At 45.7% G+C, this 144179-nt stretch overlaps 3 protein-coding genes across 5 annotated transcripts; 2 read left to right on the plus strand and 1 right to left on the minus strand.

Moving 5' to 3' along the window:
* The first annotated feature begins 7994 nt into the window (after positions 1-7994).
* Positions 7995-96894, plus strand: sorbs2a (sorbin and SH3 domain containing 2a). 3 transcript variants are annotated; one of them, XM_039000065.1, is made up of 21 exons: positions 7995-8257; positions 46009-46064; positions 53251-53277; positions 53587-53708; positions 55490-55936; positions 56901-57030; positions 58326-58486; positions 59652-59718; positions 61872-61925; positions 62287-62491; positions 62754-62868; positions 74145-74197; positions 75289-75446; positions 80665-80747; positions 83592-83638; positions 84504-84618; positions 84983-85111; positions 85240-85440; positions 92605-92642; positions 93128-93234; positions 94351-96894. In XM_039000065.1, the coding sequence occupies exons 2-21, from the start codon at positions 46055-46057 to the stop codon at positions 94410-94412; spliced, it is 2331 nt and encodes a 776-aa protein (XP_038855993.1). In that variant the 5' UTR covers positions 7995-8257; positions 46009-46054; the 3' UTR covers positions 94413-96894. The 3 variants fall into 3 exon arrangements, with proteins under 3 accessions (XP_038855993.1, XP_038855992.1, XP_038855994.1); XM_039000064.1 differs by having other exon boundaries at positions 58329-58486; positions 83541-83638; XM_039000066.1 differs by lacking the exon at positions 46009-46064 and having other exon boundaries at positions 8145-8257; positions 83541-83638.
* Positions 96895-98140: 1246 nt separating this feature from the next.
* LOC120051973 (PDZ and LIM domain protein 3-like) lies at positions 98141-109443 on the plus strand. The gene is made up of 7 exons (XM_038998849.1): positions 98141-98320; positions 102760-102911; positions 103574-103658; positions 104031-104218; positions 106399-106526; positions 107539-107650; positions 109039-109443. The coding sequence occupies exons 1-7, from the start codon at positions 98228-98230 to the stop codon at positions 109226-109228; spliced, it is 948 nt and encodes a 315-aa protein (XP_038854777.1). The 5' UTR covers positions 98141-98227; the 3' UTR covers positions 109229-109443.
* An 8051-nt stretch (positions 109444-117494) lies between these two features.
* LOC120051974 (neuropeptide Y receptor type 2-like) lies at positions 117495-118595 on the minus strand. The gene has a single exon (XM_038998850.1). The coding sequence runs from the start codon at positions 118593-118595 to the stop codon at positions 117495-117497; it is 1101 nt and encodes a 366-aa protein (XP_038854778.1).
* Positions 118596-144179: the final 25584 nt, after the last annotated feature.

Below are 144179 nucleotides of genomic sequence, written 5' to 3' on the forward strand. Positions count from 1 at the left end.
TCTCCCAACACTTCACGTCCCGAAACTTTCGATAAGGTTCAGGCTCAACAGTGGGATGCAGTTTATTTTATATGTGAAGGGTATGTTAACTTTAGCCACAGCCTACTTTGAATTCTATTTGGGGCCATTTTGTCATTAATCTTATAGGGCTGTGTCTAGCCTTTACATGGCAAAGGTCACATAACCTACTACTGTATACTGTAGCTCTCTATATGATTTAACTTAGGCCTAGTTTAAATAGGCTATTATAACAGGTTTTATATAATCAACATACCAGGACAGTGTTCCTTGTTATCCGTAGGTGACATACATTAAGCCAACCATAGAGTAATTATATTTGTATGAAGCCAACCACCCAAAAATAAAAGTCACTGGCTTAAGGTTATTTTCTGGGATGTTTGCTAGTGGGGTGAAATATAGGCCTAGGGCCCTGTTTTTATATTTTTGGTCCACCACTAAACTGAGTTTGGGTGTGCCCCAAATGGCGCTCTATTCCAGGGATAGTGCATTACTTTGACCAGAGCACTATAGGGTCCCTGTTCAAAAGTAGTACACTCTATAGGGAATAGTGTAATTTGGGACGCAGATATTGTGCCACTGTAACTTGTGTTTATCCTGCTCCTCTGCTTTTTATAACCTGTCACTTACTTAGCTGGGAATGGCTGGACCCATATTGGTGCTGATAATGAATTGGGTGTTGAAATCAGGCCGGTGAGACAATGTTGACGTGCCCCGTCTAGTCCTGATTGGCTCATAGGTTTGTCTGTGTGCGCCAGCTTTTCGTCTCTGGTACTTTAATGTGATTATTCCAGAGCTGTTCGGGCAACATATTTGGTTCATTATTTTCTCCCTTTAACAATCATGTATTACTGAAGTCTCTACCTGAACAGTAATCAGCGACAATGCCCAATTTGTGTTTAAATGCCATAAGACTGAGCAGTACCAGGTTGGATGAAAACGTCCCATTTTTATCTTCATGACTAGAACTGAAATGGAACAGGCTGACAATTGCTCTCTTTCTGGCCCTCAGAATAATAGACAGAATGACAGACCGTTCCTTTTAGGTCCATGATCTGTCTGAATATCCCCCCCCCCCCACCAAGGTTACATCATTAGCACATGTCAATTCTCAGCTCATCGAGATACCGCAGCTAGCGCTGCCAGTTGCCGCTTAATCATGACAGCTGACGCCCCAATCGCCGTGGTCCTCCATGTGCCAGGCTTAGAATGGGACTACTTCAGTGGCAGGAGACATGTTATCATGTCGTCAGCGCTGCTTATTTCCATGGTGGCCGTCGGTACCTTTTTTAGAGGGGATTTGAGCGTTACCACTTCATCGTTGGCAGGGTGACAGAGGGACTCGGACTGTGTTGATCCAGGACGGGCAGCTGGCTGAATCGATGCTCCATTTACCTTTTTGTCACACGGCATAGTTGCTGGACATGCAGGTGGATGAGAGTTTCTCTGGGCCTTCTCGTTAGCACTGAGCTAGCTAGCGGTAGCGGCTCAACTGTCGGTAGCTCTATTGCTTGGACTTAGTTTGTTGTTAGCATCAGTTAGCACCAGGTTGTTGTTGTTAGCACAGTTCGCGGTTGACTTGTTGCTAGCTCTATTGCTAGGAGTTAGCTTGTTGTTAGTATCCGTTAGCATCAAGCTAACTAGTTGAAAGTATGAGCAAAGACCGCACAGTATGAAGACAGGCTGTAACTGCTTCCCAGTGTGACATTGGCTAGCTAAGCTCATGTGCAGAAACACGTCATCGGGTCTAACGGTCGTCTCGCGCCGAACTTGACGACAAATAAAAACGTGCCAGTTTGCAACTTTCACGAAGTTGGAGTAATAACATGTACGACTACTTAAGACATTGGCTCCAATCTAGGTTGTGCCTTTTTTAGATTTCGAGAAAATTAACAACTTAAGAATTTTTCACTTCTCACATTGACTTCTCAAACCACAATCCCCGGTCTGCTTGGTTGGCTTCACAAATGTTCCCGGAAGTCTTGCGATGTCGCGCTACTGGGTTTAGAAACTATGTGGTATTAGTTAGCATCACATTAGTTAGTTAGCATCAGAATCATTTAAACACCTATTCGATTAACAGGGATTTCTGTGTCTCAAAGCATGTGGATGATAAAGACTTGCAATTCAGGTTGCATGACCTTAAAAACTTCTTATGGCTGAGATCCCGCTAACGGGATCGATATGACAACAGCCAGTGAAAGTGCAGGGCGCCAAATTCAAACAACAAAAATCTCATAAAATAAAATTCCTCAAACATACATGTATTTTATACAATTTTAAAGGTAATCTTGTTGTTAATCCCACCACAGTGTCCGATTTCAAAAAGGCTTTACAGCGAAAGCACCACAAACGATTATGTTAGGTCACCGCCAAGTCACAGAAACACAGCCATTTTTCCAGCCAAAGACAGGAGTCACAAAAAGCAGAAATAGAGATAGAATTAATCACTAACCTTTGATCTTCATCAGATGACACTCATAGGACTTCATTTTACACAATACATGTATGTTTTGTTCGGTAAAGTTCATATTTATATAAAAAAATCTCAGTATACATTGACGCGTTATGTTCAGTAGTTCCAAAAACATCCGGTGATTTTGCAGAGAGCCACATTAATTTCCAGAAATACTCATAATAAACGTTGATCAAAAATACAAGTGTTATACATGGAATTTTAGATCCACTTCTCCTTAATGCAACCGCTGTGTCAGATTTCAAAAAAGCTTTACGGAAAAAGCAAACCATGCAATAATCTGAGTATGGCGCTCAGAGCCCAAACCAGCCAAAAAGATATCCGCCATGTTGTGCAGTCAACAGAAGTCAGAAATAACATGATAAATATTCACTTACCTTTGATGATCTTCATCAGAATGCACTCCCAGGAATCCCAGTGTAACGGCTTTCTTCCTGGGATGAAGGAGAGGACCAAAATGCAGCGCGGTTATTGTTCAACATGTTTAATAAGACGATAAACGGTGAACAATTAACAAATAACAAAATAACAAACGTGAAAGCCGAGACAGTCCTATCTGGTGCAGAACACAAACACAGAGACAGGAAACAACCACCCACAAAATCCCAACACAAAACAAGCCTCCTAATATATGATTCTCAATCAGGGACAACGATTGACAGCTGTCTCTGATTGAGAACCATATTAGGCTGGACACAGAAACAGACGAACTAGACACACAACATAGAATTCCCACCCAGCTCACGTCCTGACCAACACTAAACAAGCAAAACACATAAGAACTCTGGTCAGGACGTTACAGTACCCCCCTCCTGAGGTGCGGACTCCGAACGCACCCCTAAAACTCAAGAGGAGGGTCTGGGTGGGCATCTGTCCGCGGTGGCGGCTCCGGCGCCGGACGAGGACACCACTCCACCACTGTCTTTGTCCCCCTCCTTAGCGTCCTTTGAGTGGCGACCCTCGCCCACGACCTTGGCCTAAGAATCCTCCCCAAGGCCCCCACATGATTTAGGAGGTAGCTCAGGACAGAGAGGTAGCTCAGGACAGAGAGGTAGCTCAGGACAGAGAGGTAGCTCAGGACAGAGAGGTAGCTCCGGACAGAGAGGTAGCTCCGGACAGAGAGGTAGCTCCGGACAGAGAGGTAGCTCCGGACAGAGAGGTAGCTCCGGACAGAGAGGTAGCTCCGGACAGAGAGGTAGCTCCGGACAGAGTGGCAGCTCCGGACAGAGTGGCAGCTCCGGACAGAGTGGCAGCTCCGGACTGAGTGGCAGCTCCGGACTGAGTGGCAGCTCCGGACTGAGTGGCAGCTCCGGACTGAGTGGCAGCTCCGGACTGAGTGGCAGCTCCGGACTGAGTGGCAGCTCCGGACTGAAGGGCAGCTCATGACTGAAGGGCAGCTCATGACTGAAGGGCAGCTCATGACTGAAGGGCGGCTCTGGCAGCTCCTGACTGGAGGGCGGCTCTGGCAGCTCCTGACTGGCTGGCGGCTCTGGCAGCTCCTGACTGGCTGGCGGTTCTGGCAGCTCCTGACTGGCTGGCGGTTCTGGCAGCTCCTGACTGACGGACGGCTCTGACGGCTCGAGACAGACGGGCGGCTCTGACGGCTCGGGACAGACGGATGGCTCAGACGGCACTGGGCAGACGGATGGCTCAGACGGCACTGGGCAGACGGATGGCTCAGACGGCACTGGGCAGACGGATGGCTCAGACGGCACTGGGCAGACGGATGGCTCAGACGGCACTGGGCAGACGGATGGCTCAGACGGCGTTGAGCAGACGAGCAGTGCAGGCGGCGTTGAGCAGACGGCCGACTCTGACCTGCTGAGGCGCACAGTAGGCCTGGTGCGTGGTACCGGAACTGGAGGTACTGGGTTGGAGACACGCACCATAGGGAGAGTGCGTGGAGGAGGAACAGAGTTCTGGAGACGCACTGGAAGCCTGGTGCGTGGTGTAGGCACTGGTGGTACTGGGCTGGGGCGGGAAGGTGGCGCCGGATATACCGGACCGTGCAGGCGTACTGGCTCCCTTGAGCACTGAGCCTGCCCAACCTTACCTGGTTGAATGCTCCCCGTAGCCCGACCAATGCGGGGAGGTGGAATAACCCGCACTGGGCTGTGTTGGCGAACCGGGGACACCATGCGTAAGGCTGGTGCCATGTACACCGGCCCGAGGAGACGTACTGGAGGCCAGATATGTAGAGCCGGCTTCATGGCACTTGGCTCAATGCTCACTCTAGCCCGGCTAGTGCGGGGAGGTGGAATAACCCGCACCGGGCTAAGCACACGTACAGGAGACTCCGTGCGCTCTTCCGCACAACACGGTGTCTGCCCGTACTCTCGCTCTCCACGGTAAGCCCGGGAAGTTGGCGCAGGTCTCCTACCTGACTTCGCCACACTACCCTTTAGCCCCCCCCCCCCCCCCCCCAAGAAATTTTTGGGATTTCTTCTCGGGCTTCCTGGCCAGCCGTGTTCCCTCATAACACCGGTTCCCCTTCTCAGCTGCTTTCGCTCTCCTAGCTGCCTCCACCTGTTCCCATGGAAGGCGATCCTTACCAGCCAGGATCTCCTCCCATGTGTAGCAACCCTTTCCGTCCAATACGTCCTACCAAGTCCATTTCTCCTGGTCCCGCTGCTGCTGCTGCTGCCGCTGCTGCCCGTTGCTACGCTGCTTGGTCCGAGATTGGTGGGTGGTTCTGTAACGGCTTTCTTCCTGGGATGAAGGAGAGGACCAAAATGCAGCGCGGTTATTGTTCAACATGTTTAATAAGACGATAAACGGTGAACAATTAACAAATAACAAAATAACAAACGTGAAAGCCGAGACAGTCCTATCTGGTGCAGAACACAAACACAGAGACAGGAAACAACCACCCACAAAATCCCAACACAAAACAAGCCTCCTAATATATGATTCTCAATCAGGGACAACGATTGACAGCTGCCTCTGATTGAGAACCATATTAGGCTGGACACAGAAACAGACAAACTAGACACACAACATAGAATTCCCACCCAGCTCACGTCCTGACCAACACTAAACAAGCAAAACACATAAGAACTCTCGTCAGGACGTTACACCCAGTTCCACAATAAATGTTTGTTTTGTTCGATAATGTCCATCATTTATGTCCAAATAGCTACTTTTGTTAGCACATTTTGTAAACATATCCAAAGTCACGAAGCGTGTTCACTAGGAGCAGACGAAATGTCAAAATGTTCCGTTACAGTCCGTAGAAACATGTCAAACGATGTATAGAATCAATCTTTAGGATGTTTTTAACATAAATCTTCAATAATGTTCCAACCGGAGAATTCCTTTGTCTGTAGAAAAAGCAAGCTACCTCTCACGTGAACGAGCGTCACGAGCCTGTGGCACTCTGCCAGACCACTGACTCAAAGAGCCCTTATGAGCCCTTCCTTTACAGTAGAAGCCTCAAACAAGTTTCTAAAGACTGTTGACATCTAGTGGAAGCCTTAGGAAGTGCAACATGACCAATATCCCACTCTATCTTCAATAGGGAATGAGTTGAAAAACGACCAACCTCAGATTTCCCACTTCCTGGTTGGATTTTTTCTCAGGTTTTTGCATGCCATATGAGTTCTATTATACTCACAGTCATCATTCAAACAGTTTTAGAAACTTCAGAGTGTTTTCTATCCAAATCTACTAATAATATGCATATATTAGCAACTGGGACTGAGTAGCAGGCCGTTTACTCTGGGCACCTTATTCATCCAAGCTACTCAATACTGCCCCCAGCCACAAGAAGTTAACTTTACAATTAGAAAAATATACTTTGTGTGAAATGAAAGTAGTCTATGTATTGTACGGTACATTCACATGCGAGGCATCCATATTTATAGCTCAATAATACATTATGTTAAAGTTCGGAAGTAATCTATGCAGACCATTGGAGCCATTTTAACGCAAGAGGAAGTTCTAGCAGTGGATGGAATACAACTTATTTTTCCTCCCACATCACAGATAGGGATAGCATTGTCTTCATCTCTCCAACAACATGAAACTCTCCATTTCCCTTAGCACGTTCACAGTGGGAACCCCATAATAGACACTGTGCTGTACGTCAATGTGCCTTTCTGTAAACAGCAGAAATGCATCGCAGACCTCACAACACACAAAGCTACACCCCAAATGGCCAAAGTAGCTCTTGTGGTTGGCAATTGTAGGAGACACCCAAAATCCACAAGAAAAGGGAGTGGTTGGCAGAGCAGTTTCTGTAGGCATGTTTGTTATGGAAGCCTCTGCCTCAAAATGGTAACAAGTGAAACATCAATCTCTTTATCCCACTATTTCCTTGAAAGCTTCCTCATCTCATTTCCTTCATGGCCACTGATTTTTAAATTACTCATCTTGATGAAAACATTTAATTGAAAACATATCCAGTCTTGTCATCCATCTGTTTTGATTGGAAAGTAGGAAATGAAGCCATATATTACAGTATATTGGGGCGAAGCCCATGAGAGAGCACTGGAGTGTGAGCCGGTGAAGTTCACCGGAGAAATTGCGGTAGTGAATTATCGTCCACGATAACTAACTCCTTTTGTTAAATATGTTGAATAATTTATCAGTCTTGGCTACCTCATCAGTGACCACCAGTGAGTTTTTAATTTGACTCATCCAAAGGGGTTCATTAAAGGAACTTAAAGGAACTTAAAGGAACTTAATGAACATCTCAGGGACCAGGCGGATGAAGCTAATGTTATGTCGTGTATGTCCCTTGCCGCATCTATTTGTGTCTGTTTGGTTTACTGCTGCGTTTAGAGAGGTGGAAGTTGTCCAGTAGCTGTGTTACGGCATGCGATGACCAGCCTCTAAATGCAAGGTGAATATAGCTCTAGTTACATCACTTGCCTGCGAATAGCTGGTCGGGATAGGGTGGAGGGGAGGGTGTGCGCGACGTGTGTGTGTGTGTGTGTGTGTGCTTAATGTTTATGTGCTCGCGGATCATCACACTGAGCCGGGCCAACTTTTCTGACAGATGATCAAACCGTCAACAGCAGCAAGCGAAAGCTTGTGTCCTGCATGGGCTATATCAAATGTGGCTTGTTGCTCAACATCATTTCTGTGTGGGAACTCCACTTTACATGGCCCCCAATAAGTTAATGGCACACACATAATCGTTCAAATAGCGACGCTTGGGGAGAGATGGGTGTGCGTTACCTATTTGACACCTCACTCCGCGCAGTCTGCCCATTCCGTCCCCCTTCTAGTCTATCCATCATTTATTTTGACTCTGCTGCTTATCCTGACAGAGGAATGCCTGTCTGGTACTTAGCTACTGCCCCACTGGCATTGCTCATGCCTGGGATGGGGAGGTGTGTGTGTGAGCGTGTGGGTTTGTAACTGCGTGATGACTACGTGTATGTATGTATGTATGTATGTAGGCATATATATTCAGAAGCAGATCCTGTCACTTTATCCACCCCCCATACACATTCCCACACACTCTGACCCACCTACTCTAGGGGTAACTTTCCAGTCCTGTAGTTGCAGCATGTCTGTGTCTCAAAATAGCCATATCTCATCACTGCTTCACCTAAACAGGGAACTCTCTCGCTCTCTTCTCTAACTCTGTTTTCCTCTTCTCTCTGTTGCATCTGGGTGCTTCCCAGGAACGGACAGACTAGGCTCTGGATTTAAAGCCTGAGGAGGAGTGCGGAATTCTCCGGAACGAGGGAAGAATTGAGATCACCGATGCCCGTCTCTCCCGAATAAGTCTCCCAGCTTTTGATTTTTATGACGGTAAGATTTTTCTTTTTGCCACTCTTGCACTAGCTGTCTGTACATGAAAGGTAATGAGTTTTTGCTGTGTTTGCAGGTGTAATGTCAGTCAGAGTAGGCTTTGTTTGAACGGACATGCCTCACAAACCATTGGGAGTCGAGCACTTGCGTATCAGTGGACTGGATGTATGATTTTGATAACAATTCATAAGTTGTCATAAAATCAACAATGAGGGCAAAATGAATGGAATAGTCCAGCAGTAATTATGTGCACTCCAAAATTATGAATAATAAACAAGTATTCTTTTTTTTTAAGTCTATTTGCTTTTTGCATTATAGTATTTGATTTTAGTCATTTGTTTTTGATTGAGAACATGCACTTAAAAAAAAAATGGTGATATGATTAGATCGGATACTCTTTGTCTGTTGGAACAGAACAGTACCACTACATCCCAGCACTACACCATAGACAAACCCAACAGTGGACAGGACAAAAATGGTTTAAATTAAAACCAGGATTTAAAACCAGGAACATAGAAATGTCTAACCCAAACCAGGCTCTTCAAATAGTCTACAATATAGCCACAAAAAACAATACGTTGCTTGCAATTTCACCTCTAACACGTCGGCTGCCTGTCAAAATGGTGTATGGACTTTAGGGCTTTCGCCTCTGCAGTCTTGTCAATGCTCATCATGTTTACACAGCCTCGCTGGTCCCGTGCCACTTGTCTGTCTTGAACCCTGATGTGCCATCATATTGCAAATACAACATGGCTAAAATAATGAAAGAGAGGGAGAACGGGGAGAAGATGGAGGCAAAGAGAGAGAGTGACATGGATTTAATTTTGTGTAGTATCCGGAAGGCTTCCATAACTCTAATTTGAACCCATATTGAAAGACAACCGAAACCAACCAATTCCCCAAACCCTCCCCTGCCTTTTCTCTCCCTCTCTCTCCCTCCTACTTCATTCTACCCTTTTCACTTTTTCATCCTGCTCTTTTTCCCCTCCACAATTATCTGTCCATTAGGCCAGTCTCTGAGGTGTTGTGGAATGACACCTTCACCCCACCCACCCCTTGAGTCCACACCCTCACATGCAGAGAGAGAGAGAGAGAGAGAGAGAGAGAGAGAGAGAGAGAGAGAGAGAGAGAGAGAGAGAGAGAGAGAGAGAGAGAGAGAGAGAGAGAGAGAGAGAGAGAGAGAGAGAGAGAGAGAGAGAGAGAGAGAGAGAGAGAGAGAGAGAGAGAGAGAGAGAGAGAGAGAGAGAGAGAGAGAGAGAGAGAGAGAGAGAGAGAGAGAGAGAGAGAGAGAGAGAGGCTCCCTTGTTCCCCCTGACCTCACACACACACAGGGACGCTTTGTTGCATGCCCATTGGCGAATGGTACAAGGACATTTTTACCCCCCCACCACCACACTTTCGGGTGACGATTTCACCTCACAGGGTTGTGTACGCACAGTGTCCACAGTGATCAATCGATAGGGCGTTAATGGATGGAATGTGGTTCAGTGTTATTTACAGGCAAAGGATTTAAATTTAGTTCAGGAAGAAGAGGGCTTGACTGACCAATAGGCAAGAGGACTCAGTTGAAGTATTAGCAGATTTCGGGTTAGGTTGAAAAATGTTGAAGATAAATATGTCTGGTTTGGCAACTCTTGTTTTTTGTTTTTTTATCTTCCTCATACCATGCCGTTTAGGGTCATTTGTTAAAAGGCCCTGTCGTACACAAAGACAAAAGATCTTCCAAAGATTGCTTTGCAGCAAGCAGTGAAAAACAAGCTTCTTGAGTTACAATGCCGTGTAAGAAAGTGAAGCTCGGCAAACACGTATGCACAGATACACCAACACGCATACATAACGACAACCACACGCATACAAACAGTTGCATGCTCACACACGCACACACACACACACACACACACACACACACACACACACACACACACACACACACACACACACACACACACACACACACACACACACACGGAGGTCAGCAAAGACACCCACAAGCACAACAACACCCACAGACCTGCACACACACACACACACTCATTTTCAGTGCGATGTAATGTCTGCTATTGCTTACCGTTAGCTGGGCGAGTAGTGTGTCAGGGTTGTGTCACAGCTAAACTCTTTAGGCCTGTTGCTATTTGATGACGGCGATGAAAATAGAAGTATAATTGTCTGTAACAAGAGCCCAAAACACCAGGAGGGTACTTAAAATATTTTTCTGGTACACAGTCTACCCCACAAGATTGAGACTGGTACCAAAACAAGGGCTCTCCAGTCCAACTATACACACCAAGAGTTTGTCTTTGACATTCTTTACATGTCAAGCCTTTGACTGTCACCTTTCCCAGATACTTTAACCTCTGAGTCTATAAACTTTGTTTGCATCGGTGACCTTTTTTGAGCCACTTGCCCTACGATCTCGCGGGGAGCTTTCAGAGTGTTATGAAGTTGCCCCTTGAAGCTGATCAGAAGACAATTTTGCATTACCCCCTAACCCCTACTCCACCCTCACCTCCAAAGGTTAAGCTGATCTTAGATCAGTGTCTAAGGACAACGACTCGAAACTCAACTCAAAAAGTTAAATGTGGCATCATTACAGAGTGCCTATCCGACAGTAAAGCATCCTGGCCGGGAATATCTTAACTCGCAGAGGTTAGTGTTACCCTCTCCGACACAGATCCTATAAAGTCCCCTCCTGATAGAGCAAGGCGCTAAACCCTAATTGCTCCTGTAAGTCGCTCTGGATAGGAGTGTCTGCTAAATGACTAAAATGTAAATAGACCTCTCTCTGATCCAGAGCCCTCTGGAGGGCAAAGGGCCTGTCTAAGGGACGTAAGTATAACCCACTCGCCCCTCGTTTAAAGACCACCTTATCCTACTCCACGCAGTTCACGCTGGCACCTGGGGAATTCAGTCCGTCTATGGGGAGGTAATACTGTATTGGGTAATTCAGTTCCATCTATGGGGAGGTAATACCGTATTGGATAATTTAGTCCCATCTATGGGGTGGTAATACCGTATTGGGGAATTCAGTCCCATCTATTGGGAGGTAATACCGTATTGGATAATTCAGTCCCATCTATGGGGAGGTAATACCGTATTGGATAATTCAGTCCCATCTATTGGGAGGTAATACCGTATTGGATAATTCAGTCCCATCTATTGGGAGGTAATACCGTATTGGGGAATTCAGTCCCATCTATTGGGAGGTAATACCGTATTGGATAATTCAGTCCCATCTATTGGGAGGTAATACCGTATTGGGGAATTCCGTCCCATCTATTGGGAGGTAATACCGTATTGGATAATTCAGTCCCATCTATGGGGAGGTAATACCGTATTGGGGAATTCAGTCCCATCTATTGGGAGGTAATACCGTATTGGATAATTCAGTCCCATCTATTGGGAGGTAATACCGTATTGGGGAATTCAGTCCCATCTATTGGGAGGTAATACCGTATTGGATAATTCAGTCCCATCTATTGGGAGGTAATACCGTATTGGGGAATTCCGTCCCATCTATGGGGAGGTAATACCGTATTGGATAATTCAGTCCCATCTATGGGGAGGTAATACCGTATTGGGGAATTCAGTCCCATCTATTGGGAGGTAATACCGTATTGGATAATTCAGTCCCATCTATTGGGAGGTAATACCGTATTGGGGAATTCCGTCCCATCTATGGGGAGGTAATACCGTATTGGATAATTCAGTCCCATCTATGGGGAGGTAATACCGTATTGGATAATTCAGTTCCATCTATGGGGAGGTAATACCGTATTGGATAATTTAGTCCCATCTATGGGGTGGTAATACCGTATTGGATAATTCAGTCCCATCTATGGGGAGGTAATACGTATTGGATAATTTAGTCCCATCTATGGGGAGGTAATACCGTATTGGATAATTCAGTCCCATCTATGGGGAGGTAATACCGTATTGGGGAATTCAGTCCCATCTACTGGGAGGTAATACCGTATTGGATAATTCAGTCCCATCTATGGGGAGGTAATACCGTATTGGATAATTCAGTCCCATCTATGGGGAGGTAATACCGTATTGGATAATTTAGTCCCATCTATGGGGAGGTAATACCGTATTGGATAATTCAGTCCCATCTATTGGGAGGTAATACCGTATTGGATAATTCAGTCCCATCTATGGGGAGGTAATACCGTATTGGATAATTCAGTCCCATCTATGGGGAGGTAATACCGTATTGGGGAATTCAGTCCCATCTATGGGGAGGTAATACCGTATTGGATAATTCAGTCCCATCTATGGGGAGTAATATCGTATTGGATAATTCAGTCCCATCTATGGGGAGGTAATACCGTATTGGGGAATCCAGTTCCATCTATGGGGTGGTAATACCGTATTGGATAATTCAGTCCCATCTATTGGGTGGTAATACCGTATTGGATAATTCAGTCCCATCTATGGGGAGGTAATACCGTATTGGGGAATTCAGTTCCATCTATGGGGAGGTAATACCGTATTGGGGAATTCCGTCCCATCTATGGGGTGGTAATACCGTATTGGATAATTCAGTCCCATCTATGGGGAGGTAATACCGTATTGGATAATTCAGTCCCATCTATGGGGAGGTAATACCGTATTGGGGAATTCCGTCCCATCTATGGGGAGGTAATACCGTATTGGGGAATTCAGTTCCATCTATGGGGTGGTAATACCGTATTGGATAATTCAGTTCCATCTATGGGGTGGTAATACCGTATTGGATAATTCAGTCCCATCTATGGGGAGGTAATACCGTATTGGGGAATTCCGTCCCATCTATGGGGAGGTAATACCGTATTGGGGAATTCAGTTCCATCTATGGGGTGGTAATACTGTATTGGATAATTCAGTCCCATCTATGGGGAGGAAATACCGTATTGGGGAATTCAGTTCCATCTATGGGGTGGTAATACCGTATTGGATAATTCAGTCCCATCTATGGGGAGGTAATACCGTATTGGGGAATTCAGTCCCATCTATGGGGAGGTAATACCGTATTGGATAATTCAGTCCCATCTATGGGGAGGTAATACCGTATTGGGGAATTCAGTCCCATCTATGGGGAGGTAATACCGTATTGGGGAATTCCGTCCCATCTAAGCTACAGCTGATCGAGTCAATCTTGTTATGTTGAAATCTACTTCTCTTTTTAATCATGCTTGTCTAGTAGCCTGATTGTAGGTGATGTGAATATCAATGTTATATCCACCATGTATTCATTGAGTGGGGTAATTCATTAGCCATACCGCTAAATTGTCTTTTGCAAGGATGCAGGGAACGCTGTCCCCCTTTGCAGTTGAAGAGAAATTGTCTTAGCATGACATTACCCCTACTGGTTAATTCCCGCAGACAGCCACATTCACCTTCAAAACCATTAGCATTAGCATTGAGCCAGAAAGTTTGAATTCATACGTGTCTCAATTCTCTGCACTGGAAGGGCTATTCTCTTAGCTGTTTCACCCCTCATTCCACATTCCACCTTCAAAACATTTAGCAGTTAACTATTATCATTAGTGATGTAGCATTAGCATTGAGCCTGCCTGAATAATGATCCTCTCTATCCTCCACACTGAAAGGGGATTTCCTTCAGCGCTAGGCTAGCTGCTTCACTCTTACTACCACATTCCCTCCACCTTCAAAGTCGTTAGCAGTTAGTGTTAGCATTAGCATAGGAGTGTTTTAGAATAACGAGGCTCTTTAGCCTGCTGTCCAAAGACTCTGCAGGTCCCCTGTGGGGCTATTTAGCTCTTTGCGCGTCACGAAAGGTCTTCTTTCCAAGGCTAAACACCCAGTTAACAGACGGTGCTCTCGCTCCCAACTCCCCCATAATGTCTGTCTCCTCCGCACCGCCTAGCCGCGAGTAGGAAATGTCAGGCCTATTAAAATGGATGTCAGGTCAGCTTCACAGAGATGGAAAGACGGTATAGAAGCCCTCACCAAGGCTTTTTAATTGCAGGCCTGCAGAGCTTCCGTTTCCTTTTCCACCTAGTTTCTCGCCAATGGATTGATTCGTGTCATGATTTAAAGCGCAGATGAGGAACACTGGCAGTGTTTGGGGCTCAGCCCTCCAAGCATGGAGTTGAAAAGTTCTGTGCCCTATGCCCTCCTAGGACTTCAGAACCTAGAACCCTTCTCAGCAGTGGCCTGTTTTAGGACCCTTATCAGATACTTAGCAGTGACTTTTCACTGATTTTGACTTAGCAACCTTGGCCTGTCAGGAATGCCTGCTGTTTTACAGAGAAAGTCTCTTTATGGAGACTATCTGGCAGGGCAGATAACAAAACTGCTTTGACAGTCAGCCCATGCAGTGTGTCACACAGAGCGATCGAAGGCCCTGTCACATTCCAAGATGGGTTGAAAATGAGAAGTATGGTTTTGAACATAGTTGACAGAGAATTGTTGACTATTGTATCTGAAATAAACTGTTTTGCCATTTCTGCAGCATTCAAGTAGACAATTCCACGAGACTCCATAGGACTGAGCATGGCACTTGACACGTGAAATATGATCATGAGACAGTGGTCAACATTGGGGCTCCGTCATACTATCAGTCCACTGACTCCACTCTTTTCTGTTTTGTTTGTGAGGTCACATGGTGCCAACGTCTGCCAGGTCTATTCATCAGAGTATGCAATATGGACATGATGGCCTGTGGACAGACAGTCCCTCAGTAGAATAATGATTTGAGCTGAAATACCGCCGCTGACGAGGTTCCTCCAGCGTGTCCACTCGCACCAACACACACACACACACACACACACACACACACACACACACACACACACACACACACACACACACACACACACACACACACACACACACACACACACACACACACACACACACACAGAGAGAGTCCTGCCAGACTGCAGACTTTGCAGGTCTACAGAGATGGAGGGACAGACAGAGGAACTGACAGGACCACAGGTAGACAGAATGACAGAGACGGGCAGACATAACAACAGAAAGAGTGCCAAATTGAGCAAGATTTATGGGCAGTCCTTTCACTCCAGGCTACCTTGACTTGTTTATCCCTATCCACATCTCCACACATTGGTAGGGAACCGCATTTTGAATGCATACAAATTACTCATATGATAATTCCCTACTTTTCTGATGAACCGGTTCGATCTGGTTTTGGATAGCAGTCCATCTCTATACTGCAATTACTTCCCGTTAGCGCTAACTGTTAATCGTTATGGCCATGGTCCAGTGGGGTAGAGGAGACCGCAGAGGCAACTCTTGCGGTATTGTTCACTGCTAGAGGACCATTCTGCCATACAGCTTACATAACTAATGCTAATCGTAGCTAGCGCTATTGCTAACGCTAATGCCCTTTCTCTGTTTCTGCCTGACGGGATGGAGTGGTGACCTGAACGAGTCCTATTCTGCTCCCCGTCTCTATTTCTATCTCTCGTTCTCTGTCGTCATGTTTTTTCGCTCTGTCACTTTGCTCCCTCTGCCTCTTTCCCTGTTTTCCATTTTCTTTCTCACTCTCTTTTTCTGTCTTTCTCTCCTCACTCTTCTAATCATCCTCCTGTGCCTCCATAGGTTTCTACTGCTGCTGTATAACAATAAGAGTAGCACAGTGTAATCCCGGACCCACACTGGACAGAAGCAACACCGCAGGTTGTCATATCCAATTGCTTTTCCCCCCAGCCACAGAGCAGGGCCTTGTGTTGCGTAATTGCATTAGCTTACATTAGCGCTCTCAGGGCAGTGGCTACTGCTTGTTGGCGGTTAGCCGCCATAGCAATGATGTGATGCAACCCTGCTGGACAACACCGGGCTCTGTTGTTGCCTCGGACCCAGTATTGGTATTGGGAACGAGGGGGTCAGCGTATTGTCCCCCCCCCCCCCCCCCGGGCTCATTCGTTCACACAGAGGGGGGTCCGCTAATGAGTAGAGAGGTTGAACAAACAGATCCCATGTAACGGGGAGATATTATTTAATTTAAAACTGTTAAGTCCAGTGGAGGGCTTTGTCACGTTCCTGACCTGTTTTCTGTTGTTTTGTATGTGTTTAATTGGTCAGGGCGTGAGTTGGGGTGGGTAGTCTATGTTATGTGTTTTCTATGTTGGGTTAATGGTTTGCCTGGTATGGTTCTCAATTAGAGGCAGGTGTGTGTCGTTTCCTCTGATTGAGAGCCATATTAAGGTAGGTTGTTCTCACTGTTTGTTTGTGGGTGATTGTTCCTGTGTCTGTGTATACCACATGGGACTGTTTCGTTTGTTCGTTCATTTTAGGTAGTCTGTTCCTGTTCGTGCGTTCTTCGTCTATATGTAAGTTCGTTTGTTTCAGGTCTGTTGCCTTCGTTTATTGTTTTGTAGTTTGTTCTAGTGTTTTGTCAGTGTTTCGTCTGTTAAATAAATTCAGTATGTATTCATCACCCGCTGCGCCTTGGTCCGTTCAATCACCACAAAACGAACGTTACAGAATCACCCACCAAACCCGGATCAAGCAGCGGGTTAACGGGCAACAGCGACAGCAGCAGTGGTTCAAGGAGGAATGGACATGGGAGGAGATTCTGGACGGAGAAGGACCCTGGGCAGAGCCAGAGGAGTGTCGCCGCCCAAAAGCGGAGCTGGAGGCATCTAAAGCGGAGAGGCGGCATTATGAGGCGCTAGCAAGGCAGAGCGGCTGGAAGCCCGAGAGGCTCACCCAAAAATTTCTTGGGGGGGGGGGGGGGCTAAAGGGTAGTGTGGCGAGGGCAGGTAGGAAACCTGCGCCCACTTCCCATGCTTACCGTGGAGAGCGAGAGTACGGGCAGACACCGTGTTACGCAGTAGAGCGCATGGTGTCTCCTGTACGTGTTCATAGCCCGGTGCGGGTTATTCCACCTCCCCGTACTAGCCGGGCTAGATTGAGCATTGAGCCAAGTGCCATGAAGCCGGCTCTACATATCTGGCCTCCAGTACGTCTCCTCGGGCCGGTGTACATGGCACCAGCCTTACGAATGGTGTCCCCGGTTCGCCAACACAGCCCAGTGCGGGTTATTCCACCTCCCCGCACTGGACGGGCTACGGGGAGCATTCAACCAGGTAAGGTTGGGCAGGCTCAGTGCTCAAGGGAGCCAGTACGCCTGCACGGTCCGGTATATCCGGCGCCACCTTCCCGCCCCAGCCCAGTACCTCCAGTTCCAGCACCCCGCACTCGCCTTATGGCGCGTGGCCCCAGCCCAGTACCACCAGTGCCTACACCACGCACCAGGCTTCCAGTGCATCTCCAGAGCCCTGTTCCTCCTCCACGCACTCTCCCTGTGGTGCGTGTCTCCAGCCCAGTGCCTCCAGTTCCGGCACCACGCACCAAGCCTCCTGTGCGTCCTCAGAGCCCTGTACGCACTGTTCCTTCTCCTCGCACTCGCCCTGAGGTGCGTGCCCTCAGCCCGGTACCACCAGTGCCGGTACCACGCACCAGGCCTATAGTGCGCCTCGAGAGTCCAGTGTGCCCTGTTCCTGCTCCCCGCACTAGCCTTGAGGTGCGTGTCTCCAGTCCGGTACCACCAGTTCCGGCACCACGCACCAGGCCTACTGTGCGCCTCAGCGGGTCAGAGTCGTCCGTCTGCCCAACGCCGCCTGCACTGCTCGTCTGTCCAGCGCCGTCTGAGCTGCCTGCCTGCCCAGTGCCGTCTGAACTGCCTGCACTGCTCGTCTGCTCAACGCCGCCTGCACTGCTCGTCTGTCCAGCGCCGTCTGAGCTGCCTGCCTGCCCAGCGCCGTCTGAACTGCCTGCGCTGCTCGTCTGCTCAACGCCGCCTGCACTGCTCGTCTGCCCAGCGCCGTCTGAGCCATCCGTCTGCCCAGCGCCGTCTGAGCCATCCGTCTGCCCAGCGCCGTCTGAGCCATCTGTCTGCCTAGCGCCATCTGAGCCATCTGTCTGCCCAGCGCCATTAGAGCCGCCCGTCTGTCCCGAGCCATTAGAGCCGTCCGTCAGTCAGGAGCCATTAGAGCCGTCCGTCAGTCAGGAGCTGCCAGAGCCGCCAGCCAGTCAGGAGCTGCCAGAGCCGCCAGCCAGTCAGGAGCTGCCAGAGCCGCCAGCCAGTCAGGAGCTGCCAGAGACGCCAGCCAGTCAGGAGCTGCCAGAGACGCCAGCCAGTCAGGAGCTGCCAGAGACGCCAGCCAGTCAGGAGCTGCCAGAGACGCCAGCCAGTCAGGAGCTGCCAGAGACGCCAGCCAGTCAGGAGCTGCCCTTCAGTCATGAGCTGCCCTTCAGTCATGAGCTGCCCTTCAGTCCGGAGCTGCCACTCAGTCCGGAGCTGCCACTCAGTCCGGAGCTGCCATTCAGTCCGGAGCTGCCATTCAGTCCGGAGCTGCCATTCAGTCCGGAGCTGCCATTCAGTCCGGAGCTGCCATTCAGTCCGGAGCGGCCATTCAGTCCGGAGCTGCCATTCAGTCCGGAGCTGCCATTCGTCCTGAGTTGTCCCTCTGTCCTGAGCTACCTCTTTGTCCTGAGCTACCTCTTTGTCCTGCACTACCTCTTTGTCCTGAGCTACCTCTCTGTCCTGAGTTGTCTCCTCTATTTTAGAGGGGCGTTGGTGACGGTTCCTGGACCATGGTCGGGGGCGAGGGTCGCCACTCAAAGGACGCTAAGGAGGGGGACAAAGACAGTAGTGGAGTGGTGTCCTCGTCCACCGCCGGAGCCGCCACCGCGGACAGATGCCCACCCAGACCCTCCCCTTGAGTTTTAGGGGTGCGCCCGGAGTTCGCACCTTGAGGGGGGGGTTCTGTCACGTTCCTGACCTGTTTTCTGTTGTTTTGTATGTGTTTAATTGGTCAGGGCGTGAGTTGGGGTGGGTAGTCTATGTTATGTGTTTTCTATGTTGGGTTAATGGTTTGCCTGGTATGGTTCTCAATTAGAGGCAGGTGTGTGTCGTTTCCTCTGATTGAGAGCCATATTAAGGTAGGTTGTTCTCATTGTTTGTTTGTGGGTGATTGTTCCTGTGTCTGTGTATACCACATGGGACTGTTTCGTTTGTTCGTTCATTTTAGGTAGTCTGTTCCTGTTCGTGCGTTCTTCGTCTATATGTAAGTTCGTTTGTTTCAGGTCTGTTGCCTTCGTTTATTGTTTTGTAGTTTGTTCTATTGTTTTGTCAGTGTTTCGTCTGTTAAATAAATTCAGTATGTATTCATCACCCGCTGCGCCTTGGTCCGTTCAATCACCACAAGACGAACGTTACAGGCTTGTTGGGGATCAAATGTGATATGGGGTCTAAGCAGTTTGATATTTTCATTTTAGTCATTTAGCAGACGCTCTTATCCAGAGTGACTTACAGGAGCAATAAGGGTGAAGTGTCTTGCTCAAGGGCACATGGACAGATTTACTATCCCAAAGCATCTTATAGCTCTTTTAGTAAAGAGGCGTGGGCTAAAGGGGTTCTCAAGTCTTCTACACTTCAGCTGCCTATTTGGCCGGGGCTGTGACTGAATTGTCATACTACATACTGTTTAGTGAATACTACTTTAGGACTGTAAATAAATAAATAGTATAAGGATTCTGGGAATTCTGGAGTTGCCTATTTGGCTAGGCCTTTGACCGAGTTATCATAAATGTACTATGTATACTGAACAAAAATATAAACGTAACATGTAAAGTGTTGGTTTTATGAGCTGAAATAAAAGATCCCAGAAATTTTCCACACGCACAAAAAGCTTATTTCTCTCACATTTTGTGCACAGATTTGTGGATTTGCAAATTGTTGGTTTTCACAACCAAAGGATTTCTGCACAAACTGTCAGAAACCATCTCAGGGAAAATCATCTGTGTGCTCGCCGTCCACACCAGGGTCGTGACCTGACTACAGTTCGGTGTCGTAACTGACTTCAGTGGGCAAATGCTCGATGGCCACTGGCACGCTGGAGAAGTGTGCCCTTCACAGATGAATCCTGGTTTCAACTGTACCGAGCAGATGGCAGACGCCATGCATGGTGTCGTGTGGTTGTGCGGCTTGCTGACATAGTTGTGAACAGAGTGCCCCGTGGTGGTGGGGTTATGGTATGGGCAGGCATAAGCTACGGACAAGGAACACAATTGCATTTTAGCGATGCCAAATTTAATGCACAGAGATACCATGATGAGATGCTGAGACCCCACTGTCGTGCCGTTCATCCGCCGCCATCACCTTATGTTTCAGCGTGATAATGAACGGTCCCATGTCGCAAGGATCTGTACACAATTCCTGGAAGCTGAAAATGTCCCAGGCCTGACTGCTCACCAGACATGGCACCCATTGAGCATGTGTGGTATGCTCTGGTTTGATGTGTACGACAGCGTGTTCCAGTTCCTGACAATATCCAGCGACTTTGCACAGCCATTGAAGAGGAGTGAGACAACATTGCACAGGCCACAATCAAAAGCCTAATCAACTATATGTAAAGGAGATGTGTCGCATTGCATAAGGCAAATTGTGTTCACACCATATACTGACTGGTTTTCTGATCCACGCTCCTACTTTATTCCCAGTCAAATCAAATCAACGTTTATTTGTCACGTGCACTGAATACAACAGGTCTAGGTAGACCTTACAGTGAAATGCTTACTTACAGGCTCTAACCAACAGTGCAAAAAAGCTATTAGGTGAACTCCATAGATTAGGGCCTAATGCATTTATTTAAATTTACTGATTTCCTTATACGAACTAATTCAGTAAAATTATTGAAATTGTTGCATGTTGCGTTTTATTTTTGTTCAGTGTAGTAATACAAGCTACCAAATATTGAGAATTCTTGGAAAAGGTATTCTTTATCTCAATGGCAATTCCTGATTTTTAAAGGCTGAATAAAAAGTCAGAGTGCTGATTTACAGTGCATCCATGTCTGTTGTCTGTAACTTGTGAGGTGTGGAAACACTTTGTTGCTTTTATGAATTTTGTCTTGCTGCTTTTTGTTCTATGTTGCTCTGTCTGTATGCTACGTCTTGTTCCATGCTGCTATTGTCTATATTGTAATTGTTTTTAATAACCTGCCCAGGGACTGCGGTTGAAAATTAGCCGGCTGGCTAAAACCGGCACTTTTACTGAAACGTTGATTAATGTGCACTGTCCCTGTAAAAATAAAATAAACTCAATTCATAAACAGATACCTTATTTACATAAGTATTCAGACCCTTTGCTATGATACTCTAAATGGTTTCTGTTGATCATCCTTGATGTTTCTGCAACTTGATTGGAGTCCACCTGTGGTAAATTCAATTGATTGGACATGATTTGGAAAGGCACACACCTGTCTATGTAAGGTCCCACAGTTGACATAGCACGTCAGAGCAAAAACTAAGCCATGAGGTTGAAGGAATTGCCCATAGAGCTCCGAGACAGGATTATGTCAAGGCACAGATATGGGGGAAGGGTACCAAAAGAATTCTGCAGCATTGAAGGTCCCCAAGAACACAGTGGCCTCCATCATTCTTAAATGGAAAAAGTTTGGAACAACCAAGACTCTTCCTAGAGCTGGCTGACTGGCCAAACTGAGCAATCGGGCAAGAAGGGCCTTGGTCAGGGAGGGGACCCTAAAGGACTCTCACAACATGAGAAACAAGATTCTCTGGTCTGATGAAACCAAGATTGAACTCTTGGGCCTCTCGAGTGATCTGCTAGCTGTGCCACCAGAGGTTCTGGGTTCAAGCCCAGGCTCTGTCGCAGCCGGCCACGACCGGGAGGTCCATGGGGCGACGCACAATTGGCCCAGCGTCGTCCGGGTTAGGGAGGGTTTGGACGGCAGGGATATCCTTGTCTCATCGCGCACTAGCGACTCCTGTGGCGGGCCGGGCGCAGTGCACGCTGACCAGGTCGCCTGGTGTACGGTGTTTCCTCCGACACATTGGTGCGGCTGGCTTCCGGGTTGGATGTGCATGGTGGAAGCAGTGCAGCTAGGTTGGGTTGTGTTTTGGAGGACGCATGGCTCTCGACCTTCGCCTCTCCGAGTCCGTACGGGAATTGCAGCGATGAGACAAGACTGTAACTACTACCAATTGGATACCACATAATTGGGGAGAAAAAAGGGGTAAAAAAAACCTATTGAACTCTTTAGCCTGAATGCTGAGCGTCACGTCTGGAGGAAATCTGGCACCATCCCTACGGTGAAGCATGGTGGTGGCAGCATCATGTTGTGGAGATGTTTTTCAGCGGCAGTGACTGGGAGACTAGTCAGGATCGAAGGAAAGATGAACGGAGCAAAGTACAGAGAGATCCTTGATGAAAATCTACTCAAGAGCGCTCAGGACCTCAGACTGGGGCGAAGGTTCACCTTCCAACAGGACAGCGACCAGCCAAGACAACACAGGAGTCTCTTCGAGACAAGTCTCTGAATGTCTTTGAGTGGCCCAGCCAGAGTCCGGACTTGAACCCGATCGAACATCTCTGGAGAGACCTGAAAATAGCTATGCAGCAACACTCCCCATCCAATCTGACAGAGCTTTAGAGGATCTGCAGAGAAGAATGGGAGAAACTCCCCAAATACAGGTGTGCCAAGTAGAGGTCGACCGATTATGATTTTTCAACGCCGATACCGATTATTGGAGGACCAAAAAAGCCGATACCGATTAATAAGCCGATTTAAAAAAAAATATATATATAATAATTTAAATTAAAATGTATTTGTAATAATGACAATTACAACAATACTGAATGAACACTTATTTTTAACTTAATATAATACATCAATAAAATGAAACATGTTCAATTTGGTTTAAATAATGCAAAAACAAAGTGTTGGAGACGCTAACGTTTAAAAAAGCTAACGTTTAAGTTCCTTGCTCAGAACATGAGAACATATGAAAGATGGTGGTTCCTTTTAACATGAGTCTTCAATGTTCCCAGGTAAGAAGTTTTAGGTTGTAGTTATTATAGGAATTATAGGACTATTTCTCTCTATACCATTTGTATTTCATATACATTTGACTATTGGATGTTTTTATAGGCACTTTAGTATTGCCAGTGTAACAGTATAGCTTCCGTCCCTCTCCTCGCCCCTACCTGGGCTCGAACCAGGAACACATCGACAACAGCCACCCTCGAAGCATCGTTACCCATCGCTCCACAAAAGTTGCGTTCCCTTTCAGAGCAAGGGGAACAACTACTCCAAGTCTCAGAGCTAGTGACGTCACTGATTGAAACGCTATTTGCGCGCACCCCGCTAACTAGCTAGCCATTTCACATCGGTTACACCAGCCTCATCTCGGGAGTTGATAGGCTTGAAGTCATAAACAGCTCAATGCTTGAAGCATTGCGAAGAGCTGCTGGCAAACGCAGGAAAGTGCTGTTTGAATGAATGCTTACGAGCCTGCTGCTGCCTACCATCAATCAGTCAGACTGCTCTATCAAATATCAAATCATAGACTTAATTATAACATAATAACACACAGAAATACGAGCCTTTGGCTCATTAATATGGTCAAATCCGGAAACTATCATTTCGAAAACAAAACGTTTATTCAGTGAAATACGGAACCGTTCCGTATTTTATCTAACGGGTGGCATCCCTAAGTCTAAATATTTCTGTTACACTGTACAACCGTCAATGTTATGTCATAATTATGTACAATTCTGGCAAATTAATGACTGTCTTTGTTAGGAATAAATGGACTTCACACAGTTCGCAACGAGCCAGGCGGCCCAAACTGCTGCATATACCCTGACTGCTTGCACAGAACGAAAGAGAAGTGACACAATTTCCCTAATTATAAGAAATTCATGTTAGCAGGCAATATTAACTAAATATGCAGGTTTAAAAATATATACTTGTGTATTGATTTTAAGAAAGGCATTGATGTTTATGGTTAGGTTTGGTGCAACGACAGTGCTAAATCATCACCCGTTTGGCGAAGTAGGCTGTGATTCGATGAGAAATTAACAGGCGCTGCATCGATTATATGCAACGCAGGACACGCTAGATAAACTAGTAATATCATCAACCATGTGTAGTTAACTAGTGATTATGTGAAGATTGATTGTTTTTTATAAGTTTAATGCTAGCTAGCAACTTACCTTGGCTTCTTGCTGCCCTCGCGTAACAGGTAGTCAGCCTGCCACGCAGGCTCCTCGTGGAGTGCAATGTAAGGCAGGTGGTTAGAGCGTTGGACTAGTAACCGGAAGGTTGCAAAAACGAATCCCCGAGCTGACAAGGTAAAAATCTGTCGTTCTGCCCCTGAACAAGGCAGTTAACCCACCGTTCCTAGGCTGTGTTTTTAACTGACTTGCCTAGTTAAATAAAGGTGTAAAAATAAGGTGTCCAAAAAATACCGATTTCCGATTGTTATGAAAACCTGAAATCGGCCCTAATTAATCGGCCATTCCGATTAATCGGCCAAGCTTGTAGCGTCATACCCTAAAAGACTCGAGGCTGTAATCTCTGCCAAAGGCGATTCAACAAAGTACTGAGTAAAGGCTCTGAATACTTATGTAAATGTGATATTTCAATTGTTATTTAAAACTTCTTATGGCTGAGATCCCGTTAACGGGATCGATATGACAACAGCCAGTGAAAGTGCAGTGCGCCAAATTCAAAACAACAGAAATCCCATAATTCAAATTCCTCAAACATACAAGTATTTCACACCATTTTAAAGATACACTTCTTGTTAATCCCACCACAGTGTCCGATTTCAAATAGGCTTTACGGCAATACTGCCCCCAGCCATAGAAGTAAAAAAAAATGTCTAATCCTGTTTTTGCTTTTTGCATGACAGGAGCTAGCTGATGGGCACATTTTAATTTACACATTTCTAGATCAGATGTTGCTCTTAGAGAACGTGTTGACTGTGTGGACAGCAGTGGGGTTTTACTGACTTTGGATCAGTGCTTCTACACCTGCATTGCATGCTGTTTGGGGTTTTAGGCTGGGTTTCTGTACAGCACTTTGAGATATCAGCTGATGTAAGAAGGGCTTTATAAATACATTTGATTTGAATAAACTGTTCTAATCCTGGATTACGACCCACATTTTCATCTATTTCCTTCTCAGGAATTGTTCAGTACAGCAGTGGAGCTTTTGTATTGTGTTTTGTTTATTGTTTCGGGTTTATCTGATTTTTATTGCAAAGCTCAATGGGAATCATGCTTTTCCTCAGACAATACCGCTTAGAAGTGCCGCACTAAAATACCCACATCTGAAACCACAATTTGACCTTTTTACATTCTCTTTGCTTTTGTATTTTTTTTTGGTTCACTGATTTGGGTTTATTGATTTTCTTTCAAAGCTGAATGCAAATCATGCTTTTTCTCTGACAACAGTGCTTTGTAACGCACCAAAATACCCGCAGCTAAAACCCCAAGCAACCCATAAAAATGGACCGTATCCACCAAAAGCACACTAGCCTTCTCAAGGTCTTATTTTTTCCCAAGCGTCTCTTTTCCTGTGCCACCGGCCCGAGCTCCCCACATATTTCCCACAAAAATACACCATTAAAATAACTTGGCCCCAATTCAGTTAATTGTGGAAGAGAGTAATTGTGGATTCTATCCTTTTTTGGCGAAGCGTTGAGGTGCCCTGTCGGCATCGGACTCACCATGTCTTGACTGAGATTTACTTTGGACTTGACGGACATTCCTTTGCTTTTACATTTCTGGTCTCCATCTCTCATTCTCTGTCGTCGAGATCCTCACCAAATTGCCAGGCTATGGTTTATTCTCTACCCCACAGTCCATTAACTGGGACTTTGAAACTATCTCTGGGGCTTCAATTACCGGTAATAATAAAATGAACTAATTTCACATTTACCTCCGGATATTGCACTTAGTCAACCTCCATTAGCACCAGAGCCAAAGAAACATTTTCACAGACAGTTTAAGTAATCCTTATGCGTGCATAAAAATAGACTCAACCCAAAAAAGGCTATCGGCTTCATTTTTGGTGTGCGTCTTTAAATAGCCCTTCCCCCACCCCCTTAGGACTTGCTGACCTCTTGCTAGCGTGTGTGGCCACTGTGGGGTCATGGCCCCTTGTAGAGGAGACCATAGTCAGCTTATCTAACAGCGGCCGTCCGAGTCGCTCATGCGTCTGCGTACACACAAACGCATACAGACACTCACGCATACTGTACGAATTCAAACGGTCGGGCCATGTTCACCAGCTAACCTGAACTGACACAAATACACACACACACACACACACACACAGGAACCTTCCATGTACACTAACCAACCTGAAAACATAACCAGACACACAATCAATCCTCTTTTGAAACGCTGTATGTTTGAATGTGTGTGTACATGCGTGTGTATCAAGAAACACAGAGATCGAAACCAACATCTGCACCTGGCTTTTTTAAATGGCAAACATTATGCCTCCGTTTTTGACACTGAGCGCAGCTGCAGTGTATTACCTTGGTCACGGACACTGACGAACGTCAAACGGCATATAGCATGTCTCTTTTGCATCCATTATTTCATGAGGCCTTTCCACTAAAATACACCAACCAGCTCCTTTGAGATATATAACCTTAGTCTCTAATATGATTAGATCTTTGATTTGAAAAGTCCGTATTTGGAGAGGCAGAGATTGGAGACATTGGCAATGTTTTTCCCCTCAGTCTCTTTGCCGAGATTTTCCTTGACGTATAAGGCTGCGTCCCAAATGGCACCCTATTTGCTGTTAGTGCAGTACTTTTGACCAGGGCCAATAGGTGCCATTTTGGGACAACAACCTTTCCAATAGATTTCCCCTATATTTACTGTCACTGAGTGATGCTAGCGGATGGCGCTAAGCTTAGTTTCATTTTCTGCTCTGTTTTATTTACCTCAAGGCTGCAGCCAAGTCCATCATATCCCACTCGGTCATACTAGCTTTGACAAGCGGGCCTGTCTTGATTTCCATCAAATCAGCTATTTAAAAAAATGTTTCCCGCTCGCTTAAATGCGTTTGAGGGCCCATGTAAAGCACCCTTTCTCTCTTACTCAAATAAAATTTGTGGCCAATAAATTTTGTTGATCATCATTATTATAACACTAGCTCCGACAGGTCGGAAAAGTGCCAAGTCATCGGGGGAGATGGAGAGGGAACACCTCAAACGGCCACAGATGGAAGAGCACGCTTTAATAGTCACCACCTCTCTCCCCAGTTATCAGCACACACTGACGAGGACTCTCTAAAGTGGAGAACGGTGGGAGGACGCTCTTCACACAAGTCACTATCTAAACTCTTGAGGGCATTTAACATTTAACACCCCTGTGCGTCGGGAGTGGTTCGATCCACTGATAGAAAGTGACTGGTGATCCCTGGAGGTCATTCATTCAATCAATCAATCAAATGTATTTATAAGGCTTTTTTACATCAGCCGATGTCACAAAGTGCTATACAGAAACCCAGCCTAAAACCCCAAACAGCAAGCAATGCAGATGTAGAAGCACGGTGGCTAGGGAAAGAATCCCTAGAACCTAGAAAGGCAGGAACTTAGGAAGAAACCTAGAGAGGAACCAGGATCTGAGGGGTGGCCAGTCCTCTTCTGGCTGTGCCGGGTGGAGATTATAACAGAACATGGCCAAGATGTTCAAAATGTTCATAGATGACCAGCAGGGTCAAACAATAATAATCAGTGGTTGTAGAGGATGCAACAGGTCAGGAGTAAATGTCAGTTGGCTCTTCATAGCCGAGCATTCAGAGTTAGAGACAGCAGGTGCGGGACAAGGTAGCACGTCCGGTGAACAGGTCAGGGTTCCATAGCCGCAGGCAGAACAGTTGAAACTGGAGCAGCAGCATGACCAGGTGGACTGAGGACAGCAAGGAGTCATCAGGCCAGTTAGTCCTGAGGCATGGTCCTAGGGCTTAGAGGGAGCATACTTAAATTCACACAGGACACCGGATAAGACAAACTAGAATGGTCCAAACACACCAAGACCGTCGTGAAGAGCGCACAACAAAGCCTATTCCCCCTCAGGAAACTAAAAAGATTTGACATGGGTCCTGAGATCCTCAAAAGGTTCTACAGCTGCAACATCGAGAGCATCCTGACTGGTTGCATCACTGCCTGGTACGGCAATTGCTCGGCCTCCGACCGCAAGGCACTACAGAGGGTAGTGCGTACGGCCCAGTACATCACTGGGGCTAAGCTGCCTGCCATCCAGGACCTCTACACCAGGCGGTGTCAGAGGAAGGCCCTAAAAATTGTCAAAAACCCCAGCCATCCCAGTCATAGACTGTTCTCTCTACTACCGCATGGCAAGCGGTACCAGAGTGCCAAGTCTAAGATAAAAAGGCTTCTCAACAATTTTTACCCACAAGCCATAAGACTCCTGAACAGGTAACCAAATGGCTACCTGGACTATTTGCATGATGTGCCCCCCCAACCCCTCTTTTACGCTGCTGCTACTCTCTGTTTATCATATATGCATAGTCACTTTAACTATACATTAATGTACATACTACCTCAATTGGCCCGACCAACCAGTGCTCCCGCACATTGGCTAACCGGGCTATCTGCATTGTCCCGCCACTCACCACCCGCCAGCCCCTCTTTTACGCTACTGCTACTCTCTGTTCATCATATATGCATAGTCACTTTAACCATATCTACATGTACATACTACCTCAATCAGCCCGACTAACCGGTGTCTGTATGTAGCCTCGCTACTGTATATAGCCTCGCTACTGTTATTTTTCACTGTCTTTTTACTGTTGTTTTATTTCTTTACTTACCTATTGTTCACCTAATACAATTTTTTCACTATTGGTTAGAGCCTGTAAGTAAGCATTTCACTGTAAGGTCTACACCTGATGTATTCGGCGCATGTGACAAATAAACTTTGGTTTGATTTGGAAACCGGAGAAATACTCCAGATATAACAGACTGACACTAGCCCCCCGACACAAACTCAAGTGACGCACCCCTCCTAGGGACGGCATGGAAGAGCACCAGTAAGCCAGTGACTCAACCACCGTAATAGGGTTAGAGGCAGAGCATCCCAGTGGAGAGAGGGGAACCGGGCCAGGCAGAGACGGCAAGGGTGGTTCGTCGCTCCAGTGCCTTTCCGTTCACCTTCACACCCCTGGGCCAGACTACACTCAATCATAGGACCTACTGAAGATATGAGTCTTTAATAATGACTTAAAGGTCAAGACCGAGTCTGCGGCCATCACTCATTCATATATTTTTATGTACATATACTTATTCATTCCTTTACGCTTGTGTGTATAAGGTAGTTGTTGTGAAATTGTTAGATTACTTGTTAGATATTACTGCATGGTCGGAACTAGAAGCACAAGTATTTCGCTACACTCGCATTAACATCTGCTAACCATGTGTATGTGACAAATAAAACTTGATTTGATTTGGATAGGCAGACCATTCCATAAAAATTGAGCTTTATAGGAGAAAGCCCTGTCTCCAGCTGTTTGCTTAGAAATTCTAGGGACAATAAGGAGGCCTGTGTCTTGTGACCGTAGCGTACGTGTAGGTATGTACGGCAGGACTAAATCGGAAAGATAGATAGGAGCAAGCCCATGTAATGCTTTGTAGGTTAGCAGTAAAAACTTGAAATTAGCCCTAGCCTTAACAGGAAGCCAGTGTAGAGAGGCTAGCACTGGAGTAATATCAAATTTGTGGTTCTAGTAAAGATTTGAGCAGCCGTGTTTAGCACTAACTGAAGTTTATTTAGTGCTTTATCAGAGTAGCCGAAAAGTAGAGCATTGCAGTAGTCTAACCTAGAAGTGACAAAAGCATGGATACATTTTTCTGCATAATCTTTGGACAGAAAGTTTCAGATTTTTGCAATGTTACGTAGATGGAAAAAAGCTGTCCTTGAAACTGCCTTGATATGTTCATCAAGAGAGATCAGGGTCCAGAGTAACGCCGAGGTCCTTTGCAGTTTTATTTGAGACGACTCTACAACCATCAAGATGAATTGTCAGATCCAACAGAAGATCTCTTTGTTTCTTGGGACCTAGAACTAGCATCTCTGTTTTGTCAGAGTTTTTAAAAGTAAAACATTTGCCGCCATCCACTTCCTTATGTCTGAAATACAGGCTTCCAGGGAGGGCAATTTTGGGGCTTCACCATGTTTTATCAAAATGTACAGCTGTGTATCGTCCGCATAGCAGTGAAAGTTAACATTATGTTTCCGAATGACATCACCAAGAGGTTATATATTATATATGTGAAACCAATAGAGGTCCTAAAACGGAACCTTGAGGAACACCGAAATTTACAGTTGATTTGTCAGAGGACAAACCAACCAGAGACGAACCGATATCTTTCCGACAGATAAGATCTAAACCAGGCCAGAACTTGTAGACCAATTTGGGTTTGCAGTCTCTCCAAAAGAATGTGTTGATCAATGGTATCAAAAGCAGCACTTAGGTCTTGGAGCACGAGGACAGATGAAGAGCCTTGGTCTGACGCCATTAAAAGGTAATTTTCCACCTTCACAAGTGCAGTCTCAGTGCTATGATGGGGTCTAAAAACAGAGTGAAGTGTTTCGTATACATTGTTAGTCTTCAGGAAGGCAGTGAGTTGCTGTGCAACAGATTTTCCTGCATTCTAAAATGCTTTTTCTAAAATGTTTGAGAGGAATGGGAGATTTGATATAGGCCAATTTTATTTTATTTTTTATATATTTTAAAAATTCTTGGTCAAGGTTTGGCTTTTTCAAGAGAGGCTTTATTACTGCCTATTTTTAATGAGTTTGGTAAACATCCGTTGGATATGGAGCTGTTTATTATGTTCAACATAGGAGGGCCAAGCACAGGAAGCAGCTCTTTCAGTAGTTTAGTTGGAATAGGGTCCAGTATGCAGATTGAAGTTTTAGAGGCCATGACTATTTTCATCAACAGACTATTTTAATTCAACAGACTAATGAATCTCGTAGGTCTCGTGGGGGCGAACCGGGGGCCTTTCTGTGGCTTAGACATTGCTAGCTCTGGGCTGTGTCTCTGGAGACCCAGTGAAACGATACAGAACAAAAATAGTAACACAACATGGAAAATGTTTGAAACGTGTCCCATATGCACAAAAATATATTTCTCAAAAAATGTGTGCACAAATTTGTTTACATCCTTGTTAATGAGCATTTCTCCTTTGCCAGATAATCCATCCACCTGACAGGTGTGGCATATCAAGAAGCTAATTAAACAGCATGATCATTACACAGGTGCAACTTGTGTTGGGGACAAAAGGCCACTCTAAAATGTGCAGTTTTGTCAAACAACACAGTGGCACAGATGTCTCAAGTTTTGAGGAAGCGTGGTATGTTGACTGCAGGAATGTCCACCAAAGCTGTTGCCAGATAATTTAATGTTAATTTTTCTACCATAAGCTACCTCTAAAGTTGTTTTAAAGAATTTGGCAGTACGTCAAACCGGCCTCACAACCACAGACCACGTGTAACCACGCCAGCCAGGAACTCCACATTTGGCTTCTTTACCTGTGGGATTGTCTGAGACCAGCCACCTGGACAGCTGATGAAACTGAGGAGCCACCCCCTTTTGTGGGGAAAAACTCATTCCGATTGGCTCTCAAGTAGTTGGGCCTATGCCCTCCCAAGCCCACCTATGGCTGCACCCCTGCCCAGTCATGTGAAATCCATAGATAATGCCTAATGAATTTTTCAATTGACTGATTTCCTTCTGTGAACTGTAACTCAGTAAAATCGCTGGAATTGTTGCATGTTGCGGTTTTATATTTTTGTTCAGTAATTATATACACAACTCTCCAGAGGTCTCCACCAACACCTAAATTACAAGCTACGGATAAACCACTGTGACCCAATAAAATATAACAGCTCTAGGCAATCTCAATGTATGTTTTTGGGGCTTGAAAACAGAGGAAGAAGGGAATAGTACTTCTTGGAGATTTGGAGTTCCTCCTCTCCAGGCTTTCTGCTCGGCATTAGCCACAGATGTTGCAGTTAGCTTAGTTTATTTTAACTCTTGGGGGAGGATTCAATAAATTGCAAAGCTGAGAACTGAAGAAATTCAAGTATGAGAAAGTATTTTCCCACATAGAGTTTAAGGAAATGCATTATTTATCCATACAGAGCTTCTACATTAGGCTCAGATTGAATCGCCTTTTATATCATTCAAAACATCTGTGGTATTAAAAGAGCGAAGTTAGACTCATAACATGCTCGGTGGCACCACAAGTGTCAGCTGGATATGATTTATAAGCCTACCCCAGACGTTTTAGTCAAAATGAGATTTTACTCTATCCTCAAAGGGCACGGGAGTATGGGAGTAGCGCATAGTGCTGCTATGTCAATAGACTTCTGAAAGTTACGAGTTTTTCCCCAAGAACAAGCCAACAAAAACTCCAGAGAAGTAAAAAAAAATATATATATTTATGCGAGCTGGAGTCTCTGGCATTTTATGTCTTAGCTTTGGGAAGGAACTACAGTCCCATTGTTTGCCCCGGAGCACAATTGGAAGTTATTAGGGACATTATTTTTGTTGTCGACGTTTTGATAGTGGCTCTTTGTGTCCCTTGATATGAGGTTTAGTGTTTTTATTGCCCTCCGATAAAGGTAGGCTGACGTGTTCCTAGGACTGGGGCTGTGAATCTTTATAGAAATATAACATTTTGCCATAAACTTCAGTACATCATAAACCATAACTTAAACCACCATCCTGATTCAGATGGTTCATCTGTTTTCTTAAGGCTACAAAATATAACTCGATTTTAAAACGGAAATTGTCCCTTTTTAATTGAAAACTGTGCAGTGTCAATCGGGTGATAATGTGCCCCACTAGACTCTGACTAAACCAATAAACTCATGGCTAATCCACCTTTTAATGCCATTAATCAAATTACTTCATGGCAAAGGTATAATTTCTTATCCCTTATGGAAGAGTCTGAATGGTATCCAACTGAAAGGAACCACCTGGTCAGAGTGATTTCACAATGCTTTCATACTCACAAGGCCTAAATTACCATCTCTAACGGATTGTTTCACATCCACTTTTGCAAGTGTGAAACACCTTTTAAACGCCGTGATCACACCGACAGCGCCATTGTGCAAAATAGTACGCGGCATCATCTGGGTATGTGTGCAACAAAAGTTCAACATTCACCTTCTGCTACCATTTCTGTCAAGCCGTCTATGCATATAGTTTGACTCATACTTTCGATAAATCCAAGGTATGCACCACACAGAACGCGCTGCGACTGCCTCTGCAACGCAATGCTGCAAGGCAAACACAACGTTCCATTGGAAATTAATGTACTTCTGCTGTACCAAAATGCAATGACGCTGTCATTGTGATCGAGGCGTAAGCAAAGTTCCCTCGGAATGCGTGGAGTAGGAGCCTATTGCATGACTCAGGCCCCTACTCGACACAGACCGGTGCGCCATAAAAAATCTGAGCTGCAGTAGGCCTATATGCAAATAGACCATTGCCATATATGGATCTGTGCCATTTACGTTGAACTGGACTGTGTTTACAGCATGAGCGAGCGGTCATGAGTAGATGCGCTTGTTATGAGATCAATGTGAAAGCTGCATGTAGCCATGTGTGCACATTTTGTTCATAGCCTTTGCTAGTGTGTGAGTTATAGATAATTTGTAGTCAGCAACGGGGGAGTGATTTCTTCCTACAAGAGCACAAAACGTGTACATTTCTAGACATCTTTGAAAAGCGAGTCAGGTAAAGTGCTTCTTTTTGTCTTAAAGGGGCAGTGTTGTATTTTGAGATGGACTTGAATAAGCTTAGACAATAGGCAGAGGGTAGCATAATTTGTCTGATCCTCTAATTATGGTATGGGAATAATAATGCATTTTATTTTGTAAAGTGGTTTCTTGCATCAAGCTACACACCAACATTTTCAGTCACCTCCTTGTCTGAAGGACAAGTGGATAAACAGGTTGTCTATCCCTGCATTTTTGTTTTTCAAAAGGAATATAGGCCCACATTGGCTGCTACTGTAGGCTGAATGAACTGCTATTTCCATGTTATGGGATGCGTTTTCTCTGGTAAGCCTACATTATGATCATCCACAGTAGCCTACTTGACCACAGTCTGAAACTGTAACTTAAAGCGGGTACAACCTCAGTGTTCACAGTAAACGAACACAGAAAGTGGCACAGAATTTTCACAATGTTAAAGTTTGTGCTCAGCAGACCTGAAATTTGCTCTATGCCGAAGAAAATTTGAGGGACCATTGCTTCTAAGCAACATTTTTATAGCTCCACATTGCTCTCTTAGACTGACAACTATCCGATCCATGCAATATATCCTCTACACCAAGGTTTCCCAAACTGTTTTGCCCCCCCCTGGACTAGGCACAGATTAAGCCTAGTCCAGGACAAAGAAATCATTCTTAATGGAATTTTGATGCACAGGCCTGGGCAAAGGCCTGCCCGGGGGCCGTATGCAGCCCGCAACCTGATTCAATACGGCCCGCAGAATCATGCTCAGATCACATAATGAATTTTCGATAGTAAAGTGGTAAACTTCATAACAGAAAAATCTTTAAATCACAGGCAGTTTGTCTCACTGTTGGAAGAGACAGAGTCGGGTCATGCAGATCTCCCCTACCACACAAACGTGAGATGGCTGAGTTTGGGGAAGGTGCTTAGAAGGGTGTGGGACCTGAAGTCAGAGATTGCTGAGTTTTTACAAATGAAAGGAAAATATGTGGATTTCCCTCAACTGCGAGATAAAGAATGGTTGGCTGATTTTGCCTTCACCGTGGGCATCATGGCCCTCCATGAATTAACTGAATTCCAAACCTACAAGGGAAGGGCCTTTTTGTACATCAGATGTACAGCCTTGTCAAAGCATTCAAAGGAAAATTACTCATCCTGAGCGGCCAAGTAGTAATCTCACCCACCTTCCGACACGACTAGTCTGTTCCCTATCAGATGACCAGCGGGAGAAGTATACATCACTGCTGCGTGCTTTGAACGGTGAGTTTTCTCATTGTTTTGAGGATTTCGAAGTGTTGGAAAATGACATGCTGTAATGCTGACCTGCAACTTGAGCTTATCGATCTTTACTCTGATGCAGTGATTGGAGTACTATTCAAAACAATGTCACTAATGAGGTTCTATACATCGCTTAATGAACAAAACTTTCCAAAGATGTACTTTTTGGGTCAACAGACATTTTCAGGGTTGATATATAACAAGTCAAGGCACAGATCTCTTACTGACTCTCACCTCTCAGCAATCCTACTCATAGCGACGTCCGAAACTATACCTGACTTCACTGCTCTAGTCAATGCCCATCAGAGACATCACTCCTCACACTGAGTAGTTGAAATGTAATGTTGAGCTCTCTCTCTTTCTTGTGTTTTTGTGCATACCCGTGAACAAGAGTTCTGTCCGTGGTGCTGAATGCACAGTGTACTTTTCCCTCTGTGTAGTTCATTGCATGTTTAATAATGAAAATACTGACCAAAAGGAGAACATGGATGTGGTTTATTTCTGTGCATGTTAAAAAAGTAAAATAAGTAGCATATCTGGAAGTGATTTACAGTAGATATATCTGTCAACACAGTCATACACATGTAATATGATTCTGGCCCGTGATGGCAAAAATATATTCTAATGTGGCCCTCCATGGAAAATAATTGCCCATGCCTGCCCTAGCACTACGCAGCTGATTCAAATAGTCAAAGCTTGATGATGAGTTGGTTATTTGAATCAGCTGTGTAGGGCAACAAACTAAACATGCACCCAGGGGGACCCCTGGCCTATGGGCCGGTTTCGTTGGCACAGATTGTCAAGTCCTGGAAATTCCATTTGGAATGTGTTATTTTGTTTGTCCTGGACTAGGCTTAATCTGTGTCTCGGAAACCGGACCAAAACATTCAGGGTTATGGGTAAAAAGGGGTCCATTTGAAATTGGGTAGGAGTCTGCAGAAGATATACGTTTTTTTCCCAAGACCTACTAGCGTACATAGTCAAACGCACATCACCTGGGACGAAGACATCTTGTATAGGGAAATCCCCCCCCCCCCCACTTGTTCGCGTATGTGTGTGACTGCGTACGCCAATGCTCCCAAGGGGTGTGACGCATTGGACATCCGAGAAGCTCAGAGGGTTTTATTTTGAGAAGATCAGCGGTGTGCTGGAGTGTCTTCCTTTTGTCATGAGAAGTGCACAGGGGAACAGCGTGGGAGCTCGGTTGTTTGTCGACGCAAAGCGGAGAGATTTGTATAGTGATGATCCAGCGAAATGCAACACTGAGGCTGAGCATATCTGTTCACGTGACGCAAAGTTAAGTGGTCACTGCAGTGGCAGAGAATGGCACGATTCGAACATGGTAGTCTCATTTTATGAATGTAATGGTTCAGACATTGTGTATGTATGTATCCATGGAATAAGGAGCTCTGGTGAGAGCATCCCACATCCTTCTCCCTCCCTCTTTTTATCCTCCCATCCGGCTTACTCGTTTCCTGTTCGATAAATGATTCCGTTGATGTGTGGCGATGTGCTCGTCTGGGGATTCATCAGGTGCTGGCAGCTAATAAACAGCGCCGCCACACTCGCCGATTAATCACAGCGGTACGCGCCAGGCCTCAATATTTACAGCCGCTGTCACAACCGTCCCCATGACCGTCTGATACGAAGACTGTGACTTGTTTTATAGGCATTAAAGCTTTAGACATTGGAATGGCTCCATGCTGATTCTCTGGGTCAGAGGTAGGCTCGGCAAAGTGTAGGACACTGCCCCCCAAAGGGGACTGAGTGGAATTGCAGGTGGATATGGGGCTCGGTGTGGAAAGACATTTTAGGTGTACCTGCGTATTCCCAGATTCCAATTGGACACAAGTTGTGAATTATAGTTGTTCTCTCAGTCAACTTGCTTTGTGAAATAAGGGTTAGACAAAAACAATGTCTTCCTATTGGACACAAGTTTCTAAAGTTTTTTTATAGTTGAAAAGGTTTGAATACCATTCATTTCCATTCAGAGAGGGGAAGGGGAGAGAGAGAGAGCGCGTGCTCGGATCCAGTGTCCCACCATAACACTTCCCCTGTGGGCCGTGGTGGCCACAGCTGCTGTGTCGCCGCTGGTCTGTCCCCCGGAAACATGATCCTTTTAATCTGGCCCTGGTTTGGATGGCGACAAGCCACGACGCCGGTGCCGTGATTTACCCCAGTGTGTGTGGCCGTGCGTGTGTGTGTGGCCGTGCGTGTGTGTGTGGCCGTGCGTGTGTGTGTGGCCGTGCGTGTGTGTGTGGCCGTGCGTGTGTGTGTGGCCGTGCGTGTGTGTGTGGCCGTGCGTGTGTGTGTGGCCGTGCGTGTGTGTGTGTGGCCGTGCGTGTGTGTGTGTGGCCGTGCGTGTGTGTGTGTGTGTGTGTGGCCGTGCGTGTGTGTGTGTGTGTGGCCGTGTGTGTGTGTGTGGCCGTGCGTGTGTGTGGCCGTGCGTGTGTGTGGCCGTGTAAGATTTCTAAATGGACAGACAACTAGCCATTTTATAGCAGCATTTACCATCTAGTATCATTGGCGCTCTATAGAAACCCATCACAGTGCTAGACCCTTGGCTAACACCACCAACACTGGCTGTGTTGGCAAGACATATGGCGTGTGTTTTTAAAAATCAATAGAGTCCTAAGTGCTTCTCTCGCACATTCTTTAAAATGGAGAGAAATTAATTTTCCAGTTCGCTGTCTAAGCAGAGGTGGCCTCGGTTGTTGGATGGGCTTTATCGGCTGTCTGTGAGCTTGTTTATCTGTTAGCGTTCTAAAAAGGACCAAAATCGATTGGTTCTGTTTTTAGCCATTAAATGATTATTGAGAGTACCCTTTGTTTTAATCCATCCATGATGGTGCATTTGGGGATTTCTGAGCTGCTGTGGTTTTAGCAGAGCAACTTTGTATCTTATATCGAAAATATACGTTTGTAGTCAACTGTCTAAAGTATTGTCCACGAACAACCTAATCCTACTGTATATGTTAATTAGGGTAAGTTGAGACAAGTTAGTTGGAGGTTTTGCATATTAACACGCTTATATTGAACTGTGAGAGTATTTACTGTCTTTTCACGTCTTCCTATGGATGTATAAGATCGTTCTATTTCCAGTCCCCTCCGTGTGACAAGTGTGGTGTGGTGTGTCTCTAACTTGTAGACATGATGTGTGGAGGAGTCGTCACCCGGTGATGGCTCTTTCCCACATATCTCAAAAGTCTAAAAATGGCTTCCTCCCTGTGTGTCATGTGGGTTTGGTTACCTGATGACAACCATGTCAGAGGAGATGCTGTTTCTGTAGCTTTTAGTTTAACATCACTTGTGGGAGCAGCAAACAAACGGTGTGTGGACATAAACCTTTTTCAAAAGTGACTTCCTCCCCTCATCTCCTCACCCCCTGCGATGTTCTGAAAACACAGGATAGGTGAAGGCAATGTGGAGGATGCCTGCTATTGTAAGTTGCTTTCACTTGTTCAGCTCTTTAATGCCAGTGCAGATGTGGAGACCATCTATGGTGTATTGAGATGTCCTCCTGGCTCCTGTCGTAACCAGAATGCAACACTTCCCCTGTCAGCCAGTCAGTCAGACAGGGTGTTGGTATAGTCATCATCTTCCTGCTGTAATATGTTCTCAACCTCCCCGGGTCCATTTTCACCTGCTGTATTTTTAGCCACCTTTTGCCTATTTTCAATGCTGCATAGAGGCTAAGTGGTTTGCCATGTACTGTACTGGCTGCCAGGAAAGGATTGTGGGTAATGGGCATTTCCATGTAAAGGACCCATGAGAACCAATATGTGAAGTTCGTAGGAGCATGTCAAAGTGGGTGTCAAATGAAAGCTATGAGTCAATATTTGAGAAATTAATGCATATATATATACATTTTTCAACCATTTTCCATCCTAAAGTGAGGTATAAGCAAAGGCTTTGATTTCTAGTCAAACAGACGGAAAAGGGGTCTTAGACAACATCTACCAGAAAACGTATTTCAAAGGGATTAGAAATGCAGTAATGATGAAGTAAAGACCTCTGCCAACTACACTGAAAAAAAATATACACGCAATATGTCAAGTGTTATAAACGCAACATGCCATGAGGTGAAATAAAAGTGCACACATGTGTTTACATCCCTGTTAGTGAGCATTTCTCCTTTGCCAAAATAATCCATCCACCTGACAGGTGTGGCATATCAAGAAGCTGATTAAACAGCATGGCCATTACACAGGTGCACCTTGTGCTGGGGACAATAAAAGGCCACTCTAAAATGTGCAGTTTTGTCACAACACAATGCCACCGATGTCAAGTTTTGAGGGATCGTGCAATTGGCATTCTGACAGCAGGAATGTCCACCAGAGCTGTTGCCAGAGAATTGAATGTTCAATTATCTACCATAAGCCGCCTTTAAAGTTGTTTTAGAGAATTTGGCAGTATGTCCAACCGGCCTCACAACCGCAGACCGAGTGTATGGCGTTGTGTGGACGAGTGGTTTGCTGATGTTCACCACGTTGACAGTGCCCCATGGTGGAGGTGGGGTTATGGTATGGGCAGGCACAACCAAATGTGGTCTCGTTTGAGAGCGGAGCTCATTACAACATTAGCCAGTGTGTAGAATAATACCCAAATATGCAAAAGAAGGAAAATTCATAATTATGCATTTCTGTACAGATCAGGGACCCATGATGTAATTCGGTTACCGGGTGTAAATCCTCTTCACTTACTGTAGTTCAATAACCAAAAGAGATGTTTTCAAAGTCAAGGTGTCATGTCATAACTGACACCCCATTCTTTCTGCTGACATCTTTGAGTCTTATTTCAGAGCAGATATATAAGAGTTTTTGGAAAACATGGTCACACAAAGAACTGAGGGAGATTTTTACATATATTTTGTTTCCAAACTTTGCATCTGCACAGTTCTTCCCGTAAATGTGCTTTTGCGTGAATGTTCAGTGGAAATTGTTCAAATTAGTCCTTGTGCATAGAGTTTTATATGATTTTGTTCAACTTTGTTTTTTGTTTGGCACCGTGTATCCACGGACCGTGGATCGTCGCCGGGGGCACCGGACCGTGGATTGTCACCGGTGGCACCGGACCGTGGATCGTCGCCGGGGGCACCGGACCGTGGATCGTCGCCGGAGTCACCGGACCGTGGATCGTCGCCGGAGGCACCGGACCGTGGATCGTCGCTGGAAGCTTGGTGCGTGGGGCCGGAACTGGTGGCACCGGGCTGGTGACACGCACCTCAGGGCGAGTGCGGGGAGGAGGTACAGGACGCACTGGGCTGTGAAGGCGCACTGGGGATACAGCGCGTAGAGCCGGCGCAGGATATCCTGGACCGAGGAGGCGCACTGGAGACCAGGCGCGCTGAGCCGGCACAACCCGTCCCGGACAGATAACCACTTTAGCACAAGTGCGAGGAGCTGGCACAGAACGCACCGGGCTGTGAATGTGCACTGGAGACACAGTGTGTATCACTGCAAAACATGGTGCCTGACAGGTCACACGCTCCCCACGGTGGCTCTGGTTCACTCCCCTCAACTTTCGCCGCCCACTCCTCGCTCAATCTGTCCCAATATTCCTCCTCGGTCTCTGACTCACCCCTCAGCATCACCGACCACTCCGTGTGCCCCCCCCAATTTTTTTGGGGGGGGGCTGTCTTTTGGGCTTGTGTCTTGGCCGCGAACCCTGGCGTCGTCGCTGTTGTTCCCTCGCTGCCTCCGCCTGCTTCCATGGCAGGCTTCTGTCTCCTGCCATAATCTCTTCCCACGTCCAGGATGTCCTCCACTCCTGGCTTTCCTCCTGGGCACGCTGCTTGGTTCCGTTGTTGGTGGGATCTTCTGTCACGATCGTTATAATAAGTGGACCAAAGCGCAGCGTGATCTGGGTTCCACATCTTTTAATTACTAAGTGAAACTCACAATAAACCTCAAACGAAACGTGAAGCTAACAATAGTGCTAACAGGCAACTATCCATAGTCAAGATCCCACAAAGCACAATGGGGAAATGGCTGCCTAAATATGATCCCCAATCAGAGACAACAATAAACAGCTGCCTCTGATTGGCAACCATACCAGGCCAACATAAATCATTAATCACCTAGATACCCCACCCTAGTCACTGTCACGCCCCAACCAACATAGAGAATAAACAGCTCTCTATGGTCAGGGCGTGACACTAGGTTACAATACTGTCATTTCTAATGAAAAGGACCAGCATGCAGACCTAGGTTACAATACTATGGGAAATCTTTCAAATACTTTGAGCTTGAATATTTGCTCTAGCCTGACTGGAGGCTATTGGTACATAAAGATTTTTCTCTAAATTAGCTCGGGGAGGAAAAAGCACTTTATTTTGATCGGAGCTTTGGACTTTATTTTGAGTGCACTAAATGGTTCCGTGGCAGCTTTCCTCGTGCCAATTCTGTGCCCTCTGCCTAGTAACATCTCTCTGTGGCTAACCTAATCATCTGTGTCACGACTGCTAACTTGTGCATTCGTAAACAAAACGTTTACAAGGCTTGTGATTTAAGACATTACTGTGCATTGCCTTTTGTTTAGCTTCTTTTGTGGACCATGCTTTACTGTAAATGGTTGGCTATAAATAATGGTGTGATGGTGTTTCATAGTACAGTGTTTTTCAACTCCGGTTTAGGGGTACCCTCCAGGTTGCACATTTTAGTTCTAACCCAGCACTAACACGTTCTCATTTAAACTAATAGTGGGTCTGGGTGAATAGTTAAGTAGCTGAATTAGGTGTTTGTCATAAGGCATTTACAAATTCTATTCTTCTAGAATCAATTGGTGTACAGGCCTATTATTATGAGTCGAGGTTCACATCACTTGAAATGGCCATTGAAGAGCAGAACATTGTACAGATTGTGCCTCCTCAAACATGGGGACATGCGCTTGAACACATCTTGGAATGATACCTATCAGCAAAAGCCATGAAGGCTAATCTCTGAACACATGCGAGTGTCATTATCGGGATGCACGCCCGTGTGTTGCAGCCATCTACATATCAGACACGTATGATCCCCGCCACAGACCCTGTGAGCTGACACTAGCTGGATCTGTCACGCCCATAGCCTCAGTAATGAAATGCATACGCACATATGCATGCACATACTGTGCCTTCAGAAAGTATTCATACCCCTTGACTTATTACACATTTTGTTACAACCTGAATTCCCCCCAAAATGTCACACCTGTCTACCCACAATACCCCATAATGACAAAGTGAAAACATGTTTAAAAAAAATATATATATATTCTCCAATTCATTGAAAATTAATTACAGAAATCTAATTTACATAAGTTCACCCCCCCCTTAGTCAATACTTTGTAGAAGCACCTTTGGCAGCGATTACAGCTGTGAATCTTTCTGGGTAAGTCTCTAAGAGCTTTCCACACCTGGATTGTACAATATTATCCCATTTCTGTTATTTAAAAAAATTCTTCAAGCTCTGTCAAGTTGATTATTGATCATTGCTAGACAACCGTTTTCAAGTCTTGACATAGATTTTCAAGCCGATTTTAAGTCAAAATTGTAACTACTGAATTTCAAGCACAGGAACAATCAATGTCGTTTTGGTAAGCAACTCCAGTATAGATTCGGCCTTGTGTTTTAGGTTAATGTCCTGCTGAAAGGGGAATTTGTCTCCGTGTCTGTTCGAAAGCAGGCCGAACCAGGTAATCCTCTAGGATTTTGCCTCTGCTTATAGCTGTATTACTTTTATCTTTAAAAAACTCCCTAGTCCTTACTGATAACAAGCATACCCATAACGTGATGCAGCCACCACTATGCTTGAAAATATGAAAAGTGGTACTCAGTGATGTGTTGGATTTGCCCAAAACATAACGCTTTTGTATTCAGGACGCAAAAATAATTTGCCACATTTTTTGTAGTATTACTTAAGTGCCTTGTTGCAAACAGGATGCATGTTTTGGAATATTTTTTATTCTGTACAGGCTTTTTTACTTCTTATTTTTTTTACTCCTGAACTTATTTAGGCTTTCAATAACAAAGGGGTTGAATACTTATTCACTCAAGACATTTCAGCTTTTAATTTTTTTATTAATTTCTAAATTCCACTTTGATATTATGCGGTGTTGTAAAGGTGTGTGAATACTTTCTGAAGGCACTGTACATATATACACACACACACACACACACACGCATAAAAACATGTACACACGTACTCATACGTGCACGCACACCGACTGTCGCCTTAGTCGGGTAAGGCCTGAACTTTCCAACAGGGCCTTTCTTCCATGTCAATCATGGACAAGGGTATTTTCAGAGCCGATTTATCATGTCGGCCATGTCCCTACAGTATTAAGGAATTACATTTGGTGTTGTTACAACCTGGCTCAAGATTGTTTGTTTGTTGCAATGGGAAACCACACACTGAGTAAAGCAATAACAAAAATGAATTTATTCCATAAATAAAGTAAACACTCCCAACTTTTGGAAGAGCCTACCTCGCCCAATAGTCCCCTCCCCTGGTACCTCCTTCAACACAACCACAATGGGGGAGATGTTCCGACCAGATCAGATTCAGCGTGGTGATGGTCAGCAGTTGTACTCCGACTGGCTCCGTCGCTACAGCAACCCTGTGTCTCATCAGCTTACACCCGTCTCCCCAAACCTGGCAGAATCCCTACTGTGGGAGGAAGGCTGCCGATCTCACCTGGAATCTCTTGCTACTACCACTGCACCCGTTGGAAGGCAAGCGCACTTCTCACTGCCATACCGGGGTTGGGTTCAACCAGCCGGCTCACAGGTAAGATAGTCATCAAACCTCAGTGGACCAGGTTGTCCCCTCCCGTCCGCAGCAGATGTAGTGGGATGTGACTCAAGGACAGGGTCATCATCCTCAGGTGGGCCCCCAGACCTCCATCGGATACATCTCAGACCTGATCTATAATGCTGCTATTGTCACCATCTTCCTGAAGTTCTAATTTCCTGCCCCTGCTTACCTATTGTATAGCCTGGTGGTCCCAGCTCTGGTTGTGCGGTCGGTAAATGAGGTGTCACCTGCCAAAACCACGACAAAACAACCAAAGGTATGCATGGAGAGAGGATTCTCTTGCTGAATGGGGAAACAGTGGCTTTATGCCACAGCTGATCTTTCACAGGTGTGCCCCATCAGCACTGACGACCCTCCCAGCTCCGCCCACCAATCTCCAGCAGGAAGTAAGCACAGCAAAACCCAGTAGACAGAGCAGGGAGGGGCCGTCACAGTGTGTGTTTGGTACGGGTACATACAGTACAGTTAAGTAGCTGTACTGTCGGCCTGTACCATTTATCAGTCCCTTATCAGGATGTTATGCCAGTATGACAGCATGGACATTGAGTGTCTCCTTATCCGTTTGTATGTTCCTCAAAGGGAATATCTGTCATACAAAGGTGATATTTTGCTCCATCTGCCAGGGGTTTTCTGCGGAAGATACCTACCCTATTGTTGTAAGTTGGAAATGGCCTCATCAAACGTAAGGTTAGCTTTGTTTCCAGTCAACAGCGAGGCAGGGAAGATACATAAAGACGTGTCGGATCTGAGGTACACTAATTGATTTTGATCAGCTCAATGCTCCATGAAGTGAACCAGTTTGTTTCTGCCCGTCCCTCTGTTTGGCACTCTGTCATAACTAGTTATGTATCTGTGGATCTAACTTGTGACAGAGCCCTTGTGCTCAGTGAAGCAGGAAGTATATCTTTTTTTGTCTAGTCTTTTGTGTGATGGTCTATGCTTAGCTTATAATATTATACAATATTTATAGATTAATTAATTCAGTTTTCCATCTATAATATTCATATCATCCACATAGTCGCTGAAATTCCTGGATATGTATTTTGCTACAACAATAAATTGTATATATTTGTTTCTTGTTAGGTCCCCCTGGGAAATGAGCTACAGAACTCAAGGGGGTTTCCTCATACAATTATATATTAAAGGAAGGAAAATTAAAACATTTCACATTCCACGACTACATGCTTGTGATACTCGAATGCAGGAGCTACTCTATAGAGATACTGATAGGGCCTCCCGAGTGGCGCAGTGGTCTAAGGCACTGCATCGCAGTGCTAGCTGTCCCACTACAGATTTTGGGTTCGAGTCTAGGCTCTGTCGTAGCTGACCGTGACCGGGAGACCCCGTCGTCCGGGTTAGAAGAGGGCTTGGTCGGCAGGGATGTCCTTGTCCCATCTCACACTAGCGACTCCTGTGGCGGGCTGGGCGCAGTGCAGTGTACGGTGTTTCCTCCGACACGACACATTGGTGCGGCTGGCTTCCGGGTTAAGTGGGCATTGTGTCAAGAAGCAGTGTGGCTTGGTTGGGTCGTGTTTCGGAGGACGCGCGGCTCTCGACCTTCGCCTCTCCCGAGTCCGTACGGGAGTTGCAGCGATGAGACAAGACTGTATTGGATACCACGAAATTGGGGAGAAAACAGAGTAGAAGAATATATATAATAAAAGAATTCTGAAAGATACTGCTTCCCTAGCTACGGTATGACTGGACTGGTGTCCACCTGATTCAGAAGTCAAGACAAACACAAAATGTAATGTTCATTTTAGGCTACAAGCCCTATTGAGCCTGGACTAAAACTGCTGCCATAACGTCAATGGAAGGAATGAATGTTGGAACTATTTGAGGAAAGAGTCTATTTTTAGAACCACACTGCTTTTGGTAATAACAATCTCCCCCTTAAAGACTTTAGAGTTTGAGTAGATTCTCAAGTTATTCCTGATGGAATTGATGTGTTATTCACAATGTCCATTTCACAAATACACATTGGCATGGCATGTCAAACTGACTTGCACCAGGTAATGTGAAAGAGAAGTAGGATTTCTGTTTCTCTGAGGGCTTTACGGTGGGTAATAATCTAACCTCTATCTCTGATTCCTTTATTCCAGGAAAGTGTACCCAGCCACGGTAGAACTGTTAGGCGAGCTCTTCAACATGAATACAGGTATATGATATGCCTCTTTTAAACACTACACAACACATGTACACACACACACACTAGGATGTTGAACTCGAGACATTGCGCTGTGTCTGATCTGAATCATTTTGACCATCCATATCCATTTTTTTATTTTTGCCAGCTGTTGAATATTGCTTGCTGCCGGAGTTGCATAGCTAAGCAAAACTTAACATTTAATTAATCGTTTTTTTTATTTCAACCAACTCATTTGATTTGAAGATTCAGATTGAAGTAAGTTCGCAACAGCTCCTCCTCTTGTTTCGCAAAAAATAACAAATGATCTGTTTGAAGGTTTTTAGAGCTGTTAGAGGATGGACATCTTGTGAAGGACGGGCGATTCCGCGCTTGATCAATTCAACATTATATAGCAAGGGAGTACACTTTCTTCCTGGAGAGCTACTCTCCTGCAGGGTTTCGCTCCAGAGAGTGATTGGTTGGGTTTGCTGTAACAAACCCAACCAATCAGCTGCTCACAGGACCTTGTGTTACAACAGGGTTGAAGCAAAAGCCTCCCCCCCACAAAGCTATATAGGAGGAGGGATGGCCTCCCCTGCTCTATAATGTAGAATCATAGAGGCATTACACATATTGCATTGCTTTATGGTCTTATACACCCACTTAATTCCTCTCATTCATAAATCGGCCTCCAAAGCTCCGTCTTATACTTGGCCCGCATCCCAAAATGTATAGAGTATTTCACTACAGTAGCTATGATGACGAATCATTCACTTAGCGTTATTACACTCCCACGCCCTCTGTTACTCTGCCAAATGAAAGTCTTGATTTGTTCCTGCTTTGGTAATTGTTTACAGCACAAGATCTATCGAGGTGCCAATAGCCTCCGCACGATCTAGAATGCTCTTATCAAGTCCACCAGGCATATGCTCTCATTAAGTTTCCATGACATTGCAATCAGAGTTTTTCCCCAGCTCTGGTAAATGTTTACATCACGGGTTATTGAGTCACTGGAACGTTCCACAGTGTTTGCCTACGGGACATTGCCCTGTTGTGGGGATTTCTTTCTGATTCCCTTACCTTCGTAATGGCAGGGTGTGCTGAAACCTTTTGCATGCGGAGGGATTCTGTGCCCTCTTGGAGAAATGAACAGCGTGTCGTTACTCCTACGTCGATGACCACGCAAGCATGAACGTCAAGCTGCGCTGAGGTCACAGTTCATATGAAGCAGGAAGGGGGACTTTGAATTGCTGTGTGTTTTACTGCATGCCTGACTCAACCAGAATGTAAACAAACACAAAATCCTTTAAGATAGGTTTTTGCCGATGATTGTTCTAGTCTTGTTTATAAGTTTTGGTTGTGTTCGGTATTGACAACCTAAGAGCGTGGACACATAAACAGACAAACGTGCCGGTTTTAAAGGTAGAGTCAACGATATGACATCACAGTGGGGAACTGCAACTTCCTGCTGACAGACCAACCACAACATAGCAGACAGTTGCCCCACTGGGTATGACGGTATCATATTGCTTAGTCTACATTGCCGGGGTAACTATAGGTTACTATGATGTTTGTCAGTACAGTTGACTCCCTCCATCCATCTTGATATGAGCTGTCCTCCTCCTCCCGTCCCCACTGCTTATGAGAATGGAGCCATTGTAATGCATGTGCTTTGCCTCTTTCCTGTGGGCTTTGGCGTGTGTGTGCGTGCGTGCATGTGTGTGTGTGCTGCTTCTGCTGCCGTGGCTGCTGGCTGTGCTCTCCCAGATAGTGGAGGACGCGCGCGCAGCAGCGCTGCCTTGGTACTCACCCTCTCCCACATGAAGCGGGTCCAGAGCGTCCCCAATCTGGCTACAGGTACACACACACAAGAACACAACCCTTATGCCTACCACGCATACACAGGCCTGTACAGGCTACTGTACCATTGAGTCACACTGATGTTGAAGGGGGTAAGTGAAGGACATGCTAACAAAGTCGAGCAATGCAACTTTTGACTATACGCAAATAAGACGTGCGTTCCGAAAGTATTCAGACCTCTTGACTTTTTCCACATTTTCTTACGTTACAGCCGTATTCTAAAATTGATTAATTATACAATTTTTCTCATCAATCTACACACAATACCCCATAATGAAATCATATTTTTGGAAATTTATAAAAACAATGCGGTGCGTCCTGTTTCCATTGATCATCCTTGAAATGTTTCTACAACTTTATTGGAGTCCACCTGTGGTAAATTCAATTTATTGGACATGATTTGGAAAGGCACACACCTGTCTATATAAGGTCCTACAGTTGACAGTGCATGTCAGAGCAAAAACCCAAGCCATGAGGTCGATGGAATTGTCCTTAGAGCTCCGAGACAGGATTGTGTCGAGGCACAGATCTGGGGAAGGGTACCAAAACATTTCTGCAGCATTGAATGTCCCCAAGAACACAGTGGCCTCTACCATTCTTAAATGGAAAACGTTTGGAACCACCAAGACTCTTCATTGAGCTGACCACCCGGCCAAACTGAGCAATTGGGGGAGAAGGGCCTAGGTCAGGGAGGTGACCAAGAATCTGATGGTCACTCTGAAAGAGCTCTTGAATTCCTCTGTGGAACCTTCCAGAAGGACAACCATATCTGCAGCACTCCACCAATCAGGCCTTTATGGTAGATGTGTGTTCTCAGTAAAAGACACATGACAGCCCACTTGGAGTTTGCCAAAAGGCACCTAAAGGACTCTGACCATGGAAAACGAGATTCTCTGGTCAGATGAAACCAAGATTGAGCTCTTTGGCCTGAACGCCAAGTGTCATGTCTGGAGGAAACCTGGCACCATCCCTACGGTGAAGCATGGTGGTGGCAGCATCATGCTGTGGGGATGTTTTTCAGTAGTTGGGACTGGGAGACTAGTCAGGATCAAGAGAAAGATGAACGGAGCAAAGTACAGAGAGATCCTTGATGAAAACCTGTTCCAGAGCGCTCAGGACCTCCGACTGGGGCGAAGGTTCACCTTCCAACAGGAAACTGACCCTAACCACACAGCCAAGACAATACAGGAGTGGCTTCGGGACAAGTCTCTGAATGTCGAGTGGCCGAGCCATAGCCCGGACTTGAACCTGATCAAACATCTCTGGAGAGACCTGAAAATAGCTGATGCAGCGACGCTCCTCATCCAACCTGACAGAGCCTGAGAGGATCTGCAGAGAAGAATGGGAGGAACTCCCCAAATACAGGTGTGTCAAGCTTGTAGCGTCATACCCAAGAAGACTCGAGGCTGTAATAGCTGCCAAAGGTGCTTCAACGAAGTAAAGGGTCTGAATACTTATGTAAATGTGATATTTCAGTTTTTAATACATTTGCAAACATTTCTATAAACATGTTTTCGCTTTGTCATTATGGGGTATTGTGATGTCATTATGGGGTATTGTGATGTCATTATGGGGTATTGTGTGTAGATTGATGAAGGAAAAAAACGACTTAATCCATTTTAGATTAAGGCTGTAACGTAACAAAATGTGGAAAAAGTCAAGGTGTCTGAATACTTTCCGAATGCACTGTAATCGAGTAAATTACTGTAACAGTTGTTAATTTTGTTAAGACACCATACCATTTTATTTAATAGATTACTTGGTGGGGTTTCATGTTCTATCAAGACATAAAATGGCCCCTTTGTTCAAATGTCCACCTCATCCCTTCCACCGCCTTGACATCATTCACTTCCTGTTGCTTTCACTTGTCTGACTCCCTGTGACAGCCGTCGTTTATCACCCTCCGGGACCAGCATCCTTCTCACTATCTGTCACTCCGTTCCGTCTCCTTTTTCCTCTGCTATCACTCAGTATCACTCTCTTTTCCTCATGTCAGTTTCTCAGAGCTTTGCTGTGATTGGGTAAGACTGGGCTCTGTTTGAGTCAAGAGGGAATTCCCAACGTGCTTTGCAGCGGATGTGTGCAGTGTACACTGTTGGGCATGACCGCTAAAAATGGTACTGTGGTGGCTCGAAACCATAGCAACCCCGACTCACTCTTATCATTTCGGCTCTGAGCTTGGATCTAGTGGGAACCGACAGGAATTTTTTGTGTTTATTAATTCATAGACTGACATCAAACACAAATATTGCTTGTATTGTATAGTCTAAATCAGGGTTCACCAACTGGTGGCACGTGGGCCAAATCTTGCCTGCCAGCAATATTATTTGGCCACAAATTAATTATGAATATAATTTATGCTACCTACATAAGCAATAGTTACATTTAACTTCATTCATGAGGAGAGAGATTGAAGAAGACAGTCAACTAATAAAGCAGGAAACGGACCATTTTGTGGTGCTGAAACGTAAAGCTGCAACCGCAGCGCAATCAATAGGAGGTGAACAGTGCCTGGTGCTGAAAATATAGCTAACTTGTTATGTAAATTTTGCACAGCAACAGATGGAGAAGAACTACACCAGTCAAGTAATTGATTTCAACAAAAATCTTCATTTTAATTTACAAACAACAAGAGGGCATAATTGGAGTCTATTTCTTCAGAGCCTAGGCTCTAACTTGGCCTACCTCAGCCAGTTGTGAGGCTAACATCTTTCACAAGAAAAGAAAATATGGCCCAATACAAGTGGGATGGGATTTTTTTTATTAGGCCTACTTACAATGGCAACTGACCAAAAATGTAGCATCCTACACAAAACAATAATTTAAAGAAAAGAAAGGTGCTGTCTGTGTCTGAATGTCTATCGGGATAGCCTGCTCCTGTAACGACAGAACAAACATAAAATACTGTCAGCTTGAGACTTAAATATCCCCAGATAAACACTCACAATAATGTTAGTATTTACTAAATACAGTTATATAGGCTACTAAGTTACCTACTCAATGGGAAAAGTTTAATTTCACCTCGGACGCAATCTTCTGGATGTCGGGTGAGATGGATGTAATTTTGATGCGCAGGCAGTCCTCGATTGACTTATGTGAATGCCGGTGCCTATCGTGACTCTATATTGCGTTCATGGAAGAAAAATGAGGACTTGCAGGTGTAATCATTGTTAGCACATAAAATGCAAGTTTCTTTATTTTTGTGCTGTATTCCTCTGAGCATGCCACCCAAAACCCAAAACGAATGTATTATGTACTAATCAGACGTGTTAAAAATTGTGTTCAATTTGTAGTGTAGGCCAATTAACTGTGCTAATATTATATGCTAATTATGTTCTGGCCCACCGACTATTAGCTCAGAAAAGAATTTGTCCCGAGGCCAAACCTATTTGACAAACCCTAGTCTGGTGCACTAATCACTGATACAGGATCAGATATTATGCCATCCCCTATGACTAAAACCAGAATTGAGATGTACGATAATCTGATCCTAGGTCTGTGTTTAAGCACAACTTCTACCTCAAATCTGCTGTATAGAACAAGTTAACAGATTGAAGTGCGGCCTGCCTCAGGCTGTTTGTCTTAGGAACCCAGCTAGCGCTCCATAGGGGGTGAAACCACATGAGAGGAGACTTTAGCGTGTTCATTTCCCTGCCGTGAAAAGTAATGGACCACTCCCCCCCCGTGGCTCATGGGTAACATAGTGAAAGACATTTCCCCCGAAATTACAATGCAAGGCAGCGACGGCTTCGCACACGGCGGCATCAGCTATTAACGACATATCCTGTCTCAACGCCGAATATCTCCGGATACCCAGAATTCCCTGGGGGATGGCGTGCAGCGGGCGAGAGCTATTAAGCCTGGCCAGGGATATCAAAACACCCTCCGCACCTCATGAAATTTTCAACGCTCGTTCCGGCTACACACAAACACACACACACACACACACACACACACACACACACACACACACACACACACACACACACACACACACACACACACACACACACACACACAGGGGCGTGCACACACAAACACTCATGCACAGAGAAACACTCTCGCAACACACACACAGGCATGCACGCACACACACACACACTCGCACCCACACGCACACTTAATCTCCCCGACCCCGACTGTCTCATCCCCTTTTTAATGTGTTTCTGATATCAGTTTAATAAGTAGGAGAGAGCTAACTTAGCCAAGCCTCTAAAGACTTTGTATTCTGACTGGCCGGGAGATTCCTTTTCTTTTCTGGCTTTGTGTTGTCTTCTCTGTCATCAGTTCCCACTCTGGTTGGCTTCGGAGAGAGCAGCAGAGTCAAACCTATAGGGTTTGAAATAGATACATTAGTTAGGCTGATGTACTGTATGTCTGTGTTCAGTAGGCTCCCGTTACAACAAACCTCTCCCGTCTTCTACAGTAGTGTTTCCTTTGCCTTTCATCGAGCGGCCCCAGTTCCACATATTTGATCTATTCCAGTGGTAATTAGTTTAGTCCGTTGTGCTAGAAGATAGAACCACATCATATACTATCATGTGTCAGTATGCAGCTTGGCTATGGCTACATAGTCAGTCTGGTGTTATCTGATAAAATACATTTAGCAACTGCAAATATTTATTTGGTAGCTATAACTGTTTGTCAGTTAGCCCGTGTTACTTTGTTTTGGGCCCCGTTGAGTGTCTCTAGCTGGTTAGCTGCCGTATGTCCTCTTACCTCTAATAATAGATTTATAATGAAGTCTTCTATTTGACACTGATCCCCTTGAGTGACAATCGAGTTAATAGCAGTTGGGATATGTGGACGGTAACACAGGGTCATGTTCAATAGGGCACAGCGTGGCAAAACGTTTTGCCACGGAAAACAAGCATTTCTTATTGGGAATATTCAGGTGGTACCTCCCCCTTTCACTCTGATGTGTTGCGTTTGGTGCTGAATGAGCACGACCCTGGTTTCTATCTCTCTCGCGTACCCTGGGTCATAATGTCCCGGCTTTGTGTCTCGGCTCCATTGGCTTTTGTAAGGGCTGCGTTCAGAAGGGCACAACGTTGAGATGAGAATAGATTGTGTAGAACACAACCTTGGGGAACATTCTGATAGAAATCGATTGTGTAGAACAGACATGCCTCTGACAGCACTCTATATTAACTGTATCCCTTCTATGTATCATTGAGTTGTCCCTTTTTCCTTCCCTAAATGTTCCTCTCACCCTCTTTCAGCAGTCTGTCGCATTCATTTGGATATGTATTCAAACTACTGAACCCACCATTCAAATGTCTCTTTTGCTGCATATTGTTGAGGATCATGCATGCCAAAAGTCACATGTTAATGTGTGTTTATTTTCTCCTCACAGGGAGTGAGTCTCACTCATCAGATTCAGGTAACTACCGTTCAAAGTAGTACGTCTTGACACAGTTCTCATAATCCAATTTATCTTGGACTGTTAGCTGTGAAAAGGGATACACCGTGTGTTGGCGTCAAGGGGTCTAGTTGTTATGTAAGGCCTGTCACCTATAATTGTATTATGAGATGTGACTGTGACCTGTAATTGTGTGTGTGTGTGTGTGTGTGTGTGTGTGTGTGTGTGTGTGTGTGTGTGTGTGTGTGTGTGTGTGTGTGTGTGTGTGTGTGTGTGTGTGTGTGTGTGTGTGTGTGTGTGTGTGTGTGTGTGTGTGTGTGTGTATTCCAGATGCTTGGAGGTCGCGTAGCACCGACGGCCTGAGGAACGGCGACGACGTCAGTTCTTCCCTGGCTGCCAAGGGCTTCCGCAGCGTCAGGCCCAACCTGCAAGACAAGAAGTCCCCCACACAGGTGAATACACACGCGCGCGCGCACACACACACACACACACATACTGTGCCTTGTTGAATTCCTATACAGCTTTTTAATGTGCTTAATCAGTTTAACCAGAGTATTCACGCCACACTGATTGATTTCGGTGGCAAAGCTATCATTGTTGAATCCGTAGTATTAAAGCAGTATGAATCCTGCTTTATCAGGGAGTTTATAATGTGAATAAATCCTACAGTGTTATTCCTTCATTCCTTCACCACCAGTGCCTCCAGATCATTTCCCGTGAAGTTTTTCTGTTGATTCAAGTTGATATGTTGTTTTCCAGCGGCTGTAAAGAGACTAATCAAAGATTCCTTTCATCCTCCAGAGGAGTGTGTGTTCGGTGTTTATGCGTCATTTGAGGAAGATAATAAACGCAGCAAGGAAGCAGTCTGCTCCACACATCTCTTCAATCTTCTAAAATTATCTTTATTTGATTCCAGGCCACATTTTTATGACGTTGGCTTCAAAGTGGAAAATAAATCGCACCACAACCTCATAAAATGTTTACAACAGAGAGGGAAAAAATGAATATATTCCGGTCAAGGGTGTATTGTTCTTGTATTATACTTTGGCCTGGATTTTGTCTGTCTCATATATTTATTTCAATCATTCCATTGATAAACAATGTTTGTTTGCTGTTTTCTCTGATTCTAATTGGCTGCGCAGGCTGTCAATCAGGTCCCCCTCCCGCCCCCTAGGAGAGAGAGCTACCCCTCCCCCGCCACAGGTGCTATCCCCCCCTCCTACAGCTCCCTCCTAGCCGAGACCCTCGGACCCGGGATGCTAGCCCTCTCCAACGAGAAGGCCATCCTCAATGAGTCGTACACAGTCAAGAGCAGGTCTTCTTACTCCCACCATCAGAGTACTACCACCACTTCTGCACCTCAACCCCAATCTGAACCCGAACCCAACCCCCAGCCCCCACAAACAAACCCTCAGTCTCCCCTCACCAGCCCCATCCCCTATGACACCAGCAAGGTCAAAGCCTCCACTGCTACTTCCTCCACCACCACCCAGCTTCAGGCTGCAGAGCGCAAGGTGTCCTCCCTCAGACTCACCCCCGTCACCATCCCTGATCCCCCCTCCCACCAACCCATCCCCCAGCCTGAGACTCTCACCACCTCCCTTCCTCCCCCTAACCTTCCCCCCCGTAGAGACTCCTCCATCGGCCCCCAAAGCCAGCACACAGCCTCCCTCTCCGTCCAGATGGCCCCGCGGAACCCCAAACCACCGGGCTCCAAGGCTCCTACCCTGGAGCCCAAGGCCCCAGCCCCAGCTTCTGACCCTGGGGAGGGCAGGAAGGTGAAGGCCCCCCCTCCAGTTCCACCTCTACCGTCCGCAGCGAATGTGGTGGTACTATAACTGAGTTCCAGTTTCCTAATCAACCTCCGTCAGTTATTCGTCAACAGCACCACTGTGGTTTGTCAGGCACAACCAACCAACCAGACTAACCGGGACTGTGTGCGTGTGTTTGTGCGTTTGTCAGGGGGAGGGCCAGATTTAGAAGCACAGTGTGTTTTGTTCAGTGTCCGATATCTTCAAACACCGTGATTGCACTAATCCAATCTCTTACCCCACAGTGAAGGTAACAACAGTCTGCCCACTATAATGCAGTGTGACGAAACACCACATCGTTTCCTGTCATACAGTGTCACTTCCTGTCCTGTTTGGACCACCCAACCATGCACAGCCGCATCAGTTTAAACTCTCTCACCCTCCCTTTCTTCCTCCTCCATAAACCCCTTCCATCCTACCAGGGCTCGCCTCCTCACCCCTGCTTCCCCGACCACAGAGCCCGGCCCTCACCTCACAACCGCCAAAGCGCCGACTCACTGGACTACCTGGCGAGCTTCAAAGCCCTGTCGCCCACCCCGTACGCCCCATCCCCATACGCCACCTTGGAGCGCGGTGGGGGGGACCGAATGGACAAAATTGGCATAGTCGGCGGGGTTAGCTTTAGCGTGGTTAGTGCTGATGGATGTATGGGGGGCATGTCACCCTCGCTCTCCCCAGTGACAGTGTCAGCGCTCAGCCAATACTCATCCTCCACGGCAGGCCTCTTGGAGGAGCTCCAGATCTGCAGCCTAGACTCCCCCGGCGTGTCTCCCACACCCTCGCCCACCCTCAGCCACACGTCGACCTCCCCGTCCACCACGGGCAACGACGAGGCGCCGCCGCTAACCTCCGCCGCTGCTGCCACTAACGTAACTATCCCCCTCCACCCCCACAACGTCGCTAACTACTGGCTACACCAAGGAAGCTTGAGTCCCCACCCAACCCCAAAACCTGTTACCCACCCAGACATTCCAGTGTTTACAAGCTCCTCCAACTAATCCACTCACCCGTCTTGAGTGAGGCGCTCTTGTATGCCCTACCCCCTTGTCCCACTGTCATAACATCTCCCTTCGCACTCTTCTGATGGTTTAGTCTAACAACGTCTTTGTGCACCGTGATCCCACTTATGTAACGTGTCTTCTGTGTGTGGTTCTCACGTACCATAATGTGAGGATTTGTCCAACTGTCATTAACTCTTAGGTACAACAACTTCTTTCCTATGTCTGTTAAATCACGCTGGGACTTTTGACTGTTGGTCTTTCAATGTGACAGTGATGTGACACAGTCTTCTGTGTTTTGCACTGTGTCGTTTCTAACCAATAAGGACATCCCTGATTTAAGTAAGTCCATGTTTGTTCATTTCCAGCTACTCAACTACTTCCTGTGAACTAACCTGTTATGTGTTCTCTGACGCAGCACGATTTTCCAGTACTCTCTGTTGCACTCCTCTCCTAACAATCAGATGGACCTATTTCACTTTGGTCCTTAACATCTACTCGTACAGTCATTTCAGTCTTACTGGTAGCCTGTTCTTATTACAGACTCATCAGTTCTTAATAGCGAGTCTTTGATTCTTAACCAGCTGATAACATTTATGTGGGTGTCTGTCTCATCAGTTTTGACGGCTATAGACGTTTACCCTCTGGTTCTGATGTCTGTCTGTCTGTCTGTCTGTCTGTCTGTCTGTCTGTCTGTCTGTCTGTCTGTCTGTCTGTCTGTCTGGCTGTGTCTGTCTGTCTGTCTCTGTCCGTCCTTCTCTTCTCTCCCTCTTTTTCTCTCACTCTTCATCTCCCCATCGCTCTCTCTTTTTCTCTCACTCTCTCTCCCCTCCAGGGCCAAGCTATTCAAGTGCCTATGAATGGAAGTGCGCCCCACCCCCAGAGGCCCTCCTCACCCCCGGCCTACCCCCCTCTCCCCGCCTCGTTCAGCCCAGGGGGGGTTCACATGCAGAGTCGGAGCGCAGGTGAGAGCGGGGATCCCGACCTTTGTCAGCCTGGGCTGATTTTAGAATTTTTGTTGACTTTGCTCTGCTATGAACCACAATGCCATATTGCTGAGTCTACCTTTAACAAAATAATGAGCACAGAATAAGGCTTGACAAAAAAAAAATCTATCAACCAATACATAACCAAGAACTCTTACGCTAAGAACGATCCTGAACCACAATGTACGCCTCCACACAAAGTAAGCCAATTGATTACCGGTATTTAGATGTCTGTGAATGTAGGCGTCGTCACACCACTGTGGTGATTTACTTCAACCCATACTTTGACTTTGTTCTGATGTTGATCCCCCTCACTGTTACTACCGCCCAGAGATAATGGCTCTTTAATGCACTTGTCTAGTTAGTTGATGTAACGGGACTATTGAGGTTTGCAGGATATGATGTATTTACCCCCATTAGAGGCAGACGGGACCTAATCGATAGGGGAGCACAGTGGAAAATGAATGGCTGACAAAGTGGACCTGGGCAGTGGGAATATGCTTATCGGCGCATAACTCGCATCTGCGTTGCACAGCATGTACTATGATATACTGGATGTACTGTATACACACTGAGTGTACAGAGCATTAGGAACACCTCTTTCCATGACACTGACACAGGTGGAAGCTATGATCCCTTGTTGATGACACCTCAATCAGTGTAGATGAAGGGGAAGAGACGGGTTAAAGATTTTGTTTTTTTAAAGCCTTGAGACAATTGGGGTTTTCACGCTCAACAGTTTCCCCGTGTGTATCAAAATGGTTCCACCACCCAAAGGACATCCAGTCAACTCGACATAACTGTGGGAAGCATTGAAGTCAACATGGGCCAGCATCCCTGTGGAACGCTTCCGTTCCTTGACGAATTGAGGCTGTTCTGATATCAAAATGGGGGGGGGGTACAACTCAATATTAGGAAGGTGTTCTTAATGTTTGGTATACTCAGTGGATATCTCTAATAAACTGTTTCCCCACTACTCTGAAGTGCTTGGCGAACCAACATTGTGGATAAGAGTGTGTGTGTGGTGAGGGGCTGCCGTTCCGTACGTTTGTTTGTGTGCGTGTGACTGCGTCTGTATGAAATGGAGAATATAAGGAGAGCGTGTACGTTTGTGTGTTTTCTGGGCCAGCCCATCCAAATCACTCACATCAGTTCACTGTCCTCTCTTCCTTCCTCCATCCCTCTATTCATCCCTTTTTTCCTCCTCTTCTCTCCCCTTCCACATACTACACTACACACACACACACACACACACGTACACACACACCATAAAGAAGGTTCTGAGTCGGTGACGTCGGGCCACACCAGCGTGAGCAGCACGGTGCCCATCGCCCGCTTTTCAGAGGAGGAGAAGAGGGTGTCGGTCATCAAGGCGCCCCACTACGAGGGCATCGGCCCCGTGGATGACACGGGCATCCCAATCGCCATTCGCACGGTGAGGCGAGGGCCCGCGCAGTCATACACACGCATGCATGTACACGCAGGCATACAGACGACAAGACAAGTGCAACAAAACAAACTCTTTGGACACATACTTATAGAAGACATTTTAAGAAGGCTTAAAAGCTCTGTTTCACTTTAAGTAGGATGAATTTCGCTACAGAGCAGTAAGCCTATATTCCATATCTGGTGGTCGTTGACAGTGGCTCTGTTCCACACGGCACCCGATTCCCTTTATAGTGCACCACTTTTGACCGGAACCCTATGTAGCTTGGCCAAAAGTAGTGCACTATGTAGGGAACAGGGGGCCGTTTGGGATGCACCCAATGTGTGTTGTGGAGTTTCACCATTGTGTTTTTCCTTGGGGAATGTGGAGTACCTCTGGCCCTGACTATCCCTGTCTGCTGTCTGATATGTGAGCAGGGCCCAGTGGGAGGAATGCTTTTGAGATGTCAGCAGCTTTAGACCCCTTATTCAGAGCCCTTTCTCTCACCTTACCTTTTTTATGTCCGCTAGCTATAATTAGGGACTTAGTCAAAGTCCTCGTTATTGTACTACAGGGCAATGAGCAGCCTTTCTCTCTCTCTCTCTGTCTCCGTGTGTGTGTGTGTGTGTGTGTGTGTGTACCCACATCCAAGTGTGTATGTATCTCAGCCGTCTATAACAGTACTTCAGACACTAGTCCTCGCTCTATTGTGAAGAGCATGGAGAAGGGCAGAGAGGCAGAGAGAGAGACAGATGCGCTGTGCGGAAAAGGTTTCTGGCCCCTCGCTGGTAACCATGGTATTAGCGGGGGTGTAGCCAGGCTTGGGCCATCTGGGTACGTCTGGTCAAACACACACACACACACACACATACGCACACACACTCTGGACTCAAAACAGACACTTTTCTGCCTAGTCAGGTCGCAGTGGCGGTCAATGTTATCGACTGGCCAAGAAATGAACTTCCCCTGTCAGCCGATGACAGACGACTGAGTGTGTGGGAGTGCGTGTGCGTGACAAACAAAAACACGTGGCTATGCACACAGACTTTTCTTTGCACGTGTCCTGTCCGTCCATCTATCCATCCATCGATGGCCCGCCCGTCTGTCTGCCTGCCTATCTGTCCGTCTGTCCGTAGCCTACATTGATTTCTGATTGTTTTCTCTCTCCCCACAGACGGTGGATAGGCCGAAGGACTGGTACAAGACCATGTTCAAGCAGATCCACATGGTTCACAAAGCAGGTGGGGTGGATGTACAGTAGACTGGAGGAGATTGTACAGTGTACTATGTGTACGGTCAAATCCCATTTTATTGGTCATCTGCGCCTAATACAACCTAATAATACTGTGAAATGCTTACTTTACAGTATGTCATTACTTGCTGTTCACCTAGATTGGTCACCTGGGGCGTGTGTGTGTGTGTGTGTGTGTGTGTGTGTGTGTGTGTGTGTGTGTGTGTGTGTGTGTGTGTGTGTGTGTGTGTGTGTGTGTGTGTGTGTGTGTGTGTGTGTGTGTGTGTGTGTGTGTGTGTGTGTGTGTGTGTGTGTGTGCGTCATGTATGTACACTATATATACAAAAGGATGTGGACATCCCTTCAAATGAGTGGATTCAGTTATTTCAGCCGCACCCGTTGCTGACAGGTGTATAAAATCGAGCGCACAGCCATGTAATCTCCATAGACAAACATTGGCAGTAGAATGGCATTACTAAAGAGCTCAGGGACTTTCAACGTGGCACTGTCATAGGATGCCACCTTTCCAACAAGTCAGTTTGTCAATTTTCTGCCCTGTTAGATCTCACGCCGGTCAACTGTAAGTGCTGTTATTGTGAAGTGGCCGCAAAGTGGTAGGCCACACAAGCTCACAGAACGGGACCGCCGAGTGTGTAAAAATTGTCTGTCCTCAGTTGCAACACTCACTACCGAGTTCCAAACTGCTTCTGGAAGCAACGTCAACACAAGAACTGTTCGTTGTGAGCTTGATGAAATGGGTTTCCATGGCTGAGCAGCCACACACAAGCCTAAGAACACCATGCTCAATGCCAGCGTCGGCTAGAGTGGCTTTGGAGCAGTGGAAACGCGTTCTCTGGAGTGATGAATCACGCTTCACCATCTGGCAGTCCGACGGACGACTCTAGGTTTGGCGGATGCCAGGAGTAATGGTTTGGGGCTGTTTTTCATGGTTCGGGCTAGGTCCCTTAGTTCCAGTGAAGGGAAATCTTAATGCTACAGCATACACAGACACTCTAGACGATTCTGCTCTTCCAACTTTGTGGCAACAGTTTGGGGAAGGCCCTTTCCTGTTTCAGCGTGACAATGCCCCCGTGCACAAAGTGAGGTCCATACAGAAATGGGTTGTCGAGATCGGTGTGGAAGAACTTGACTGGCCCGCACAGAGCCCTGACCTCAACCCCATCGAACATCGTTGGGATAAATTGGATCGCCGACTGCGAGCCAGGCCTAATCGCCCAACATCAGTGCCCGACCTCACTAATGCTCTTGTGGCTGAATGCAAGCAAGTCCCCGCAGCAATGTTCCAACATCTAGTGGAAAGCCTTCCCAGAAGAGTGGAGGCTGTTATAGCAGCAAAGGGGGGACCAACTCCATATTAATGCCCATGATTTTAGAATGAGATGTTCAACAAGCAGGTGTCCACATACTTTTGTTTCATGTAGTGTATGTATGTGTGGATGGACATGCATGTATTGTGTTTGTTTGTGTGTGTGGGTTTCTTTCTGTGTGCCCTTGTTGAGCCAGAACTCATTAGACAGAGAGACAGAGTGTAGAAGGGGAGAGACTGAGACGGATACAAGGAGGGCAATAGAAAGAGGAAGAAGAGGGAGGGATTGAGTGGGAGAAGCGGCGTCTAATCGAACCTACAGATGCACTGCCGCGATCTCTGCTCCGTTGTGTGGGCTTCACCAAATCACATAGTCAATACAAGGCATATTTGTTCTTAACAACACACACACACACACACACACACACACACACACACAGCTTATTGTAGTTCTCAAAGGATAACGTCAATAGTCAGCCCTTCATTATCCTTGGTCCTTATACTTTGATCTTCATTATTCACCCTGCTGATAAGCTACCTAGGGAGCCTTAGTGTGCCCACTGAGGTTTTCCCTGAGACGGGCAGAATATTTCTGCAGTAATGGAGGTAGGGAATCTGTATATGTGTGTGTGTGTGTGTGTGTGTGTGTGTGTGTGTGTGTGTGTGTGTGTGTGTGTGTGTGTGTGTGTGTGTGTGTGTGTGTGTGTGTGTGTGTGTGTGTGTGTGTGTGTGTGTGTGTGTGTGTGTGTGTGTGTGTGTGCACAAATGGAGGCAGGGAAAATGGTGCTCTCGGCAGGGTGTGTGTGTTCTGCTCACCTTCTTACGTGTTTCTACAGATGACGACTACGCCGACTCGTACAACGCCACATACACTGTCAGCGGTGACAGTGGTAAGAGTCTCTAAGATCTCTTCTTGAAGATTCAAATGTATGCCGCTGGCTCGTCACGTTGTCCTGTGTTCAAGGACAATGAAAACACCTGACTCACAAGAATGCTTAGTTTACCACCCCCTTCTTCTCCTTTCTTTTCACTCTTTCTGTCTTTATCGCTCTCTTTCTATTTTTCCCGCCCCATCATATCTCTCTCTCCCTCTCTCTATTCTTCCTCCACCTCTCTCTCTATTCTTCCTCCACCTCTTCCTCTATTTTTCCTCCTCCTCTTTCTCTCTATTCTCTCTCTCTCTCTCTCTCTCTCTCTCTCTCTCTCTCTCTCTCTCTCTCTCTCTCTCTCTCTCTCTCCCTCTCTCTCTAGACACATATGGTCAGTCCTCCAACCCCACCGTGGCCTACCCTCCCCCCAGGACACAAACGTACCGGCCCCTGGCCAAGAGCCCGTCGGACAACGGAGGCCCTGGGACCTTCAGGGAGCCCTCCCCCGTGCCACCGCCACCCCCGCCCAAGCCCTCCCTCCTACAGCTGAGGTCCAGAGACAGCGACCGGGAGCGAGACTCGCCCATGTAAGACACCGCGATCTGGTTTTCTTTCGCTTGGTCCTAGACCAATGGCCTGTTAGTCTACATCTCTTAGGCTTAGACTTAGGCCTAGTCTGCAATGTAGGCCTAGACATAGGCTTTGTCCTTACCCAGGCCTAGTCACTTGAGACCCTCACCTTAGGTGTTACCTTAGACCTAGAACCTAGACCTAGGCTAGTGGTGTGCCTTTGACATCATCATCTAGGTCCAAGATCACACTGATGTTTTTTATTTATTTTCGCACCAGGAATCAGTGGGGCCCTCCCGATAGGAAAGTGGACACTAGAAAGTACCGCGCTGAACCCAGGAGTATCTTTGAGTACGAGCCCGGGAAATCATCCGTTCTGGAGCAGGAGAGGCCGGTGAGTGCCCAAAAGCACGTCTTGTCACTTTTTTTACTAGCCTACGTCAGGGTGTCAAACTCAATTCCCGGAGGGCCATGTGTTTCCTGGTTTTTGTTATTCCCTTTCAATTGGTGTCCAATTAGACTGCCAGAAGTGAATAAATGAATCCAACAACCAGGTGAGGGGAGTTCCTAACTAATCAAAGGGAGGAGCGAAAACCCGCTGACACTTAGCCCTTCAGGAATCCAGTTTGACACCCCCAGCCTACACTGTCATTATCTAAGCCATTTAAAACTCCCCATAATCACCCTTTAATCTACAGCGTCCTCGTTTCCGAATAAGCGCGGGATCTCCAACTCTCGGTCCTGGAGAGCTAAATGGAGGTGTAGGCTTTTGTTCCTGCCCAGCACGAATACACCCGATTTCAGATATTAAGATCCAGAGTGAATAAGAGGTGTGTTATTAGAGCTGGGTTGGGACAAAACCCTCTACACACAAAGGCTCTGTCTACAGGAACAGAGTTGGGAGACCCTTGACCTACGCTCTAGGAAGAAGCCTTTAGAGGTGCTATACCTCAACCATTAGGGGGATAAAGATATTTCTATTACGTGTCCTGAAGTGGTTGAACTGACTGACTGCTATTTTGGGCTGATATGCTTGTTAAGGTTGAGTAGGAAAGCAATTATATAACAGTGGTAATTTTAAGCCCGAGGAGGGACTTATCCTTGAATGTGTATTTTTAGAAAGGCAATGGCCTTATAGATGTTCTGTTAGTGAACTTAAGTTTCGTATTAATGTCAATTCTGAAATTAGTCATAAAACGAATTTAAGAATATTAATGTTCCATGTGCTTTATATGCACATTTATTTATATACAGTGCATTCGGAAAGTATTCAGACCCCTTGACATTTCACACATTTTGTTACAGCCTTACAGTGCCTTGCAAAAGTATTCATCCCCCTTGGCGTTTTTCTTATTTTGTTGCATTACAACCTGTAATTTGGATTTCATGTAATGGACATACACAAAATAGTCCAAATTGGTGAAGTGAAATGAAAAAAAGAACGTAAATAAAAATAAAAAACAGAAAAGTGGTGCGTGCATATGTATTCAACCCCTTTGCTAAATAATGTCTGGTGCAACCAATTACCTTCAGAAGTCACATAATTAGTTAGATTGCACACAGGTTTATTTAAGTGTCACATGGTCTCAGTATATATACACCTGTTCTGAAAGAGTCCCAGAGCCTGCAACACCACTAAGCAAAGGTCACCACCAAGCAAGCGGCACCATGAACACCAAGGAGTACAGATCAGGGTTGGGTTATAAAAAAGCATCCGAAACTTTGAACATCCCATGGAGCACCATTAAATCAATTATTACTTTTTTAAAGAATATGGCACCACAACAACCCTGCCAAGAGGGCCGCCCACCAAAACTCACAGACCAGGCAAGGAGGGCATTAATCAGAGAGGCAACAAAGAGACCAAAGATAACCCTGAAGGAGCTGCAAAGCTCCACAGCGGAGATTGGAGTATCTGTCCATAGGACCACTTTAAGCTGTACACTCCACAGAGCTGGGCTTTACAGAAGAGTGGCCATAAAAAAGCCATTGCTTAAAGATAAAAATAAGCAAACACGTTTGGTGTTCGCCAAAAGGCATATGGGAGACTCCCCAAATACATAGAAGATGGTACTCTGGTTAGATGAGACTAAAATTGAGATTTTTGGCCATCAAGGAAAACGCTGTGTCTGGCGCAAACCCAACACCTCTCATCATCCCGAGAACCCTATCCTCACAGTGAAGCATGGTGGTGGCAGCATCATGCTGTGGGGATGTTTTTCATCAGCAGGGACTGGGAAACTGGTCAGAATTGAAGGAATGATGATGGCGCTAAATACAGGGAATTTCTTGAAGGAAACCTGTTTCAGTCTTCCAAAGATTTGGGACGGAAGTTCACCTTCCAGCAGGACAATGACCCTAAGCATACTGTTAAAGCAACACTTGAGTGGTTTAAGGGAAAACCGCTGTACACCAGCGGAACCCATCCAACTTGAAGGAGCTGGAGCAGTTTTGCCTTGAAGAATGGGCAAAAATCCCAGTGGCTAGATGTTCCAAGCTTATAGAGACATACCCCAAGAGACTTGCAGCTGTAATTGCCTCAAAAGGTGGCTCTACAAAGTATTGACTTTGGGGGGGTCAATAGTTATGCACGCTCAAGTTTTCAGTTTTTTTTTTCTGGTTTGTTTCACAATTAAAAATATTTTGCATCGTCAGTTGTCGTCAGTAGGCAAGTTGTCTAAATCAAATTATACAAGCCCCCCCAAAAATCTATTTTAATTCCAGGTTGTAAGGCAAGAAAATAGGAAAAATGCCAAGGGGGGTGAATACTTTCGCAAGCCACTGTATTTTAAAATTGATCAAATTTATTTTTTTCCTCATCAATCTACAGACAATACCCCATGATGACAAAGCAAAAAACAAGTCATTCTTTTATTTTATTTTTTTGCTACGAAACTCGAAGTTGAGCTCAGATGCATTCTGTTTCTATTGATCATCCTTGAGATGTTTCTAGAACTTGAAGTCCACCTGTGGTAAATGCATTTGATTGGACAGGTGTGCGCCTTTCCAAATCATGTCTATATAAGTTCCCACAGTTCAAAACCAAGCCATGAGGTCGTAGGAATTGTCCGTAGAGCTCTGAGAGAAGATTGTGTCGAGGCACAGATCTGGGGAAGGGTACCAAAAAATGACTGCAGCATTGAAGGTCCCCAAGAACACAGTGGCCTCCATCATTCTTAAATGGAAGAAGTTTTGAACCACCAAGACTCTTCCTAGAGCTGGCCAAACTGAGCAATTGGGGGAGAAGGGCCTTGGTCAGGGAGGTGACCAAGAACCCGATGGTCACTCTGACAGAACTCCAGTGTTCCTCTGTGGAGATGAGAGTACCTTCCAGAAGGACAACCATCTCTGGGCACCAATCAGGCCTTCATGGTAGAGTGGCCAGACGGAAGACACTTTTCAGTAAAAGGCACATTGCAGTCCGCTTTGAGTTTGCCAAAAGGCACCTAAAGGAATCTCAGACCATGAGAAACAAGAATCTCTGGTCTGATGAAACCAAGATTGAACTCAGCCTGAATGCCAAGCATCATGTCTGGAGGAAACCTGGCACCATCCCTACGGTGACTAGTCAGGATTGAGGGAAAGATGAACGGAGCAAAGTACAGAGGTCCTTGATGGAAAACCTGCTCCAGAGCCCTCAGGACCTCAGACTTGGGCGTAGGTTCACCTTCCAACAGGACAGCGACCCTAAGCACACAGCCAAGACAATGCAGGTGTGACTTCGAGAGTCTCAATGTCCTTGAGTGGCCCAGCCAGAGCCTGGACTTGAACCCGATCAAGCATCTCTGGAGAGACCTGAAAATGTCTGTGGAGCAACGCTCCCCATCCAAACTGACAACGCTTGAGAGGATTTGCAGAGAATGGGAGAAACTCCCCAAATACAGGTGTGCCAAGCTTGTAGCGTCATACCCAAGAAGACTTGAGGCTGTAATTGCTGCCAAAGGTGCTTCAACAACGTCCTGAGTAAAGAGTCTGAATAGTTATGTAAATGTCATGTTTAAAATAAAATATATTTGCTTTGTCATTATGGGGTATTGTGTGTAGATTGATTAGGGAAAAACGAACAATTTAATTTATTTTAGAATAAAGTTGTAACGTAACAAAATGTGGAAAAAGTCAAGGGGTCTGAATACTTTCCCAATGCTCTGTAGACCTAGAAGCAAGCTTATATTTGGATTTCCATAAAGTGTACCCATTTACATGTATTCCACGGACGGTGTTCATTCATTTTAAATGGTTTCCTTTTCACGCAATCCCCTTCCCGATGCCGTCAAAACTGAAGCGGCGGTTTTGTGTTGTGGTGTTGTGCCCAAATCAAGCAATTGTGTGGGCCAGAAGCAAGGGGAAGTAATGTCTAGATGCGTTTCCAGTGGCGATCAGGAATTGGCTGGCTGCGCTGATGGGACAGTGAATGCGTAGGGAGTTCTCAGATGCAACAGAAAACAAAATGCCTGTTTTTGCGTCAAATGCTTACCAATGCTAAACTGTTTTTGTATGGCTTAGAACGCGTCTCAACCAATCACAATGCTTGTTTTGACCAACCCCTTGTAGAATATAATTGTAATATGATTTACATTCTATAGTGTTTCCTTATAAAGCATTTCAGTGACCTTTTAAAACAAAGGCAAATGGTTGGAATCTTCTTTTCACTCCCTATCTGTGTGTCACCCATTGTATTGGTGAAGCTGGGCTTGTTTACTACATGGAATTGAGGGCAAGAGGTGACGTGAGGGGATAGTTGTGTATTGTGTAAGCTGTATTGGACTGGTCAACCATCCTCCTGGAGAGCCTGTCGCAATGCAGCGTTTTGCTCCAACCCTGTTGTAAACCCACCTGATTCGGTTTGGAGCGACATCTTGCAGGAGGAGGGTCGGCCACCCACGTGCTAGTCTGTATGCTCCATGGACTTGAGGGTGATCGTTTAGGACAGAGAGGGAGGTGAAGGAGGAGGGGGGTGAAAGCGAACTCTTCTGAAGTTAAGGACGTTGTTCAGCTTAAAGCAGTCAAAAACGTGTTTAGTTTCTGCAATCATAAACATGATTTTCCTGTGTTTTATATACAGTCCCACACTATAGAATAAAACTGTACAATTGTGGAAATGATGATAACGCTCTTTTAGTGTAAGAGCTGTTTGAAAAGGCTGCCTTAAATGTCTGCCTGTTTTGGTGGGATGGAGTTTTGGCCTGCCTGGTGACAACTGAGTTAATAGACCAATAAGAAAGAGGGTTCCAAACCTCTGTCAATAACAGCTAGTTTTCAGTTTTCCCCTCCCCACTCAGAACACTCCCAGACAACTAGCTAAGTTCTTGCTTGATAAATTGCTATTTTTGTTTGTTTTCAATTAAAATGATCAAAAATAATCACAGTAACGAACTTAATTCTTACCCAGAAATGATTTGATATTGAGATAAAACCGGTTGCATTGGACCTTTTAACGTCTTTAGACAAGTTCTCCAGAACAACATGGCTTCCTCCCAAAGGGCACCCTATTCCCTATAGCAATGGTATAGTGTAGGGAATAGTGTAGGGAATAGGGAGCCATTTGTCGCACACCTAATGTGGGAATCAATCCACGTCGAGCACAGGGAGAGGAGCAGGCGTGGGGAATATCAATGAGTCAGGGATGTCTGTAATGCAGGGTGAGCTATAGGCTTCCTCATGCATCCCAACTACGCTGTCTCTCTCCCCGTTTCTCGAAAGAAAGCCACGATTAAACCATGTTTCTAGCCTTCGTCACATCACCTTCGTGTGTGTTTCTGGTCGCGGTGTGGGTCTCTCCGCTGCTGATGGAAAAACTAGTTCACACACGTCTACGCCTCTGGATATGGCCTTCCATAAAGAAGGCTATTATTAACATCGTGTGGTCCACTTCTTGGATTGTAGTCTGATCACTGCAATGACTGGAAGTCTATGGGTAGCTACTAGCATGCTAGCAGATACTGTACCCATAGACTTCCAGTCAGTGCGCTAACGCTAGTTACCGTTGACTCGCGAAACTACCTCTTAACTTCCTTCAGACTGGACACGGAGACATAAAAATGGTATCACACGTGTTCGTCTGACTCATTGCCAAAATCCCAAAGTATCCCTTTAAATGGCTCCTGGACATGGGTCACCCAGTGAGGGCTGGGGCTCAACTGAGCCAGCTGGTAAAAGGCACCGGCGTTTTGGCCTTGTGGCATGAAGTAGCCAGAGGGGGAGGGGGGTGGTTGGTTGACCTCTGTAAACCTTTTCTTCAGCTACGTCAGGCGCTCTACTTTCTTATGGGCACGGCCCACATAGAGGCGCCTCCCGTTCAGCTCCTTCCTATTAATTTTATCGACCGCCTAAGGAGGTCAGATATACTCCAATTAGACATAGTACACTCCCCTCCACAGTGCAATTCACCTCTTCCTGAGCTAAAGTAGCTGTTTTGCAAGTCCAATACAAAAAGCCTTTTCCCCCAGCAGCTCATATACTACATTTCCCAGTAGACACTGGGGGTGGTAAATGTCACTGCCAGTCTGCAGTGTGCCGGGCACTGCAGTGAATCACTCCTCCGCTCCACAGTAAACCTCATGGAAAGTGACTGAGGAATAAGCCCCAGGGCTGGTGCGTAGGAGTCGTTCTAGCACTCTGTAGTCCTTCGGGAGAGGAGGTGGGAGAGCGAGAGTTCCTGTATGTTCAGTTATGGTGAGTTTTGCTACAGGTGTAAAAGTTAACTTTTAATATTACGCAGAGTACATGTTGGAGGTTTAAATTAGACTTTTAGAAAGAATCAAATAATTTATTTACAGTTAAACCAACGTTCCTTTTTTTACCTCACTTACTCAGGACCACGTTCAGCAGGATGCAGTGGTGTGGAACGTTTAATTCTGCGGCTATGGTGCTGTTCTGAACATTCAGTTGAATGGTGTGATTGTAATTGCCCAGAGGGTGATTTCGTATGGTGTGCTGCACAATTTCAAAATGGTCACGACCATATTGATCAGGTCACACCCACCGAACGAGAGCAAACGAACCTCGAAAAGACCGGTTGGCGCTCAACTGGGGGGCGCGTTTCGGCAGGACCTAACGTTTTGAAACATCCAGATAGAAATGTACTTTGTAGAACAAACATGACTTGTACATGTAGACTTGTACATGTCTGACATGTAGAATAAGGAATCGCGTTGGCTCTGTTCGTGGAATTTCTATATTCAACGTTTGATAATGTTTGGCTACTTGAACGTGGCCCAGGTGTGCTGAAATGAACCAGAGTTGTACGGGGCTTATGACAGGAAGATGTTGCCCTCTGCTGGAGTAGTTTACACATTACAACACTTTTTCTGCTCTGCTTTGGCACTTTCTAGTGAATGACTGTGTGGTGTCACAAGCTAAAGGCAGCAAAGACACATCATACAGGACTGTTCAACAGATGGTGATGCAGTTTGGTTTCTTAACCTCAGGACACTTCATGAGCCAATGTTATATCTTTACCGCTCAATTTAATTGACCGTTCTCCTACAACCCATTCAACTTTTTATCCGTTTTTCCATTATTTGAATGAGAGATATGACAAGTAGCTCGGTAAAATGAATTGCACAACAATGCTTTCTGTGACGAGCGTCATAGTTAGCCCCCAAAAATGATTTGTGTGATGGTGGGTGTGCCCCGGTAACAACACTGTTTTTGTCTCTTTACCCCTGGTGTTAAACTCTCCATCTGGACCCACTCTTCTTTACCCATCAACCCCTGCAGCCGTGCGCTGCACACCCCTATCCTAGCCATGAGATCCATATCGCTCTGTGCTTTCTCTTCCTCCTCTCTCTCCCTCCCTCTTTCTTTGTCACTCTCCGCTCTCTCTAGACCTATAAGCTAAACCCAGATGACATAGATTTAGAGAACGAGCCTTGGTATAAGTTCTTTTCCGAGCTGGAGTTCGGCCGTCCGGTAAGTGAGGGTCCTTAACTCCCACCTAGGCACCCCCAGCCTTAGGTATACCCCCCCCCCTCCCCTCCCCTCTACCTGTTCAGTCTTCACCCCGCTGTAGCTGGATGGTAATAATGTCGTCCAGGTGTCGTCCACGTCTCGGACTGGAGAGCTAGTGGGTGTGCAGGCTTTTCTTCCAGCCCAGCAGTAACACACCTGATTCAACGAAAGGCTGTTTGTTTTATTTCGCAACTCAACACTAACGCATAATGAGTCAACGTTCTTCAGTCTGGACAGAGATTGGTCGAATCCGGTGTGTTAGTGCTGAGTTGGAACAAAGGCGTGTCTGGAGTCTGGAGTCTGGGGTCCTTCCTGTTGTAGTTGCTTTGGCATGCTGCTGGGTGCTGTGGTGGTCACTGTGGTGGTCACTGTGGTGGTCGCCTGTTGTGTAGCTCCTTGTGACGGGTCTTCTTGTGTCTCTGCATCTTGGTGAGTTGGTTTTGCATAGTGTGGCTGTCTCGTTATCAGCTGGCCTCGCGACACGTTGAAAGCTCGAAACACTGCAAAACAAAACGAAGTCCCAAGTTAACATGGATTGGTCCTTTTACCACAAAAATCCTCCTACTGAGGGATACCTCTCTTCCTACATTGTATAATTTCCTATTTTTCACCAACAAAATTCAGGTTCTTTTTGCAGTGTGTGCTTACCGCTGTTGATAAGCTAGTGGAGCAGCCGGTAGAACTGAGCAGAACAGAGATCAATCGAAATAACATGCTAATTAAAATCGACAAATGAATCAGCAACGTCTGGTCAGAGCATCGTTCTGCACCGTTCTTCATGCTCCTCTTGTATGTTGCAGCTTGTGTGGTTTGTTCCTGTTAGCCAGTTTAGACATTTTGATTCCTACCCCTTCTCCCAAATTCTCAACTCATTCACTCCTCCTAAACCTTAGGCAACCTAAGGCATTAAAGGTATTGGATTGGTGTAAACTTGGGCTGGATTGAGTTCCTGTTTTCCACCATATTCCTTGCACCAGTCCCATTCCTTTGAAATCCATGAGAGGAAGTGTAGAGGTGCACACTTTGGGGAGAAGGGCGAGAAACACTCTGTCGGTCTGTTGTTAGGTTGAGGAAATTGACTTATTCAGAATGTTCAGCTAGAAATATGCAGTCTAGAAAAGACACGACTCTGATGTCATGCAGCATAAGGAATGATCAGATTTTATATATCACATATCTAGCTGTAATATTCTTTCTGTTGCACCCTGACCCCACCACTGAATAAACCCAAGACAACATACTCTGAGAAAGATAGAAAAGGTTCCTTAATGCGCATGGCTGGAGGTTAGTTTTGAGACGGATGGTTCCGCCAATGTCATGTTTTAGCTAGTCCGTCTTCACAACCGAATCACTGCTCTGTAGTGCCTTATGTCCTTAGCTCTGCTTTCTGCCTCTTGCTCCCACAATCTGTGTGTGTGTGTGTTGCTTTGTGGTTATGGGTTTGTAGATGTGCCTAGCAGTAGTGAGTGTGTGTTGGAGCTAACATAATGTACTAGATGTGTTCAAATTGGCTTAATCATTACTGCAATATGTGTTTGTGTGTGTGTGTGTGTGTGTGTGTGTGTGTGTGTGTGTGTGTGTGTGTGTGTGTGTGTGTGTGTGTGTGTGTGTGTGTGTGTGTGTGTGTGTGTGTGTGTGTGTGTGTGTGTGTGTGTGTGTGTGTGTGTGCAGCGCGTCTGAAACTCGTCAGTCTTCAGTTCCTCTGTGTGCTCTAACGGATGTCACTTTCCTCTTTTGTTTTTTTGTTGTTGTTTTTTTCCTCCCCATGACGCCACTTCCTCTCCTCCTCCACCACCACTCCATCTTCACCTCCTCCTCTTCCTCCTCCTCTTCCTCCTCACCGCTGCTTGGGGCTCAAGCCTCCTAAAAAACGTCTGGATTATAATCCAGACATCTGCCCTCGCCGACTCACCGAGGTAAACGTTGGCATTCATGAGCATCGTGGGAATGGGAGGATTGGGTGGGAGTTGAATAGCCTGGTTCCAGATAATTTTGTGCTGTTTTGCCAAGTCCTTGTCACGCCAAACATGTTAGGCATCACTAAGGTTGCAAAATCCTGGTAACTTTCCCCAAAATTCAAAGAAAGTCCAGAAATCCTGGTTGGAAGATTCCTGGAATATCGAGGGAATAAGCGGGAAATCCGGGAATCCTCTAACCAGGATCTCTGGAAAACTAGTGGATTTTGGGAAAGAGACCCGGAATTTTGCAACCGTAGACACGGCAACTCCATAAGGAGTTGGCAAGAGAGTACAAACAGACTGGCAGAGTTTAACGCAAACCTTGCTAAACAATTGTGGTCTTAGATTGCTTTATTACTAAACTCTGCGTGTTGTGTGATTTGGATGAAAACTACCAGACGTACTGTGACTATACATTTTCTTAGACTACCGTACGTCAACACAGGCACAATGTGTACCTACACTGTAATTACACAGCACCGAATGTAACCATGTAACTAGATGACTGATTGGGGACAGTTGTCGCCATGTGTAGTACACCATAGCAGGACCTTTTCATATGGCCTCATCTTTCAGCATCCGTATCAGTCCTATGTCATTTGTCAGTCAGTCATCTCTTTATTGTATCTGTATTTACAACGGCCTCTCTGCTAGTGACTCAATTCACTGTGTTATTACTAGATGTAAACCGGGTGGTTTGAGCCCTAAATGCTGATTGGCGGTTCTAATTAAGTTTGTAACCGGTTTATAATAGCTATAAGGCACCTAGGGGGGGTTGTGGCCAATATACCGCGGCGAAGGGCTGTATCCAGGCACTCCACGTTGTGTCGTACCGAAGCACAGCCCCTAGCCGTGGTATATTGGCCATGTACAGTAGCACACCTGCTCTGGCCTTCTTTCTTAAATATAACAGCATAGACAGTACTGCTCTTATGTATTTCCAATATGGATGACCGTTACACAAGAAAATCTAGCTCTAATCATGATCTCGCTCTCGTCTTATCAATTATGTCTATCAATGTATCTCTCTCTCTCTCGCTATCTCTCTTCACTATCTGTCTATCGATGTATCTCTCTCTCTCGCTATCTCTCACTATCTGTCTATCTAATTCATCTATTGACAGCTTATTATTGATGTGAATTTTAAGACTGTATAAATTGCTATCAACCCATGTATATCATGTCAGATATAAAGGTCATATTTGAGTAGGTAAGCTTTGGGATTTAATATGTATCTGCTGGTCTAGGATCAGTTTTCCCGTTGGAATCAAAACGAATAAGATGATATGGACAGGGAGGACCTGATCCTAGATCAGCAAAGGGCCCAGGTCTGTAGCATAGGGTAGAAACGGCTGTGCTTTATGCTTTGTTACCACATGGTGCCAATCCTATGATCCAAAGAGTCCGTTTTGGGTCTTCCAGGGGCGCGTCTTAATCTCCAAGCCGGAAAGCGTGATAGAGCGCCTCCCTCACGCTACCCTTTAGTGCATCACTTCACTCATGCCCTTTCTCCCTCCTGAACGAACCCCTCAAACAGACCACGGTCAGAGATCAACAGAATCAGCGGTCGCAGCTCTCAGCGCCAACCGGTAGGCCCATTCGAGATTCCATACACACGCCATGTGGAACCTACCACGGCGCGGCGGTGGAGGCGGCGTGCGAGCTGAGCATTGTGTGTCCCACCGCCACCTCCTCCACCAGTCTTTGTTCGCGGGGCGCTCACTCTTCCTCTCCCTCCCTTTTGTTGTCTGCCCTCTTTCAGACGTCGCTGTACTTCACTCCGACTGCTGACCGGGTTCCAGAGAGGCCGGCGAGGTGAGTCTTCAATTCTCTCTCTCTCTTTCTTTTATTCTCTGCATCGCTCTCTCCCTCTCCTCCCTCTCGACCTCTTTCTTTCACACCAGCAGTAGGCCATGTCGTGTTGCGGCGCAGTGTCCCAAACTCTCTGTGACGTGTGACGGTGACTCTCCACACATACCCCCCCCCCCCTCCTCCCCAACCCTGCATACATTATCCACTCAGCCTATTGATTCTGCCCTTCAACCCTGTCCCCCTTCTCTTCTCCTCCCCTCCTCCTCCCATTCCCTTTCACAGATGCTAGGCTTAATCGGTTCTATTTGCTCTGAGTGAATGGGATGGTTGAAAAGAGGATGTCATGAATAACCCATGTTATTCATGGAAGGCTGACAGGGATTGTATTCAGTATAGTTGAAAGTCTAGTAGCCTGGTTAACCCACACTAGAAGTCTTGATCTTTTTATTTATTGACGGGGCAGTTAAGAACTAGATCGGGAGAGGTTTACATGTAGGAAAGGCACAGCCAGTCGGGCGACCCTGGGTTCGACTCTTTCGTCCCCAGGGGTCATGTGTAGTCCGGAGTCGGGACTCTGGCGCAGGTCTAGGGCGTTTTTAAGGAACAATAGCAGTCATGCTACATCATCCTAGTGTGAATTGAATTGACGGTGACGATAACGTTTTTTTTGATGAGTTGGTAATGCTCAACAAATTTAGCTTTGTTCTTTAAAGCTCTATTTTACCGCTTTCTTTTGTTCCTTAAGGGTCTCTTTGTTGAACCACGAAAAGGCGATGAACGCTATTATACCAGAGGGAATTACAACCCAGGATATTAAATGAACTGGGTCAAAGGAACAATCTGTAATATTTCCTTGAATTGAAATATGAATTAAGTGCGAGGGTGTTTGGCGTACGTTTCCCATCGATGTATCTCATTCTGTTCCAAACAAAGTGGCGGGGCCGTCGTTGGGCTGAAACACAGGCCCTGTTCGAATCATTTGAAAACGTACTTCCTCCCTTGAAGTAATGACTGATTTAGAAATAATGGCTGAACAGGTGACAGACTGTGGAAGGTGACTTTAAAACCGTGTGTTCTATCACTTTGTGTTCCAGTGCTGCCAGTGACTACAGGAAGAGGAGGAAGTCGGAGCCGTCAGGTGACCAGGGCAAGAACCAGGTCTCCCCGAAACCACCGGACCCTTACAGAGGCAGCAGCACACTGAGGAAACCTGCCATCCGCTCCTCCCCCTCCTCCCCCTCCAAAGTCAAAGGTACACACACAGATATATACACACACACACACACACACACACACACACACACACACACACACACACACACACACACACACACACAATGCAAACAGAGAGACGTATGTACACACGCACACTCACACATTCATAGGCATATACACACACTGGATCCCTATAGAGCCTGCACCCTGAGGAAACTGGCCATGAATGAGAAACCCATAAAGGATACAGATGCGCACACACACACACACACACACACACACACACACACACACACATACAATACAATCAACCTCTCTCTTCCGATGTATAAGCATTCTCAAACGCACACACACAAAAACACACTCGCACACAATCTTAACAACCTCTCTCTTGCAGATGTACAAGCGTTCATAAACACACTCACACACACACACACACACACACACACACACACACACACACACACACACATTCTCTGCGCTCCCTCACTCTATACCCGACAGCAATCAGACAGTACACAAGCCCACTGAGCGACAAATTTCCTCTTTTCACGCTATGCTGAGGGCCTCTTCCAGGTCAAGGAGCATCCAACCCAGTCTAAATAGCCTTGTGTTGACACTGTAAACAAACAACCATGTTCCACGAGCTAATGGGAACGTTCTAACTCAGTGTTTCTCATTCTAATTCAGGGGTTGCACATTTTTGTCCTAGCCCAGCGCTAACATACCCAACAGAGCAAATCCGCTAGGATTCCAGGCTAGCGCTAACACTTGTCCCAAACAAATCGACAAACCATGTAACTACGCTGTTGATTAGTCGAATGAGGTGTGTTAGTACTGGGCTGGGGCAAAAAAATGTGAACCCCCATCGGGATCCCCCCAGGAATGGATTGGGAAACAAAGTCTGTTGTGTAGTGTTGTCTAATTACGCTCATTATGTCCACAGGTTTCCTCTCTCATAGTGGGGTGACCACAGAAAAGATTAGCGGTACTGTTTTGTCATCTTTCCGCCTTTGTCAGTTGAACATCTGTCCCTGTTGCATGTACACTGACAAAACATTTAAGAACACCTTCCTAACATTGAGTTGCAGCCCTTCTTTTTGTCCTCAGAACAGCCTCAAATAGTCGGGGGAATGGACTCTACAAGGTGTTGAAAGCGTTCCACAGGGATGCTGGCCCATGTTGACGCCAATGCTTCCCACAGTTGTGTCAAGTTGGCTGGATGTCCTTTGGGGGGTGGACCATTCTTGATACACACGGGGAAACTGTTGAGTGTGAAAAACCCAGCAGCGTTGCAGTTCTTGAAACAAACCGATGCGCCTGGCACCTACGACCATACCCCGTTCAAAGGCACTTACATTTTGTGTCTTGCCCATTCACCCTCTAAATGGCACACATACACAATCCATGTCTCATAAAAATCCTTCTTTAACCTGTCTCCTCCCCTTCATCCACACTGATTGAAGTGGATTTAATGAGTGACATCAGTAAGTGATCATAGCTTTCACCTGGTCAGTCTATGTCATGGAAAGAGCAGGTGTTCTTAATGTTTTGTACACTCAGTGTATAGTATATCGTGAAAAGGATGTGAGATGTGTAAATGTAAATCTCTCCGTCTCTCTCTCTCCACCATTGTCCTCCTGTGTTTGACACAGTGGAACTGATGTTCAAGTGCTCCGTTTTAGCCTCTCTCTCGTTCTCACCCTCTCTCCACCATTGCATGATGAAGGCTACAGTATGTTCAAGTGTTCTGTTATAGCCTCTATTTCTCCTTCTCTATTTCTTTATCTCTGTATTCCTCTCTCTCTCTGCGTTGTTAATATCCTCCTCCTCTGTTCCTCTCTACCACGCTGCTCTGGTTTATGGGATCGTCTGAAAGGTGGGGACACGTGCGAAATGACCTACTCCCCCCGTTTGAGCTCTTCCCCGGGCCCGTACCTCCGCTCCCCTCTCTCCCCCATGCCCTCCAACCTCGCCCACCGTCGCTACGACGACGATGCCAACCCGGGGGCAGCCTCCTCACCCTCCTCGCCCCTCAAGCGCGCCATCTGCTTCAAGAACGGCTGGCAGACGCGGCGGCAGGACGCCGAGACATGGAGCAGCACAGAAGAGGCACCGCCCGCAAAGCTGAAGTCGCGTAGCTGCGACAACCTGCTCAACGACGGGCACCCAGTGGGCACCGGCGGGCACAAGGCTACCCGTTCGGAGAGCGCCGGGTCACTGGTATTCGACAACCCATTGGGGCAAACCGCATCGTCCTCTACTCGCTCCTTGCCTCGCCCGCACCGGCGACGTGCCCACGACGCGCCAGGCTTCCTGAAGCTCTACCGCAAGATGCACCACATCGACCGCGCCCAGCTGCTGCCCTCTGACGTCATCCGCTCAGTCCGTGCCCGCATCCTGGAGCTGGAGCGCCAGCCTCACCTCTTCCCCCGAAAACTCTCCCCCTGGGGGCCGTCGTGGGGCCTGGAGGTCCCTCGCGATACGGTGCCAATGCGCATCTCCACGTACGAGCAACTCATCCAGAAGTCCAAGTCCATGCCCGACTTGGGAGATAGCGAGGTCCCATCTGGCGCAACCACGCCCGGTGGGTCATCGTCCCGTGCCAGTAGTAGCGGGGGAGGAGGCGGCGGGGGCAGGGAGCCACCCGGGTACCCCAAACGCCGTTTCTCCATTGAGTCTCTGCTAGAAGAGGACATTAACAACGGGAATGGGAACGGGACGTCCCATCACACTTTTGACCACCATCACACTCACCAGGGGGCGAGGAACCCGCCTGAGGGTCAGCCCCGCCTCGCCCTGGACCCCCACCACCGCGATTTCCCCGACCCCCTCGTTTATCGACGCGAAGCTGTCCCGGGGGCCGAGTACTCTGAGTCGGAGCAGGATGCAGCCGCCTCGGACCTCAGTGACTTTGTCCAAGTCGAAGGATCCTCCTTCTGCAGCGAGAGCGACTTCGACCACTGCTCGCTCACCTCGTCAGTCGAGAGCTTCTACGGCCCCTCCTCCCACCACCACCTTCGCCACCACCACAGCCACAGCCACCACAACCCCAGTCATCAGTCTCTCGGTCAGGGTCAGGGCTACCAGCACCGTCACCTCATCAGCTCGTGTAAAGGACGCTGCCCGGCCTCCAACACCCGCTTCACCACCATGCTGCGCCACGAGCGGGAGCGGGCCCGCCAGGAGCTCCGGCAGAAACCCCCCCAGACACAGCAAACCAGACACGGGGGAAGGGGAGGGAGCGGAGGGGACCACCATGCCCTACCCCCCTCGTCCCAAGCAGCCCAAACCCAGCAGGGGATGTCCAAACTGGCCTTCCTAATCAGTCCTGTGCCTTTCCGAAGGAAAAAGGGGGATTCTCCACCCACTTCGAGAAGGAGTAGTGGAGGTCGAAGTACCAGGCCCAAGTCTAAAGAAGCCGTCTATGAAGCTTTGGATGCGGCCTTGAGGGATATCTATGAACACATCCAAGCGGAGCGAGGCCGGAGTGGCGCTAGGCTACCAGACGATAGCATCCTCCGGAGGCTACTGGCTGAGATCCTCCCGGATGTGCCCGAGAGGAGCTCCTCGTTGCGGGGACAGAGGGGGAGCCGCAAGGGGGGTCCCTCCTCGAGCTCCTCGTACCCCGACGAGAGTCCAACAGGGTATGGCTCGTCGCCGCGGCTACAGTCGCCGCTAAGTACCTCTTACAGTCTCCGTACAGACGCCTCCAATAACGACTATGGAGAGGAGCCAGGCAACGGCAACGCAGGTGGAGCATGCACACACACATATATACACACACTTGTACTACAAACACACACACACACACCAGCCCTGAGTCCATCATCTCCCTCCTCGACTCCCCCCAGTACTGCCTGCCTGTGACCACCTCCCCTCCTACCAGTCACTGTGCTCCAGCAACGGGCCAATGAACAGAGCTGAGGTTAAAGAAGCCCTGTTCCTATTGGCTCATCCTCAAGACACCCAGGGACCGCATGCTTCCTCTTCATTCCCTTATGTGGTTAAAGGATTGTGTTGTTCACTGAGATGTATGTTGTGTTATTGTCGGTATTTTTCTTTTTGCTGCTTGTTTCCCAGTTGTTTTTGGTGTATTGTTTCACTCCCCTTTGGTACGTGCCTTGTTACGTTGAAAATCATTTATGATTTTGTCAGGGATGGTTTATCAATTGGATGAGTATATTTTTGGAATGTACAGCGAGCTCAAAGTATTGGGGCAGTGACGCCATTGTTGTTTTGGCTCTGTACTCCAGCGAGTGTACACTTTTGGATTTGAAATGATACAATGACTATGAGTTTAATCCTTACGAGTCTAAAAAAGTCACCCGTTCGTCAATCTAAGTAGCATAGTGAAAGGATCCCCGTCGAAATTCGACGGCCTAAGCTAGAGATATTGCACGGGCTGCGTCTCAATCCACCGCATCCGCCTACGGTGGCATTCTGCGGTGGAAGGTGGCCGAGCTGCAGCGGTGTTTGTCAGACCATGAGACATCCCGATATGGACGGTTTATCAATTGGATTCGTTTTTTTATTTTTTTTTATACGGTGAGCTCCAAATGTATTGGGACAAAACAACAACAACAATTGTCACTCTCCCAATACTTTTGGAGCTCACCGTATGCACTTGCTGGTATGAATGACCTCTCCTTCTGTTCAAATGTTCTGTTCTCGTTTTGTGACGTGCATGCTTTTCCTTTTGATCATACTGTGCTACACTATCCAAACCATGTGTTTTCCCTGAAATGGAAATCAAATGCATTTGAATTCATTTATTATTATTTTATTTTGTCATTTCCTGCCCGACACTCATTTCCTGGATGACATCACTACCCTGAATGACATCATCACCCATTGCGTAAACCAACGTGGTTTTACTCAGGGAGGCGCAACGCTACAGAACGCTAAGACACGGAATATATTGACTAGAACAGACATTCCTCTTTTGATCATGGGGAATAGACATTTGTGTCAGCTCTATAATGTTGCATTTCCACCTGCAACGTTCTGCACATTTCACCCTTCTGAATCCTCCCATGGGAAATGTAACGGATAGAGCCAACATGATATTCTGCATAAAAGACAATCATGTCAGTTTCTGCACAATACATTTCTATCTGAGCATGCTGTAACGGTTTCGCCCTTCTGAACATGCCTCCTGGCGTCGCTGTGCACGTGTCGTCCCATCGCCATGGCAACACTGTTTTGTTGACCCTTATGATAACCTTTGACCCCTGTGCTGTTCTCCCTCACAGAGCAGGATGCCTCCAGGGGGTACAACACAACCACCAGCGACGGGGGAGGGGGGCAGACCAAACGAGCCACCCCTGACAGAGAGGTAGCCAAACCAGAACTTTGATTTTCCAGACTAACTTTGATGATTAATGACACATGGAAGTATAGCATCACGAGACTAGCTAAACCAGTACATCCCAGTGTTTCCCATAGTTTATTTATTTAGCAGGCGGGACGCATTAAATCTGCAACATTTTCAATTGAAATCAATTGAAGCCACATTCTTTTAGGTGGGGTCCAAAGAGCTAGACACCCTGTCTATTCAATGCAAGGGGAAACACTGGTACTCCTATTTAGAATATGTATTTTATTTTTAGCAGGCTATTACACCACTGGCCCAAAGGGGGCAGAAGTACTGATTGTTTTCTTCTCTACCTAGTACTTGATTGATTCAATAAGAATAATTTCACTGTCCTGATAACCTTTACATTTCAACATAATTGTATCATATCTAGTAACACATGGCTGCTCTCTTTCTCTTTACCTCTCGCTCTCCCTCCCTCTCTCTCTCTTTACCTCTACGTCTTTCTCTCTTTACCTCTCGCTCTCTCTCCCTCTCTCTCTCTCTTTACCTCTACGTCTTTCTCTCTTTACCTCTCGCTCTCTCTCCCTCCCTCTCTCTCTCTCTTTACCTCTACGTCTTTCTCTCTTTACCTCTCGCTCTCTCTCCCTCCCTCTCTCTCTCTTTACCTCTACGTCTTTCTCTCTTTACCTCTCGCTCTCTCTCTCCCTCTCTCTCTCTCTCTTTACCTCTCGCTCTCTCTCCCTCTCTCTCTCTCTCTTTACCTCTACGTCTTTCTCTCTTTACCTCTCGCTCTCTCTCCCCCTCTCTCTCTCTCTCTTTACCTCTACGTCTTTCTCTCTTTACCTCTCGCTCTCTCTCCCTCTCTCTCTCTCTCTTTACCTCTATGTCTTTCTCTCTTTACCTCTCGCTCTCTCTCCCTCTCTCTCTCTCTTTACCTCTACGTCTTTCTCTCTTTACCTCTCTCTCTCTCTTTACCTCTACGTCTTTCTCTCTTTACCTCTCGCTCTCTCTCCCTCCCTCTCTCTCTCTCTTTACCTCTACGTCTTTCTCTCTTTACCTCTCGCTCTCTCTCCCTCCCTCTCTCTCTCTTTACCTCTACGTCTTTCTCTCTTTACCTCTCGCTCTCTCTCCCTCTCTCTCTCTCTCTTTACCTCTCGCTCTCTCTCCCTCTCTCTCTCTCTCTTTACCTCTACGTCTTTCTCTCTTTACCTCTCGCTCTCTCTCCCCCTCTCTCTCTCTCTCTTTACCTCTACGTCTTTCTCTCTTTACCTCTCGCTCTCTCTCCCTCTCTCTCTCTCTCTTTACCTCTATGTCTTTCTCTCTTTACCTCTCGCTCTCTCTCCCTCTCTCTCTCTCTTTACCTCTACGTCTTTCTCTCTTTACCTCTCCCTCTCTCTCCCTCCCTCTCTCTCTCTCTTTACCTCTACGTCTTTCTCTCTTTACCTCTCTCTCTCCCTCTCTCTCTCTCTTTACCTCTACGTCTTTCTCTCTTTACCTCTCGCTCTCTCTCCCTCCCTCTCTCTCTCTTTACCTCTACGTCTTTCTCTCTTTACCTCTCGCTCTCTCTCCCTCTCTCTCTCTCTCTTTACCTCTATGTCTTTCTCTCTTTACCTCTCGCTCTCTCTCCCTCTCTTTACCTCTGTCTTTCTCTCTTTACCTCTCGCTCTCTCTCCCTCTCTTTACCTCTACGTCTTTCTCTCTTTACCTCTCGCTCTCTCTCCCTCCCTCTCTCTCTCTTTACCTCTACGTCTTTCTCTCTTTACCTCTCGCTCTCTCTCCCTCCCTCTCTCTCTCTTTACCTCTACGTCTTTCTCTCTTTACCTCTCGCTCTCTCTCCCTCTCTCTCTCTCTCTCTCTCTCTTTACCTCTACGTCTTTCTCTCTTTACCTCTCGCTCTCTCTCCCTCTCTCTCTCTCTCTCTTTACCTCTGTCTTTCTCTCTTTACCTCTCGCTCTCTCTCCCTCCCTCTCTCTCTCTTTACCTCTACGTCTTTCTCTCTTTACCTCTCGCTCTCTCTCCCTCCCTCTCTCTCTCTTTACCTCTATGTCTTTCTCTCTTTACCTCTCGCTCTCTCTCCCTCTCTCTTTCTCTCTCTCTCTTTACCTCTACGTCTTTCTCTGTTTACCTCTCGCTCTCTCTCTCTCTCTCTCTCTCTCTCTTTACCTCTACGTCTTTCTCTCTTTACTTCTCGCTCTCTCTCTCTCTCTCTCTCTCTCTCTCTCTCTTTACCTCTATGTCTTTCTCTCTTTACCTCTATGTCTTTCTCTCTTTACCTCTATGTCTTTCTCTCTTTACCTCTCGCTTTCTCTTTCTCCCTCTTGCTCTCTTTCTCGCTCTGTCCCTCTTGCTCTCTCTCTTTATATCCCTCTTTTTATATCTCTCTCTTTATCTCTCTCCCTCTCTATATCTCTCGCTCTTTATATATCTCGCTCTTTATATCTCTCGCTCTATATATCTCTTGCTCTCTCTTTATATCTATCTCCCTCTCTCTTTATCTCTCTTTTTATCTCTCGCTCTCTCTTTATATCTCGCTCTCTCTTTATATCTCTCTTTATATCTCTCTCGCTCTCTCTTTATCTCTCTCGCTCTCTATATATATCTCTCTCTTTATATCTCTCTCTCTCTGTCTTTATCTCTCTCTCTCTTTATATCTCTCTCTCTCTCTCTCTCTCTCTGTCTTTATCTCTCTCTCTCTCTTTATATCTCTCTCTCTCTCGCTCTCTCTTTATATCTCTCTCGCTCTCTCTTTATATCTCTCTCTCTTTGTCTCTCTCTTATATCTCTCTCTCATTCTCACTCTCATCTTCATAGGTCTCCCATAAGCAGATGACCCAACTCATTCTCTTCTCTCTCCTCCATCAGAAACAGCCTGCCAGAGCTATATATGACTTTAAGGCACAGACTGCTAAGTGAGTAGAGTGACTGAATGCAATGAAATGCGTGTGTGGAGGGGAGGTACAGGGACCTCGGTATGTGCTGCACTGGTTTGGAAGCATGTAGGCTGGGCATGCACGACGCTTGAAACAGACAGTCCGCTTTTCTTTGAGGTGGCCAAAGTTAACCTCAGTTATGGGCAATAACCTCATATTCATTATCTCCAGCCCATTCCAGTGTCTACAAGTGAAAACTGTGGTTTGATATGTTTTATCAAAAAGATAAATCGGTTTTCTAGGACTCTTCCTCCTTGTGTTTTTTACTAGGGAACGTAGAAAATTACTTTGTTCCCATACTATAGACACTGGTATGGTGCAATGGGTAATGCATTTTTAGTTAAAAAGCAGTGACTTGCTTACCTTCACATCCGCCTGCTTAATCATTTCCCTACCTTCAAAGGCATGCATGGACGATTGTTGCCCCCATTGCTCTTCATACTAAAATGGTGCTTGGCTAGTCTCTAGACATCGAGGTTGCCTCCCACAATGCTCCAATGTTCCGGCTTAACACGCCTAGAGTCTGGGCTCGAGACTAGTGCCTGGCTGGTTAACAATGTCACATTGATGATTCCAGTGACTTAATGTTTGTACCATTAGAACACAGTGCTGCCAACACCAGGGTTTTGGGTTTGATTCCTGCATGGGCCACATATAGTCAATACATGTCAATGGTAGCCGGTTTTCCAAACACGGACCAAGCCCAGTTCTGGACTGAAAAGCAATTTCAATAGAGATTCTCCATTAAGCATGCCTTTTTAGTTCAGGACTGCTTCATCAGGGAAACCGGCCCATAGAGACAGGTGTTTGGGGGTTAAGAAGCATCTTGTGACGGTTGTTTCAGAGAGCTGACGTTCAAGAAGGGCGACGCGGTGAACATCATCAGAGAGATTGACAGCAACTGGTACGAGGGGGAGCACCGCGGACGACTGGGCATCTTCCCCATCTCCTACATAGAGGTAGAGCACATTGAGTGTGTATGAGGTGAAAGGAAAGGGGGATACCTTAGTCAGTTGCACAACTGAATGCTTTCAACCGAAATGTCTTCCGCATTTAACCCAACCCCTCTGAATCAGCGCCGGAGAGGAGTTGTTGGAGGTTAACGGCCTTGCTCGAGGCTATTTCTCCCCGTCCCAGAGGATTTGAACCAGTGACCTTTGTGTGTGTGTGTGTGTGTGTGTGTGTGTGTGTTTCGTGTCAATGTGAATGTCTAGGTGTGTGTGTGTGTTGTCACCACCCAGCTTTGTGTGCAGTTTAATTGATTACTTCTTGGACCTATGCTTTCCCCGCTCTCTACACACACACACACACACACACACACAGAAGATGGCGTTGCCAGAGAAGCAGCAGCCGATTAGGCCTCCTCCACCAGCACACGTCAGAGAGATCGGGGAGGGGGTGGCCCGTTACAACTTCAACGCTGACACTAACGTGGAGCTGTCCCTCCGCAAGGTGAGGTGTGTGTGTGTGCACGAATTTCTGCGTGTGTGTTGGTGTGATTGTGCACGATTCCATGTGCATGGCTGTTCACTTACGTGTCTTCATTTCCGTGTGTGTGTGTGTGTGTATATAATCTGCAGGGTGAGCGGGTAGTCTTGCTGAGACAGGTGGACCAGAACTGGTATGAGGGGAACATCCCAGACACCACCAAGCAGGGCATCTTCCCTGCTTCCTACATAGACATCGTCAAACGCTCGCCCTCCAAGAGCCCCGCCCCCTCCCACCACCCAGACCCACACGGCTACCCCAGCAACAGGACACAGGGCTCCACGCCCACCAAGGTAGGGACAGGAGAAGAAGAATGTTTTATTAGTCCATACAAGACTTAGTCCAAACTGGAGTAAGCCAATAGTGGACAGTCTGTTGTTTTTTATGTCAGTGAGCAGCAAGTTTCCCCGCTGTGTATAATGATGCCATATCACTGAAACTTCCTTTAAGTCTTAGGGTGAGTTGCACCAACATGGATTATCTGGGTTAAATCAAGGTTTTATCTATTAATCTTGTTGCACCAAATGTTAAACCTAGTTTTAAATTAATCCGAGGTAAATGAAATCCTTCCTCTAATCTAACTTTAGTTTTCACTTTAAACCTAGATTAAAATGGCCCAGGTGTCTTCCTTCTTTTTGACAGTGTTGTCTGTTTTTTTTTATCCTCCGGTACGTTACTAAATTCCTCCATCAGCTCTGACAAGGGTTTTTTTTCATAAGAGGAGAAATTTGAACTTCAAATCAAAGTTTATTTGTCATGTGCGCCGAATACAACAGTGAAATGCTTACTTATAGGCTCTAACCAATAGTGCAAAAAAGGTGTTAGGTGAACAATAGGTAAGTAAAGAAATAAAACAACAGTAAAAAGACAGGCTATATACAGTAGAGAGGCTATAAAAGTAGTGAGGCTACATACAGACACCGGTTAGTCAGGCTGATTGAGGTAGTATGTACATGTAGATATGGTTAAAGTGACGATGCATATATGATGAACAGAGTAGCAGTTGCGTGAAAGAGGGTTGGTGGGTGGCGGGACACAATGCAGATAGCCCGGTTAGCCAATGTGTAGGAGCACTGGTTTGTCGGCCCAATTGAGGTATTATGTACATGAATGTATAGTTAAAGTGACTATGCATATATGATAAACAGAGAGTAGCAGCAGCGTAAAAAGAGGGTTGGGGGGGGGCACACAATGCAAATATGCTGGGTAGCCATTTGATTACCTGTTCAGGAGTCTTATGGCTTGGGGGTAAAACATTATTTGACGTGCCATGATCAGGTGACTAGCAGACAAATAATAAAAGGCTAAATAACGTTAAGTAATGACAATAATACATGCTATTGTATGCCAGCTAGCTTGGTTCATAAACTAGCTAGCTGCAGTAGGTAACAAATTAGTTTTCTGTCTAGTACGGGCAAATAACAGATTTTACCTTTCACGATGGAGCAACAGTAGTTCTAACGTTACATAGTTTATTTGATCAGGGAACAGCAACTTTGTGGCCTCATTTGTCAAGTAGGCTAGCTACTTCGTTTTCCACTCACGAAATACCTCGTATATTGGTGTAACACGTCACTAATCATAGTTTAAAACCTTTAATGATAGATTTACTGATCCAGATTTCGAATGAAGTGGTGCGACACATCTCTGATTAATTATAAACCTAGATTTACAAAACCTAGATTCGCTCTAATCCTAGATGAATTTAAACCATGTTGGTGCAACCCACCCTTAATCAATCAACCCCCCCCCCCAAAAAAAATATATAAAGCCCTTTTTACATCAGCAGTTGTCACAGTGTTTTGAAGATATCCAGCCTAAAACTCAAGCAAGTCTTGTCACTTGCACAGTTTCCTCTTTCTGGACGTTGTGTAAAGCTTTTCCTAAGCGCTGTAAATGCATTAGGGATCCTACTCCCCTTTAAGAAACCTACATACAGTGGGGAGAACAAGTATTTGATACACTGCCGATTTTGCATGTTTTCCTACTTACAAAGCATGTAGAGGTCTGTAATTTTTATCATAGGTACACTTCAACTGTGAGAAGTGTATACAATGTGATTTTCTGGATTTTTGTTTTAGATTCCGTCTCTCACAGTTGAAGTGTACCTATGATAAAAATTACAGACCTCTACATGCTTTGTAAGTAGGAAAACCTGCAAAATCGGCAGTGTATCAAATACTTGTTCTCCCCACTGTATGTACCATGCTGTCTCAAGTGGCTGTCGACATGCTATGGCTTAAAGAGGAAGTCCTGTCCATGCAGAGTGATAGCATTTCAATGCTAGTAGAGATTTTGAGCGTGGATGACAGTCCCTCCTTGTCCATAGACTGCTTTCACGGTAAGGAAACAAATACCTAAATATGTCAAATCTCTGTACTATCCCTTTAACGGAGAGGCTTCACACAACTGGATCCAGATGCATTTAGAAAATTTGAGCCTGGTGAAGTGTGTGTGTGTGTGTGTGTGTGTGTGTGTGTGTGTGTGTGTGTGTGTGTGTGTGTGTGTGTGTGTGTGTGTGTGTGTGTGTGTGTGTGTGTGTGTGTGTGTGTGTGTTCGTGCGAGAAAATGAAATGAGATGGAGAGAGGGTACTGTTGGGTTTGGATGGCAGGGGAGAATGAGTGTGGATGAGTTTGTGCATCTCCTTTCCCTCAGTCCCTCACACCTCTCCACTCCTGGTGTGTAAGTCTCCACTTTTTTACCCCCCCCCCCCCCCTCCTCTCTCTCTTTCTCTCTCCCTCCGGAGCCATTCGACAGCACTCCCACCCCCCCTTCCCTCCATCACCACCATCCTCCTCGCTCCACGCCCCCCTCCCCCCACACCCCTCCTCCTCCTGTGAAGACCCTCCATCTGCAGGCCGTCACCAGCGAGTGGCTCTCCCTCACCCTCAGCCCCCCCTCCTCCGATACCCCCGTACCACCCACGCCGCCCCCCTTCCCCCCGAGCCTCCTCCCTTTCCTTGAAGATCAAGAACGGAGGGCCACCCCTCCCGCGCCACCCAAACGAGGGCTCACCCCTCCGCCACGAAATGCATCCAGTTGTCTCGCCGCCTCCCGCCCGGCTGTCAAGCAGTGGCTGTTTGACTTAGACTCCCCCCCCTCAGCCCCTCCTTTCTCTCCGCCCCTTCCTCCTGACTCCTCCTCTCCCTCCCCCGTGCCCGACTCCTTCCTGGGATACCTCGAAGAGAGGGGCCTAAGAGACAGTGAACAGAACGAACCACTGTCCCTAGCAGGCAGAGGGGGGTTCTTCTGCACTGAACCCGAGCCGGGGGACACGCCCGCAGATTTGTTGCTGTGGTACAGGACAAGTGTTCAGCCAGTATCCTTAGAACTACAAACGGAACCCCCCTCTCTTCAGCAGCAAGTGGAAGATCCCTATGATCAGTTGTTGTCTATGATCCTGGATCAGCCCATGTGTGACGAAGATGGGGGGGAGGTTCTCAGGCCGGACGTGGCACTGACCAACAAATCACAGAGCAGGGTTAGGCTAGAGGCGGAGTTTCATAGGCCTGTGAATACGCAGGCCCTGTCCATCACGCAGGACAGCCAATCAAAAAGGGTGAATAGGCGGACGGCAGGGTCTCAGAGGCCGATGACATTGTACATTGAGGAAGAGGAGGAAGCTATAGGAGGGGAAGAAGAGGAGAAGGAAGAAGAAAGGAACATTGATGTAGACTGTGGTACTACAACTGTCCACAGAGAGGGGCTGAAAACAGAGGTAGCGCATGATGTGTGGACCAGTTTCAGACTCAGTTGAAGCATACACACATGCTTGCTAACACCTAACCCGAGCCAATTCCAAGCAGTTTTACACAGTTTGATAATAAATTAAGATTTATTATTTACCCCTCCCCCAATTATTATAATGAAACGTACAGGATTAGCCAGGGCTTTGGTACATTTGGATATATGGAGGCTTTTCAGTCATGAATCGAAATGGAATTGACCCTAACCCCCGTAGTTTCACATCTTGCCTTTTCTGGCTCGTTTTACTTGATTTTGCAGAATAATGCTTCGATACTGGAACCTACATTTTGGAATGTTGATTCAGCTCGAGGTTTGACGCTGGGTGTGATTGGTGTCACATTTTCCTTCCCTTCCCAGGCTGATGTCTATCTGTCCCGCTGTCACAGCACTTTGTGCAACCCGGCACAGTTGGAACCCATCACCCTCCTCCCTCCCCCTGTCTCTCCTCCCTCCTCACCATCCCCCGCTTTTTACTCTGCCTCACAACCAGCTGAAGCCCTGGCTATGCCTTCTTCCTATCCACTGTCCCATCTTCCTACCCCTCCCCCAATTCCCCTCTCCTCCTCGCAACAGATTGTGCCACCCTGCTCTCCTCCCCCTACTTCCCTCATCTCTACATCCTACCTCTCCTCTCCTTCACCCTCCTCTCCCCTTCTCGCCTCTCCGCCTCTCACGACCTCACCCCTCCCAACCTCCCGCCCATCCTCTACTCCTCCTCCCCCCACCCCTCCATCTTCCACCCTTTTGGCCTCACATCAACCCCTGGTCTCCCCTCCTCCTCTCCAACCCTCTCCTCCAACCTCCCCCATCCCTGACGCACAACAGGCGCTCCCATCCTCCCCTCCACCCTCTTCTCCTCCTCTCCCTCTCTCCCCTCCACCTGTACCCTTTCCAGATCCTAGGTCTCCTAAGATCAAGGTAAAAGACACTGCAGGTGCTCGTATTGCGTTATAGAAACTGATAAGAAACGCTAACTAAAATGAACCCTGACGGACTGTGTGTGTGTGTTGTGCCCTAATTCATCTGTATTAATCACCTGTTGGACCAGTGAAGTGTGTGTGCGGCTGTGTGATGACAATGCGTGAATTAGCAGCATGTTGGACGCCTGGTTGCAGATGCTCAGTGTTAATGAGAGAGCAGCAGTGTGTGTACGCAGGCTAGCTTATTTTAGATGTATTGTGTGTAGCCTATAAGAGGTGTATAAATCACCTATACTGTCACGGCCGTTGAAAGAACTGGACCAAGGTGCAGCGTGGTGAGCGTACATTTTCGTTTATTTGAAAAATGACGCCGAACAAAACAATAAACACGACAAAACAAACCGTGAAGCTAAAGCTATGTGCCATAAACAAAGTCAACTTCCCACCAAGACAGGTGGGAAAAAGGGATACCTAAGTATGGTTCTCAATCAGAGACAACAATAGACAGCTGTCCCTGATTGAGAACCCATCGGCCAAAACATAGAAATACAAATAATAGAACATAGAATACCCACCACAAATCACCCTGACCAAACCAAATAGACATAAAAAGGATCTCTAAGGTCAGGGCGTGACATATACAGTATAAACTATGTACAGTTGAAGTCGGAAGTTTACATACACTTAGGTTGGAGTGATTAAAACTAGTTTTTCAACCACTCCACAAATTTCTTGTTAACAAACTATAGTTTTGGCAAGTCGGTTAGGACATCTACTTTATGCATGACACAAGTCATTTTTCCAACAATTGTTTATAGACAGATTATTTCACTTATAATTTACTGTATCACAATTCCAGCGGGTCAGAAGTTTACATACACTAAGTTGACTGTGCCTTTAAACAGCTTGGAAAATCCAGAAAATTATGTCATGGCTTTAGAAGCTTCTGATAGGCTAATTTACATAATTTGAGTCAATTGGAGGTGTACCTGTGGGTGTATTTCAAGGCCTACCTGCAAACTCAGTGCCTCTTTGCTTGACATCATGGAAAAATCTAAAGAAATCAGCTAAGACCTCAGAAAAAAAATTGTAGACCTCCACAAGTCTGGTTCATCCTTGGGAGCAATTTCAAATTGCCCGAAGGTACCACGTTCATCTGTACAAACAATTTTACGCAAGTATAAACACCATGGGACCACGCAGCCGTCATACCGCTCAGGAAGGAGACGCATTCTGTTTCCTAGAGATTAACGTACTTTGGTGCGAAAAGTGCAAATCAATCCCAGAACAACAGCAAAGGACCTTGTGACGATTCTGGGGGAAACAGGTACAAAAGTATCTATATCCTCAGTAAAACAAGTCCTATATCGACATAACCTGAAAGGCCGCTCAGCAAGGAAGAAGCCACTGCTCCAAAACCGCGATAATAAAGCCAGACTACAGTTTGCAACTGCACATGGGGACAAAGATTGTACTTTTTGGAGAAATGTCCTCTGGTTTGATGAAACAAAAATTTAACTGTTTGGCCATAATGACTATCATTATGTTTGGAGTCGAGGTAAGTCAAAGTCAAGGTATTGGAGTGGCCATCACAAAGCCCTGACCTCAATCCCATAGAAGATTTGTGGGCAGAACTGAAAAAGCATGTGCGAGCAAGGAGGCCTACACACCTGACTCAGTTACACCAGCCCTGTCAGGAGGAATGGGCCAAAATTCACCCAACTTATTGTGGGAAGCTTGTGGAAGGCTACCCAAAACGTTTGACCCAAGTTAAACCATTTTAAAGGCAATGCTACCAAATACTAATTGAGTGTATGTAATCCTCTGACCCACTGGGAATGTGATGAAAGAAATAAAAGCTGAAATAAATCATTCTCTCAACTATTATTCTGCCATTTCACAATTCTTAAAATAAAGTGGTGATCCTAACTGGCCTAAGACAGGGAATTTTTACTAGGATTAAATGTCAGGAATTGTGAAACTGAGTTTAAATGTATTTGGCTAAGGTGTATGTAAACTTCCGACTTCAACTGTATGTCTTTGTATATATGGGAAAACAGCTCTTGCATACAGCATGAGTGCTCAGGAGTTTGCAACTAAAGTGATTTTGTATGAAATTACAATGTATTCCCTATATAATGCACTAAACTTTAACTTTGTAAAAAAAAAAATGCATTATATAGGGAATAAAAATGGTCCTTTGGGACAATACCAGTGATTCTCTGTGGTCAAAATGGCTGCTCTTGTTCTTTCTGAAAATGGAGGCTGACGGCCGTCTGCCTTGTTGTTGTGTCGCATTTCTGCTTCTCAGCCTCCTTTTAAGCACGACCTCCTCGCGGTCGATGGTAAACCACCCCGTAGCCCCGTCACGACCCGAAGGTCCTGTATGTCACCTGTTAGAGGTCGAAGGGTAGGGGCGTGACACTAGCAGCTGTGCATTGTGGGGAATGTATTCTTTGTTCTCTAATAACACCCTGTTGGTTACACCTGTATTCGGTGCATGATATTGTTTGACTACATTGTAGCGCATTTGTTTCTTTGTAGGGGATTGAGCATTGAGATTGGGTGTGTTTTTGTTCGTGGATTTGGGGGTTTATTTGATTCTGATAAGTGTGACTCAAAGCAGTGGATTTATATCACCATGTCAACTGTTTGTCAAACGACTTTTATCTCTCTCTCTCTCTCTCTCTCTCTCTCTCTCTCTCTCTCTCTCTCTCTCTCTCTCTCTCTCTCTCTCTCTCTCTCTCTCTCTCTCTCTCTCTCTCTCTCTCTCTCTCTCTCTCTCTCAGAGGTTTGTGCAGGATTCGCTCCATAGTGGAGGAGACCCGTAAGTAACAGTAGAATCTCAATCATCGTCATCATTGACACAACAATAATAATCTTATCAAAGGACTGTAGCTATGTGGGTTATATTTCCATGGTTGTGGCCCCATCAGTCGTTCTAGTAATCATCAATATCTTCATCAACATCATCTCAGATGTCCTACGTTTACATGTATTTAATTTGGAGTCTGACATTATCCGTCAGCATAACCTCCTAAATACTTTTACAATCAGCATTATCATCAACATTTTACTAGACACTGTTATTCAGAGCAATTAGGGCTAAGTGCCTTGCTCAAGGGCAACGCGGCAGATTTTTCACCTAGTCCGCTCTGGGATTTGAACCAGCAACCTTTTGGTTACTCGCCCAATGCTCTTAACCGCTAGGCTACCTGCCTACATCAACAACAACCATCAATAATGATCTCATCACAAAGCCATAGTGGCGTGGGCCACGTTTCTCACACAGCCCTGGTTGTGTACCCCCAGGTTCCAGGCCCTGTACAACTATCTGCCCCGTAACGAGGACGAGCTGGAGCTGAAGGAGGGGGACGTCGTGGACGTCATGGAGAAGTGTGACGATGGCTGGTTTGTCGGTAAGAGAGGAAAATAAAGTCTTCAACTTTTCCTCACAGAATCACAGTACTTGGTTGTTGAAAAGCTAAGCTTGTTCTCTATCGAGTCATGACAGAAGATTGGAAATAGTTTCATGGTTAAGGAGGTTCGAAGGGCGCAACGTTCTGGTAGGCTGTAGTAGAGGGTTCTCCAACCCTGTTCCTAGAGAGCTACCCTCCTGTAGGTTTTTGCTCCAACCCCAATTGTAACAAACCTGATTCATCTCATCAACCAGCTGATTATTAGAATCAGGTGTGCTTGATTTGGGTTGGAGTGAACCTACAAGACGGTAGCTCTGCAGGAACAGGGATGGAGAGCCCTGAAGCTAGTAGATTTGCAGCAGTGGATACTGTAATGGCATTTATGTTCAACTTGTACTCCACTCTCACCAGTTGGTGGTGCTCGAGTTCCTTGTGCGATCTACTACCTTTAGTTCTACTGCCTGTGCCCTGAGTACAACACACTTCAGCCCCATCCTGAACGTGCTTAGGAGCTAGGGGAAGTGCCTGGGGGCTAGGAGTTGTTTCAGAACAGGGACTTCCTCTCCCACTCTGAAATGTCCACTTAATCCATTTTGACAACTCAGCCGGATACCAAACGGCAGTATTATCCACTAAAGACTGGTTGTACTGAGAATGCATTTCCCCCCCTCTTCTAGGTCCTTGTTTTTCCTTCCTTCCTAAAAATTCAGCCATGTTGCAATGGGATGTTTAGCTGGACGAGATCATTAGTTTCCTGATCTGGATATTGATTACATTGCAGTGTGGTAGGAATGCTGCCATCTAGACAGGCACAGCTGCTGAAAAACTCAACTTTGAATGTATTTAAAGGTGCAGGGAATCATTTGTGTTTTTCTGCAATATTTGAATACAGTGTTTAATACAGAAATTATCTGGCTAGTTTTCTCTGCGTATAAGAACCACTGAATCACTTCTAGTGAGCTGTGTAAACGGACACATTCGATTGTTGATTATTATTAGCCTTCATTAAACACGTTCTCTTTTACATGTACGACCTACAACGACGTTTCGTTGTGTCACCGTGGGTGTCCACATACAGTGGAAAATGTCATCTCTGTTTTTTGTGTTTTTGCAAAGGGACTTCTCGACGGAGCAAGCAGTTTGGAACCTTCCCAGGAAACTATGTCAAGAAACTATAATGATGAATCCGGTCCACCCCCGCACCCTCCTTGGACCCTTCCATCTCCAGCACAACCCATATTGGACACAACCAACCCGGAGTAAAATGAAGTTGCTCCTAGACACTGATTTGGGTCAGTTTTGCACTTTCCCCACCAATTGGTTATGGTTAGGATTGGGGGAGGTGGAGCTGACCCTAGATCTGTACCTAGGGGAAACCTCACCCCGGAACAACACGCCCCCCACTATGTCGGGTCATCCAAGAAGCCTTTCACAAGCGTGTGCGACAACGTCACAACAAGTATTTTGTTTTAGCTCTAACTAGCCAACTCTTACAGGAGACTATTCCACTAACTAAACGGTTCTTTTCTAAATGATGGAGGAGAGGTTGAGGAAGATCCATACTTTTGTATTCCTGTCGCCTCAGATACGGAAGGAAGGGTAGCCAAACAAGATGGCCACCTTTTAGTGTTGACATCTGCTCTTATTTGATTCATTAGATCTATTTTCACCCGGTAATGTAATAACTTGCATTGATAAGTTGATTGTGTAACATTCAGAAAGGTCAAATATGGTAAAGAGAGAGTTAAAGATGCCAAGTAAACTGCCACTCAGGATTGCCTTGACATCATCATGTCAGCCATGTTTCTTTTCCCTTTTTCCTCAGTGTTAAATGAATACAGAGACCCCCCCCCCCCCCCCCCCTAAGTGTATTATCTGTAATAGAGGGGCTTGTTGGTATTTTCAGAGCAGTATTGTCATAGGACATTGCAACACATTTCAATGTTCAGTCGTTTGGCAAATGCTCTTATCCACATCGCCTTTCAATAAGCAACACGAAACAACCACAGCATTATTAGTCAAGAAATCTTCATCAGATGTTACATTTCATACACCAACGCAGGAACACTCACCTATTTCCCCAGTGAAAACGATGATGCTGTGTAATCCATGATACCCAAAAGTGTTGCTGGATACCACGGGATAGGGTATGACATGTTTGGAGGCAAATACATTGATATTGAATGCACATATATCCATCCAGAGCCTTCTATTCGCACCGGAAGGTTCTGGATATCTGCCCGCTATGCCCGGTCTACAGTCAATTCCAGTTTCTCATTATAGTGTTTGCAAACTCTTATATGGATGAGTTATTTCATATGTGGAAGTGGCAATCGTTGATATTTTATTTTGAACCCTTCTGTTTGAACAAGTACAGTACATTTTGTACTTTTGATGGAAAATAATATTTATAGATTTGGGATTTTATTGATTGGTTGACTTGGCGTTTTATCCTTTTTCTCACGTAAAATGTCTGAGTACACTACGGATTTTACAAGTGAAAGCTAGATTGGATTGTCGACAGGGCTTTAGGAGTTTGATACCGTTGGGAAAAACATATGCAAAAGCAACTAGTTTCCCCACTTTTTTCTGTATGTATAGATGTTTATAATGGGAAAAGTATTGAATATTGATAAAACGTCATGTAGATGTCTCCGTCCATAGATATAACTCATGGAATGGATGGAGCAACATCAGTTTCTCAGCTTACTTTGTGTACTTTCTTTTATTTGAAGTGGCCTAAAGTGAAGTGTACTTTTGGCTCATTTCAACCACAGCAAATCCCCTTGCCATGTTTAAGATAACGAGACAATAGCTCACATTTGTTCCCAGTCAAGTCTGACATTTTACTTTTGTCAATATACAACAAACGTTCAGGTCTCAACAATAAAACAACCCTCCTTTTTGAAATGGTGTTATTTTATTCTATGACGAGGTTTTCTTTCTACGATTGCTGTTGAATACCGTATTAGGAATGTTGCCACATTCATTGCCTTTGTCCAAATGGGATGTTTTACTTCACTCTAATATAATCAGATAAGCAGTGTAAATGAATTTGATTGAATTATACAGTTATGTTCCTGGAGTTGTTTTTCCTCTATAGGTAATTCTGACGGCGACCTTTTTTACTGTCCGGGATGAATGAAACGATTAGAGAGAGTGTCACTGCAATAGCTTATAACAATGTATTTGAATAACATTTGTTAGGCATACTTTTTGTGTTCAATGAATATGATTTATGACATTTGTTTTGCCTTTTTCGTGTGTAAATGAGTATGTATTCATATAGGAAGGACACTGCCCGCAGAACAATCGTTTAAGCACCTTAAATATGTAATTACTTTATTTTTGGTTTCTGTCTTTGGTTGGTTTTGTTCTAGTTTATTGTTCTCCTCATCCCCTTTTCATTCACTTTTCCCTGGGTCGTGTTCATTAGGCACCAAAAGAAAACGGACTACCTGAACATGTCCAATAAGAAATGCACATTTTCATGTTCTGTTGCAAACGTTTCCCGTTGCTATCCCTAATGAACCCGACCCTGGCATGAGAGAGTACTGCGTGTCTGTTGGCGTTTTTTTTTTTTTTTTTTACGTCTTTTGTATGGAGCTGTAAATCGATGACACGATCCACTGCTTTATAAACTCTTCTTTTCTCACCCACCATCAGTTTGAGTTGCCTTTCTTTCTGCTTGTCATTTTTTTCACACCACCTCTTCCTACATCCACCTCATTCGCCTCAAACAGCCATACCGCCATATCCCTATGGTGCAAAAATAAATAAACAACATTTATGCAAAAACAGAAAACTTTTGTAGTGGGTTACACTACTTTATGTTAGCCGTTTCAGGAGATCGACACTGAGGGGAGAACGAACGACTTTAATAATAATCATCATAATTGGCCATCCATTGTTTTCGTTGGCTTTCTTCCTCCCCGTAGACATTATGGAAACAGACTTAATGCACAGAGGGAGGGCTGACAACTTGAATAGATTAGGTTGTCTTGCTTCAATGCTTACTGTGCGTTAACGTTGTTATGCATATATACACATAATAACTGCTTGTGTTTGACGGATGAGTTAATTGCATTGGATATTTTTGTAACGGTTTCAGTTAGGCGTGAGCGAGAGAAAGAAAAATTGCCTCCGCTAATGGGAATGTAAACACCTCTGACCTCGTTTCTGTTAAACACTCACTGTGTAGAGATAGAGAAAGAAAAATAGAGAAAGTGAAACGTTCAGAACAGAATGGAGATTGGTTCATGTCCAGATCAGACAAACATAAAAAAATCGAATTAAATGAAGAGCGCGAAAGAGAGGCGGGGAGGAGAGCCCTAGCTCTGGGCCGCTCCAGATCAATAGGGCCTGGAATGCTGCTGCGCCTGGGGGACCTCCAGGGCCTGAGCAAGGAGCTGCGCCGGCAGACCAAATAAGGGCAGGAGCAGCCGGAGAACCAGAGTGTGGAGGGGGGCAGTCGGGCTCCAAGGCAACCCAGGGACAAGGAGAGACAAGTGGGCCGCCCGCTCACAGACACTGGCCTATCGCCGCTCTTCCCCTGGATGTTCATAGGCATACAGGTGGAGCAAGAGAGCGAGACACTGCTGGAGAAGAATGACGCTACGTGAGTTGGATGAGTTGAAGTGTAACGAGTATCATGTTCAGAAACAGCGAAAGAGCTACTATGTCCGAGAAGGAGGTGGAAAGAGAGGGAGTCCAAACAGAAGTAAAGGAAAGCAGGAGAAAGTGTCGCCAGCCAAAAGAGAAAAAGAATGAGAGAGCGAGGGAGGGAGAGCTGCCTCTGGTCCTGAGTCGTGCCAATGACTTCACTCAGGGGGTGGGGTTTCCCCCCCCCACCCCTCTGCTAGTATAAAAGGGTACATGACTAAGTTGTCCCGCTGCTCTGTTTATGAGAACCCTGCTGTGTTTGGGACACACACACCAGTGTACTTCCAGCTACAGGAACAGAGACACAGGGACAAGGGACAGAGAGGGGGACATGCCACTGGACGTTGTCCTAAACGGCCCGGCCCCGTGGGGTTTCCGACTGACCGGGGGCAAGGACTTCAACCAGCCCCTCACCATCTCCAGGGTAAGAGCATGTGTACCTGATACGTTCAGGTTGACAACGGGTGGGTGATTGTGTGTTTACAGTATGTGTTGTATGTGTGATGTGTGTTCGAGCATCTTTGAGTGGGCCTGGTGCTAGGTGTTTGTGTGGGTGAGGAGGCAGTCGTAGGGAGGTGTGTGTGTGTATGTGTCTTCCTACAGTGAACGCACACAGTCCGATATACAGTACTCAACCGTTCCACCATTGTGTTCTGTGTGTAGGTTATGTTGATCCGCTCTGTCTTAGCCTATGGTGTGCGTGTGTCTCTCTTTCTCTCTCTCTCTCTCTCCCCCCTCCCCCCTTTCTCTCTCTCACTGCCAGCATACTTGGCTCACCTTCCCTTTATCCTCTTGTCTCAGTTAAGTAGCTGCGCTAAGATGAGAAACAGCATGGAAGAGCTCAGTGTATTAAACATGACTGACTGTGCAGTAATTTTGCCAAAAAGGCTGCATCCCAAATGAAAACATATTCCCTATATAGTGACTAAGGCCCATAGGAATCTGGTAAAAAAGTAGTGCACTATAAAGGGAATAGGAAGCAATTTGGACACGGTCATTCCCTAACATAGAACAGCTCAGATACTTACAGGGAAAGATCAATGGATTGTGAATGTGTGTTTTGGGGATGTGTGTGTTGAAGCGTGATACAGCAGGGGTCTTTCCATGGGGTGGGAGCATCCTCACACACACACACACACGCACACACACACACGCACACACGCACACACGCGTACATGCACACACACACCCGTGTTCCAGTACATATCTGCAGCTTAGTTTGAAATAGCTGTTTGTATCATCTACTGACACACACACACACACACACACACACACACACACACACACACACACACACACACACACACACACACACACACAGCAGCTGAATGAACACAGACGGTCGGGAATGGATTAATAGCTGGTGATCAAAGCGCAGTCTCCTGGCTAGCCATCTAGGTTGAGTTATCCAGAGAATGCCCTCCATTTAGCTCAAGTCAACACATTAAACTGTGTGTGTGTGTGTGTGATCAGCAGCATCATCATGTGTTTGTGTTAGCATTGTGCGTTTGTTTGTGTCTGTGTCTGTCCGTCTCTGTGGGTGTTGGAGTTTTTAACACTGGCAAGGTGCGTGTGTTTGTGTATGTGTGTGCGCGTGTGTAACCATAGGAGTATCAGTAATCCCTGTCGTGTGTCTAAGTTTAGGCCTGACACCAGGGCAGGGGCTAAAAGTTACTGGGGAGATCTGTGAATCACTGACCCTTGGGGGCCACTGCACACCTGTTGTGTGAGCAGAGAACCGCAAGCTGAAGGAGAGGAGGGGGGGAGGGAGGCAGGCAGGCGAGAGGGAGGGAGGGACAGATACTGGGGTCTCTGCCATGAAGTGTTTATTATCAAATAACTTTTCAAAGGCACTGCAGGTGGATGATGCCCCTAACCACAGATCTAGGGTCAGATTACCCAATCCCTAAACTTAACCTTAACCAGCACTTTTCACTTTTTTCCCGCTGATTGATTTAAATCTCCTCACATACCCTTGACCCTGTCCGTGTGTCACGTATCCCTTCATAATCCACCCACTAGACATGCTCTCATCACTTTACTCCCAACCTCTCACAAAGCAGCTGTTGATCAAAGCTTTTTAAACCTCTCTATGTGGTTTTATCAGCTCTCGTTCGAAGGGCTGCTCACTTGTAATGAGATTTAGCCACTGCCACATTCCTCTCGCTCGCAGAGCTTGAACCCCGACCTTCGACCTTGTCTCAACCTCATCTTCCCGGGCCATTTTGGTCAAAAACATCCCCTTCTTCGTCGGATTTTGTTTCCAAATGAAAGTGTAAACTATCTCCAGGACGGATGACGAGTGGTGGTTAAATTAGCTGCGGCCGTGCATTTTTGGCTGGGACTGGAAGCTGAGTAGGGAAGACACTAGGGGCTGTGTTCAGTAGCGTGTGTACAGCATAGCGAAATAGAAATTAGTTATTGTAGTAGCTCCCTGTTTCAAATCGTTGCTTTCTCCCTCCTGAACACAACCCAGGTGTCCATCCATGCAGGAAACTGTTGGGTAGGTTCCAGTGTAGTGGAGAAGCTTCCGCCATATTGCTTTTCACCTTACAGATCTGCAAACGTTTAAAGGGCCAAATGAAGAGTTAGGGAGCGATCTGTGACTGACTGTTGGAATGGATAGGAGAGTAGTAAAAATGATGCACATCCCAGGGAGATGCAGATGGTTGTCTAGGAAAAAGCCAAAGTTACAAATGTTCATCCTGGGTTATTTATAGGCCTATGAGTTAAGAGCGAGAGAGAGCACGAGAGAGCGAGAGAGAGCACGAGAGAGCGAGAGAGAGAGCGAGCACGAGATAGAGAGCACGAGAGAGAGAGCACGAGCTCAAATACCAGCGAGGGCAAGTCACTTTATACAGAGAGAGAGAGGTTTACCTCCTGACTTTATACACAGAGAGGTTTCAGCCATGTACTTTGGAGGCCAGGACACTGTCAAGTAGACAGGCTACTAAAAACAAGCTGCAAAATCTGCAACGAAATCTACTTTTGAGTTGGAGTTTTGGTATCGCTTTTAATTTGTATGAACATACAGAGCATATAGTTGTGGGTTGTTGTGCACAAAATGCAGCAACCCTATCAACAAAATTGGGTCGTCAAAACGTTGCCATATGGTAATTTCATGACCAACCTTCTCCCAATCTATATGCAACGATGTGTTAGGAGGAAATAGAATCATGCAAATCTATGCTTTTATTAGAGGTTCTATCGACCAGAAGTGGTTTTAAAGGTGGTCTACCTCACTAGAAGTGGGCCTACAGTTAACCTAACGTATCAATTAGGCCCAAAGAGATTTGTTCAACTACAATCAGTCACATAGATGATGAGGTGGTGCTGATATAGGGCAGGCCAATCTAACTACAGACAGATGACGAGGTGGCACTGATATACAGCAGACCAACCTAACTACAGACAGATGACACTGATATACAGCAGACCAACCTAACTACAGACAGATGACACTGATATACAGCAGACCAACCTAACTACAGACAGATGACGAGGTAGCACTGATATACAGCAGACCAACCTAACTACAGACAGATGATGAGGTGGCACTGATATACAGCAGACCAACCTAACTACAGACAGATGATGAGGTGGCACTGATATACAGCAGACCAACCTTTTTTTATTTTTCCGTTATTTTACCAGGTAAGTTGACTGAGAACACGTTCTCATTTGCAGCAACGACCTGGGGAATAGTTACAGGGGAGAGGAGGGGGATGAATGAGCCAATTGTAAACTGGGGATTATTAGGTGACCGTGATGGTTGAGGGCCAGATTGGGAATTTAGCCAAGACACCGGGGTTAACACCCCTACTCTTACGACAAGTGCAATGGGATCTTTAATGACCTCAGAGAGTCAGGACACCCGTTTAACGTCCCATCCGAAAGACAGCACCCTACACAGAGCAGTGTCCCCAATCACTGCCCTGGGGCATTGGGATCTTTGTTTTTTAGACCAGAGGAAAGAGTGCCTCCTACTGGCCCTCCAACACCACTTCCAGCAGCATCTGGTCTCCCATCCAGGGACTGACCAGGACCAACCCTGCTTAGCTTCAGAAGCAAGCCATCAGTGGTATGCAGGGTGGTATGCCTAACTACAGACAGATGACGATGTGGCACTGATATACAGCAGACCAACCTAACTACATTGTGTTCATTCATTTTGTTTACATAGGACAGTACATGCCTTTTGAAGTGCCATTTGATTGTGATGAAGAAAGAGTGCAAGATGGAGGGAGAAGGAGAGAGATGGAAGGAGAGAGTGTTAGAGAGAATAAGAGAGGTGGAGTGTGAGACAGAAATAGGGAGAGAGATGGGGAAGTGAGGGAGGGAGGGGACAAGGGAGGGAGATGGAGATTGCATGCTTGTGTGGTGAGGTAAGAAGGATATCCCCATGTTGTTTGTGTGACTACGGAACCACACAAATATGGCACACATTTCTGCCTGGCTAATAGTAGATTATTAACAGCAGCATGCACCTGCTCCTTACTGATCTCTCTCTCTCCCTCTCCTCTCTCTGTCTCCATCTCTCTCTCCATCTCTCTCTCTGTCTGAATGATCGGGTTTTACAAGTCATACCGAGTTACATACGGGAGAGAATCGTAAAAATATACCTTGGCAGCAGCCGGGGTTCTCACTTCAAGCTCTCTCTCTCTCTTTCCATCTCCCTCTCCCTCATTCTCTCAGTTCAGTTCACTTTCTAAGTGTGAAAAGTGAAGACATTGGCTTACTTCCCCAAAGTAAACGAAGACAACACTAATAACAGCAACCGTTATTATAATCATTTGTGACAATGGAATTAATAATGATCAATCTCATGTGTCCACCGCTCTCGTTCTCTCTCTCTCTGGGCAGATCACTCCGGGCAGTAAGGCGGCGGTGGCCAACCTGTGTCCTGGTGATGTCATCCTGGCCATCGAGGGCATCCCGGCGGAGGACATGATGCACTGTGAGGCCCAGAACAAGATCAAAGACGCCATCTACCAGCTCACCCTCACCGTCCAGAGGTCAGGGGTCACACTGTGGGGTCACACTACTCGCATGCACACACAGGAATAAACACACGGATATTAGTCGTCTCACATAAACACATACACACACATACATACACGTACGCCAATACACACGCGCCTCTCACATAAAAGCGCACACCATACAATTGAGACAGGTGTACAAACATCACTGACACAAGTGACTACCAATGAAGTAAACAAACTGTCACTGGTTGGTTGTATCCTATGACACACGTTCATGTTGGACTAACTACAGAACTTACTTGATGAATCGCAAGGTACCTTTAACACACACGTAGAACGTTCCATCTTATGTAGAATGTTCCAGAGCTGGCAAAAGACGAGCTCTCGCATTCCTGTTCTTTGATTTCATACCCAACAACGCCAAGAAAGGAGCTACACACACCCACTCTCTAATAGAGACACACTTATACACGCCCACGCACATACTCACACAAATACTCTCTCATACACACACACACACACGCTTTTATACTGTTCACACACCAAAGGAAGTCTATAAAGTTGGGTTTGATTTATGAGTGCTCAGCGCACCGTGGCCCACTGGTCTGGTCTGTGGTCATAATCGTTTCACCTGCGGTCGAGGGAGTTGACAGTGAGCTCTTGTTTGATTGTGACCCGATTCTTGTTCCCAGACCAGAAACCAGGCTGTGGTCGCCTCAAGTCACGGAAGACGGGAAAGCCAACCCGTTCAAAATCAACTTGGAGGCTGAGCAGCAGGTGAGAGAGAAAGACTGTGTGTGCGTGAGTATATGTGTGTGTACCTGCATAGCTTGTATGTGTGTATTTGTTTGTTTTAGTTGTCTGTATATATTTGTGTCTACACCTGTTCTGGTTTGTGTGTGTAATCACATATACAACTAGAATAAAAAGTCAGAGAACATCACATAAGGCCTCCTTGTCCCTCTCCCTCTCCCTCTCCCTCTCCCTCTCCCTCTCCCTCTCCCTCTCCCTCTCTCTCTCCCTCTCTCTCTCTCTCTCTCTCTCTCTCTCTCTCTCTCTCCCTCTCTCTCTCTCTCTCTCTCTCTCTCCCTCTCTCTCTCTCTCTCTCTCTCTCTCTCTCTCTCTCTCTCTCTCTCTCTCTCCATTCAGGAGTTCAAACCCATTGGTACGGGTCACAACCGCAAGGCCCAGCCCTTTATAGCTGCAGCTAACATCGACGACCATCGTCAGGTGGTGAGCACAGCCTACAACACCCCCATAGGCCTCTACTCCTCAGGCAACATCCAGGACGCCATGCACGGACAGATGAGGGGCCTGGTCCAGGACAAGCCAGAGGGGTGAGTTGGCTGGCTGGGTTGGTGAGATGGTCGGTGGGTTGATGTGTGGTTGGGTGGGTGGGTGGGTGTCTGTCTGTCTGTCTGTCTGTCTGTCTGTCTGTCTGTCTGTCTGTCTGTCTGTCTGTCTGTCTGTCTGTCTGTCTGTCTGTCTGTCTGTCTGTCTGTCTGTCTGTCTGTCTGTCTGTCTGTCTGTCTGTCTGTCTGTCTGCCTGCCTGCCTGCCTGCTTTCAATCTGTCGTCATGGTGATATCAGTAAGCTGTATAAGCTTCCACTGTTGTCTTCTATGAAAGCCTCTGTTCATTTGTTTCTGCCAGAGTTTGCTTACTGTAGCTAGCACTATTCCAAAACACATACAGTGCATTCGGAAAGTGTTCAGACCCCTTGACTTTAATCAGCACAACCGTTTTCAGCTGTGCTAACATAATTACAAAAGGGTTTTATAATAATCAATTAACCTTTTAAAATGATAAACTGGGATTAGCTAACACAACGTGCCATTGGAACACAGGAGTGATGGTTGCTGATAATGGGCCTCTGTACGCCTATGTAGATATTCCATTAAAAATCAGCCATTTTCAGCTATAATTGTCATTTACAACATTAACGATGTCTACACTGTATTTCTGATCAATTTTATGTTATTTTAATGGACCAAAAATTTGCTTTTCTTTCAAAAACAAGGACATTTCTTAGTGACCCCAAACTTTTGAACGGTAGTGTATGTATTAAAAAAAAGGATGGTCCACCACCCAAAGGACATCTGGCCAACTTGACACAACTGTGGGAAGCATTGGAGTCAACATGGGCCAGCATCTCTGCGGAATGCTTTCAACACCTTGTAGAGTCCCCCGCCCGATGAATTGAGGCTATTCTGAGGGCAAAAGGGGGTTAAACTAAATATTAGGAAGGTGTTCCTAATGTTCTGTACACTCAGTGTATATATACACTTAAAAATTGGGTGCTTCGAGCCCTGAATGCTGATTGGCTGACAGCCGCGGTATATCAGACCGTATACCACGTGTATGCTAAAACATTTATTTGTACTTCTCTAATTACACTGGTAACCAGTTTATAGTAACAATAAGGCACCTCGGGGGTTTGCGTTGCGTCATTCATAAGAACAGCCCTAGCCGTGGTATATTGGCCATATACCACAAATCCCTGAGGTGCCTTATTGCTTAAATATAGCATATTCAATCCATGTTTAGTATTATAGACCTGTTGATCTCTTTCAGAAAACTCTGATTAGATGACTTGGTGTTCTGGCTATGGGCGGTGACTATAAAAAGAGTTGTGTATACGAAAGGCATCTGCACACTCATGCTTCATCACCTCTAACCTCCTCTCTCCATTCTTCTCCCGTCCATTCTTCCTCTCTGTTTTTTTTCCCTCTCTTCACTTCCTTTTATGGATGTCTGCTGATGCCTGTGTTATGTGTGTCTCTGTCAGACCTGGGTTCAAATACTATTTGAAATATTTCAAATACTTTGGGTGCTTGCTCTAGCCTGCCTGGAGTACCTCATGGGTGGGGTTTGCCATTTTGGGACTATTTTATTGGTCCATTAAGCCAGGGAAGCTCAATAAAGCACTGATAATGTATTTGGAAATTATTTCAAATAGTATTTGACCCCAGGGCTGGTCTCTGTAATGTCTGGAGAGCCTCCTTTTGCCTGATGCGGCCTACGATAACCAAAAGCCTCAGGGCCCTGTAGTGAGAGTGCCCCAGCTGGCAGGCATCATTTCCCTCCGTGACTTACAGCCCGTCCCTAAACCTGGAGCTGGGGAGGTCTGGACCCCCAGGCCTCAATACGACTCTGATGTTAAATCTGATATGGAGGATAGTGTTGTTATGACTACACTGGTGTCTGCTGGGCTAGATGAACAGTGCTTTCCATGGTAACCGCAGATCTCAGATGGAATAGGTGCAGTCGATGTCGATTAAGGCAGCCCCCTGCACCTCTCTGATTCAGAGGGGTTGGGTTAAATGTGGAAGACACATTTCAGTTCAATGCATTCAGTTGTACAACTGACTAGGTTTCCCCCTTTTTTTAATCTCCACAAAATGTGGGATATTTGTGTGTGTGTTTGTGAGTGTGTGCAGCATCTGTTATTAATGCTCACCTCTGTGTCTGTGTATTTTTGCTCATCTCTGTGTGTGTGTGTGTGTCCGTCTCTGTAGTAGCAAGACGCTGAGCTCCATCGAGGAGTCTGATGTGTACCGCATGCTCTTGAAAGACCAGGAGGAGCCCCAGGAGCCCCGGCAATCAGGTTCCTTCAAGGCCCTGCAGGACTTCGTCGACAGCGACGGTCAGTTCTCCACTAAATATCTTCTCTTTCATTATGATTTGTGTGGGCAATGATATCATCATTCAGTGTGGATTCCAGGCTATAATGCTGCAGTCCCGCACTCAAGAAGAGCTTCACGGTTGCATATAATAATGTATTATTTCTTAATGAGACATATCAAGGACGAACCTGTCGGTGTTGAAGCCGTCGTCAGTGTGGGCTAGCTCTCTCCCCCTCACACACTTCAGGACCTATAGTTGAATAAAACCTCTAGCTATCAACATGGCATACATTTTGACCCCAAGAAAAAAACTATTGGAAAGAGCCAAAATCAAAAGGAAGATATGACTTGAAATCAGTATTTTGTTGGCCATTCATTTTATAAGAAAGTGGAAAGTTGTACTGATCTTGGAAAGTGGGTATACAAGGAGTAAACTCTATATACAAATGAATTAGTAGGGAACAGATTACATGTCTAGGCTTTGGTTCAGCAGGCTAACATGGTCACCTTGAGTGGTACTGATGACCCAGGTTTGATATCTTTACTTGTTGTTTATTGTAAAGGTTCTTTGGGTTTTAGAAAAGTGCTATATAAGGCCAATGAACAAAAATATAAACACAACATGTAAGGTCCCATGTTTCATGAGCTGAAATAAAAGATCCCAGACATTTTCCATACGCACAAAAAGCTTATTTCTCTCAAATTCTGTGCTAAGGTGTCATCATCAATATACTGTGCTATGGTGATATCATCATTATACTGTGCTATGGTGACATCATCAATATACTGTGCTATGGGGTCATCATATCTGTGACATCATATATGTCTCTAATGCTCTGCTCCCTTTTGTCTTTCAATATTAAAATAATTTAATATACTCCATGTACAGTATGCTCCTAATTTGTATCATTTGTTTGTGACTTGTATACTTTGTCACAAATGGTAACCTATTCCTTACGTATTGACCTGCTCGAAGTAGTGCACTATATAGGGAATAGGGTACCAATAGTGTGTGTCCCATGTGTTGTCCAGGGACTCGCCCCATGGTGACGAGGACAGTGAGAGCGCCCATGACTAAGCCACCGCCGCCCACAGGAAACCTGCAGAAACTGCCCATGTGTGACAAGTGTGGAAACGGCATTGTGTGAGTACTTCGAAGACAAAGCTGCTCTGAGAATGTCATATAAAAAGTTGGTATTGAGTTGCACCCATTTCTTTCAGTACTTAAAAGAAGAGTTACGGCCTGAAATCCAGAACCTGTTTTGAGATAACATTCCACTCCTTTTATTCTGTGTCATTGCCAAGAACAGGAGGCTGCTGAGGGGAGGACGGCTCATAATAACGGTCGGAACGTTTGAAGTCTTTGATACCATTCCACCAATTCCGCTCCGGCCGTTACCACGAGCCAGTCCTCCCCAATTAAGGTTCCATCAACCTCCTGTGTTGCCAAACAGTATCTTTCTTCTACAGAGAGTTTGCTTAGTTGTGTTAATCATCAGTGTTTGGTCAGACAAAGAGTGGCAAGGAGTATAATGATAGCAGAAACAAACTGCTACCCAGGCCAGAAGAGTTACACCTAAAAAGTTCTGCCAGAAACTAGTCGCCTCTTGAAAGTCCAATGTAGCCGTTTTTATCTCATTATCAAAACATTTTTGGGCAACAATTAAGTACCTTACTGTGATTGTTTTCATTTAAAATAGTCATAATAAACTCTTAGTAAAGAGGAATTTCTCACGCAATAATTTTGTTAGGACTGTCTGGGAGTGGTCTGATTGGGGAGAGGACAACTCTCTGTTATTGGCAGAGAGGTCTGGGAAAAACCAGGCCAAAACTCCATCCCACTGAAACAGGCTGAAATTTCAGGCAGTCTTTTTAAACAGCTCTTACATTAAAAGGGCATTATCATAATGTTCACAATTTGACAGTATTGTTCCAACCTCTTAGTGTGGAAATGTATATAAAACACAGGAAAATAATTTTTTTTAAACTGCACTGGGCCTTTAAAGGGGAAGTTGGAATTTGAGGTTGTACTTTTTAATATTTCTACCAGTCTTTAGACTAAAGACTGGCATATGAGAAATATGTATGAGAAAACATGTCATCAGGTGAGGAGCAACATAGCTGACAACAATGTACACTGAGAACACCTACTGTTTCCATGACATAGACTGACCAGGTGAATCCAGGTGAAAGCTATAAGGGGAGGAGACAGGTTAAAGAAGGATTTCTAAGCCTTGAGACAATTGAGACATGGATTGTGTATGTTTGCCATTCAGCGGGTGAATGGGTAAGACAACAGATTTCAGTGCCTTTGAACGGGGTATGGTCGTAGGTGCCGGCCGCACCAGTTTGAGTGTGTCAAGAACCGCAACGCTGCTGGGATTTTCACGCTCAACAGTTTCCCGTGTGTATCAAGAATGGTCAACCACCCAAAGAACATCCAGCAAACTTTGGGGGGGGGGGGGGGGGGGGGATCAGCGTCAGCGGTAACTTCAGCCTACTCCTGTTGTTAACTCTGTTGTTCTCCTATAGGGGCACAGTGGTGAAAGCGAGGGACAAGTTCCGTCACCCTGGCTGCTTCGTGTGCACCGACTGTGACGTCAACCTTAAACAGAAGGGCTACTTCTTCGTGGAGGGCCAACTGTACTGCGAGACCCACGCTCGAGCCCGGACGAGACCCCCGGAGGGCCATGACCTTGTCACTGCTTTCACCTCGGCATAGGACCCTTCTCACACACACGCACCAGCCTAAAAACTCTGTCTGCCAGTGAGGCACCTTTGATTGTAACTGTTTGTGTCTGTGTTCTTCTGTGTTCTCTATTGTCTGTATGCTCTGTTTTGCACAAATCCTGAGAGTGCATTTGTTTGTGAATACACTTACATGTATACTACTCTCTTCCTTCAAATAAAGGGGGTTTTGACTCCATGTTGTGGAAATGCTTCATATGGTCTTTCTCTTCATCCCTTTCCTGAGCTGGCTGACTGACTGACTGACTGACTGACTGACTGACAGGCAGACACACTAGATGAAGTGCTGGCACGTCACAGTGTCACAAAGGGCACTGAGAGCCCCTCAAGAGGGTGGACGGCAAGGAGCTGTGAATGTGTCACCTTCCCCAGGTCAGCTGCTATTAGTCACCGGGTGTCACGGTGGGCATAAAGGGTACTGTCTGTTTACGATCTGGGATTTGGCATCCGGCCAGACGGTGAGCCTCAATGAATGAGTTGTAAGGTCAGCAAGTGTTTGGGTGACAGCTGAAAGGGATGAACGCGAGGACGGACAACTGTGATTAGACAAAAACGAATGAGATTTAAAAAAAAGTTACACGTCTTCTGTTGGTTGAGCTTGTCATACACCTACTATGTGCATGTCGCTGAAGTGAAGTGAACCTAATTCATGTCGCTAGCTTACATTATTTCAACCTTTATCCCGAAGAGACTATACTTTCCCCTAGTGATCAGTCGCCATCCCAACAGCTGTGTGGGTGAAGGAATTAATGGATATGAAGTAGTAGTCTGAAAAGACACGTTGGTCCTGGATGTGTAAATTAAGTCACAATAACGGTCAATGACATTTTGTTTTGCGTGCTCTTTTCAAAAAAGTTAACTCAGAGAGGTGTTATGAGATAAGTCGACAGTGATGTAGCCTATATCCTTCCACCAGTTGTGAGAGGCCTATAAAACCGGCCCTGGCTCCAATAATAACCCAAAGACCCCAGCTAAATAATGTACCATCGGCCCAGTGAATCAGACACTGATACATTTTCTTTCTCTGAATCCTGTATCTTGTGTGACTTTTGTAGGTCACTTTTCAGTTCCCACACATTTAGGTGGGCTCAAGTGTCACGTCCCTCTTTTTCTAGATGACGCCAGATGTTTTCTCAGTGGGGCAAAACATCACAGACATTTGACAGGGTGAGATCACAGGTAAGTTGATCCCGTTGGCTATAACCGTATAAGGAAAAGGGTACCTTGGCAAGAGTCTGTATTACAACATGGCATAAGGTTGAGAAGTGTTGGCACAAAATACAACAGCCCAGTTGTCCATGAAATGTTGTAAACAGGCCTTTAATAGGCCTACTATAGAACAATATCTAATTTGAAGCATACAGATATTTCTTAAGAAGAGACTAAGCATATGTATAGATTAGACATGACTTGTTAAAATGGCAAAAGGTTCAGTCTCAAAAGTCACAAATTGAGAAGGGTGTAAAAATGGTGTGTGAAAGAAATGTTGATGCTAAACTTCGTGCTCCCTAATAAATCATTGCGTAATGCTACCATGGTAATCGGAGTTCTGATTTCCCTCAAATTCTATCCAAACTCTGATTGGAACCAGAACGCCGGTTACCATGGTAACATTACGCTATGATATATTAGGGAGCACGAAGTTTAGCAAGTCTTGAAACTAATGAGCTACGATTATTAATTAGCAGTTTGAACGTGTCATGTTCAAGCAAACAGAGTTTCTGCAGAGGGTAAGTTATTATTTATGTACCTTTTGACTATGTTTTACTATAACGTTCGCTAATTACCTAGCAAACAACGCCTGGCTTTGACTAGCTACAGTAACGTTAGCTAGCTAAGTTAGTTATTTAGTTAGCTAACTTTAGCTATCTACAGTCGCCTTGTAGCTGGCTTTTTAACCCAGTAATGTTGATAGCCTTGAGTCTTAACATGAGAGGTCTAGCTGGAACATTAGCTACGCTATCCTAAATTAAATGGCATTTAATCCCTGCTCATTAATGTTTTAGGTTACTGTCAATGACTGCAATACAAGGCCCATTCCTGTTCAGGGACCAAACGTGCTGTCATCTAGCTATCACCCCAGATAGCATCAGCAGCTTGAGAAGGCTCCTGCACACCCGAGGCCCCTCTGTCTCCAAGAGAAGGCAACAAGGTTGAATGTTAATAATGAGGACATATCATGTCCTGCATTTAAGCTAGGCATTTTTATGTTATGACATTGTTTGATGATAGTTACAAAGAATATAGCCTAGGCTTTCATTATGAAATACGTCAAGTGTTCGATATGCTAAGTCTACTTGTTGGAGAGTAGGCTAATTAAGAATGGCTGCTGAATATGTATGTACAAATCTGTGTTAAACCCACGATAATATTTTATTATTGACCTCACTCATTCCTTGCACTCATTTCAGGTTGAGTGGAGCACACTGGTTTCACAGCACATGGAGATAACACAGCCTCTTCATAATTGTAACAGCAAATCAGGGATATCTTCAGAAAAGTTTAACAATGTTTCATTGATGAAAGAAACAAATGGATCAGAGACGCGTAGAGCATCCTACAGGCATTCAGCGACGGCATTCGACTCTGCCTGCTCCCCAACACGCAGTGACTCAGGAGACCGAGCTCTCGTGACAAACTATAAATCTGAGATGATAGTCGATTTGGAGAATACGGTGGACAGACTGAAAAACGCTCTGGTGTCACTGGAGGAGGACAACCTGAGCCTCAACAAGAAGATAAGAGAAAACAAGGCGGAAGACCGCCCATCTTTGGCCAATCACAATGTCTTAAGCTCAACAAGTGGCAACAATTCACAGGAATGCCCATCTTTGACCAATCACAATGTCTTAAGCTCAACAAGTGGCAACAATTCACAGGAAATGGCTGGTGATCCCAGTCCCATCTCCAAACTCAATACCCACCTTGTCACGTTCAACATTGCCAAAACATACCCAGAAAGTCAGAGGCAAGATACACCATCCAAGATAGAGGAGACTAGGATGAGAGAGTTGCTCAAAATGGAGAGCCTATCCTTGGAGGACAGGTGCGTTTACTTGGAGAAGGAGAAACAGGACTTGCGGAGGAAGCTGCGGAAGACTGAGGACTACTGCAAGGAGTGTGTCTGCGAGCTCAAGAGGATCCTTCCAAAGTATGAGGACCTCAAAGCCTTGCATAAAGCCCTGGATAAGTGCAACAAGCAGCAGGCCGCAGAGAACCGCAGACTCGTCAACGCTCTTGAGGCCGAGAGCCAGGCAGGGGAGAGATCCAGGGATCCCAGCTTGGCTCGGGAGCCCAAAGAAGGGGATGGTGACAACCGGGTGTGGGTTCAACTGGAGAGGGCCAATGATTGCTGCACCCAGCTAACCCAGGAGAAGGGGCAACTGGAGGACCGAATGGCCTCGCTGGCAAGGGAGGTCAGCCGCCTCACGAACGAGCTGGATATGAGCTGGGCCGAACTCCATCGGCTGGGGGCCAGGAGGAGAAGCTCCCTTGAGGGGAGCACGACTAGGGATGGCAGCCCTCTGGCCTCGTCGGGCAACAAACACCCAGCCGAACGCATCCTGGACAGCGTGGGGAAAGAGCGCAAGGCCATGTCGGGCTCCGTGGCCCATCTCAAAGAGGAGAACAAGACACTACGAGAGAACCTCAAGCAGAGTGTCAAGAGGGGTGAGGAGGCAGAGGGCGGAGCCAAGCAGCTGAGGGAATTGCAGGCCATATTGGAAAGCTGCCTGCTCACGGTGCAGCAGGAGAAAGACCTGCTAACGCTGGAGGTGAGGCAGCTCCACCAGGAGTACATTGATCTCAGCAGTAGCATCTCGCTGCAGCTGAGAGAGAGGAGCCCCATCACCACTACCGGGATATTAGCAGGGTCACATGAGGTGATTGATGGTGGAGCCAGGCAGCAAGAGAGTCCAAGGCAGCCTCTGAACAGCAGCCCTATTACCAGAGAAATGCTGGATGGCCCTGTAGGTAAGGTTAAAAGCTAACAGAAGATGAACATTTTAAAAGTAGAGACATCACCACTACTCGTCCTGGAGCTCATAATTTGAATGACTTTCTTTTTCTTTGGACTGTGTAGGCGGAGAGGCAATTGACCATATAAGGAAGCGTTTCGAGGAGGAGCAGAGAGCCCAGAGGTACAAAAACATCATCAATCAGAATGAATGAGGCTGTAGCTGGATCAGTGGGCCAGGCAGACTGGATGTTGACCTCTACCTCCCGTACCACGTCCTGTGTGACAGAGGAGTCAGCAGGGGTCAAGCTTACCGTAGAGCTCTCTGCACCACTTCACCAACAATATGCCCGTCACAAAATCATGTACCATATGCACTGTATAGATTTGATTTCCCTGATTTTTATATTATGCTTTTCAAAATATTTTGTCAGTGTTATCATTTCTGATGTTTTTTACTTGAGAATTCGAGCTACTGTAGATAAATGGCATATCAAGGCTATTTGTGGCTAGGGTCGGGACAATGCCAGTATTACCATACTCGTTAGTAATGTGGCAAGGAAACAAAACATGAAGCGGATTTCACTTCTTTAGGAAAACAGCCCTGATGTTGGAAACAAACATCATTATGTTGTCATCCAGAGTCACATGTATTTATTTTCCAAGCTATAGCACATAAAATGTTATATCTAACAGGTTTTTAAAGGACCAAAGAGTTTGGTCTGCTTCATGTTTTCATTTCTGTCATGGGGAAAAAATATTGTGATAGCGGTCTAAGGCACTGCATCTCAGTGCAAGAGGCACTGGTTCGAATCCAGGCTGAATCACATTCGGCCGTGATTGGGAGTCCCGTAGGGCGGTGCACAATTGGCCCAGCGTCGTCTGAGTTTGGCCGGGGTAGGCCGTCATTGTAAATAAGAATTTGTTGTTAACTGACTTGCCGAGTTAAATAAAAACAATTTAAAAAATATATCATCCCGGCCCTATTTGTTGCTGTTGTGCAGCACATGCCCCATGTAGTTTCATTTGGAGAAGGTCAGGATATTTTTGGACAGTAGGGGGAGCTGTTGTATCATTCATGAGCCACCTCTCTATTAGACCTCAACAGCCAAAAGGGGTCATCACAGTTTATGTTGGTAGTATGTAGTCTGCTGTATGCATCATTCATACTAACATGTCTAATAAACATGCACTGGGCATTACAATCCAGTTGGTGAAGTTTTATATTTGATTCCCTTGTTTATAGGCAGGCCTAGTATTATAGTGTTTGCTATTTTGCACCCAAAGACCCAATAAGTCAGATGGAAACCCACCATTTGAGTTAACACTTTATTTGGATAGTCTGTAGAGCATCTACAGATGGACTATCAGTAACATTTCAACTAACAATTTACTAACCCTAACCGTAACAGTATAGCATAACGATCTGCAGAGATTCTACAGATGGACTATCTGCACTATTCTAATAAGGTGTGACTCCTTATGGTTACACAGATGGCAGATGAGCACATTGGGATTCTGTATACCCCGCTAGCCATGCCATGCTAATCATTGGATGGCTTTTGTGGGACTATACGACTCATGACTCACATCTCAGCGTCTCTTGAGGCTTTCATTCTTGTCCGCTACCCATCTGTCTGGCAGAAAGAGTTGTGTTGCATTGTTGTCATCAGGCCACTTATGCTTAGCTACTCTTGCCAACTTTAGTCTATTTAGTCATTTCCAGGAAGTAAGAACCCCATTCTTTGACAGAATCAGTACATATTTATTTTTCTCCACCCGAAAACATGTTTTACTTCCTGACTTGTCCGATACCCATTTGTCTGGCAGAAAGACCGATGTATTGCGTTGTCATCAGGCCACTTATCCTGAGCAACTTTAGTCCATTGAGTAATTTCACAAAGTAAGAACTCCATCGTTTGACAGAATCAATACTTTTTTTTGTTTTGTTATGTGTCCCGGGAAACATATTTTTCATCTCATGACATTCATTCTCTCACTGATACCTCACTGATGTAACTGCTGCAGTCATTTCATGCTACAGTCAGCATGTGAGTCAATGAATAATTCTTTAATGTATATCTGTCGTAAGAAAATATTATATGGGCATTTGATATCGATTCTGTTTCACAAATGTATAACTCCCATTCTGTCAATGGATTCATAGACTTTGACTTCAAAATGTTAGATGGATGGAAAGCCAAGCGGTAAGTGATCAACTTCACTGCTTGCATCCTAATGTAATTCCGTAGTGAACACAGACAGTATCAAAGGGGAAATGACATACGTCTTAAACCCCATTGCTCATGTTCTTCAGACTTGATTTAGAACGGGGGCAGCTCCCCCCCCGGGCTCCGCTCTCTGTAAGCCGCAGGTCAATAGCTTTCGACAGCCTGATAAACCATTATTGGCTTACGTGCTGAATGGCCCATGAATGAGTTACTAAAAACAGAGGCATTGAACCGATCCCCGCCACACAACCGCGGTGATGGACTAAGAAACAGGAAGAAAGGACAGCCTCTTAAATGATCCAGAAATATAGTGAGGACATGAGACTGTTTCCTGCAACCGAAGGCGAGGGAGGGGTTCCGGATCTGTCCTGGACTGTCTAATAATATAGCGTGCATATATATGTGCCAGAGTTGCAATATACACTGACTGTACAAAACATCAGGAACATCCTAATATTGCGTTGCACCCCCTTTTGCCCTCAGAACAGTCTCAATTTGTCGGGGCATGGACTGTCGAAAGCATTCCACAGGGATGCTGGCCCATGTTGACTCCAATGCTTCCTACAGTTGTGTCAAGTTGGCTGGATGTCCTTTGGGTGGTGGACCATTCTTGATACATACGGGAAACTGTTGAGTTTGAAAAACCCAGCAGCGTTGCAGTTCTTGACACTCTCAAACCGGTGTTCCTGGCACCTACGACCATACCTTGTTCAAAGGCACTTAAATGTTTTGTCTTGCCCATTCACACTCTGAATGGCACACACACACAATCCATGTCTCAAGGCTTAAAAATCCTTGTTTAACCTGTCTCTTCCCCTTCATCCACACTGATTTGAAGTGGATTTAACAAGTGACATCAATGAGGGATCATACTGTAGCTTTCACCTGGATTCACCTGGTCAGTCTGTTATGGAAAGAGCAGGTGTTCCTAAAGTTTTGTACACTGTGTACATAACATGCTCTACAGTAGCCATAGCTCTAGTTAGGACCATCCATCTATCCAAAATCCACCATGTATGGAAAATTGTCAGACTCTAGCCACCCTAGTCATAGACTGTTCTCTCTGATACCGCGCGGCAAGCGGTACTGGAGCGCCGAGTCTAGGTCCAAAAGGCTCTTTAACAGCTTCTACCCCCAAGCAATAAGACTGCTGAACAATTAATTAAATGGCCACCGGACTATTTACTTTGACCACCCTTTTGTTTTTACACTGCTGCTACTTGCTGTTTATTATGTATGCATAGTCACTTTACCCCAACCTACATGTACAAACTACCTCAACTAACCTGTACCCCCGCACATTGACTCGGTACTGGTACCCCCGGTATACAGCCTCGTTATTGTTATGTTTTATTATTTTGTGTTAGTTTTAGTTTATTTAGTAAATATTTTCTAACTCTATTTCTAGAACTGCATTGTTGGTTAAGGCCTTGTAAGTAAGCATTTCACAGTAAGGTCTACACCTGTTGTATTCGGCACATGTGACAAATACGATGTGATTTGATTTGAATTTGGAAATGTCAGCACTGACACACAGCTTGATTAAATGAGTCAGTTTCTATCATTACACGCTGAATTTGCAACTATTAGGTGTCAATAAATTACAACCTGCGTTCTGAACTAATGTGTTGTTTTCCACCTCTGCTTTTAATTAAAGCACATCTATCAAAACAAGGCCTCAGAATCCATTTCAAAAGAAAAAGTATGATCTATGGTAGCATTTACTATGGTAGCATTCACAAAGGCAATGTCAACATATTTCGTCCCACGATCAACATTTAAATATCAACATTTGCATGTGGCCAAAGTAGTCCAGTTGTAAGAAGCAGCAAGTTTTAAACAGCAGTTTCATAAGCTCTTGATTATCAATGGCACAATTCAGCAATGCATTTGGCACTTGCATGAAATCATTTACACATTTTGAACACACTTGGTTCTTCACTGAACCTTTTGACTATAAACTAATGTGAAAAAGCAGAATGTTTTACCCATAATTCACCCTTACAGTAGGTTGCACAGAACAGCAATTTCACATTTCAGTTGATATTATGAATTCAGACTTTAGTCGCTTGGAAATCTGTATCGCTCATGTCCTTTTCCCTCAGTGTCTTTCTGCTCATGATGCTCCTCGACCCAGAATTGACAGGTTGGCTGCACTTACACACGGACAGAAACGCAGTCCGGTAGTTGTTGTTCATCCACCCGTAGAGGATGGGGTTGACAAAGGTCGAGCACATGGCCACGATGTGGAACATGGTGAAAAGCAGCTTGAAGTCTTTCATGTCCAAGACACTGTTGTCAATGTCAATGGCCAGCTGGAAGGCGTGGAGAGGCAACCAACTCACTGCAAACACCACCACCACGATCACCAGCATCTTAGTGGTCTTCCTCTTGCGCTGGTTGCGGTTGTTCCTCCCTGCCGGACTCACGTGGTTCTTCAGCTTACTCCAGATGCGGATGTAGGCGAAGGAGTTGATGGCCAGCGGCAGGCAGTACTGGAGCAGGAGCATGGAGATACTATAGATGGTCCCGTCCATGCCGCTCCCTGGCCACTTTTCCGTGCAAACCTGAATGGACTGCTCAGGCGAAAGGTCAAACGTCCCGTACTCCCGGAAGATGGCGAGCGGGCTGGCCAGGACCGCGCTTATGGCCCACGTCATGACGATGACGGCGGCACACATTTCCTTGGACATCTTGGTCTCCAGGTGGTAGACGATGCTCCGGTGGCGGTCCAGGGCGATGATGTTGAGCGTGATGGTGGAAACGTGCACGGACATGCCTTGGGAGAAGGGCAGTATGAAGCACAACGCCTGGCCAAACCTCCACTCTCCATGGAGAGTATTGATCAAAGTAAAGGGCAGACATAGAGTATTCACCAGCAGATCCGCCACAGCCAGGTTCACGATGAAAAAATTGGTGACGGTGTGCAGAGTTTTGAACTTGTACACCACGTATATCACCAGGGAGTTTCCGATGACTCCGAACAGGATGATGGTGCTGTAAGCCAGGATGAGGATCACTTGCACTCCCACCAGCTTGGTGCTGTCCTCCAGGTCTGGAAAGATGTTGTAGCAGTTTGAGAATTCACCAGCAAGTCTAGAAGAATTCGCACAGTCCTCCATTGGAGTTATGTTTACTTGACTTGCATTATCCATTGGTATCGTTCCCCTCCGGGCCTCACAAATTCTGCAATAAGAGGAGGGAGATCATTTTGACAGAGGACATACACTTGTTTACATCTATGAACATAGTCTTGGGTTACAAAACATTTTTAAAGCTCCTTGCCTTTCTCATATTTTAGACTGCAGAGAATGATGTAATTGTTGGGAGGTTTAAAGACCATTGTATAAGCTGCTAGCATCAAGTGTGAGGCATACCTGTGACATATACACTACCGTTCAAAAGTTTGGGGTCACATAGTGTCACGATCGTTGTAATGATGAGACCAAGGCACAGCGTGCATAGAGTTCCACATCATTTTAATAAAGAGAAACTCACTTAAACAAAAAACAACAAAAGCACAAACGAAACGTGAAGCTACTGATGTGCAAAAAGGCAACTATACGTGACAGAAGATCCCACCAACAAAGGACCAAGCGGCGTGCCCAGGAAGAAGAAGTATCCTGGACTTGGGAAGAAATCCTGGATGGAGCAGGACCCTGGACAAGGGCTGGGGAGTATCGCCGTCCGAAGGAGGAAATAGAGGCAGCGAAAGAGGAACGGCGACGATATGAGGGGACACGGCTAGCACGGAAACCCGAGAGGCAGCTCCAAATAATTTTTTGGGGGGGCACACGGGGAGATTGGAGGAGGTAGGGTTTAGACCTGAGCCAACTCCCCGTGCTTACTGTGGGGAGCGTGTGACTGGTCAGGCACCGTGTTATGCAGTGATGCGCACGGTGTCTCCAGTGCGCATTCATAGCCCGGTGCGCTCTATTCCAGCTCCCTGCATTTTCCGCGCTAGTATGGGCATCCAGCCAGGACGGGTTGTGCCGGCTCAGCGCTCCTGGTCTCCAGTACACCTCTTCGGACCAGGATATCCTGCGCCGGCTCTACGTACTGTATCGCCAGTACGCCTTCACAGCCCAGTGCGTCCTGTGCCAGCGCCCCGAACTTATCGAGCTAAAGTGAGCATCCAGCCAGGACGCATTGTGCCAGCTCTACACTCCAGATCTCCAGTGCGCATCCACAGTCCAGTATGTCTTGTGCCTCTTCCCCGCACTCGCCCTGAGGTGCGTGTCATCAGCCCGGTGCCACCTGTACCGGTCCCACGCATCAGGCCTCCAGTGTGCATCCACAGTCCAGTACGTCCTGTGCCTCTTCCCCGCACTCGCCCTGAGGTGCGTGTCATCAGCCCGGTGCCACCGGTACCGGTCCCACGCATCAAGCCTCCAGTGTGCCTCCACAGTCCAGAGCTTCCGGCGACAGTTCCCAGTCCAGAGCTTCCGGCGACAGTTCCCAGTCCAGAGCTTCCGGCGACAGTTCCCAGTCCAGAGCTTCCGGCGACAGTTCCCAGTCCAGAGCTTCCGGCGACAGTTCCCAGTCCAGAGCTTCCGGCGACAGTTCCCAGTCCGGAGCTTCCGGCGACGTTTCACAGTCCGGAACCTCCTGAGACGGTCCACGGTCCGGAGCCTCCAGCGACGGTCCCCGGTCCGGAGCCTTCTATGTTGACCTGATATGGTTCCCAATCAGAGACAGCTGTTTATCGTTGTCTCTGATTGGGGATCATATTTAGTTTGTTTTGTTAGGTGAGTTTCAGTTTATTAAAATTATGTGGAACTCTACTCACGCTGCGCCTTGGTCTCATCATTACAACGATCGTGACAGATAGAAATGTCCTTGTTTTTGAAAGAAAGGCAAAAAAAATGTCCACTAAATGGCCTCTGTACACCTACGTAGATATTCCATAAGAAATCTGCCGTTTCCAGCTACAATAGTAATTTACAACATTAACAATGTCTACACTGTATTTCTGATCAATTTGATGTTATTTTAATGGACAGAAAATGTGCTTTTCTTTCAAAAACAAGGACATTTCTAAGTGACCCCAAACTTTTGAACGGGGGTGTGCATACAAAATCTCCTGCAACATCGAGGGTAGGGCAGAAACATGAGGTCGCCCTATCACAGTGACTCATTGAACTCCGGAGACTAGTTGAATTTCGCAGCCGGAGACTAGTTGAATTTTGCAGCATAGAAATAAATATCATGCCAACAACCTTTTTCTAGTTTTCCTCTCACCCCCAAGCCACTGAATAAAATATGACTTGTGTTCTCTTTCAGTTGTTTCACAGCACATTGTATTAAGGATCACCTGACAAAACTTGTTAGTCTCAATACTGTATTCATTTATAGATTTTATATTTTACCTTTATTTTACCAGGTAAGATTAAATATCTATTCTACAAGAGACAGCTGGATGAAATAGCAGTAAATGTCAGATACATTTACAACAAAACACAAAGGACTGCATTTAAAAAATGAATTTACACATTGAGCATGCAAGATGCTTTGGGGAGGTGTGGTGCATTTAGGGGTGAAAACATTGATAGCCCCCCAACTTCACTGTCCACCTGTCACACCCTGGCCTTAGTTATCTTTGTTTTCATTTATTATTTTAGTTAGGTCAGGGTGTGACATGGTGAAGTATGTGTTTTTTGTATTGTCTAGGGTGTTGTTTGGTTTAGGGGGTTTAGTAGAATAGATGGTTTAATGTTCAGTGTAGGTGTCTAGGAAAGTCTATGGTTGCCTGAATTGGGTCTCAATTAGAGACAGCTGGTTATTGTTGTCTCTGATTGGGAGCCATATTTAAGGCAGCCATAGGCTTTAGCTGTTTGTGGGTCATTGTATATGTCTAGTCTATGTCGAACGTAAGTAGTTTGTGTGTGCACTTGCGTTTGTAGTTTCACGGTCGTTTGTTGTTTTGTTAGTTTGAATAAGTGTTTCGTGTTCCGTCTTCGTATAAATAAAAAGAAGATGTATTCATATCATGCTGCGCCTTGGTCCTCTCTATCTTGTCAAGACGATCGTGACAGAATCACCCACCAAACCCGGATCAAGCAGCATGACAAGCGGCAACAGGATCAAGGCATCAAGGATTCATGGACATGGGAGGAGATATTAGATGGAAAGGGACCTTGGGCACAACCGGGAGAATATCGCCTCCCTCGTGAAGAGCTGGAGGCAGCGAAAGCCGAGAGGAGGCGATATGAGGAGGCAGCACGGAGGCAAGGCTGGAAGCCCGCGAGTACTACCCAAAAATTTCTTGGGGGGGGGGCTAAGAGGTAGTGGGCCGAGGGCAGGTAGGAGACCTGCGCCCACTTCCCAGGCTAACCGTGGAGAGCGGGAGTACGGGCGGACACCGTGTTACGCAATAGAGCGCACGGTGTCTCCTGTACGTGTTCATAGCCCGGTGCGGGTTATTCCACCTCCCCGCACTGGTAGGGCTAGATTGGGCATTGAGCCAGGTGCCATGGTGCCGGCTCAACGCGTCTGGTCTCCAGTGCGTCTCCTCGGGCCGGCATACATGGCACCAGCCTTACGCATGGTGTCCCCGGTTCGCCTACATAGCCCGGTGCGGGTTATTCCACCTCCCCGCACTGGTCGGGCGACGGGGAGCATTCAACCAGGTAAGGTTGGGCAGGCTCGGTGTTCAAGGGAACCAGTACGCCTGCACGGTCCGGTATTTCCGGCGCCACCTCCCCGCCCCAGTCCAGTTCCACCAGTGCCTACACCACGCACCAGGCTTCCAGTGTGTCTCCAGAGCCCTGTTCCTCCTCCACGCACTCGTCCTATGGTGCGTGTCTCCAGCCCGGTACCACCAATTCCGGCACCACGCACCAAGCCTCCTGTGCGTCTCCAGAGTCCTGTGCATCCTGTTGCTGCTCCCCGCATTAGCCCTGAGATGCGTGTTCCCAGCCCGGTACCACCAGTTCCGGCACCATGCACTAGGCCTAATGTGCGTCCCCAGGGTCCAGTATGCCCTGTTCCTTCTCCCCGCACTAGCCTGAAGGTGCGTGTCCTTAGCCCGGTGCCTCCAGTTCCGGCACCACGCACCAGGCCTACAGTGCGCCTATTCCGGCCAGAGCCATCCGTCTGCCCAGTGCCATCTGAGCCATCCGTCTGCCCAGTGCCATCTGAGCCATCCGTCTCCCCAGCGCCATCTGAGCCATCCGTCTCCCCAGCGCCATCTGAGCCATCCGTCTCCCCAGCGCCATCTGAGCCATCCGTCTGCCCAGTGCCGTCTGAGCCATCCGTCTGTCCCGAGCCATTAGAGCCGCCCGTCTGTCCCGAGCCGTCAGAGCCGTTAGTCAGTCAGGAGCCGCTAGAGCCATTCGTCAGTCAGGATCTGCCAGAGCCGCCAACCAGACAGGATCTGCCAGAGCCGCCAACCAGACAGGATCTGCCAGAGCCGCCAACCAGACAGGATCTGCCAGAGCCGCCAACCAGACAGGATCTGCCAGAGCCGCCAACCAGACAGGATCTGCCAGAGCCGCCAACCAGACAGGATCTGCCAGAGCCGTCAGCCAGCCATGAGCAGCCAGATCCGTCAGCCAGCCATGAGCAGCCAGATCCGTCAGCCAGCCATGAGCAGCCAGATCCGTCAGCCAGCCATGAGCAGCCAGATCCGTCAGCCAGCCATGAGCAGCCAGATCCGTCAGCCAGCCATGAGCCGTCCAGCCAGGATCCGCCAGAGCCGTCCAGCCAAGATCCGCCAGAGCAGTCATCCAGCCAGGATCCGTCCCTCAGTCCGGAGCTGCCGTCCCTCAGTCCGGAGCTGCCCTTTATCTTGGTGCTGCCCCTTATCCTGGTGCTGCCCCTTATCCCGGTGCTGCCCCTTAGTCCGGTGCTGCCCCTTAGTCCGGTGCTGCCCCTTAGTCCGGTGCTGCCCCTTAGTCCGGTGCTGCCCCTTAGTCCGGTGCTACCCCTTAATCCAGTGGGGTTAATGTGGAGGGTGGCCATTTGGAGGAGGCTACGTAAGCGGGTAGTGACTATGGTGGGGTGGGGACCACGACCAGTGCCAGAGCCGCCACCGTGGACAGACGCCCACCCAGACCCTCCCCTAGACTTGATGCTGGTGCGCCCGGAGTTCGCACCTTAAGGGGGGGGTTATGTCATACCCTGGCCTTAGTTTTCTTTGTTTTCATTTGTTATTTTAGTTAGGTCAGGGTGTGACATGGTGAAGTATGTGTTTTTTGTATTGTCTAGGGTGTTGTTTGGTTTAGGGGGTTTAGTAGAATAGATGGTTTAATGTTCAGTGTAGGTGTCTAGGAAAGTCTATGGTTGCCTGAATTGGGTCTCAATTAGAGACAGCTGGTTATTGTTGTCTCTGATTGGGAGCCATATTTAAGGCAGCCATAGGCTTTAGCTGTTTGTGGGTCATTGTATATGTCTAGTCTATGTCGAACGTAAGTAGTTTGTGTGTGCACTTGCGTTTGTAGTTTCACGGTCGTTTGTTGTTTTGTTAGTTTGAATAAGTGTTTCGTGTTCCGTCTTCGTATAAATAAAAAGAAGATGTATTCATATCATGCTGCGCCTTGGTCCTCTCTATCTTGTCAAGACGATCGTGACACCACCATAGTTTTTACCTTAGCTTTAAACTCATTCAAAGAGACCAGATCCTGCAATTTCATGTCCTTTTATAGCTTGTTCCAAGTGGAAGGAGCTTTTTTTTTTTACCTAGCTTTGTACAGGCCTTAACACTGTCAACAAAACACAGTCATGTGAGTGTAGGCGATATAGCTGTAAATCAGCTATACGATTACCTACATTGCTGCAGGGGATTGCTCATCCTGCATCCTACTGTTGCCCTTTGATGATCAAATAGCCAAGGGTCATCTTACTTACCACTATAGGTTTAAATACACTATATATATATATATATATATATATATATATATATATACACAAAAATATGTAGACACCCCTTCCAATTAGGGGATTCTGATATTTCAGCCACACCCATTGCTGACAGGTGTATAAAATCAAGCACACAGCCTTGCAATCTCCATAGACAAACATTGGCAGTAGAATGGCCTTACTGAAGAGCTCAGTGACTTTCAAAGTGGCACCGTCATAGGATGCCAGCTTTCAGTTTGCAAAAATGTCTGCCCTGCTAGACCTGCCCTGGTCAACTGTAAGTGCTGTTATTGTGAATTGGAAATGTCTAGGACCAGCAACAGCTCAGCCGCGAAGTGGTAGGCGACACAAGCTCACAGAACGGGACCGCCGAGTGCTGAAGCGTGTAAAAACCGTCTGTCCACGGTTACAACACTCACTATCGAGTTCCAAACTGCCTCTGGAAGCAACGCCAGCACAATAATTGTTCTTCGGGAGCAGCGGCACACAAGCCTAAGATTACCATTCGCAATGCCAATAGTCGGCTGGAGTGGTGTAAAGCTCGCCGCCATTGGACTTTGTAGCAGTGGAAACATGTTCTCTGGAGTGATGAATCATGCTTCACCACCAGACCGTCTGACGGTCTAATCTGGTTTTGGCGGATGCCAGGAGAACACTACCTGCCCCAATGCATAGTGCCAACTGTAAAGTTTGGTGGAGCAGGAATAATGGTCTGGGGCTGTTTTTCATGCTTCGTGCTAGGCTCCTTAGTTCCAGTGAAGGGAAATCTTAACACTACAGCATACAATGACATTCTAGATGATTCTGTGCTTCCAACTTTGTGGCAACAGTTTGGGGAAGGCCCTTTCCTGTTTCAGCATGACAATACCCCCGTGCACAAAGCGAGGTCCATACAGAAATGGTTTGTCGAGATCGGTGTGGAAGAACTTGACTGGCCTGCACAGAGACCTGATCTCAACCACATCAAACACCTTTGGGATAAATTGGAACGCAGACTGCGAGCCAGGCCTAATCGCCCAACGTCAGTGCCCGACTTCACGAATGCTCTTGTGGCTGAATGGAAACAAGTCTCCGCAGCAATGTTTCAGCATCTAGTGGAAAGCCTTCCCAGAAGAATGGAGGCTGTTATAGCAGCAAAGGGGGGACCAACTCCATATTAATGCCCGTGATTTTAGAATGAGATGTTCGACGAGCAGGTGTCCATATACTTTTGGTCATGTAGTGGAGATGTAAATGAACTATCAAATTATGTATAACCTGCATGGAAAACATATGGAAAAACCGAGGGTAGTAGCCCATTCCAGTATTCGTCACTCTTATTGTTTCCGAGATCATGTCTTGTTTGTGGCAGTCTTGGTGAAGCCTATACGGGTTGAAAATGGCAGATTTTTATAATTGATAAGTGCCTAAATTGGAACGCAGTGACTTTACAGTAACATGCTATACATGACGTCAGAGCTCAGGTTCTCCGCCTCACAGTGCTGTATGGGTTTTGACTGACAGCCATTATAAGCTTCAGCACGCGACAAGAAGATTCCCCCGTCCCTCCCGCTAACTGGGCTACTTTTGCGCATTTGTTATCGTCTGAGTGAGGGAAATGCTGTAAATTGAGAGGAGTCGATGTGTTCTAAAAGATGAGACTTTAAGGATTATAATAAATACCCGCGATGTCACACAAGCAAAACACACCCATGAGTCCATATGTGCAGGACATATGTGCAGATTTATGATAGCTATGTTCGATCCACAATTACAAGGATGACATGCGTTATACCCGGGGTTGTCCTGAAGAGAATGAGCCTATGTTTGTCATATTGTGAAGGACAAGCTTTCAAATGATGCCCACCTGATGGTGGGGACACGGGTCTGTGTTCCAAACCAGAAACTACTAGTGTGCTTGCTTCAGTTCCTCAATGGCAAAGCTAGGAGTGCACAAAAAACGAAGTACTGTGCACAGTTTGGAGTGGTGTGTGTCCACTTGGAGACACCAGTTCTCACTCAAACCCTTGTAATAGCTTTTTGCACTCCAAAAATGCACTGAATGTTCTTATTATGTTACTAAATGTATCCAGAGTACTTTCAGATTTTGCTATTGACAAATGCTGTGAAAAGTACAGTAAATGTTAAATGCACACAAAATCAAAAGTGTAATGTTTGGATTCAGTCTTGTGTCAGGTGAGCTGTTGTGACCTCACCTTTTGGTCTGATAACTTCGCCATAATCTCCAAAGTGTTAACTTTCAATTGCTACCTTGGTCATGTATATGCTTTGTATTGTTATTTTGTTAGAAACATTTAAATGTTGCTTTATCCCTATAGGCTAATTGCCAGAGTGTACGGGGTATTAATGAGCAGCATGTCCTAGTGTCTGTAAATAAGATTTTTTTCTTATGATTTATTCTGAGGATCTCCTGACCTGCCTGTTAAAATGAAAGTTATATTTAAATCAATCAATTTAATTTTGCTCTCAAGCTGTATATGTCTAGCTGCTTTTCTAAATGGCAGTATTTTTAGGAGTGAATTTGGGATTTCAAACAGTCCTGCGTTTAATACTTCTTGGCTGACAAACTTTGGCAATTCATGATAACATGACTTGGAACTCATACCAAAAATTCCTATTGCTTCCTGTGACAACTGAATCAGAATGAAGAGCGATGATAAGAGTTGATATACTGGCATCCTGTATGATACACCAAGAAATAGACTGTCTACTTTGTAAATCATTCACAATATCTTAGTGCATTCTATACGATTTTTCTTCAAATGATTATCAGGAATTTATTTCTCACGTCATAGACATTTTATGGCGTTCCTAAATGAATTGCATTTGTCTACAACCTATAGAAGGTTAGAAAATATGACATAAGAAATCTTTCATGATACTGATATCTAGAAGAAGAAAGAATATAGGATTAAATTGGATATACATTTGATAAATTCTTAACTAAACAAATGATCAGCATATTTTCGCATCGGCAAGTAACTGCTATAGAATAACCGACTCACCTTGATCTGTAACAGACGCATTCGTTATGCTTCCGATGATAACCCTTTTTGTCAAGGTTCTCAGCAGCGTATTAGTATTTTCAAGTTAACATTAAATAATAACCTATATTCAAGGTGCAGCATTTTTTTTTATCATCACATGTCCTAGGTATCAAGCCATTTTATTGTATCGCACATCAAGTAGTCGACATATCTAGGAATCTAGACAACAAGCAACTGACTAACTGAACAGTGATATATATTGGCAAAACTCCACGGTTTTTTTCTACGAGGTATGTGCTCAACAAGACACGCTGTGGACTCCTGTCTTGAAAGGAGCGCATATTATGTGTGGCCAGCTTCGAGAGTGTGCGCCAGGGGGAGGGGGAGATGATGAAGCGCGCTAAATGACAGAGGGGGCGTATTACCCTGACAGAAATAAACATTGCCTCAAGGGAGAAAGTCTATGCCTTATAAATGATTTCGGATCCATTTCCAGTTCAAACAAACAAGACACCAACAGATATGCCTGGGGTAAACTGCCTGGGTCATTCCACGAAATTAGTCCCTTTTGCGCCCTTTAATATTTTAAGTAGAAATTGTGTTCTAATATTGAATGTATATTATTATATTAAAATTAAGTGCCCTTTAATATAGACCACATGGGAATTTGGTTGTACTTGCAATAATACCAGTTTTTGTCAAATAACGTTATTTTGATAGGTTCTCAGCAATTTATCAGTCTTTTAACATTAATTGAACGTTACATAATTCCCTTTTTCAAGTTGCAGCATTTTTTAAATCACCCCATGTCTGTGATATCAAATACATTTTGATTGTATTGTACATAGACATATTTAGGAAACTACACAACAAGCCGCTAACTAACTGACTGGAGATATATTTTGGTAAAATTGCATGGCTTTTTTTCTACAGAGGTATGCGCGCAACAAGACGAGCGCACTGCGCACGCGGTGGACTCCTTTGAAGGCGCGGATATTCTGTGGCCAGTTTCAAGAAGGAGACAGAGAAGGAGGGGGATATTATATGAAGCGCGTTAATGGCAGAGAGGGGGTGTAACCCTGACAGATATAAACATTGGGGTGGTTCTATTAATCTCGCCTGGGCGCCCATGTAGGTGTGAAAATTGATTGCATTTGATTTGGAACTAGGCTGCCTTCCGGGCATGAGCCAGGAGCCCAGCTCTGTCTGATGCAGGGTTCTTACATCATGGGAATCCTGGAAAAGTATTGTAATTTAAAAAATTGTGTTTTCCAGGCCTGGAAAAGTTTTGGAAAATGTTCAAATCTGAAAAGTTCTGGAAAAGTCATGGGAATGAATTTAATAATTTATCTTAACTTCTTATGGCTGCAGGGGCAGTATTGAGTAGCTTGGATGAAAGGTGCCCACAGTTTTAAAATATTTCATCAATCAAATAAAAATCAACATATCAGCCAGGATCAGAATAACACTAGTGCATCTATTTGAGCGCATCACCTGCGTAGTGCCAGACTAGTGGGCAGTTGCTCAAGGAAAGAGAGCGAGTCGGACTTTGTAGCAGCAGGTAGGACTAGCCTATAAAATATGAAAGAGAACAGATTAATTAGCCAATTCAAAACATATATTGTACCTTCTAGTTAACTGTTTACCTATTATTAGCGTGTGTTAATGTTTTCGTCATGTCCAAAAACCTTTCCACCGACACTCACGAATAAGGCCATAAAAAGTGGATTTACTTTTTTGAACGATTTATATGATTAATTTAAACGATTTTTTTTTGACGAAAGGAAGTATTAACTTCGCCATTGTATTAGTTGGGTTTCGGTTCAGTCGCGGTGAACATACATTTTAGGAAAAACATTAGATGTAGCCTTTCTTGAGGAATATGGGCCTTCAAAACTTGTTTTGTACAGTGCCTTTGGAAAGTATTCAGACCCCTTGACTTTTCCACACTTTGTTACGTCACAGCCTTATTCTAAAATGTATTAAATAAATACAAATCCTCAATAATCTACACACAATACCCTATAATGATAAAGCGTAAACAGGTTTCTAGAAATTGCTGCCAATGTATATACAGTTGAAGTCGGAAGTTTACATACACTTAGGTTGGAGTCATTAAATCTCGTTTTTCAACCACTCCACAAATGTATTGTGAACAAACTATAGTTTTGGCAAGTCGGTTAGGACATCTACTTTGTGCATGACACAAGTCATTTTTCCAACAATTGTTTACATACAAATTATTTCACTTATAATTCACTGTATCACAATTCCAGTGGGTCAGAAGTTTACATACACTAAGTTGACTGTGCCTTTAAACAGCTAGGAAAATTCCCGAAAATTATGTTATGGCTTTAGAAGCTTCTGATAGGCTAATTGACATAATTTGAGTCAATTGGAGGTGTACCTGTGGATGTATTTCAAGGCCTATCTTCAAACTCTTTGCCTCTTTGCTTGACATTGTGGGAAAATCAAAAGATATCAGCCATGACCTCAGAAACAAATTGTAGACCTCCACAAGTCTGGTTCATCCTTGGGAGCAATTTCCAAACGCCTGAAGTTATCACATTCATCTGCACAAACAATAGTACGCAAGTATAAACACCATGGGACCACGCAGCTGTCATACCGCTCAGGTCCTATCAACATAACCTGAAAGGCCGCTCAGCAAGGAAGAAGCCACTGCTCCAAAACCACCATAAAAAAGCCAGACTACGGTTTGCAACTGCACATGGGGACAAAGATCGTACTTTTTGGAGAAATGTCCTCTGGTCTGATGAAACAAAAATAGAACTGTTTGGCCATAATGACCATCGTTATGTTTGGAGGAAAAAGGGGGAGGCTTGCAAGCCAAAGAACACCATCCCAAACGTGAAGCACGGGGGTGGCAGTATCATGTTGTGGGGGTGCTTTGCTGCAGGGGGGACTGATGCACTTCACAAAATAGATGGCATCATGAGGGAGGAAAATTATGTGGATATATTGAAGCAACATCTCAAGACGTCAGTCAGGAAGTTAAAGCTAAAGTGTATGTAAACCTCCTACTTCCACAAGGCCACAAGGTCACAAGGTCGAAGGAGTTGTCTGTAGAGCTCAAAGACAGGATTGTGTCTAGGCACGGATCTGGGGAAGGGTACCAAAAAACGACTGCAGCATTGAAGGTCCCCAAGAACACAGTTGGCTCCATCATTATTAAATGGAAGAAGTTTGGGACCACCAAGTTTGTCCCTAGAGCTGGCCCCCAGCCAAACTGAGCAATCGGGTTAGAAGGGCCTTGGTCAGGGAGGTGACCAAGAACCTGATGGTCACTCTGACAGAGCTCTAGAGTTCCTCTGTGGAGAAGGGAAAAACTTCCAGAATGACAACCATCTCTGCAGCACTCCACCAATCAGGCCTTTATGGTAGAGTGGCCAGACGGAAGCCACTCCTCAGTAAAATGCACATGACAGCCCGCTTAGAGTTTGCCAAAAGCTACCTAAAGACTCTCAGACCATGAGAAACAAGATTCTCTGGTCTGATGAAACCAAGATTGAACTCTTTGGCCTGAATGCCAAGCGTCACGTCTGGAGGAAACCTGGCACCATCCCTATGGTGAAGTGTGGTGGCAGCATCACGCTGTGGGGATGTTTTTCAGCAGCAGGGACTGGGAGACTAGTCAGGATCGAGGCAGATGAACGGAGCAAAGTACAGAGAGATTCTTGATGAAAACCTGCTCCAGAGTGCTCAGGACATCAGACTGGGGTGAAGGTCCACCTTCCAACAGGACAACGACCCTAAGCACACAGCCAAGACAACGCAGGAGTGGCTTCGGGACAAGTCTCTGAATGTCCTTGAGTGGCCCAGCCAGAGCCCGGACTTGAACCCGATCGAACATCTCTCGAGATACCTGAAGATAGCTGTGCAGCAACGCTTCCCATCCAACCTGACAGAGCTTGAGAGGATCTGCAGAGAAGAATGGGAGAAACTCCCCAAATACAGGTGTGCCAAGCTTGTAGTGTCATACCCAAGAAGACTCAATGCTATAATCGCTGCCAAAGGTGCTTCAACAAAGTACTGAGTAAAGGGTCTTATGTAAATGTGATATTTCAGTTGTTTATTTGTCATAAATTAGCAAAAATTTCTAAAAACCTGTTTTTGCTTTATCATTATGGGGTATTTTGTGTAGATTGATGAGGATTTTTTTTTTCGGGGAATAAGTTTGTAACAAAATGTGGAAAAAGTCAAGGGTCTGAATACTTTCCGAATGCACTGTAGATACTTCCAGTTGATTTGAGTATCCAGTGTATGGGACATTGAAACTGAATAGATGGTAGTCAGCCTGCAAAATAAATACTTCTAAGGTAGCTAAGATAAATATGACTAAGCTAGCAAAGGTACATTTCCTGAAAATGTGTGTGCTTGCTTCAGCTGAATAAAAATAATTGTAGCCTGCCATAGCCATTTGATCTTTGATATATTGAATGAGCCGAATTATTTCAAAAGGCATGAAACGTATTTGATTGTAATGTTACAATGTTTTACATCAAGGGTAATCAACCGTCCTCCAGGAGAGCTAATGGGCGTGCAGGTTTTTATTCCAGCCCCCCTCTAACAAACCACATTTTAGTAATGAGCTGCTCAACCGGACCTTGAAAAACTCTGATGTTTTTGAGCAATGCTTGATCAAAAGCCTGCACACCCAGTAGCTCTCCAGACGTGAGGGCAGATTACTGTTCGATTTGAGAAGGGCGCTGCACTCTCCCCGCTTTCGTCCGATGACGTGATGGGCCATAGGCCGGTGTAACCCGGGCCAGATTACTCAAACCCCCCCCCCATTGCCTCGAGGGAGAAAGTCTATGCCTTAACGATTATTTCAGATCCATCTCCAGTTCAAACAAACAACACACACGTTGAAACTCAGGCTCTTAGTATGACAATGTCATGGCTAATATCATCCAAAAGATATGCCTGAGGTAAACTACCTGTTGCAAGTTATCAGGATGCAGCAAGCATATATGATTTTTTTAAAGCACCTAGGGGCTGTGTTGATGCGACCTTCATCTAATTCAAATCAAATTGTATTCGTCACATGCTTTGCCAGCAACAGGTGTGGACTAACAGGGAAATACTTACTTACGGGCCCTTCCCAACAATGCAGCGAGAAAGAAAATAGTGAAATAATAGAAATGTAAAACATTTAATAATAAAAGTAATACTATATACACAATGACTATGGCGATGTACAATGGGTACAGAGTTTATGTGCAGGGGGACGAGGTAGTTGAGGTAAATACAGTACCTTAGGAAAGTTTTCAGACCCCTTGACTTTTCCCACATTTTGTTACGTTACAGCCTTATTCAAAAATGGATTAAATACATTTAAATCCTCATCAATCTACACACAATACCCCATAATGACAAAGCGAAAACGTGTTTTTAGACATTTTTGGTAATTATATAATATTTTTAAAACAGATACCTTATTTACATAAGTATTCAGACCCTTTGCTATGAGACTCAGGTGCATCCTGTTTCCATTGATCATCCTTGCGATGTTTCTACAAATTGATTGTAGTCCATCTGTGGTAAATATAATTGATTGGACATGATTTGGAAAGGCACACACCTGTCTATGTGGTCCCACTGTTGACAGTGCATGTCAGAGCAAAAACCAATCCATGAGGTTGAACGAATTGTCTGTAGAGCTCCGAGACAGGATTTTGTCGAGGCACAGATCTAGGGAAGGGTACCAAATAATTTCTGCAGCATTGAAGGTCCCCAAGAACACAGTGGCCTCCATTATTCTTAAATGGAAGAAGTTTGTAACCACCAAGACTCTTCCTAGAGCTGGCCGCCCGGCCAAACTGAACAATCGGGGGAGAAGGGCCTTGGTCAGGGAGGTGACCAAGAACCTGATGGTCACTCTGACAGAGCTCTACAGTTCCTCTGTGGAGATGGGAGAACCTTCCAGAATGACAGCCATCTCTGCAGCACTCCACCAACCAGGCCTTTATGGTAGAGTGGCCAGACGGAAGCCACTTCTCAGTAAAAGGCACATGACAGCCCGCTTGGAGTTTTCCAAGAAGCACCTAAAGACTCTCAGACCATGAGAAACAAGATTCTCTGATCTGATGAAACCAAGATTCAACTCTTTGAAGCATGGTGGTGGCAGCATCATGCTGTGGGGATGTTTTTCAGTGGTAGGGACTGGGAGACTAGTCAGGATCGAGGGAAAGATGAACAGAGCAAAGTACAGAGCGATCCTTGATGAAAACCTGCTCCAGAGCGCTCAGGATCACAGACTGGGGCGAAGGTCCACCTTCCTACAGGACAACGATCTTGAGCACACAGCCAAGACAATGCAGGAGTAGCTTCGGGACAAGTCTCTGAATGTCCTTGAGTGGCCCTGCCAGAGCCCGGACTTGAACCCGATAGAACATTAGAACCCAAATACAGATGTGCCAAACTTGTAGCGTCATACCCAAGAAGACTTGCTGTAAGCGCTGCCTAAGGTGCTTCAACAAAGTACTGAGTGAAGGGTCTGAATTCTTATGTAAATGTAATATTTTCATATTAAAAAAAATAAAAATAAGAATTGCACAAAATTTGAACAACCTGTTTATGGGGTATCCTGTCATTATGGGGTATTCTGTGTAGATTGATGAGGGGAAAAAAACTATTTCATCCATTTTAGAATAAGGGTGTAACGTAACAAAATGTACTGTGTGTACATATAATTAGGAATAAAGAAGCAGATAGTAAACAGTAGCAGCAGTGTATGTGATCAGTTAAAACATTTGTTCAAAAGGGGTCAATGCAGATAGTCCGGGTAGCTATTCAGCAGTTTTTTAGGCTTGGGGGTAGAAGCTCTTTATGGTCCTGTTGATTCCAGACTTGGTGTATCTGTACCGCTTGCCGTGCGGTAGCAGAGAGAACAGTCTATGACTTGGGTGGCTGAAGTCTTTGACAATTTTTAGGGCCTTCCTCTGACACCTCCTGGTATAGAGGTCCTGGATGACAGGGAGCTTGGCCCGAGTGATGTACTGGGCCGTACGCACTACCCTCTGTAGTGCTTTTTGAATGGATGCCAAGAATACCAATCGGTGATTTAGCCAGTCAAAATGATCTCAATGTATAACTTTTTGTTCACGGATGTAGCAGACCACATCTAGTAGGCTTGTGTAACTGAGCAGCTCGCGGCTGGGTTTCCCTTTGTAATCTGGGATAGTTTGCAAGCCCTGCAACATAAGATCTTAAAGTTCACATTAGGCGTTTGTAATCTAAATATAGTATGCAAAGTTTCAAAAGTCAAATAATATATAATATTCTCTGTTTACATGGCTGTCTCGGTTTTATTTCACGCTGAAAGCCACTTTACAGTTTCCCATTTTTCTAATTTCCCATTCTGCTCTAAATGTGCCTCTAATGACCGGTACTGATGTGAAAGCCACTGCTGAGTCTGCACGAATCCTCTGTAGACTACTGACAGGAAATGCAATAATCAGGAAGACAATGAGAGTTTATCTAACGAAGGGAAACCATGGAGTTGATCCATATCAGACCGTGCCGCAGGTAATTGCGCCTCTAATTCCGTTGCCACCATTATGGTTCAAGACCTCACGTGGCCTCTCAAATTAAGTTAGTGTCTGCCAGCCTCCTTATAGCCAAAGCCCTTGGTGCTAATACGCAGATGGTTAAATAATGAAACAAACCGTGAAATTATGAATACATGGGGCATACTTAGAACTTCCCTTATTTTTTCGAGAGCTTCAGCACTTCCCAAGGCAATTATAACATTAGAGCCCATAGGCTCCTGAAGATTCCTCTGACTGGCTTGCAAACCACTTAAACAAATGCACATGGTTGGTGACCTTGTTTTAAAGTGAACGTCAAGTCGCGAGCAAGAAGCCCCATTTTCTCATTTTAAATCGAAGATATCCCAAAAGGCTTACAAGTCATAGCCAGAAGAGGGTATGAAATCCCCCTAAACAAACAGGCTAGAGTAGAAGTCTTGGTCAACACACGATATTGTAATGGATTGTAATGTAAATGGTATTCTAAAGCACCTCTCAGATTACAGATATGGCCACAGTCTCTACAGGGAAAGCTCTTCTGCCCCTTCAGGGCAGGCCAGCCAGGCAGATGCTGCAAACTTGCTAGCCACTGGCTACAAACAAGTTTCAGCAACTATGTCTCCATGTGATTTAGCCACAATTTTGTAAATCTGACTAATCCAGGGATCCCCAACCCTGTTCCTGGAGAGCTAGCGTCCTGTAGATGTTGTGAAAAATAACTTATAGAACTTAGCTATGCCCAATATTTCTTAATCATAGGCCTGAAAAGCAGGTGAATCAACATCATTGTTCAAGTGTCTGTTTTTAGTCAGACTTCTTGGAGGTATAGCCATTAGCCATCCATCAGCAATAGACCGCAATATACCATATCTGTCCCTCGGACACAGAATAGAAATCCATTATTGATTCCCCTCCCATCTAGACGGTAATTATTTCCATCCATGGCTGAAGCATAGCTGCAGTAAATGCCCTCAATGGCATTTGAGGCTGCCTTCCTGTGTACTGGCTGGCACTAAATTCATCATTTGTCTAAGTACTACCAAGCATCAATATTCCCAACACCGCGGTAGCCCTGGTGTCAGGGGCTCTTAATCATCATCTAGTCCATTAAATATCACAATTCTGCAATATCACCTGTTAGCTATAATGCCGCCTCCCTCTGTCCACTGTCATTAATGAAGGGTTCAATTATGGTCTCCATGCTAATGTAGGTGAACAAGTGGAATGGGGAAAAGGTTGTATCCCCTCCTGTGTCAGTCTGTTTGTGCTTTGATGCCAACTCGAGCACAAACAGATCTGGAACCAGGCTAAAACTCCACTGGACTCACTGAGAACTGCCGGTACAATTTTAGCAGATTGCAAGTCAGCCTTGTTTAGCCTGTTATCTCCTGCGAGTTCTATAATATATTGTCCTCATAGGCGGCAGTATGACGCTATAGATTGTAATTTGTGGCAAGAAAATGAATGGGGAAAAAATGGATTGCTATCAATGGGCTCAAATGTAAGAGAACAGGACTTAACCACAAGGGATGTACAGTAAACAGTTAAATCGATTCTCAGAAGGCCTATAGTCTATCAAAATGAACAGATGTGACACACGGCCTGAACAATAAGATGTACAGGGCGGTATTCCTATTTTCTTTTACATCCGTCAGACTAACTGCTATGAATGGTGAAGGTCGCTACAGTTCAAGATGGATGTTGTGTTTTATGTGTTACATATTGCTCTGACTGCTTTCATTGCATTTCCAATGCATTGGGTTTTTCTTATAGAGATTGCTCAAGAGGCCTATGACATCAGCAGGTACACCTAATGCTCTTGGGGCAAACGTGATAGGAACTTACACAATACCGCCAACACTTCATGTCAGTTTGACAGCTGTTCTCTGATGACAACTTTGGCCGAGACCTCTCAAGCGATATCGATTGAGAGTTTTCTGAGCTCAAGCGTAATGAAAAACTCAAGGTGTTGTCTTTTCATATAGCAGTGTGGACATTTAGGCAGGTTTTTGAGGCTTACGCCGTGTTAATCCACTTTAGTTCCATCACCTCCAATTTCCAAGGCTCTACTCTGTTGAATCTAAATTGAATCATCCCGACGATAGAGCTTGAATCATCTTCATCAGGGAAAAATAACTGGCAAATTTGCATCCATAACATGATGAACGGGGTCCATCGCTAGCGACTCTACAGTGTTTCCAGGTTGTGTATAATCAGTTTAGCCTAGTGTTACCATACACATGGTTTCTCATGGCCGGGGCTAATGGGCTATGTGCTGTCTGGCCGACCTTATCTCAGGCACAAAATGCATTACAATTACTGCCACTGCGGCCGTGCAGCGTTTACCCGTCGCTTTTAATAAAGCCGCGGCAGAAAGCGAGCTGCACTGCCTCCATTTGAAAGGATTTGAGGCAGTCGGACCAGTCCATCATGCGGGACTGCAGGGAACACGAGGCGGGAATCAGATTATAACTAAGGTTGCCACGACAAATCTTTCACCTTTTGTGCCACTTCCTGGTTCTCTGTGTCAAGGCGAAATGTAGGCAATCCACCACGCTCGGTTTCCTTTTAAGAGCAGGTAAATTGGGCAGGTAAATTGTCAGTTAGAAAGATGGCCTCTGTAGAAGATCACCATGGTAGACATTTTATGACTCATCCAGAGCTGCGTAACACGATGTATGGTTGCATTACCTTTCACATCACAAGGCACTTGAGAGAGTTTGAATATCCAATTCGCCAGATGCAAGGCGTTCACATCGACTTCACCTTAGACAGTTGGGTATTTATGGAATGCATTTCAAGGACAGTGAAGAATATCAAGGATGTTTAGATGTATTGAATCGATAGGTCGTATAACTGACGGGATCCCACAGATTATTGAAATTGTGCCCCCAATATCATTTAAAACATGTTCCGAATTTCAAAACATCGGGGTGTCCTACAAGTATTCAATTCCTAGTGAATGAATTGTGTGAAATTCCTAGTGAATGAAGTGTGTGAAATTCCTAGTGAATGAAGTGTGTGAAATTCCTAGTAAAGGAAGTGTGTGAAATTCCTAGTGAATGAAGTGTGTGAAATTCCTAGTGAATGAAGTGTGTGAAATTCCTAGTGAATGAATTGTGTGAAATTCCTAGTGAATGAATTGTGTGAAATTCCTAGTGAAGGAAGTGTGTGAAATTCCTAGTGAAGGAAGTGTGTGAAATTCCTAGTGAATGAATTGTGTGAAATTCCTAGTGAAGGAAGTGTGTGAAATTCCTAGTGAATGAAGTGTGTGAAATTCCTAGTGAATGAAGTGTGTGAAATTCCTAGTGAATGAAGTGTGTGACAGGCTTAAATCAGGTAGCCTACAGTAGTATAGGGGTTCTAAATATTATTTTTTAGAAACTGTGTCTGAATTAGCGCTCCATCTTCATTGTTTTAATGTGAAAGCTGTAAAATGGCGGTCATGGAGGAAACTAGGAGTTTGTATTAATGCTGTTCAGGGAGGTGAAGTTAAAGCTAGAAGCCTCTGTAGTGGGGGAACCAAAGCTTCAAACGTTTCGCTAAGGGCTTTGTGAATACGGCGTCTTGATATTCTTCAGATTAAACCGTCAACACTAACTGGTATTAACTGTTCAAAGTCTTGCAGTTTCCCGCTCTTTGAACAAGCTCAACTAATAATGCTTAACCACGCAAATCAACCAGACAAAGAACCCGTAGGGAAACATTTTTGATTTAAAATATGTATTACAGAACACAACATAACCCAATACAATCCGTCTCATGGGAGGCCAAAAAGCCTCAACAAGCCACGCCTCCAAGTCTTTCCAATAGGCTCCTGCTGCTACAATAGATTTTGTCAAAATACAATGACTACAAAAAGGACTACAACCGTGATAAAGATCTTATCTTACCCCACACAGACTGTTCAAAATGAAAATACATCCAACCCCGAAATGCTCTCTATGTCCTCAGGGTGCTCCCGGAACCTTAATTCATATGGTCTGGGAGTGCCCTGAGCAGGTACGTGCAAAAGATAGGGGTCTACCTGTTCCCGAACACCTGCCCCTTTGCCCTCCCACTTGCCAAGTGCCCTTTTGGGTTTCTGTATTTTTTTTGTATACAGTTTTTGTCATTGTTGTTCTGAACCCACTTTTCCCAAATGTTCCACCCCCCAATCCCTGCCCATCCATTGGTCTGCCCTGTACAGAGCTCACCTGGGCCCGGTTGTGCCTTTTTCCAGTCTGCCCTGTGCGGAGATTGCGTTCACACGGTATCCAAACGTGCATGTCTTGAGCTGCGGTCACCGGTCGAGAGTGTGTGTGTGTGTGTGTGTGTGTGTGTGTGTGTGTGTGTGTGTGTGTGTGTGTGTGTGTGTGTGTGTGTGTGTGTGTGTGTGTGTGTGTGTGTGTGTGTGTGTGTGTGTGTGTGTGTGTGTGTGTGTGTGTGGCAAGCTACCTAGTTTAAATATCACTTCACAATTGATTTCCTTATAGAATCATAGCCACATGAAGGGTTCTGGAGGAGCTGCAGCACCCCTCATGAACTGAAATACATTAGCCAAAGTTATAGCGTTACTGCTGTCTGTCAGAAATAAATTAAATCATTCAGAATAGCCTACTACAACATGAATAGGCCTAGAATTTGGCCACAGAGGATCAATAGCTATCCCAATAACAAGGCGTAGCCTACAGTCGGGAACGGCAGGCAAATATGTCAGTGAACAGCATGAAGACAAAACGGGCCTTTCACAATATTTCAAATAAAATTGCGGGAAGCAAATGGCTCCTGCTGGAAAGAGAAGACTCTAATATGTCTGCTGTAGACGAACAAAATATTATATCAACTTCCAAATGGGCCTGTTGAGCGAACATTGTTTTACGAAGTTAAACAGGAGGGAGATAAGCTTTTGGCACTAGCGCATTGGCCATCGCCGGCTAGTGAGCTGCGCATCATTGGGTGAGTCAGTGCAACTGGAAGTCTCTCTTAGGACTACAAGTTCCTCCTACAATATGTGTGTCTCCACACACCTGGGCCTAGGCTATTGATGGATTCAAGACTAGGTTGTTTTGAAAGTTTGTCAAAGTAGCCTATCGTTTCAATCATTTGTGCCGGTATTAAAAAAATATTTGTCCGAAGTCTCCAGTCGTGTAGAATTGCATGAGGTGTTTATAAAAGGCAAAAGGTTTCCCGGACCATAAAATGTTTTCTATGTGTTTTCTATGTGTTTTCTATGTGTTTTCTATGTGTTTTCTATGTGTGCAACTTCTGTAAGCGCTTCAACTCTACTTCGACATGCATGCCACTAAGCAAATACAAAGGTATGCATGCAATGCTTTATTATAAAGGTGGACAGGGACAAAAATATAACCCTGGCATTTCAGTCCCCCCCCCCCGCTACTTACACACACACACATACTGACACATAACATAGGCAACTATAGTACAGCATTTCTCAACTTTTACTGTACCAGTGACTGGTGAAACATAATCCTCCTCCTTTTTTAACCAGCTCATGTTAAAAAACAAATACAACATGTAAAAGAACCACTGGACATACAACTCAACACTATAACTGGGCCTCTGTTGCCTCCCTGTTGTGCACTCTGTCTCTGCATCTTCTCTGCTGTCACTCGGTCTGTCCGTCCGCCCGTCTGTGTGTCACTCTTTCTGTCCGTCTGTCTGTCACTCTTTCTGTCACTCTGTCTGTCTGTGATTCTCATTGTTCTCCGTTGTCACTCCTAACATGACTAGACTGGGCAAGGGAACGCATGTTGAGTTTGTCCATCCGCACCAGACTCGATCAGGACGCACAGGTTGAAATATCAAAACGAACTCTGAACCACCTATATTAACTAGACCTAGTTAGTTTGTAGTAATCTCTCCTTCGGTCTTCTTCTTCTTTGGACTTTGTATGGCGGTTGGCAACCAACTTTAAGGTGCATTGCCACCACCAACTGGACTGGAGTGTGGACCTCAGTTCAGCTTTCAATCACCCACGTGGGTATATGCTCCTTGAAACCAATGAGGAGATGGGAGAGGCGGGACTTGCAGCGCGTCAAGCGTCAAAAATAGAACCAAGTTCTATTTTAGCACTTGGCTCCGCAGACGCTCGCGAGCAGTTTGGATGAGATGATTGAATAACATGTATGTAACGCCAGCGTTGTGGTCAGCATGTTAGTTGCTACTACATATAGAGCCAACATATTAAGGAACTGGAAGTACATCTGTGTCTCTTTTTTCTTCCAACCTCCTCTGCACTCACCTCTGAGCTGTCTCTGCTAAGCCTAGCATCCTTAACCACATCACAGGCACCAGAAGACCAGGGGACCACACTGCCTGTGCTGGGCCCAGCGACATGCTAGTTGTGAATGAATAAACACATTTATTAGATAAAGAAGAAAGACTACTGAATGAATACCTAATAGATGATCATTGGCTCATGAAAGCCTAACTACTTATATTGCAAATAGAAGTGTCTGGCTGTCATACACAATGGTTCATTAGTATTACATATAGTCATATATAATGTAGAGCCAAAATATAAACAAAATGTGTCTCACTCTCTATCACTCTTTCGCTCTCTACGTGTCTGTTTTCTCCCTACATCCACTACACTTGACTGCCTCAGCCTAGCATCACCGGGACCAGAAGACCAGGGGATCACACTGCCTGTGCTGGGCCCAACAACCCCCTAGTGTAACACTTTATTTTAAAGGCATTTACAAACCCTTTACTCACCATTTGTACATTTTTAGTAAGCTAGTTATTCACACATATATACATTTCCTTAAACATCCTGTGTTGTGTGTTAGTTCTTTTACCAGGTACAGCAGGAATGTCTACCAATGGCATGCCCATCGTTTTGTGAGAAATTACACTGGTAACTCAAAACATTTATGAAGTTAAAATAGCGCTCACTTTTGATTAGGGTTTGCAAAAATCCTTTACTAATGTTTAGTAAATGTTTTTTTTATGTGGGAGTAATGATAAAGAAATGGTGAACACAATTTATAAATGCAGTTGGATATGGAATGAATTTTGACAGCGGAAACACAGCCTATCCAGCCGTGACGCACACTGCCCATATGCTCATGGAACAAAATGTGATTTGGTGCCTGTATACTTCGTATTTAGAAACATAAAAAACACAAATGTTTTTTCCCCATTTCGTTTTATTTGATTAAAAACCAAGCATAGCCAATGAAGGCTGTTTTCTTTTTGTCCTTCCCAACGTAATCAAGTAGGCTAGTCAAGACCGACGATGACGTTTTTGACTTGTGAGACCGCTGAGAAATGCATCTTAATCACCAAAGCTTTATTCAAATATTAAGTTTGAGAGGAGTAAAACAGTGAGCTGACATTCCCTTTTTATCTATGCATCGTAGGCAGGCCCACATTATTTTAGCCATCCTTTGGAGGCGTGTAAAACCCCCTCCGTGATGTAGGTGACGTGTCCATGCCCATCATGAAACGAGAGATGAGAACCGCTGGGAATACCGGTGAACCTCGTATTTAGAAGTTATTTTTCCATTTCATATTCTGCTACAACGAAGGCTGGTTCAACAGCAAATGTTCCAGAGAACATTCCAGAAGGACAACCATCTCTGCAGCACTCCACCAATCAGGCATTTATGGTTGAGTGACCAGACAGAAGCCACTCCTCATTAAAAGGGACATGACAGCCCGCACCTAAAGGACTCTCAGACCATGAGAAACAAGATTCTCTGATCTGATGAAAACATGATTAAACTATTTGGCCTGAATGCGGTGGGGATGAAGCACGGTGGTGGCAGCATCATGCTGTGGGGATGTTTTTCAGAGGCAGGGACTTGGAGACCAGTCAGGATCGATGAAAAGATTAACGGAGCAAAGTACAGAGTGATCCTTGATAAAAACCTGGTCCAGAGCACTCAGGAACTCAGACGGGCGAAGATTCACCTTCCAACAGGACAACGACCCTAAGCACACAGCCAAGACAATCAAATCAAATCAAATGTATTTATAAAGCCCTTCTTACTTCAGCTGATATCTCAAAGTGCTGTACAGAAACCCAGCTTAAAACCCCAAACAGCAAGCAATGCAGTTGTAGAAGCACGGTGGCTAGGAAAAACTCCCTAGAAAGGCCAGAACCTAGGAAGAAACCTAGAGAGGAACCAGGCTATGAGGGGTGGCCAGTCCTCTTCTGGCTGTGCCGGGTGGAGATTATAACAGAACACGGCCATGATGTTCAAATGTTCATAGATGACCAGCAGGGTCAAATAATAATAATCACAGTGGTTGTCGAGGGTGCAACAGGTCAGCACCTCAGGAGTAAATGTCAGTTGGCTTTTCATAGCCGATCATTCAGAGTATCTCTATCGCTCCTGCTGTCTCTAGAGAGTTGAAAACAGCAGGTCTGGGACAGGTAGCACGTCCGGTGAACAGGTCAGGGTTCCATAGCCGCAGGCAGAACAGTTGAAACTGGAGCAGCAGTACGGCCAGGTGGACTGGGGACAGCAAGGAGTCATCAGTCCAGGTAGTCCTGAGGCATGGCCCTAGGGCTCAGGTCCTCCGAGAGAGAGAGAGAGAGAGAGAGAGAGAGAGAGAAAGAAAGAAAGAAAGAAAGAAAGAAAGAAAGAAAGAAAGAAAGAAAGAAAGAAAGAAAGAATTAGAGAGAGCATACTTAAATTCACACAGGACACCGGATAAGACAGGAGAAATACTCCAGATATAACAGACTGACCCTGCCCACCGACACATTAACTACTGCAGCATAAATACTGGAGGCTGAAACAGGAGGGGCCGGGAGACACTGTGGCACCATCCAATGATACCACCGGACAGGGCCAAACAGGCAGAATATAACCCCACCCACTTTGCCAATGCACAGCCCCCACAACACTAGAGGGATTTCTTCAACCACCAACTTACCATCCTGAGACAAGGCCGAGTATAGCCCACAAAGATCTCCGCCACGACACAACCCAAGGGGGGACGCCAACCCAGACAGGAAGATCACGTCAGGGACTCAACCCACTCAAGTGACGCACCGCTCCTATGAAGGGCATGGAAGAGCACCAGTAAGCCAGTGACTCAGCCCCTGTAATAGGGTTAGAGGCAGAGAATCCCAGTAGGGAGAGGGGAACCGGCCAAGCAGAGACAGCAAGGGCTCGTTGGTTCGTTGCTCCAGTGCCTTTCCGTTCACCTTCACACTCCTGGGCCAGACTACACTCAATCATAGGACCTACTGAAGAGATGAGTCTTCAATAAAGACAAAGGTTGAGACCGAGTCTGCGTCTCTCACATGGGTAGGCAGACCATTCCATAAAAATGGAGCTCTATAGGAGAAAGCCCTGCTTCCAGCTGTTTGCTTAGAAAT

Source organism: Salvelinus namaycush, chromosome 8, assembly GCF_016432855.1.
Source record: "Salvelinus namaycush isolate Seneca chromosome 8, SaNama_1.0, whole genome shotgun sequence".
Classification (NCBI taxonomy): domain Eukaryota; kingdom Metazoa; phylum Chordata; class Actinopteri; order Salmoniformes; family Salmonidae; genus Salvelinus; species Salvelinus namaycush.

Excerpts from the sequence above, each read along its gene's own strand:
- LOC120051973 (XM_038998849.1), top strand. The coding sequence starts at position 98,228 with ATGCCACTGGACGTTGTCCTAAACGGCCCGGCCCCGTGGGGTTTCCGA. Across the intron at positions 102,912-103,573 it reads CTCACCCTCACCGTCCAGAG|ACCAGAAACCAGGCTGTGGT; the intron begins GTCAGGGGTCAC and ends TCTTGTTCCCAG. Across the intron at positions 104,219-106,398 it reads GTCCAGGACAAGCCAGAGGG|TAGCAAGACGCTGAGCTCCA; the intron begins GTGAGTTGGCTG and ends CCGTCTCTGTAG.
- sorbs2a (XM_039000064.1), top strand. Across the intron at positions 80,748-83,540 it reads GAGCCACCCCTGACAGAGAG|GTCTCCCATAAGCAGATGAC; the intron begins GTAGCCAAACCA and ends TCATCTTCATAG. Across the intron at positions 92,643-93,127 it reads CTCCATAGTGGAGGAGACCC|GTTCCAGGCCCTGTACAACT; the intron begins GTAAGTAACAGT and ends GTGTACCCCCAG.
- LOC120051974 (XM_038998850.1), bottom strand. The coding sequence starts at position 118,595 with ATGGATAATGCAAGTCAAGTAAACATAACTCCAATGGAGGACTGTGCG.